Source organism: Cupressus sempervirens, chromosome 3 (genome assembly GCF_028749045.1).
Source record: "Cupressus sempervirens isolate cs-2001-9-10 chromosome 3, ASM2874904v1, whole genome shotgun sequence".
NCBI lineage: Eukaryota > Viridiplantae > Streptophyta > Pinopsida > Cupressales > Cupressaceae > Cupressus > Cupressus sempervirens.
The window spans coordinates 359,721,005-359,865,183 of NC_143120.1; the positions used below are offsets into that span (position 1 = coordinate 359,721,005).

The 144,179-nt window shown below is 35.9% G+C and overlaps 2 protein-coding genes across 2 annotated transcripts; both read left to right on the top strand.

Annotated features, from left to right (window-relative positions):
* The first annotated feature begins 23,428 nt into the window (after window positions 1-23,428).
* Window positions 23,429-105,526, top strand: LOC149566485 (L-Aspartase-like family protein). Its single transcript, XM_089819806.1, has 7 exons — window positions 23,429-23,800; window positions 46,689-46,952; window positions 86,145-86,261; window positions 97,357-97,505; window positions 103,504-103,795; window positions 104,505-104,669; window positions 104,936-105,526. The coding sequence occupies exons 1-7, from the start codon at window positions 23,489-23,491 to the stop codon at window positions 105,185-105,187; spliced, it is 1,551 nt and encodes a 516-aa protein (XP_089675932.1). The 5' UTR covers window positions 23,429-23,488; the 3' UTR covers window positions 105,188-105,526.
* Window positions 76,574-79,790, top strand: LOC149566486 (uncharacterized). Its single transcript, XM_089823367.1, has 6 exons — window positions 76,574-77,313; window positions 77,459-77,757; window positions 77,900-78,297; window positions 78,395-78,618; window positions 78,729-78,916; window positions 79,013-79,790. The coding sequence occupies exons 1-6, from the start codon at window positions 76,574-76,576 to the stop codon at window positions 79,624-79,626; spliced, it is 2,463 nt and encodes an 820-aa protein (XP_089679493.1). The 3' UTR covers window positions 79,627-79,790.
* Window positions 105,527-144,179: the final 38,653 nt, after the last annotated feature.

The following is a 144,179-nucleotide window of genomic DNA, read 5'->3' on the forward strand; positions in this document are numbered from 1 at the left end:
AAAAACACAATTATCCATCTTTCTTCTTAACAAAGATGACTAGTGAATCACATGGGCATATGCTAGGATGAATATGTCCCTTGGCCATCAAATCCTCTAACTATAAACAAAAATCACTCAACTCTTGAGTAGTCATGTGAGAAGGTGCCTACAAAATAGTCTCTTCTCCCAAGATGAGATAAATATGGAAATGAATGTCACATCATGACAACATACCACATATCTCATCTAGAAACAAATTGATACTTGTAAAGGAGTGGTTGATCGTCAAGCGATACCTCTTGACTCTCAATTCCATAAAAGGTTATTGATAGAGACTACAAACATATGACATTTATACCTCACACTTTGTTTCAATTTCTTAGCTAAGATTGTCTAAAGTAAGACTGGTATGTGGACCCCTACAAGCTTAACTTTCCCATCTATGTCATCAACACATTGTACCAACTTACATTGACAATTAATACTCACTTGGTAACCAATATATACCCAATGTAATTTCATAAGATGCTAATGGTAGGATACAAAGATCAACTATTATGGTGAAGATTCCCAAGTCCAACACACAACCATAGACTAGGGAATCCATGATCGCTTTGGATCCCACAACCAACTCAACATGCCACCTATCTACTTGTCATGTTGTCTCTAGCCCACATTGTTGAACAAGCAATGGTGAAATAAAAATTATGAAGCAACACAATCAAATAAAATAGTGGTAGAAAAACAATGTAATTCACTTATAGTCTCAACTATGGTACCCTAATGTTCAACTTGATGGTTACCAACTATCACAAATATATAATGAAACCTACCTATATCACCCATACTAGTCTCTAACATAGTTGCGCCTCTTCTCAACTATGATAAGAACTTTTAAGGACACCCTACTAACTTGTGATCATGTTAGACACAAGAGAAGCATGCCCTAGTGCCATATCCATAATTGCATTCTCTATGAGGAAGGCTAGACTATTGATAACTCCCTTGGCTAGAACTTTTTTGACCACTTTGGGTCGAGCAATTATATTATGATTGTTTATCTTGTTAAAGGTCACACCCCCTCCCTCCTATGATACCTGATTTATGACCCCCTAGCTAGCTCTATGAGTGGTGATGTTTACCAAACTAATGACATCCACCTCTAGAAAGCATTGATTGGGTACAAGTTGGTATAATGGATTAGATATGTGAAGAAGCTACAACTAACCCTATAGATCATGTATAATGACTTTGCATGTCCATTATATTTCTATAACCTCTAGCGAAATTACTCTTGACAATTCTCATCTTCTTGGTGACAAATGCAAGTGTCCTAGGTTGGTGCATACAAACCTTTGCAATTTTAGATCCACTGGGGCCTTGAATGAAGTGATGAGTTATAAGTAACTCATCATGTTTGTATCTCAAGTACTATCTCAACTCAAATAATCTCATCTCATACTATTCAAATTTCATATCCCCCTTTCTAATATCATAAAACTCATCTACTCAAGCCTCTCTATAGTGAGAAGGCAAAAACTTCTCCCTGAATCTCCCACGTGAGATATATAAGGCTAATATAGAGCTTTTTCTCCTTTTAACCGCTAGCTAGAAGCATGTACAGGTGCATAATTACACAATGGGCTCTCAAGTTTCATACATAAGGATGCATGGAAAAGCATCTTGTCAGGTCCAAAAATTATGTTTTGGCCTTACTATAACCTCCCTTTCAATCAAAGAAATATAGTTGAGGCCATTGAAGATCTCTCATCATGTCTAACTAGATGGGGTCCTCATTACCCTTAGCTCTTTCTCTTGTGTTTCATTCTAGTACTGGGTGGTGTGTGAGAATGCTCATGCTCTCCTCTCTCTTCTTTGTGCTCAGACATATGGGATTCTCCACTCTATGAACCACCATGTTGAGAACCCTCAATTTGAGGTCCCTACCAAGTTATAAGCTACTGTAGAAATGACACCAATGCCTCAATTTTACCTCAATTCTTGACCTATCTCTCCCCTTCTTCTTGATCATCTTTCTCGTGTTGTTCCTCACACTACTCTTTCTCATGGTCACTATGGTCGGCATTCTGCCAACCATGACCCCTTCCATGTTTGAGTGCAATAGGCATCCTTCATGGGACAACAAGACAAAATTTATAATCTCATGAAAGCATATGATACCATATCATAATCACAAACCACTTCATAATAAGTATCTATATATAAAGAACTTAACATGCAAATATCATAATGGGAGCATAATGTAAAGAACCCAATGTTTGCACATGGACCCTAATAAGATGTAATACCCCACTAAATAATACTTGGAAACAAGGATATAACATACAAAAACATAGCTCTTTTTGTTAAACAACACATAAATACATGCATACATTAATCATAAAGATTGCAGCTAAAAACTTAACCAACAAATTGAAGATCTCCAAGCATTTCATTACCTACATAATGCATACTTTTTCATTTAGCTAATTAATCCTACAAGGTTCATTCCATTAATCATATTGCATTTGATGTGACATTAATTTTAATGACAAAATTTAAATTCCAACATGAATAAACACACAAGTTCATTTCTAGCTAAAATATAAAGGAATCATGACAACTTTTCTAGCCAATCTAAAACTGTATATAATCGATCTGTTTTGACTTGGGAAACTACAACTTCCAGTTGGGTATCCAAAATAAATAAATCACACACTTCAAAAAAGTCCATAAATACTCATTGTACAATAGATGATAAAGTACATTAAGTATTCTATGATAAGACTCCTTAAGGGGCTAGGTGAAATAGATTATCCACCAATATGATGGTAAAAAGGGTGCAAGACTTCATTGAAATACCATGTAATGAAGGATAATATTCAGTGTAATAAAACTCATTTGTGTGATAAAGTATCATATTAGGTGTGATAAAAAAATGTACTAGGAGGGATAAAAGACTTAATTAGATGTGATAAAACACTAACAATGTGTGATAGAACATTGACAAAGTGTGATAAAAATGGTCTTTACTCTGGAAGTGATAACTTTCATGTCTAGACTCTGATTGACTCCATACAAAAAGATGTTAAAAGGTATCAAGGAGCTCAAAAATACATAGAACCTAAAAATATCATCAAAAAAACCAATTTTGACACCAAACCATGGAATCAAACATAGCCTAAAATAATATGTCATAGTTGCCAAAACATGCAAGAGGTAAGATGCTCTAAACAACCGAAGAAGGGAAATGACAATGCCAATGTATGTCATAAAAGGAAAGCTAAATCCACATTGAGAAGTATTGGTTACATGAATAATAAGGCATCATCTACTTGATTACAAAGAAAATACATAAAAGTAAAACATATAAGTTATCCATCAATATATAATAATAACTTAAAGAAAGAAGAGTTTGCACCAAAGTACATGTACAAAATTGAAGTTCAAAGGATAAGAGAAGGGGAATAAGTGAAAAACATCATACATTTAGAAGATAGCCAGACTTGTTCTTTGATCCCAATAAATGGTATAGGTAGAACCTCCTCCCAACTACATGGAACACATAGGCCATCCTTGTAATGCTCATAGAGACAATGACCCAACCATAGTCACAAAAGACAAAACAATCCAAAGATAACACACAAACCAATTAGTGCTTGACATAAGAACTCAATGATCATGAATGCAATGTAATACATTAGGTCACTATCTATACACATTATAGGATAACTATGAATGGACTATAGTGGAGTCTCAGTACTTTTTAAGAGTAGTACAAGTAGTAGCAATCCTTTGTTCCAACTCCCTAAAGAGGAAAGGTGTTCAACAATCTCATCTTTTATTTAGTTTTATTACCTAAGTGTTTTTTTGGTTGTCACTTATTAGACCTCACCACGATACCTTATTAGCCACTTCTAGGTCAGGGTAACCATAAGAAGCTACTCCACACCTCTATCCTACATACCAATGCTCATTACATGATGATTTCTTGTAGACAATACAATTTTCCAACCCAACCCCTAAATGAATAAACACTTAACTAATCTCAATCTAGGAGTTCAGGTCTCACGTCATCCTACCATATGCACACTTGTACTATGGGATGGGTGCATATAAATCCATAAAATAATTATGATAAAAAATAATTCAAGGGTTGGATTCAACAATGCAACAAAATGATCAAGTATAAATAATTATCTCAACCAGACATCTTGTCCAATGTATGAATTCAATATGAATACCAAATTCCACAAAGTAAAATTATGGGAAGATTGAAAACATGGAATTCAATCCATTTACATGACCCAAAGACATGCCACAAAATCCCAACAAAATGTAGGTGGAACACATAACAAGGCAAAGAGAAAAATGCCTAAAAACCAAACATAGCAAAATTTCATGAAATTGAAAACCCACTTCAAAAAGGAGATCAAACATCCAAAGATCTAGTAAAAATTAAGATACAAGCTCACATGCAAAATTTTGCATCATAACTCTACCAAAACTTTCAAATTAAATTACAACAAGCCATAAAATGCCCATACCTGATCAACTAGGTCAAATTAAAGCATGAAAATAGTGAAGAACACTATTTCTCAACCTCCAACCATTTAGCAATAAAAAATAAACAATAAAACAAACCAAATTGAAATAAATGAGAAATCCCTACCTCTCACAAATTGCTCAAAATTGGGAAATGCAACAAAGAAACAATAAGGGCTCTAAATGGGATATAGAGCACGAAAAAGAAGGGGAATCCTATTACAAATGCAAGAACCTATCCCTGTGATGATTTGAGGGCCAAACTTGAAAAATGAACAAATATCCCAGACCAAAGAGGGTATTGGAGCAAATTCTCAAGATTCATGAAATAAAAAGTGAGAAGTAAGTAATAAAACTCACTTTTTCCAATATAAATAATTTTAATTAAAGTGACTTATAAATTAGAATATTAAATCACTTAACAATTTAATTAGACCCTTTACCCAAATGAATTACACAATACTAGACAATTGAAATTCAACAATGACAAATTAGTCTGTAATTAAAATAATTAATACAAATATAAAATTTCCCCCAAATCAATTAAATCAATATTTTAATTAACATTTTCTATGACAACTGTGAAACCCTAAATGCACATACACACTCATAGGTCTAATCACATAATTCATTATGAATCTAAATTTACCAATTATGGGAGGGTTAATGATACAAGTATATAGATACGTCATCATATAAAGACAATACTGACTTAACATAAATGATCAAGGTCACTATCTTCTAGTGTCATTATTGGGGATATAGGTACACACTCATATCCTAAATTTAGGGTGAATGTACTTGGTACCTATTTAGTGCCTCCTTGCTTCCTCCAATAAATTGTTGGTAAGTGAGCAATGTGTTGTGAAATTCAAGATTGGAAACTAAATTGATGAAGTCCTATGTCATAGTATGCCTATGGATTGTTGTCATATTCTGTTGAGTAGACCTTGGTAGTATGACAGACATGTTGTGCATGATGGTAGATTAAAGCAATATAGTCTTTACTTAAATGGAGAAAAGAAAACATTGTTACCTTTGATTGAGTCTCATGATGAGATCAATTATACTACTCTAAGAATTTGCATGGTTACTAGAAAGCAATTTGAAAAGGAAAAAAGTTTATTTTTCTATAATTCCTAGAGGGATGAGTTGTGGTAGTAATGACTGAGTGATAAGTAGAGGCCAAGCAACATAATATAATATATGTCGAGTTATAGCAGATATTGATAGCGTAAGCCAAGTGCTAATTAAAATTGAGAGGTTGCTAAATGAGTACAAGGAGATTGTTGCAGAGGATATTCCTAATGGTTTACCACCAGTGAGAAGTATAAGTCATTGTATGGACTTGATTCCCGAAGCTAGTTTATAGTATAAAGCACCATATAGATTGACACCTAGTAAGAATGAAGAACTTAATGGACAAGTGCAAGAGTTATTGTAGAAAGGTTTGATCAGAGAAAGTTTGAGTCCATGTGTTGCACCTATTGTATTGATACTTAAGAAGAATGGAGAATGGAGGATGTGTACTGATTCCAGAGTTATTAACAAGATCATAGTGAAATACAGGTTTCTTATGCTGAGGATTAATGACATAATGGATTGTTTGAGTGGAGTAGAGTATTTTACCAAGATTAATTTGAAGAGTGGTTATCATCATATCAGAATCAAAGAATATTATGAGTGGAAGACCGGTTTCAAGACAAAAGATGGTTTGCATGAATGGTTGGTTATGCCTTTTGGTTTGACTAATGCACCTAGTACTTTCATGAGGTTGATGAATGAAATTCTCAAGATATTTTTGGGCAAGTTTTTGATTGTTTCTTTGGATGATAATTTGATATTTAGTAAGACTAAGGTGTGAGGCCTCACCCCGACCTATCATAGTATAGATATTTTATTTACATTTTGATATTTGAGACTTTGATATTTTGATAGCTATTTAAGACTTGGATGGACAGTGGATTGTTTTATCTATCAATTTTGATTCTTCAGTAGTGTTGTACATTATGATATGCACTAAGAGCCTAATAGTGTGTATGAAATGATCGAACACATATAGATGCAACTTTATGACATGATAGTATTAGATTATAATGTGATGTAAAATGTTAATTGGATTATGATGATTTATGATATGCAGATAAATGTTAAATTGAATATGATGATTTATGATATGTAGATGGATGTTAAATTTATTATGATGGTTTACGATATGCAAACTTGAGATTCTAACACATTGAATGATTTAATTGAAATGATTAGGAAAGGGAATTTAATTTGAATTATGTTAATATGGATTTCATAAATTCAAATTATGCATTTATGATATATAGTTTATATGACCTCCTTGGACTACTGATCCTTGAGTTTAATATGTAGGAAGTGGAACCATGGAAATTATTGGGGGGAACAAGTTCCAAACCTATGTGAATTCAATTAAACCAAGATGAATCTTTAGAAGATTCAAAAGCCTCATTGTGAAAGTATTTTGTTTCATGACATAAGTTTTCTTGTATGAGGAAATGTTTAATCTTAGTCTTTTTTTTTTCTTTCAATAAATGTTTAAGTACACCCACTTGGGAGAGAGTGTTAGGATGGGTCACCATCATATTGATTTTCTAATTCAAACTTGTCAAGGATTTTAGGAGGCCTAAATGTGACCCTAAAGTGTCATTTTATTGAAAATAAGCCACCCATATGGTAGTATAACAGGTTAGGGGCCTAAATTAAACCATTTGAGTGCTTAGCTAACTTAGGGGACCCTTAAACAATGCACTATTGAACCAATTCAAAATTTGGGCTTTCCCCATAAGTGTACCCTCACAATCTCACTTGGTCAAACTTTCTTATTTTGAAGGGGTAAAAATGTAAGAAATAGGGGGCTTGATGTTCCTACTAAAAAAGGTTAGCAGAGAGTCTTTTTAGAGGAATGGTGACAAATTAGTGGGTTGTTCATCCACTCTCTAAGTTTGGAGATAGTTAGGTTTTGGAGGGAGATTAAGGGAGATCTACAAAAACTATCATTGCATTTAGCTTGGACCAAGATTGGTGTTTCAAACCATGTTTATATTCTTTCTTTTAGTATTGCAAAATAAATTTGCAAGTATGGAGAATTTGTCAAGGGAGCATGCATTGTATTATGAATCTTTGCATTGTGGATTTTGGTATTGTGATGTGGCAATGTGAATGTGTATTGTGCTCTTGTAGATTTCTTAGTTTTCCTTCTTGATTTTCTTGTTTTGATTTGAATGTTGAATGTGATCATGGGTGTGAAGGCTTCACTTACCCTTGGGAGGGAAGAGAAGCCTTGGGTGAAGGCATTAGTTGGGCTTACCATTGTAGTTAAGAAAGTTTACCTCATGATGAGGAGTTGTTTTTATTTTCCTTTCATGGAGTATGGGCTCCATTGGAGCCATATACCTTTGTTGTTTTGGGAGATACACGGCATTTTGTGTGTAAGAAGGAGGAGATTTTTTATGATGGCCTTGAGAGGCAAAATGCAATTGCATTATGATGTTTATGCTTGGTTATGGCATCTCCTCTTTGAAGAGTCCACCTTCATCCAAAGTGAAATGATTCCGATGGTGAATCAATGTGCATGCCATGGGAGGGATTTGTTTTGTGTTATGTGATGTGTTTCATGCATTGGCAAGTGATGTGTGTGTGCCCCATTTGGATCTTTTTCCCCTACTCGGTAGGTGGCCTAGGATGGGAGGTGAGCCTCCATGGTTCCTAGTTTGTGTCTGTATGTAGGTTTTGTGAAGATGGATTCCTTGAAGATATTAGGGTTTTACCCTTGACAAATTTTATAAAAATCAAGTGTGTAAAGAGAGACAAATGTGCCATGACATCTCAAATGTATTGTGATATCAAGCTCCCATTGTGATTTCATTGCGTTGTAAAAAAGAACTGTTATCATTGTTATTGTTTGAAATTGTGAAAGGAAAGATTGAGAGATGGTATGTATATTTTACTTGTAAGAAAACATTCATTATGAGATTTGATGTATTAGGATGAAGATATGTAATAAGATCCTTCTTCTTATGTTATTTGCAATTCATTTGGTAGAAATATTTCATAAGTATTGTGTGTAAGAATATTTTAGATATAGTTGATCAATTCACAATATAGATGTTGCATTGTAAATACATATGTTATGAAATGGAAGAAAGTTGCCATACTTTAATAGTTCATTTTGAGAGTTTGAAAATTTAATCATTTGGGTTTCAAGTCCTAAGATAACACCATTAAATCATCAACATACTCACTAAATTTCTATGATAGGATTAAAAGGAATTAGCACGAAGGAGAGAGAAAAGATAATAATAATACATAGTTCCAAATCTTTGAAGAAAGGCAGGTTGTAGGTGTGCATTTCACCTCTCTAGAAAATGTATGGGGGAAGAAAATAATACCTTCTCCAAAATACAGAGTAATAAAATATTACAAGAGCATATACCCAAAATCCCTTTAAGAAAATACAATTAAAAATTAACACCTTAGAACAAAAGGAAACATATTAATAATTAACCAACCTAGGAACCTACTTAGGTGCCTAGACTAAGTCATCTCACCTTGGGATGTCACAAAATAATCCACCTCAAGTGAAGCCACATGAGTTAAGGTGTGTTCCTCATTTAAAATTAAACCCAAATAAAAGAAATTATAAATTTCACACCCTTGTCCCAAACAAAATGAAGAATATTATCTCTTTTTTGTGTTTTCAAAACTAAAACTTTATGGAAATTCATATACCTAGGCGTCCTTGCTCTAGTCAACACCTTAGACTTAGGAAAAAGGTAATGATTATGGCACCTCATTCTGACATATGTCAGCATCCCTCCTCTATATGTCTACCACTTGGGAAATGTGAAATGGTTTAAGTCATATCCTTACCCCACCAACCCATACCTAGGGAGGAGTAAGCAAGGACTTGGGAACTATTCCAAGTCTGAAATTTATGCCTAAGTCAATTTGCCTTGAGATTCAAACTGCCACTTGACATGATTATTTACTTGGTCAACCCACCTTGGGAAGAACAACAAGGTATGTGAGTTTTGAGGGAGGGAAACTTTGCACAAAAAGGGGAAGTTATGTGACTTAAGAAAATTGTATTAATGGTTGGGATGTCAAATTTGTCTTAGGTCAAGAGCTTTTTTAATTAGCTTGTGAATGAGTTAGAAATTTAATAATCTTAATTTTATTTTGGATTAGACTAAATACTTAATTATATAACTAAAGGGTTAGGAGGTGAGTAGGTTGTGTTATTCTTTTATAATTATAGAATGATTTAAGATGGAATATAGTTATCAAGATATAACTTAGGGTGTTAATTTAAATAAGTAAGTTGAAATTAAGTATTTATATAGGATTTAAATGATTATGTAGGTTCTTTTATTGATGTAATGAGGTAAACAATAATGTATGGGGTTAAGAATTTAGATTGTAGATAAACTTAGTGTTATCTAAAAAGGATGTTAGAATCATGATTAGTATTAGTAATAATAAATTGAGGCCAAGTTATTATATGAGAAAAATTAAAACAATAAATCAAATTAATAGAAATTATATATATATATATATATATATATATAGCAGAGGATAAACAATAAAGGATTGTTAAATAGTAATACATTATAGAATTGGGATAATGAACCAATGATAAATGATTTAAAATACCTAGTTGCAAACATCCAGCTAGCTGAAGTTGTGAAAGAATAGAGTGCAAGATTTTCATTGAGATAGTCCTACTATAATAATTAAGGATCAAATGAGACATCGAATGTAATGAGATGTAGTCCTTTACCTAGGAAAATCATAAGCATACTTCACAAAAATAATTATGGAACCATTATAACAACATCAATGCAGAAATTATGTTTCATAATTACATATACGTAATGTTTTCTCCTCGAGGAAAAAAACTCTAGAACTACACCTATTATCTTTAGTTCACCTTTCAAAAAAAAATTGTTGGTTGTGTTTTGCCTCATAAATTTAGGGCATGACATAAGGAAGAACATCTTGAGCATGTTAGACAAGTATTGCAAAGATTCAAAGAGGAGAAGCTGCTAATTAATTTGAAAAAGTATTCCTTTATGGAAGAGGAGATTGTGTATTTGGGATTTGTGATTTTAGCTAATAGTTTGAGAATGGATCCTAAGAAGGTTAAAGCAATTTTGGAATTGCCTACACCTAAGAATGTGGGTGAGGTAAGATCATTTCATGGTTTGGCTAGTTTCTCCATACAGTTTATAAAGAATTTCAATTATGTTTGTAATGTTGTGACCAAGACAATGAGAGGAGATTAAAAAGATTTCAAGTGGACACATGGGGTTGATAAGAGTTTTGAGACTTTGAAACAAAAGGTTGTTGAGTTACCTATATTGGCTTTTCTTGATTTTAATAAGGTATTTCAAGTTGAATGTGATGCAAGTGGCAGTGCAATAGGAGCTGTGTTGAGTCAAGAAGGTAAACCTATTTCTTTCTTTAGTGAGAAGTTGAATGATGCTAAAAGAAAGTATTATGTCTATGATCAAGAGTTTTATGCTATTGTTTGAGCCTCGAAGAAGAGGAGACATTATTTGATTCCTAAGGAATTTGTTCTATATGTTAATCATAAATCTTTACAGTATTTGAGAACTCAATATAAGTTAAATCAGAGACATATGAAGTGGGCTAAGTACTTGTAAAGTTTCACATTTGTGATCAATGGGTAAGTGCACTAAGATGGTGTACAAAAAAGTGGACACCCTCCCAAGAAAAGAAAAATTTTCAATAATTGATCGAGTTTTTAAAAACCTAATTAGGTTATATGAAATTTCAAAAAGTGGCTAGGCTTGGTTAGCCTAGCAAAAATACATTAAAAAAAACCTGATCAGGTTATTCAAAACTCAATTGGGTTTTGAAGAAATAAAAATAGGCTCCACTCCGAAAGCTATAACTTTTACATCCAGACTCTAATTGACTCCATTTGAATTTTTTTTGGAAAGATATTGAAGATATCTTCAACATTATGCAACTAAAATAATAGTAGGAAATTAATACTTTCTTTTCTATCCATTATAATCAATCATGGTCTAAAATAAGTAGTCATTATTTTCCAAACATGGGTTGAATAGGTAGGTAAGAGTATTATGATAGTTTTTATCTTTCTATCATCTCTCTCACTCCCTATATCCCTTTCTCACACAAAATTGCTCACTCATTCACTCACTATCTCCTAATCTCTCTCCTACTGACCCTTAGCTTCTCTCTCTCTCTCTCTCTCTCTCTCTCTCTCTCTCTCTCTCTCTCTCTCTCTCTCTCTCTCCTCACACACACACACACACACACACACACACACACACACACACACACACACACACACACACACACACAATCCCTTGTCTTTCTTACTCTCTTTATCCTATCCTCCCACTTCTCTCTCTCTTTCCATCTTATTTTCCCTCCCTCTCTCTCTCCATATTTCTCTCTCTCCATCCTATCCCCTAACTCTCTCACTCTCTCATATCCTATCCCATCTCTCTCTCTCTCTCTCTCTCTCTCTCTCTCTCTCTCTCTCTCTCTCTCTCTCTCTCTCTCTCTCTCTCTCTCTCTCTCTCTCTCTCTCTCTCTCTCTCTCTCCATCCTGACCCATTCTCTCCATATTTCTCACTCTCTTGGTCCATGTACAATCCCCTCTCACCCTCTCCATCCTATCTTGCTATCTCTTGCTCTCTCTATCTCTCTCACTCTCTCTTATCCTATCCACTCTCTTTCTTCCTATCCCCTAATCTCTCCCCCTCTCCCTCTCTCTCTCTATCTGACCCCTAATCCCTAACACCCTCTCTCTCCCTGAACTCTAATCCTTGAAATGGGAACTTCATGTAGAGAGAGAGAGATAGAGATAGAGAAAGAGTAGGGGACAGGAAGAGGAAGAGGGGATAGGATAAGAGAGAGTAAGAGAGAGATGGAGAGAGTGAGAGAGAGACAAAGTGATTGAGAGAGGGGCATAGGAGAGAGAGAGATTAGGTAATAGGATAGAGAGAGAGACAAAGAGATGAATTGATGGAGAGAGAGAGATGAATTGGTGGAGAGAGAGAGAGAGAGGGACATGAGAGATAGGGGGATAGGATAAAAGAGAGTGAGATAGAGATGGAGAGAGTGAGAGAGAGATGAAGTGATGGATATAGAGGGACATAGGGGGGGGAGAGAGAGATTAGGGCATATGATGGAGAGAGAGGGGGGATGTGTGTGTGAGAGAGAGGGAGAGGGAGAGGGAGAGAGAGAGGGGGAGAGAGAGGGATAATATGGAGAGAGAGATTAGGGGATCAGAGGGAGGGAGGGAGGGAGAGAGAGAGAGAGAGTGTTTAGGGTTTAGTGAGAGAGGGGGGGGGGGGGGGCTTAGGGATTACTTGGTGAGAGACAATGCGTAAGGGTAACAAGTTAGACAGAGAGAGAGAGAGAGAGAGGTTATTAGTTAGTTAAATAATGTGAGAGGTTAGGAAAAGTAAGAGATATATCTTAGGATTTATTTAGCTAACGAGTGATTTTGTGTATGTGTTTTTGAAAGGGAGAGAATTAACACTATTTTAGTGTTCATGTTTACCTATTGATTATGCATTTGGAAAATAATGACTACCTGTTTTAAATTATGCTTAATTCAAATTGATGGAAATTTTTTTTTGATGATATAGGATTGATTTATCTATATCATGTTGTAGATATCTTTGATATCTTTCCAATGCATTTTGAATAGAGTCAATCAGACTCCGTATGTGAAAGTTATGGCCTTCGAAGTAAAGCCTACTTTTAGTTCTTCAAAACCCGATCAGGTTTTGAATGCAATTTTTCATTTCACAACCTGATTGGGTTATTTGATCCTAGAAACCTGATCAGGTTATGGCTTGGTGATAGCATAGGGAAACGACCCAAAGGCTTCAGAGTATGTTTTCTCTCCAATTTTTTTCCGTTAAACATTTTTTCATCTTCTAAGATGAATTCTTGTCTTTGCCTTCATCAGGTTTTCTAATGGTGAAGTGGGTATCTCTAAAATCACCACCATAATCTTACAAATCTTCTTAGCTTTCTAACCATATAATTTTTTCTTTTTTTGGACAAAATTAAAATTGTAAACTTTAATTACTTTTACAAATGCCTTGACATTCCTCACAGACATATGTCTACCATTTTTTTAATAACTTTTTATATACTTAACCAAATTCAAAATAAATTATATATTACTGTTCTACACTTGATTCTATACACTTAAAAAAAAAAGTCTTCATTTTTTATTATTTTGATGCAAATTATGCTCAACACATGAATAGGTACCAAAATTTCAGGATGTAGTTAGTTCAATAATTCATAAAAAAAATACTCATCATAAAATTACAAAAAAATACACAAATTCTACATATGACTCTTAACCATCATCCCACTAAAGGGATATGGAAGATACTAAATATAACTTGATCTTTTGTGCTGCACACAAAAATAGCTATGTTATGGTTTCTTAAAAAATCAAGGATTGTTTGTCATGTGCACGGGGTTTGATCCACCTAATCTTATCCATTTTGTAAAAAATCTAGTAGTTTAGAAAGTAGACTTAGAGTACTACAATTTATATGTTTTATACATCTTGTCATTTTTAATGGATGACCTTCAAATGTCTCATCCAAGTTCAAGTTTACTTGATTTTAGAAAAAAGGTGTCCACTTATACCCCTCCTTTTGTACACCATCTTCGTGCACTCATTCCAATCATAAAAGTGGAGTCACTAACTGAGTTATGGATGCATTGAGCATAAGATGTTCTTTGTTGACTGAGATAAAGGTTTAAGTTTTTTGTTTTGATGAAATGAAGGAATTTTATGATATTGACCTTGATTTTTCTGAGGTGGAGAGAGTGCATAGCACCAAATCTATTAGATCAAATAAGTAAGTTTGATGAGTATTTCATTCAAGAAGGTATGTTGTTCAAAGGAATTCAATTGTGTATACTAAGAAGTTGTATGCGAGTTAATTTGATTAAAGAAAAACATTGTGGTTAAGTGGCTGGATATTTTGGAATTGGTAAGACATCGAGTTTTCTTTAGGATAAGTATTACTGGCCACATATGTATAAGGATGTTTAGAAGTTTGTAAGGAGTTGTGGAATTTTTCAAGTTGCAAAAGGAGTGAGTCAGAATAATGGATTGTATACACCTATTTTTGTTCCTAAGAAACCTTGGAGTGACATCAATATGGATTTTGTTCTTGGATTACCTAAGACATCAAGAGGGTATGATTCCATATTTTTTGTTGTAGATAGATTTTATAAAATGGAACATTTCATATCATGTATGAAGACATCAAATGTTGTGCATGTTGCTAAGATTTTCTTAAAAGATATTGTTAGATTGCATGGACTAATAAAAAGTATTATTTCTGAAAGAGATAATAAGTTTGTTGGTTATTTTTGTAGGACTTTGTGGAAGAAGATGGATACTGAGTTGAAGTTTAGTTCTACATTCCATCCATAGATAGATGAACATACAAAAGTTGTGAATAGAAGCTTGGGTAATTTGTTGAGATGTTTAGTTGGAGATAAGCCGAGTAATTTAGATGTGGTATTGGCACAAGCCGAGCTTGCATATAATAATTCTATTAATAGGAGTACAAGAAAAAAACCTTTTGAGATTGTTACTAGAATGAAGCCTAGAGGAGTATCATATTTGAGGGATGTTGTTGGTAAAGAGAGGAGAAGTGCTAGAGGCGAAGAATATGTTGGTTTTATGCAGTCTTTGTATGAGGAATTGAAGTTGAAGTTGGAACAAAGTAACCAAAAGTATAAGGAGAAAGATGATAAGTCTATCAGACATCATGCTTTTGAAGTTCATGATGAGGTGATGGTTCATTTGAAGAGAAATAGATCTCCTTTTGTAACATACAGTAAGTTGAAAATGAAGAAGTTTGGACCTTGTAAGATCTTGAGGAAGTTTGATAGTGGTAATGCTTATGAAGTATAATTACCTGATGATATGGATATATCTCCTATATTTAATGTTGATGATTTGCACAAGTATCATGAATTAGATGATGAATTTGTTGTTCTAGATGATTATCCTAAGAAGCAGATTGAAGAGGTTGAAAAAATATTGGATCAAAGAGTTGGTAAGAACATGAGAGGAAAATATTACTATGAATATTTGGTAAATTGGAAGAATAGACCAGTTGAAGATGCTACATGGATTTCTTAATTTGTGTTGGATTCAACTCAGGTTATGTCACTTGCATGATTAAGGAGAATCATTTCTTTCAACCTCGATTCTTTGATGCAAGAGCATCTTGGGTTGCCTTGCTATCCTACTCATCTTTGTTCATTTTTCCTGTTAGTGTTGGGTTCCAATGGTTACCCAGTTGGAGTTATTGCTAAGTTGTTCAGTTTTGACCGAGTTGTCTAGTATTGGTTGAGTGTTCTTTCATGTACGAAGTGAACTTGATGTTTATTGATGTTTGGTTCCTTCTTTGATTGAGTTTTTTTGTAATTGATTCTTAGTTTGAGTCGACTTATGTATTTAATTTGGACTGTAAATTCAATGTAAGGATCTTGTCTTGGGATTGGTTCACTTAGAGAGTTTAGAGCAAAGGTTGTTGAATAGTGAATTCAAGCTGGATTGTGGATCTTAAAGTTGTATTTTGTATCTGGTCATAACCCAAAAGCCCTTACAGCTAGGCATGTATGCTGATAATTGGAATAATCAATAAAGTGTTGTTGTTTCTTCTCTCCTTGATGTTGTTCTCTTTGTTGTTTGCTTCTATTGTGTAACTCAGAAAGGTGATTGGATAGTTAGGTGTGCCTCTAGCCCAAGCTTTTTGATCCCTCCTTGTGTCATAAGTATATAAATAACTAAAGCACACAAAGCCATATAGCCATATGAAGAAAAATGGGACATCGTGTAGATCTCGCAAGCAAATAACCACAACACTGTTCCCACTTTGTACTAGCACAAATGGGAAATTTATGCATAGAAATAGTGTAGCATATAATAACAACATATAATCAGATGATAAAGTATTTAAATTAAATCATTTAAATAGTCATCATTCATCATTTAAGCATATATTTACTATAGGCAAAAGACATATATCCACAACATAAAATCACCCTATAATGAATCCAATAACACCCATCTGATAATATATAAATCATAATCCATGTCTGAATACAAATTAATAAGGCATCATCATAAAGCATCATATCACATCACTAACATCATCATGCATGTATGATCTAACTAAATAGCCACACCATCTAACATCTAGCAATAATGATTTGTTGGCAATGGGCCAGCATCCCTCGCAGTGTTTGCGACATGGCTTAATTGCCTTCTATGGTTCTATAAGACTATTGGTTGTATCAAGCATTGGTAGGTCAATCTTTTGGTGTAATGACAGCCCTAATGGCCTAACCACCTTTTTATGTTTCTATAAGACTATTGGTTGTATTGGGCATTGACAAGTCAATCTTTTGGTGCAATGACAAACCTGACCTTTCTAACATGATTTTGGTAATCAAAATAGTGTAAAGTCATTAAAGCATCTCAATATGAAAATAAAAATGTAAAATCCATCAAAGTATATCTTGAGTCAAATTAACCATAGAAAATAATGGAAATAGGAGAGGCACTACAATACAAGTCAAGTTTGACCTAAAACTAGGCTCACAACTAGAATTAGGTTATGAGAAATCTAGTGACTAGCTTCTTGGATCAATCATAGAAACTAAAATTGCAATAGTGGGGTACAAGTTGACCTCAACTAATACCCAATAGTGTTAGAACTTGTAATAAAGGAAAAATCTATAAAGTTCTTTGAAAATGGTCTTTGAATCTTCAATTGAAACTACAAATCTAAATCTTTTCTTATACATCAAAGAAAGGGGAAATTGTTGGGGGGGCTAGGAGATTGCCTAGTTCAAGCCTGCATTTAGGATACCAATTTAGATACAGTTGTGCTTAGCATGCGATCAAGTATGTTGATCCAATATCTTGGATTCAACACAAAAATCAAAAGGAAATCATGTAAGATAAAATCTTATGTGTATCAATGCTTATAATTTACCTCAATAATGGATGAAAGTAGCTATCCTCTTTGATGGTGAACTCCACTATCTCCATTGAAGAAATAAGCTAGATCTAGGAGAGAAAATGCATGACGAATGCTTGGATGGAAAAGGATGACTTGATTTCTTGCTTGTAAACTCCTTTAATGCACTTGATTTATTTCTTAAGGGTATACTTAATTTAAAATTCAAGGATGAAGAATAGATGATCAAATGAAGTGAGTAAGCATCCTTTTGTACCAATTTTGGGGCATAAAAATTGAAAGGTTTGAATGAAAAAGGCAGGAAAAGCTTAATATTTTTCATCAAGCCTAAGACCAGATAAAAATTTAACTCTTGATTAGAGGTCAACCATAACTTCAATGTCAAGTATAGGTCGAGATTGACCTATACCTAGAGGTGTTAACTTCTAAAGTATGGTGAGATATGTAGAAACACCAAGTAAAAATGCATTTAAATCATGATTTTTGTGATTGGAGGAATAAATAAGTAGCCATACATAGAAATTAATGCCAACTTCTAGTTTTGAGCAAGATTGGAATAGGAAAAACTTTGATTTGAATTATAAAATTCAATAGGAGGTCCTAATGAAATAAACATTCTAAAGATGGCTAAAATGGTCCTAGAAAGAGCATAAAAGTAAGTGTTCACTTTTTAGGTTGGTAAATTTAGACCCTACTTTAGCAACAACATGAGACAAGCTCATCCTTATGGTAAAGTAGAGACAAATGAAAGAGAGAGAGAGATGGTTGTGACAAATTACAAAGAGATTAGACACCATCGAGTCTAAGGATGTGAGTCTCCAAACTAAGTATCCTAACTCCACATTCATGAAAGAAAAAACATTAAAGTCAAAGTGATTAGCTGTAAAAGAAAAATTCAAATTAAATAGTGAAAGAGAGCTCGATTGGAAGTGTCTCACTCACTGAATATCATGTCTAGAAATCTATTTCAAGAGCACAAATGATCACATAATAAAAATTGGCATTGACAACAACGATAAAAACTCCATAATCTAACTAGCCAACATGAGAACAAGAGAGAGAGTGATGTGATTACCTTGCCCAATAAGATTCGTATGTCTTGTTATGAACTGAAAAAAAATAGAATTCAATGGTATAATAGGTTTTTGTATCATGCTAATCAATCCTATAAAAAACTTTGTATCTTATGGAGCTTTTCTTGTGTGTTTATGTCTGCACATCATGAATAGATCACGGTCTATGGTAACAATGATGATTTATTTTTCTATGCACCCCATAGATCAATTAAACTATCATCATGGCAATTGGATATGTTTGTGTATGATAGGATATGTCAAATGGTCTAGCAAATTGTGTAATACTAGTCAAGTGACCTTGCATATGTGAAAAGGGAGAGTAATTATCCCTATCAAGTTTTGTTATGCTAGTGTACTGTATCTATCACGCTTAAAATAAACAAAATATATGCAATAAGGAGGTTATGTATACCCCCTCTTAAGATGGCAACACAAGTTTTATTTTTTCATCTTAAGGAAGTGATAGATAAGGATACAACAATTTTAACATCAGGATATTATTCACAAGAAACACCCAATCCAAGCCAAAAAGGTCACAACTCCTATAAGACCATAGAAGGGAAGAACACACATACATACCATGCAATAAGTGCAAAAGTGATCCTTCACTATTTAGTCTCCAAGGTAAGGGACCTATTGACCATAGAAACCCAATTGCAAAAAATGAAAGAAGTTATAATCAAGGATGCAAGTCTTTAATATAAACTATCATTTATATGTTTGATTGCATGTAACATGATATACATATACCACTTAACTAAGAGAAAGGTGAATCCTTGAGAGAGTGAGAGAGATTGATATGATGTAATTTCCCCCAAGCCTAGGAATAAGGGTAAAGGGAACCTATTATGCTACTTACAAAGCATACCACACATGATAATGACCCCTATGGAATAGGATAAAAATGTTACCTAGTGCAGTGCAACATAATATGGACTTAGATGTTATATAGAAATAATAGTATTGAAAAATAACTCACTACGTGATGATATAGAAATAATATAATTATCGCTGAGTTGTTTGATATTGTAATATAAATCTTCACATTCATTAGTAAAATGATTGTGATATTAGTTATACATGCAAAAGGGAAGAGTTATAAGATGCATACTACACTTCTTTTTGTGTTTAGGTCTAGTAATCACCTTAGCATGAATAATTTTAGGCAAGATTATTGCTTGATTAAAAGTGATCATATGAGACATGTTGGATGATAAAGGAGAGGATGTGGACAATGAAGGATATTCAAAACCATATTTTTCCACAGGTTTCATACTAATCTTAATACTGTCTTGCACACATCCTAAACCATGGTTGGGATTGTGATTCACAATGATATTAACTTGTGGGTTCTTATTAGGTCAGAATCCTAATTTATAAGAATGTTCATGCCCCATTTCTTAATGAATCTTGAATTTTTTGTTCTTCACCATTTAATCCATGCTTTTTCTAATAAATGATAACTATGACCATAACAGGAAGTCATATAAAAAAGAGATAGTGGAGCTTTGTTAGTCGCTATATCATCACAACGAGGTTTGATAGTTTCTCAAGATTCTTTTAAAGCATAAACAAAGATAAAATTATTATGAAGCTCGTTAGAAAGAGGTGTTGTTTTGAAGTCTCTTTCAGATTTATATTGTATGAATTAAAGTTCTAAAACTTTTTGCTCTCTAATAAAAGTTAGTGTAAAATATAGAGATCCCTAATCATCATCTAAGAGAGAACTAGAGAAAGGAGGATTATTGTTAGATTCTTGAGATTCTTTCTCTTCAATGGACACATAAGTATTACTTGCTTCAAGATTCAAAGCTTTATTTCATCTATCATCTACATGATGAGTGTACATCACATTATTGTAGAGAAACTTGATTTTTCAATGAAGAGTTGAAGGAATAACATGCATTTTGTGTATCCAAGGTCTTACCCAAAAGAAGGTTGTAATTAAGAGGTCCCAAATTTTTTTTACATGAATAGGAGTATCCAAAATAATTAGACCTACTTTAATAGGTAAAGTGATGATACCCAAGGTTCTCTTAAAAACATTATCAGAGCCACACATAAGAATATTATCATGTTGAATAGTTAAAAGGTCAACTATAATTTATGTAAGCATATCCATACTACAAACATTAAGTCAATACCCATTATCAATTAAGGTACTACAAAGAGAGATTACCATTGATCAAGACAACTACCATATGAGCATAATATTGATCTTGAACTTCTTTAGGAGGTATATCATCTTGAATAAACATAATTTGAGGTGGAACATGGGTAACATATATGCATTGCATAAAGGAATTGATATCTTGATTGGGAGGTGGAGTTGGAAGATTGGTTAAATCTTTTTGGAAGGCTTCATGAATATAGGGTGGAGGAGGAAGAATGGGTTGGGAAGGCGGGAGAGAAGTAGGAACAACTAGAATAAAAGTTTGATAATTATTTCATGTATTATAGGTGTGAGCCACCACATGATAATTCTTAGTAAATTCCAAAGGACCTCTAGGTTTACCTTTCTATTATAATAGGCTTGTTCATAGGTTAAAAATAACTTTAAAGGTTGCATTCTTTAACCGTAATCATAGGGCAAGTTCAAGTTTGAGGATTAGATAGAGAATAAGCCCTAACAATGATGACATGTATATTAAGAGTTGGAGGATATTTTGGTTGAGAATACCTTTGAAAATTATCATAGGATTGTCAACTATTGAAGGTTGAGCATCAATATTGACAACATTAACTTGACTAGGCTCTTGATTCTTTATGAGTACATCAATATAAGGGAAAGCATTAAGGAAATTAGTAATGATAGGATCCTATTCTTCCAAGATGCCCTTAGAATAGGGATTATAAACTTTCTTTAGGGCTTCATTTATACTAAGAGTGTCAAACAAATATAAAGTGACATTAATAAAAGTATTTAGGATGTCCTCTTCTTGTGCTAAGATGTCCTCTTAAAGGGGATATGTCATAGGATAAGGATTGTAAGTAGAAGGTAAAGTGTCTTTAAGGTATTGAATGGTATCGTCATCGAGATGATGCATATAAGGGAATAATTTGCATTATCTATTAGTGCCACATCCTAGATAAGGAGATCATAAAGATATGGATTATTGTCTTAACTTAAAATGTCCTCATCAGGAGGAGGGTATTGAGAAGAGAAAAATGAGATTAATCTATAGAATACATTCATGATGGGATATGTAAGATGAAATTATATGCTTATGTGCAACTATATAAAGAAGAAATAAAATGACATATGTGAGTGCATGAAATGAAATATTCTTGTATTCTTGAAACATGAAATGCAAGAATACAATGAATGTAGATATAAATACATACAATGCATATAAAGTAGATCTAGAAATGTAAATTCAAATGCAAAAGGGATCCAACTGGATGCATATAATGTTACAAACTAGATCTAGAAAGAAAAAGAAATATAACACCAAAACCAAGAATGGAGATGTAAGAAGTCTAGTGCACTAAACTGTAACATACAAAATGGGGATTAATGCTAATTTATATTACTCACCAAATGTATATATTATATTTAGAAAGGTCAAAGGCCTTGAAACAAAGGAAACCCAATTAGCCCAAGTTAAGGTGTCAATTCATGATCTTCACAAGGCACGGTCTTGATGATTTTTTCTTTCCCCTTAGATGATTCTTTCTTTCCCCAAGAAAAGTCTTGTCATAAATGATATGCAAGAAAGGAATTTAATCTATTTTTCTTTTGATGTAGTATAGCTTACCCGAGTTTGTTATAGAAAGTGATTTTTGCAACTATGTATACCACACATGGAAGAAAGAGATTTTTGATAGTTACAAATCTAATCTAGGTGCACATTGATACCTAAACATGAGAGCAATGAGATGAAATTGTGACACTTTTTTAGTTTCAGGTAGTTAACAAAGTATTTAAAAATTTCATTTAATTTTTAATTTTTGGCACAATGTACGTCTTCCCATTTTTAACAAATACCACCTACAATCAACTAAAACATGGCGAGAGACCTTTAATTTTGTTTTCAATTCACCTTCATCTAATTAATAACAACCATTTTTTTGTGAAAATACATGCCTAAAATCCTAACAATGAAACTGATCAATTACAATAAATCTAAAAGATGAGAAGCATATATATATATATAGATAAACCATAATCTAGGTTGCATTATAAGAAAATGACTAATAATAATTTAAACAATTAAAAGATCTATAATATATTTAAAATGGATATGTAAACGAATTTATATTAGTAGTACATATCATATAAATTTATAATTATAAAGAACCATAATTTTTTTTCCAAAAATAAACCCCACAAAATCATAACCTTCACAAAACTAAACTAGGCTTAATTGTCATTAAAGAGTTTCTGTAAGTATTTGAATTCATGTTTGTGAAGGATTTGAATTATCAGACCGCCTAGCTGACACATCCTTGTGATCTCAAACATCCTTCAAACCGTTGATTCTTTGATTGGGAATATCAATTTTACATATACAATTACTGTTTTTGTCTGTTATCTCTTTTGTGTCTATAGTACATTCCATGTGTTCCAAATATTATTTAGGGTGTTCAGTCAAGTTGCGCAACATTCCAAATATCCTGGTAGATACATCGTACGGGACAATGTTTATGCTCTCCGAGGGCTATGCGACGTCTCCGAGGTCACTAGCTTGAATCTGCTCCTTTCGTGTTTGGAAATTTGCATAACTTCAGCGAACGCCCATATTATTCCCTGACGTTGAGTGTCTTTTGCTACTTTCGTTGGGGGCCTTTTTGCTAAGAAATCATAAAAGTATGGAAGGAATAGCTAGAAGAACTCAGTCAGTGGCAGGGACATTTCGAACTGGTTTAAATATCATTCCCAAGGGTGCTGTCGTCAACAAGTTTAGTGTACCCCTAAGAAGCCATTGGCGTGATATAAGAATATCATGCTCTGTGGATGAAATGGCCAAGTTGGAGAAGGAAGTGAAATTGTGGGGAGGGCGTTTTGAGGAAAGTGTTACTGATGCTGTGGAGAAGTTCAGCGAATCAGTCTCATATGACAAGAAACTCTACAAGCATGATATTGAGGGCAGCAGAGCTCATGCTTCTATGCTTGCCGAACAGGCAAGTGCCTTTTTCCTTTTGTCTTATAAAAATGTAGGAAAAAGCGTTAAAGCATCTTTAATATGGTTTTTGTTGTCAATATTCTGTTGAACCAGGCAGGAGTGGACGCTGAGAATCTAGATAGATGATCTGAACCCATTTCCTACAACTAAGATGTTGTATTAATATTCAGTTTTTAGTGTAAGTTTATTTCTACTGCTTTTTTGAATCTGGGACGTTGCAAACTGTAGCTTTGGATAGATGATGTCAACACATTTATTGAAAACCCCACGAAAACTCAGCTGAGATGACGTGTTTTCGAATGAGTGTTGCTCATTTAATTTTTCTAATTTAATGGAAGTTAATTGTTTTTTGCTTTCTTGAATTGGGAAGTGTAAATCTGCATTGATCATAATCCATTTCCAAAATATTCCTTTAAAACTTTATTTGATTGGTAAGGATTTGAATCACGTGCAAGTTTGTCAAAAGAGTAGTTTGAGTTAGCCTGATCTCCTGTGCTGTTTTTTCAGATGAGTAATCTTCTTTCAGTGAGTCCATTACTGTGTGGGTCTTGTTTGATTTGAAAGTCTTGTTTGAGTTGTCAAGCTTGTTGAAAATCTGATTGAAAAGCTCATTGTTGTTGAAGATCAAAGAGGGAGATTGTTGTAAAAGAATGTTTTCAATCATTGTTTTGTCATTAATATCAAACCTGCTATTTGTAGGGATGATATTTGCTTATATGATCCAAGTACTATCACTTAGTTGATTGATGAAGAGGATTTGATCAACAAGATGTAACAAGAGCACCTAAGAGAAAGGTTGAGTTATGATGTTGTAATGAAGTGCAAGGATCAGTTACGACAATGGTTAAGTAATGTATTGATGACATATTCAAAGATACAGAGGTTGGTCACACTTAGAAACATTGGAGGAAGAAGTTGTAACAAGGTTGACTGCAAAGCTTAAACTAAGAGCATAAGTGGATGCCGAGCAAGTTAGTTGAAGCCGAGCAAATTCTTAGTAGAAGTTGAGTAACAAAAATTTTTAGTGTGTGCCGAGTGATCTTCATGTGCCGAGTGATCTTTAGGTGCCGAGCATCAGGAAAAACACAGTTGATGCCGAGTAATACAGTATGTGCCGAGTTGCTGCATTATTTCAAAAGATGAAAATTTTCCAAATCTAAGCCGGCATAGTGGTTACATTGAATTTTGTGAACGAGTTGGAAGATAAAGATGATGAGTTGATGGCACAAAATCTTATGTAAACCGTTTTTGGGTGAATTTTAAAGGATTATTCAAGAAGTTTTTAGAGGAAATAATATATGGGTTAGATGCAATGAATCCTACCTAATCCATGCGAATTGAAATTGAAAGATGGAAGAATCGAGTGGGAAAAAGTACTCAAAGACTTCTATTTAAGAAGTCATAAACCGAGAAGCAAAGAGCTGCTGAAGAGCCAAATTTGTGAAGTGGTTAGAAGGGTGTCAAGGAGGGGACATCTAGGAGAAGGAAGAGTACAGAGGTTTTGCTTCTACGAGTGGTCATGAAGAGATGATTGCATTGGTACATTGAGTGTGGAGACTCAAGGAGACAAAGCTTGAAAGAAGGGCAAGCTGTGAAGAGTTGCAAAGATTGAAGGCCAGGCAAGGGTATGAGCTGAGAAGTGATCTGAGATCTGTAAGATAAGTTGTATGTTGTAGTCAGGTTAAGATTTTCTAATACTCTCTAGCAATTGTATTAGATCTGAAAATCCTATGGACTTAGGTTGGCCTAAGAGCCATTTGTAAATCCTTTAACAGGGTGACATTCCAAGTGAATGTTCTAAAGTCCTTTAACCAGACCCACTTCTAATAGGGTGCTTAAATCCTCTAACAAGGTCATATTTAATAGTGTGTTGTAAGCCTTTAACAGGGCAGACCTTTCATAGGGCGTCATTTTAGAAGAGTGAGAATTGAGTAGCATGTTACTAGTGGTTTTTCCCAAATTGGGTTTCCACGTAAATCACTGTGTCATGTGTTAATTTCTTATGTGTTATGCTTGCATGTTGATTTATAGTAACTTGCTGATTAGATAAGTTAAAGCATGGATGAATGAATGGTTGAATGGGTTCACTATACTTAGTGAAAAGTTTGAATATGACGTTTGGACTTTGAATAACTGATTCACTCCCCCCCTCTCAGTTATTTTAAAGCATTTCTAACAATTGGTATCAGAGCCATCTGCTGATTTAGTTTCAAGGTAATAGAAGCAGAAAGATCAAGATGTCCAAGAGAGAAGTTTCCAAGCTCAACAAGGACAACTTTGCTGCATGGCAGAGTTTGATGAAATTGCACCTTGGATCAATAGGTGACTATTGCACAAACCTCAATTGAAACAGAATATGTAGCTCCAACAAGACCTCTCACTGCAGATGATTTGAATAAAAAGGAGCATAACCAAGCAATGTTGGAGATTGCCTCTTCACTTAACTATGTAGAATATGATGACATCAAATATTGTGACATTGCATTCAAGATATGGAAAACCTTGTCAGAAATCTATGGAGGAGATCAGAATGTCTAGAGAGCAAAGAGAGAAAGCTTAAGAGAAAAGTTTGATGACATGAAGATGGAGGAAGGTGAAAATGCTGCTCAGTACGCTGCAAGAATGAAAGGAGTGGTGAGTGCAAGAAGAAGTCTAGGTGGGCAATTGGAAGAAGAAACAACTATCTACAAATACTTAAGAACTCTGCTTCCTATCTATGCTATTAGAGTTTCAGCCATCAAAGAGCTGAGGTGTGTACAAGGGAACGCACTAACCTTTGAAGGAATAGTTGGAAGACTTACTGCATTTGAGTTCTCCAATTTTGACAACTACAGACCTGAGAACCTTGAATCTGCTTTCAAGGCCAAGATGACAATAAAAGATAATGAGGACAGATCAAACACAAGAAAAGAAGAAAAGGAAAACATGCATCCAGTGATAGCAGCACAGATGAGGAAGATGTGGAATCGTTACAAGCACTATTGGCTAGGAGATTCCATAGAGGTAAAGGCAAATTCAAAGGTAAGCTCCCTATCATATGTTTCAATTGAAATGAAGTAGGTCATATTGCTGCAAGATGTACACAAAAGAACTATATAGAAGGAAACAAGTATAAGAACAAAAGAGAAGATGATAGCAAAGAGAAAGACAAGAGATGCTACATTGTTGAAAAAGACTCTGATGAGAATGATGATGAAGTAGTCTATGTTGCCATGAAGGATGAATCAGACAAAGATGAAGATGAAGCAACAACATTGGTTACCGTTGTGAACAAGAATGACAAGTGGATCATAGACAGTGGATGCTCACATCACATGACAAGAGATAAAAGTAGGTTCATTACCTTTACTCAATATGATAGAAATAGTGTTAGATTTAGATTTGGTAATGATGCCCCATGTCAAATCAAAGGAAAAGACTCTAAAACTTACAAAGAAAATTTCATGTGATAATGCATACTATGTTGAAGGATTGAACTACAACTTGTTGAGTGTATCACAGTGAGGCAATGTAGGTTGCAAAGTTGAATTTGAAACAAAATTGCTAAGATCTATGACATTGATGAAAATCTGATAGGAAAAAGTGAACAAACTAAGAGTAATTTGTTTTACCTAAATATGAAAGATGCAATATGTCTTGTTGTTAGACTTGATGATGTGTGGTTGTGGCACAAAAGGCTGTGTCATGTTAACTTTGATAATCTGATTAACATCATCAAGAAAAAGAAAGTTAAAGGATTGCCCAAGTTGAAGAAACCTAAAAACACAATGTGTAAGCAATGTCAACTAGGGAAGATGACTAAGTCTAGTTTCAAAAGCAAAACATACACTTCCAATGAAGTACTAGAGTTAGTCTATACAGACTTATGTGGCTCAATAGGAGTGCAAAGCTATTTAGGAGACAAATACATAATGCTATTTGTAGATGACTACTCTAAGATGATAACAGCTATGTTTTTAAAGCAAAAATTTGATGCATTTCAAATGTTCAAGTGGTATTTGGTTAGAGTTGAGAAGGAAATAGGAAAGAACTTGAAATGCCTAAGGTCAGACAGAGGAGGTGAGTTCACATCAAAAGAGTTTAAAACATTCTGTAATGACAGAGGTATCAAAAGGCAAACATCAGCACCAAGAATTCCACCACAGAATGGTATTGCTGAAAGGAGAAATAGGTTAGTAATTGATTGTGCTAGAACCTTGATGATGGAGAAAAATATTGCACTAAAGTACTAGAGAGAAGCTGTAAGTACTGTAGTCTACACACTGAATAGAGTTCAAGTCAAGAAAGCTACAAATGCAACACCTTTTGAATTATGGTATGACCATTCACCTAATGTTAAACATTTCAAAGTATTTGGTTGTAAATGCTATATTCTAAAAGACACTAGAAATGACAAGTTTGATGCAAAAAGTGATGAAGGCATATTTCTTGGATACTCCACTAGAGAAGTAAGGCATATAAGTATTTGAATGTTAACACTAACAAAGTTGTGGAGAGTGCAAATGTAAATTTTGATGAGCATGCAAAAGTTCAGGTTGATGAGTCAAAGCAAATAGAGGATTATAGATCCTTTGTATATTTCTATGAAGGAATGATAGTTGAAGACAATGCTGCAAACCAAGTTGGGAATTAGCAACAAACTTCAGTATCTGTCGAGTCTTAACTTGTGAATGCTGAGCTGCATTCAGAAACTGAGCTGCAGAATGCAGAAAATGCACATTCTGATTTTGAAAATAGTGCGCATGAAAGGAATGAAGAAATGCTAGATGAAGAAGAACAAAATGACTCTGAAGCTGAAGGATCAAACATGGAAAGAAGGACTGAACCCAGATTAGCCAAGTATGTAAGAAGACATCTCCTTGCAGATTAAATCATTGGTGACAAGGATGCCAGACCAATGACAAGGAATAGGCTCAGAAGTGAATCATGTCTGCTGAGCAAGGTTGAACGCAAAATACTGAAAGATGCACTACAAGATGATGACTGGTATAAAGCCATGGAAGAAGAGATAGATCAGATTGAGAAAAGCAAAACATGGTCTCTAGTTCCTAGACTAGCTGATAAGAATGTGATTGGTACAAAATGAGTGTTTAGAAACAAACTTGATGAGAATGGTGAGATAACAAGAAACAAAGCCAGACTAGTTTGCAAAGGCTATGCACAAGAAGAAGGACTGGATTATGGAGAGACATTTGCCCCTGTTGCAAGAATGGAAGGAGTAAGAACATTACTTGCATATGCTGCATATAAAGGTTTCAAAGTCTACCAGATGGATGTGAAGTCTGCTTTTCTGAATGGTATATTGGAAGAAGAAGTTTACATAGAACAACTATAGAGATTTGTTGATGAGAAGAACAAGGACATGGTCTGCAAGCTACACAAAGCACTTTATGGATTAAAGCAAACACCGAGAGCATGGTATGAGAGGTTGCGCAAATATCTTGTGAAGATAGGATTTGAGAGAACAGATGACAACAACAACTTGTACATTAAAGCTGAAGAAGCTAAAGACATTTTGATATTAGAAATCTTTGTTGATGATCTAATATTTGGAGGAAAAGATGTTTTATGCAAAGATTTTGCTAATCAAATGAAGTATGAATTTGAGATGTCAATGTTTGGAGAAATCAAATTTTTTGTTAGATTACAAGTACATCAGTTGAAGCATGGCATATTTGTAACCCAATCCAAATACATCAAGGAAGTACTCAAAACATTTGGGCTAGAAGACTCAAAACCAGTCAGCACACCAATGGCAACATGCCATAAACTATCCAAGAATGATGAGTCTGTTGAAGTAAATTAGACATTGTATAGGTCAATGATTGATAAGCTGCAATATGTTGTACATAGTAGACCAGACATTGCATTGTTTGTTGGAATAGTAGCAAGATTTTTTGCCAATCCTAGAGAAAATCACTTAATGGCAATGAAAAGAATATTGAAATACTTGAAAGGAATTGATGACTTTGGTTTATACTACAAGAGAAATGAGAAGTTTGAACTGAAAGCCTACACTGATGTAGATTGGGGAGGTAACATTGATAATAGAAAAAGCACCAGTGGAGGAGCACTTTTCTTAGGAAAGAGGTTGATTACATGGACAAGCAAAAAGCAAAGCTGCACCTCACAGTCCACTGCTGAAGCTGAATATGTGGCAGCTGCTATAAACTGCACAAATATTGTATGGATCAAACATTTGCTGCAAGGTATGAAGGAAGAAGTAACTGAGCCTGTGACACTTTATTATGATAATACAAGTGCTATCAATATATCAAAGAATCCAGTAATGCATGCTAAAAACTAAGCATATTGCAATCAAGTATCACTATGTCAGAGAATTGGTGGAAGATAAATAAGTGAAGATGGAATATGTTAGCTCAAAGGAATAGATTGCTGATATGTTCACAAAAACACTACGAAAAGATGCTTTTGAGTATCTTAGAGGTAAGTTAGGGGTCATACCCTTAGCCAAGGCTACCTAAAACAAAAACAAGTATGTCTTGCATCAAATAAGCTGAATGTTGAAGATTTTACACATTGATGCAGAGAATGTTTACTTTGGGATCCATGCCTAAAGTAGTAGAAGTGCTGAAATTTCAAATCAGTCACAAGCAAGGTGACAAAGGGAGACATTGAATAAATCTATAAAAGCTACACTTGCATATTAAAGATGCTAATATTTCTTTGGCATTGTTGTCAAAGAGGGAGAAGTAGACAACTAATCAACAATTGTTGAAAATATTTAAATTGACCAAAGAAGATATAGGGAGAAGTTGACAAGAAAATTAGAGATTGATCAGAACAACAAAAGATAAGCAATACAGAGGGAGAAAGACAAAGAACAAGGATATAGCAGCAAAAAGGGAGAAGCTGAAATGAAGCAATCAGAATAGTAGAAGGAGATGTGATGTTACAATTTACTTTTTGGCATTTGACTCATTATTCTAACCTAGCTAGCATTTGGTTGAATAGTTTAGTCTGATGGTTGATCAGTTTGGTTTGCCATCAATGCCAAAGAGGGAGATTATTGGAAATCTGATTGAAAAGCTCGTTGTTGTTGAAGATCAAAGAGGGAGATTGTTGTAAAAGAATGTTTTTAATCATTATTTTGTCATTGATGTCAAACCTGCTATTTGTAGGGATGATATTTGCTTATATGATCCAAGTACTATCACTTAGTTGATTGATGAAGAGGATTTGATCAACAAGATGTAACAAGAGCACCTAAGAGAAAGGTTGAGTTATGATGTTGTAATGAAGTGCAAGGATCAGTTAAGACAATGGTTAAGTAATGTATTGATGACATACTCAAAGATACAGAGGTTGGTCACACTTAGAAACCTTGGAGGAAGAAGTTGTAACAAGGTTGACTGCAAAGCTTAAACTAAGATTATAAGTGGATGTCGAGCAAGTTAGTTGAAGCTGAGCAAATTCTCAATAGAAGCCGAGTAACAGAAATTTCTAGTGTGTGCCGAGTGATCTTCATGTGCCAAGTGATCTTCAGGTGCCGAGCATCAGGAAAAACACAGTTGATGCCGAGTAATACAGTATGTGCCGAGCACTAGTATTTCAATGGTGTCGAGCTACTGCATTATTTCAAAAGATGAAGATTTGCCAAATTTAAGCCGACATAGTGGTTATATTGAATTTTTTGAACAAGCTGGAAGATAAGGATGATGAGTTGGTGGCACAGAATCCTATGTAAACCATTTTTGGATGAATTCTAAAGGATTATTCAAGAAGTTTTTAGAGAAAATAGTATATGGGTTAGATGCAATGAATCCTACCTAATCCATGCGAATTGAAATTGAAAAATGGAAGAATCGAGCGGGAAAAAGTACTCAAAGACTTCTATTTAAGAAGTCATAGACCAAGAAGCAAAGAGCTGCTGATATTGTTGCTGCTGAAGAGCCAAATTTGCCAAGTGGTTAGAAGGGTGTCAAGGAGGGGACATCTAGGAGAAGGAAGAGCACAGAGGCTCCACTCTTACGAGTGGTCATGAAGAGATGATTGCACTGGTACATTGAGTGTGGAGACTCAAGGAGACAAAGCTTGAAAGAAGGACAAGCTGTGAAGAGTTGCAGAGATTGAAGGCCAGGCAAGGGTATGAGCTGAGAAGTGATCTGAGATTTGCAAGATAAGTTGTATGTTGTAGTCGAGTCAAGATTTTCTAATACTCTCTAACAATTGTATTAGATTTGAAAATCCTATAGACTTAGGTTGGCCTAATAGCCATTTGTAAATCCTTTAACAGGGTGACATTCCAAGTGAATGTTCTAAAGTTCTTTAACTAGGCACATTTCTAAAAGGGTGGTTAAATCCTTTAACAAGGTCACATTTAACAGTGTGTTGTAAGCCTTTAATAGGGCAGGCCTTTCACAGGGCATCACTTCAGAAGAGTGAGAATTGAGTAGCATGTTACTGGTGGTTTTTTCCAAATTGGGTTTCCACATAAATCACTGTGTCATGTGTTGATTTCTTATGTGTTATGCTTGCATGTTGATTTATAGTAACTTGCTGATTAGATAAGTTAAAGCATGGATGAATGAATGGTTGAATGGGTTCACTATACTTAGTGAAAAGTTTGAATAGGACATTTGGACCTTGAATAATTGATTCACCCCCCCCTCAGTTATTCTAAAGCATTTCTAACAAAGCTGACCATTGTTTGGTGGCTAAGGCAGAACAACTTCGATGAAGAGGACAAGCTTATGCGAGTTCATATTCATTGCCTGGTGGATTTGGGAGAAATGTAAACTTTGAGTTTGGATAAGTTATCTCGACCCATTTCCACTGAAGCTTTATTGACTTTTTTGGGATGTCATGGATAGTTGAATCAATGGTTGCCAAATTGAAATTTAATAACAAAACAACTATTTGATCAAGCTCAATGCCGTGTTCTAATTGCCGGAGACTTGTATCTTCTCTCAGTGAAATGGATTTAGTTTGGATCGTCTTTGATGTTAAAACATGTAGCTTCGGTTTGACATTAACTGTGATCAGCATGTACATATGTATATATGTACAACAGTATGATGCACTTACTGTTATACATATATGCATACATATTTGTTGTATGCGAATCAATGCGCAATTGAAACTGATGATCTATATATATATTTTCTAAGATCATTTAAGGCATGATTGAAACTTATTCTGATTCTTTTGATATTTAGATCACTATTGATTTATGCTTTATATGGGGCTGCAAAACTTAATGTTTGGTAATACATTGTTAGACTTGTGTTAAGTCTGTAACAAATTGGGAATGATTAGTTACCACCGAACAGGTGTGAGGATGAATGTTCATGTCTCTATTCGGAGACATGACCATTCATCTCCACACCCTTCCACACGATATGTATACTTGATCTGCCCGAAAAAACAAGGCATCGAAATCAATTAATGCAAGCACATCTAAGGATTGAAGGACATTTCAAGTTCAAGATTATTATATTATCTTTGTTATCTCTATACTATCTTCTATAGAATTTGGAGCAAATCTATTCTTTGTAAACTATGTTTGTAATTGCAATAAAATTGTGCATCAACAAGCCACGAATTTGAAATTTGGTAAGAAACTTGACATGGTATTAGAGCCTTGTTAAGGACAGATCTCATTAAGTTTAAGAGATCATATTTCACATTAAATTACAATCCCTCATTTCTCTGCAAGATGACAAACATGTGAAGATTTGAACACCACCTTACAAGTGCTGATAACTTCGAATCCTAGAAACTTCGTATAATGATGGTATTAAAAGAAAACAAATTGAAATCTTTTGTAAGAGAGGAAACAGAAGAACCTAAAGATGATCCAAATAAAACTGAATGGATAGAAAATAATGAGAAAGCCATGAAGATAATTGTGGGATGCAGTTTGAGATCACATAGTGCCTATTGTGGCAAAACTTGCTACAGCATATCACATGTTTAAAGCTCTTGAAAATGCATTCATAAGAAATAACACTGGCATAAAACTTGCTCTTAAAAGAAAAATGAATAATATTAGGATGAAAAATGAATAATATTAGCATGAATAAAGAGAGATAGTGAATGCCTTTTTCATGAGAATTACAAAATTGAGAGATCAATTATCTTCTGTTAGTTATGAGATTGACAACCAAGAGTTATCACTAATAGCGTTAGGAGGATTACCAAATTCTTGGGAGTCTATTGTACAAGGTATAAGTGCTAGATCTAAAATACAAAAACTAAATCGATTGAGATCTGATTGTCTTCAAGAAGAATCAAGATTAATGATTAAAGGAAAACATAAAACCTTAGATGAAGACATTCAAGTTCTTAACACCACCTCTCATAAGAAGGAAAAGAAGAAGAACAACAAAAGAAAAATGAACTTTCATAGAAAAGGACAATCAAAACATAACAAAGACTTGCCCAAAATTCAATGTTTAAGATGTGACCAATATGGGCATTATGCACTAAATTGTCCTGATAGATCTAAACTTCAAGCGTCATTTGCCAAATTTGTTGAATCAAATGAAGGTCATGAATCTAAGAAGTATGCCTTCTATTCAACATTGTCTAGTCAAATATCAACCAAATCCAACACTTGGATAATTGACAATGGATTTTCAAGACACATCACTGGATATTAGGATAACCTAGAAAGCATGCAAATAGAAATGGATGAAGAAGTCACAATTGGTGATGATTCTGCACATTTTGTAAAAGGAGTTGGGACCTGCAACATCAAATTGAAATCCAAAAATTCTATTCAGCTTTCTAGAGTTCTATATGTACCAGATATTAAAAGGAATTTAATATCTATATCTGTGCTTGAAGATGATGATTATAGAATTGCATTCATGGAAGGTAAGGTACTAGCATGGCTTAAGAATTCAAATATAAAGAAGGCTTTAACAATAGGAGTACGACAAGTACTACTATATGAGCTTTGCACTAAGAAAAATCTTGCATTTGTTCATGAGACTTTAGATTCAAATGAAATATGGCATAGAAGATTAGGTCATATCAACTTCCGTGCTCTAACATCTATGGAGAAGTTGGTAACTGGAATGCCTAAATTAAGTTATATTCACAATGAATCCTGCAAAGGTTGTACCTTAGGGAAAAACACTAAAAAGTTTTGTCCTCGTAGTTTGAGCAAAACTAAATGTGTTAGAACTAGTACACTTTGACCTATGTGGACCCATGTCTACCCCATCAATAGGAGGGTATTTCTACTATGTGATATTTGTTGATGGTTTTTCAAGGAAGATATGGATATACTTCCTTAACTGCAAAGAAGCTGAAGAGATTCTTTCTAAATTTAAAGAATTCAAAACTATCACGATGAAGAACTTCTCAGGAAAAAAAATTAAAGTTTTGAGAATAGATAATGGGAAAGAATACACTTATGAAATATTTAAAAAATTCTGCAAACTTGTTGGGATTAAGAGGGAGTTTACAGTGCCCTACAATCCTCAACAAAATGGAGTCGTTGAAAGGAAAAACAAAACTATTGTAGAAGTTGCTCTGGCTCTGACTTATGATCAAAACTTGAGCATGACGTTTTGGGCTGAAGCATTATACGATAGTCTATATTCAAAATAGATGTCCTCACTCATATTTGGACAACAAAACTTCCGAAGAAGTATTTTCAGGAATGAAACCTAACATTAGTCATTTAAGGATATTTAGATATCTTGTGTATGTTTATGTACCTAAGGAGAAAAGGACAAGGTTAGAACCTACTGGAAGAAAAGGAATTCTTATTAGTTTTAGTGAAACAGTAAAAGGATATAGAGTCTACATACCTCGACAGAAACAAATAGAACTCAATAGAGATTTTTTGAAGATATTGCCTTCAAAAGAGCGAAAACTTTAGATGAACTAGATTCAGAGAATTTTTCCTGTTCCTGAGAAGAGGCTCCTGCTCCTGAGATTTAGAGGGAGTACCCTGAAGAGACGTCGAATAAAACTGAGATCCTTCCTGAGACTCAAGAAGATAGTCTTGATAATTCTAAAAGGCCACTTTGGGCGAGAAAAAATATATAGGAAGGAGATGAATTTGCAGCACCTTTAGGGACTTTCAGAAAAAGCAAAAGACCTCGAAAATTAATATACAATGCATTCATGTGTGAGAGTCCAAATCCTGAACCTTCAAATGCTTCAGAAACACTTAAACATCAAGCTTGGAAAGATGCAATGGTAGAAGAATATCAATTGATATTAAAAAATGATGTTTGGGATATAGTTCCTAAACCTAAAGCAAAATCTGTTGTTTCTTCCAAGTGGCTCTTCAAAGTTAAGTATGTTACAAATGGTAGCCTTGAGAAACATAAAGCTCATTTTGTGGCCAGAGGGTTTTCTCAAAAGGAAGGAATCGACTTTGAAGAAACTTTTGCACCTGTTAATAGGTATACCTCAGTTAGAGTTGTAATAGCTATTGTAGCTACTAAAGGTTGGAAAATCCATCAAATGGATGTAAGAGTTGCTTTTCTAAATGAAACAATTTGAGGAAGAAGTATACTCAGAATGACCAGAAGGATTTGTGACTTATGATGCTGCCTCTTATGTTTGTAAATTGAAGAGGGCTCTATATAGACTCAAACAGGCTCCTCGAGCTTGGTATGAAAGGATTGATAAATACCTTTTAAAGTCTTGGATTCACCAAGAATGTTGTTGATCCAAATCTTTACTTTAAGGTAACTAAAGGTGATATGTTGATTCTAATTCTTTATGTTGATAACCTTCTGATTACAGGGGAAGAACATCTCATTCATCAGTGTAAGAAAGATTTGGCTATTAAATTTGAAATGAAGGACTTAAGGAATTTTTTATTACTTTTTTGGTTTGGAAGTGCGTCAGAAGTCTGGGAATATCTTTCTGCATCAAAAGAAGTATACTGTTGATATTCTGAAAAGATTTGGAATGTGGGATTGTCGACCCATGTCTACACCTATGGGAACCAACTTACACAAGCTAAAGGAAGCAAGTGTTGAATCCAGACTAGTTGATCCCACTTTATACGAACAAATAATTGGGTCTCTGATGTATCTTGTAAATACTCGACCTGATATCTGCTATGCTGTGAATGCATTAAGTCAGTTCATGTGTGAACCTCCTGAAATTCATCTTGTTGCTTTGAAGCATATATTAAGTCATCTCCAAGGCACTATTGGCTATGAACTTAAATATGAGAATACCAACTTGGAGTTATATGGATATACTGATTCTGATTGGGCCAAAAGTATAAAGAACTAGAAGAGCACATCAGGATGTTGTTTCAACTTAGGATCATCCATGATCTCTTGGATTTGTAGAAAGCAAGCTTCAGTTCCTCAGAGTTTTACTGAGGCAGAGTATATTGTAGCAACAATGGGAGCTAGAGAAGCAGTGTGGCTTCAGAAGTTGCTTTCTAACTTATTTTGTGAGCCTATGAAACCTACCACTATTCACTGTGATAATCAAAGTTGTATCAAGTTATCTGTGAATTTGGTATTTCATGATAGATCCTGTTGGAGTTGATGAAATCCAATTCTGAAGACGCCCAAGATATTTGTATGCAATAACCTGTCAAAGAGAAGCCAAGAAGAGAAGAGCATGGAGCAAGGGAAAAACCCTAAACGGACATGAGAGAGAAAATATGCAAACACAAGAAAATATGTATTTACAATATGCAAGAATGAGATGTTGAAAATACAATGAGGGAGCCCAATATAAAGAGCTCAAAGAATCTCCTAGAACAAGTTAGAAGAGGCTAGGAGATAAGTGTGACAACTAAGCAGACATCCACGTGAGGTGGAAAGTCCTCGAACAAGGTGAGAGGATAAGTATGACTTAAGAGAGAACAAATTCTCGTATTGTCAACAACTTATAACTAACTCCTAGACTACAACTAATAAATGAAATGCATTTACTTAAGTAAGTTTAAGTAAATAGAATAAATAATTAATAATTAATTATTTACTCTAACACCCCCCCTCAAGTGCAACTTAGGAAAATGCCTTAAGCTCACAAAACAAAGAAAAAGATGCAAAATGGGTCCCGACAATGAGGCCATTTTAGGTACCCATGTACAATGCAAAATGCAACCTTTGAAAACAAGGAAAAAGAGAAAACCACGTGGGAAAAACCCTCCCCCAAAAAAAGGTAAGAACCTAGTGAAGAACTGAAGAAGCCTCCAACTAGAGAAATGTCCCCTAAAACAAGAACAAAGAGTGATCATGAAGAGCATCACTGAAGCATGAAGAAGCCACAAAATCTGCCATAAAAAAGAAAATTGCTGATTTGAAGAACCTCCATGGAAGATGGCACGAATTGAGCGTGTCTATATGGTAGATGATCCATCTCACCGAAATGCATAGGTAACCAACCACTGCAATCGCCTTGTATATAGGATCAACCATTGAATACATAGTTCACACTATCGAACCATCGAACCACGGAAGCATTAGAACAACATCATAACCCCCCCTTAATGTAGACGGGTGAGATAACAGGCAATTGAAAAAGTTAGCCAAAGTCTCCTGCAGATGAACCAAGAACGAAGAGAAAGATGAAGAGGTACAGACACCCATAAAGGCACGATCAAACTGACTCTGCATGGGGTAATGTCGTGGAAGGGACACTCACTTGACAAAGGAAGATGGCACAAATATGACAACTACTATCCCCCCATGGTGCTTTATGAAAATAGTGTAGGTACAACTGTCTCAAAACAACGTTCATGACCCTCGGAATGCAAAAGTGGCACTTTATTTTAGTGCGATACATAAAAATGCTTACAAGTGATAGCTACAATGATCAAAACCAAAAATAAGCTGATACAAAACATAGTACAACCCAAAACAAAGGAAACCATGCCAAGAAAACGATCCTTGAACCTAAAACAACCAAGATATCCACCATAGAGCAAAAACGCCAAAAACATGATAGAAAAAGCATGGGCCAAAATCTAAGAAAAAGGACTACATTTCTGAAAAGATGACAGAACCAGCTTTCCAAAAATATAACGTTTTCAAAAAACGGACATGGGATGCAAAAGAAAAGCTTGCCGGAGTCAAAAACACAACTTCGGACTCCAACTGAAAAAACGAGTAACAAAATTGTATCAAAATCTGAAAATACTTGCACCAATGACTCCGTCTCGGAATCAGCTTTTCAACACTTATTTCAGATCGAAAAAATACCTTCGTATGCTCAAGTTAGACTAAAAAACTGCAAATAGGTCAAAAAGGACCTAGGAGATGTGCAAGAGGTGATGCAACGCTAACATCATGCTAATGTCAGCATTTCACTAGTTTAAATTTGACGGCCAGTCAGCTGTCGTAGCAAAAAAAGAGGCCATGTGGCAAAATCGACGTGGCAGGGGTGACGCGGCGGGTACACGTGGCAAGGTGCCACATGACACCCAGGTCACGTGTCACCCCCGCGGGCTGCCAACTGTGCTTAGAATAAACTGCCACACGGGCAAAAACTGCTGACTGGGCTGGAGCGGTAGACTGCTGTCGGAGTAGCGGACGAGCAGAGAACACCGGCGGAGCGGAGGGAGAAGGTGGCGCCACCGGTGACAGGTGGCGGGGAGGCTGTGGCAGGGCTGAGTGCCTGGTGGGCTGCGTGGCTAGTTTGTGGTGAGGCGTAGGCGGCCCCATGGTGGCGTGGCCCGACACTGCCTTTTAAAATTTTTTTAAACCCTAAATCGTTTGTACGACCGTATGAAAGGCTTGCAAGCAAATGTTTTTTTGCCTCCCAGAGCTTTGTTTCCAAAATTGAAAAGTTTTATATCAATCCTGACTGTAAATTGCCTTCCGGATCCAATGGCAGTGTTCGTTTGGGTCCAGTGTGCTCCGAAAATTTGCTGTCCCCCTAATTTGAAGAAATATGCAGAAACAAACTAGGGTTTGTGACTCCAAGTCACGGTTTCAAAAATTCTTTAACCAAGCAGCAGTAGGGAGGCTTTGATACCATGTTGGAGTTGGATTTCAAGGAGAGAAGAGCGTGGAGCAAGGGAAAAACCCTAAACGGACATGAGAGAGAAAATATGCAAACACAAAAAAAATGTATTTACAATATACAAGAATGAGATGTTGAAAATACAATGAAGGAGCTCAATATAAAGAGCTCAAGGAATCTCCTAGAACAAGCTAGAAGAGGCCAGGAGATAAGTGTGACAATTAAGCATACATCCACATGAGGTGGAAAGTCCTCGAACAAGGTGAGAGGGTAAGTATGACTTAGGAAAAAACAAACTTTCGTATTGTCAACAACTTATAACTAACTTCTAGACTACAACTAATAAATGAAATGCATTTACCTAAGTAAGCTTAAGTAAATAGAATAAATAATAAATAATTAATTATTTACTCTAACAAATTCAAGTATATAGAAATTCTTTACCACTATGTAAGAGACATGGTGGAAAAAAGAGCTATTTAGTTGGAATATATTAATACAGGTGATCAAACCACTGACATTCTCACCAAGGCTCTTCCTAAAGTGAAGGTCCTAAAGTGAAGGTTAATCATTTCAGAAAGAAACTTGCTATGGTTGAAATGTAAGTTTATGAGATTGAGTCTCAACTTTGTAAATTTGTATTATTTTAATAAAGATGTTTAAAGTGTAAACTCTTTTGTCATATGTGTGACTCAATGACATATGGGCCTACCCTATGTACATTATTAAAAGGTGACAATCTTTTATAATGAAATGTTGATTCTAATAATATAAGGTGATGACTTTATAATTATTAGATTACTATCATGATGAATATCATGTAACTTGATATTCATGGAAAAATCATGATAGTTAAAAGAGCATGTTGATAGATATCATGTGACTTGATATCTGCTGAAGATCAATATGCTCAGATTCATGGTGGATATTATGTAACTTAATATCTATGGATATACCATGAACTTTTATGGTGGATATCACGAGACTTGATATCTATGTACACACCATAACTGGAAGGAATATCATGAGACTTGATTTTCATAAATATATCTAGAGGATGTTACTTTTCAAATAAGGAGAAATTATATATATGCACTTTGTCTTCCCTAGCTAAGAGGGAGTGTTAAAGCACGTAGCTTCGGTCTGACATTAACTGTGATCAGCATGTACATACCTATAATTTTATGGGCGTATATATGTACAACAATATGATGCACATACTGTTATACATATATGCATATGTATTTGTTGTATGAATGCACAGTTGAAACTGATGATCTATATATATTTTTTGAGACCAATTAAGGCATGATCGAAACTTATTCTGATTCCTTTGATATTTAGATCACTATTGATCTATGCTTTATATTGGGCTGCAAATCTTAATGTTTGGTAATACATTGTTAGACTTGTGTTAAGTCTGTAACAAATTGGGAATGATTAGTTACCACTGAACAGGTGTGAGGATGAATGCTCATGTTTCCATTCGGAGACATGACCATTCATCCCCACACCCTTCCACACAATATGTATACTTGATCCGCTCGAATAAACAAGGCATCAAAATCAATTAATGGAAGTACATAATTTAAATGAAATGAGTTTTACTAACGTCCACGAGACCAAAGGTCTATGGGACCAAAAAAGGGTGGTCCACCAAATATTCTGCTGAGATTTTTCGAGGCTGTCCCTTCTTTTGTGGAGAGGCATTAGCAAGGTGGCCACCTTGTGAAGTCTTGGCCCCTCAAAAAGCTCTTTTATACTGTTCACTTGTATCGTGTCCCTGAATTGGACCCGGATGTCTTCATATGCCATACATTCCTTTATATAGTGACATTTTGTCTACATTGTGCCTTTGTTACAAAACCTACAAATTCTCTCCTCCCACCTTTCTTTAGGGATCTTCCATCTGCCGGTTTTGCACCTCAAGTGATGTGAACCCGACCTCAACTGGGCTATCAAGATTCTTGCCTTACCTCTGATGTCAGCTCCTAGGTACTCTTTGTCACCGTGCTCGTAGGTGTGGTTAAATTCGTTGACAGAGTAGGCCTTTTTTCTACTGACTTGATTTGTCCACATGGCAGTCCTAACTTTTTCTAATACCCACTTTTTTATCTCTGTGTTGGTTTTTGGGCACTCTTGATGCTCAATGTTCCACTTGTTGAGCCATTTATTATTTTGTTTCCTCCATGCCTTCTTTCAACGGTCTAGCTTCTCCTCAACCACTAACTTAGGCCAGCGGTTAGCATCCATCTTTTCTACTTTTTTAAGATAACCGAACAAGCAAATAACTGTGTAGGCTTTCACCGGGAACATGCCTGCTTTAGCCAGAAGAATCTCATAGGGAACTGTTGATTTGACTTTGAGGTTGGTAGTGATGAAATGTTTTTGAATTCTTTCTATTTGTCGCCATTTATGGTTTGATATGCTGCTCCCCTATATTTCGTTGTCGTATAGTACAACCGGGATCACCAAAAGCCCAAATAGGATTTTCCTAGTCTTCTAGTCCCACAACTCTGCTTTCTTGCACCTATTTTGAAGGAGGTAGGAGGCCTTCCATCCCTCTTGTATCCTTTTTGATTTGCAAGTTTCCCGCCCTAGCTGATAATGGAAGTCAACCCCCAAATACCTGTATTCTTTCATGATTTCTAATATGTTACCCTTAAATATGAATGCATGTTGCTGTTGTCTTTTTTTCAAGGAGAAGATCATGATTTTGGTCTTAGACGTGTTGATTTCCATCCCTACCTCCGTGCAAAAGGTCTCTAGTTTACTCAAATGCTCTCTCAAGCCTCTAGCAGTCTTAGCGATGAGGATGAGGTCATCCGCATAAAGAAGCAGTCTAACCACGTAACCAACAAGTTGGATACCTTCCCCATTGGCCTTGTTTATCCATTCTTCCAGCTTGTCTATATAAAGTCCAAACAAGGTATGGGAGAGTGGGCATCCTTGTTTGACCCCAATGTTACTCCCAAAGCACTCTGACATGCCCTCTTTAGTTCTGATTTTTGCTTTAATCTATTCATATAGCTTGTAAATAGTAGCTCTGCATTCATTTGGCACTTCCATTTCTTCCATTCTACTCCATAGTTTATCTCTAGGTACAGTATCGAAGGCTTTCTTAAAGTTGACAAAGCAACAAAAAACTTCGTCACCTTGTTTCTCCCAAACCTTTTCTATGAGGTATCTCAAGGTAATGCAGTGATCTATGGTGGAGTGTTTTGGTCTGAATCCTACCTACCCCGTCGCTCTTTTTTCCTCTTTTTCTGCCCAACTGCTGATTCTATGCTCTAGCATACTCCCAAAGAGCTTACCTAAGAGAGGGTTCACTATGATGGTGCGATGATTGGAGGGATTGTTGACGTCCCCACTCTTGTGAAGTGGGATAACTACGCTGGTGATCTATTGTGTGGGAAAGCAGCCTTGGGAGACTTTGTTGAAAATGTTCTGGATGTGTGGTGCCAATAAATCTGCCCCCCATTTTAAGAATTCTGCTTGCAGCCTATCAATATCTTGGGCTTAGCCACTTGCTAAATTCTTTATCCCTAGGTTGATGTCCTCTATTGAGAATAAGTCAATTGAGCTGTTGATTATAGGTGGGGGTGTCTTTCCTTCCAGTCTCTCATATAACAGTTTTGCATATTCCAGCCATTGAGAATGCGTAATTTTATTTTCAGCATGTTTTCTAACCTATTGTAGCTCTCTCCAGAATCCTTTAGGATTAAGTTTTCCTAACTTGATTAACTCCTTCATTTTGTCACATATTCATCTTTTTTTTTATTTGATCAATTGTTTGTACTCCTTTACTGCTTGCTTTGTTTTCTTTTTTCCTCTTAAGACCTCTTTTGGCATCCTTACATTCTTCTTCATACCACAGATTAGATGGGAACGTGTTTGATAAGTTTTTCCTTGCTCTTGTTCTCTTACAACCCTTTAGAGCTTTTTGGATTAGAGGAATAACCAAGCTGCTGCTGTTATACTCTTTCTTATTACTGTCCCCCTCATAATCTGTGTTGTAATGTGCCATTTGAATCTGTTGTTCTAGAGTGGCACAAAATATCTCCTTATTCTCATAGTTTATAAGTATTTTTCCATCTTTGAACTTTTTGTGCTGTCTCTTTGGTGCTGAACGTTGTGTGGTCTGTTAACTCTGATATTGTACTTAATATAGAGAGGCATATGGTCTGAATTTAGCTTTGTAGGGCAGTGCTTGACCTTGAAGTTTGATATTTTGGCAATAGATAAATGAGAGCATATCATGTAGTCTACTACGCTTTGTCCATTGTAAGTTTTACATGTGATTCTATTTGATTTTGGCCATCGCTGCATGCCATTGCAGATAACCAGCCCATGAAGACTACAAAGCCCCAATAACTCCACTCCAAATTGGGATATGCCACCTTTCTTATCCTGTGAGATTCTTTTACTGCTTGTGTCCTCTACTTCTCTTAGCCACAAAGGATTGCTGTCCTCCGTTAAGTCATTGCTCAGCTAAATAGATTGATTGTTCGCTGTCCTGGCATTAAAGTCTTCCATTAGGATAGTGTCCCCCATAGAACTATAAGAGAGAATGTCTCTTTTTAGTGCAGCAAATGGATCTTCATTGTCAAGATTTCTCCTTTTGTAGAACTTGGAGTTTTTAGGCGCGAAATAGCATGCAGCCAGCCATGTAATCTCCTCTCCGTCCTCAATCTTTAGCCATATGAATTTTTTATTTGGGTCTTCTTTCTCCACTTTGATGTTTTTACTCCATGTGTAATTTATCAAAATATTAATCCCCCCCATACCGTTTGCCTGTTTCCGTTTCTTCATTCCATGTGGATACTTTATTGTACCCTTCAAATTTTGGAATTCTACACCCTTCATGTTTGTGTGTTTCTATATGGCATATAATGTCTTGCCCTTTGGATATGGGCCCCAACCTTGGTCCTCTTCTCCATGGGTAACCTCTACAATTCCAACTCACCATATTTATATGCTCTTTTGGGGTCCTAGATTCCTATTGTTGGATCGAAGGACATTTCAAGTTCAAGATTATTATATTATCTCTGTTATCTCTGTACTAACTTCTATAGATTCTGGAGCAAATCTGTCCTTTGTGAACAGTGTTCGTACCTGCAATAAAATTGTGCATCAGTAAGCCACAAATTTGAGATCTGGTAAGAAACTTTACATTTGATAACATGGTCCTTGTTGATTGGTCTAGCCAGTCACGGTCCAATGGTAAGGTGTAGTGACTGTTGTGATGATGACTTAGGTTATATAAGTTGATTGTCATTGATTGATTGAATGGGGGAGGAATGTGAACTATGAATCTAGATTGATGATGGTCACCCATTTTCTTCAAAATTGTACATTTCATTTTTGATGGTGAAGACAGTTCAAACAAGGACAGCCATACTGACATTTGTTACAAAAGAGCCATTTGGATGGAGGTGACCGTCATACACTTGTTGTTAAATAGAATTTTCTTGTTTCGATGAAAAGGGTTTTAGTGTGATGGTTTGTGGGTCTGACTTTGTAACTAGATTCTTGTTGAAGAGGATATCGTAGTAGTTGCAGGGATTAAGGTACTATTTGTAACTTGCAAGAGGAAAAATGACAGCAAATAAGTACACAAAACCTTTATGAAGATATGGGCATTCCTGCCTTATTAAAAAAATTATTTGTTGTACCGTTTAATTCAGGAATGGAAGAAAAACAAGAACAAAGTAGAGGGGTGTGGGTATCAAAGGATTTATTAAGCGAAGAAGCTATTATTTTACAATGCAACTACATGGTGGCAATATAGAACCTCACCTTTAAACTAGTATGATTTTAGACCTACAGTGAAAAAAATTGAGCAGAGTCTTTTTTGCTGTAAAAACATGAAAGTGGAAATGCTTTTTTTTTTCAGAGGATATCTATTGTAGATTTTTATTTTGAGGGATATTGTTTTAAGTTCTGTATATCCTTAACCTTCATCATCTTAGTTGATCTGGCAATTAACTAGCCTACCCAGCAAGGCCACAAATGGGGGTCCTCATCCTTGCACATTGAAAACCACCATCTACTAAGACCAACTCAGCCAAGGAACCATGTCCACCGTGGGACTCAAACTTGGTATTTATCACCAAACATACCTTTACACAATGTGCTCATGTGCTTGATATTCATCTATCATTCTAATTAATTATAATATTTACCATTTCTCCTGATTAAAATCCAAATTGAATAGATGTACAATAAACTCATTGTAACTTTAGCTTATCTAAGGTACAAAATCTTTTGTAAAGTTTCTTCAGTGAACAAATCAGCGAGCTTTGTTGTGAGTTTCTGAATAAATTAGATGTTAAAATATAACACATTCACCTAATTATAGTTTAGAATTAGAGGTTTTAAACTGCAGTTTTAAAAAATTGCAAAACAGTTTTTGTCCATGTCTCATCATTTGTAAGCTTCATAGACTTGACGTGGTAAATTGTCAGCTTGTATGGGGTTTTCTGGATAAAATCTACCAAAACATATATGGTTGGGACTTCATGAATGGAGTCTAGGGTCGTTTAGGTTGTGACTCTGTAATCCTGTCAATGATTCTGAACTCTAGTTGATACGCCTTCTGAAAATCTGAATCATCTTCCTTAATTTTGTATATTAACACAGGTGATTGGATGCCACTGTTTATTTAGATGTTAACAGGGTTATAGTTGGAGTGCTTAAATTTGTTCTGTTTTGGATTATTGTTGCTGTATGCCTTGATGATTTGGTCTTGTTTTCTTTTGTAAGGATTCTGTGGGAGGTGCTTGAACTTGTTTGCAGGGTAAATTTTGTGCATCTTGTTCTTGGTAGTATCCTCTTAAAGGATAGACTATTTAAATTGAGCTTCTTTCTTTATCTTTAGAATGCTTGCATTCATTTGATTGTGGATGTTTGACATGTTTCTGCAGATTAGTAATGTGTTTTGTTTATTGATGATACAGGGTCTTATAACTGCAGAGGATAGAGATGCTATACTGAAAGGTCTAGCTGAAATACAGAGAAATATTGAAAGTGGAAAATTTACTTGGAGAGCTGATAGAGAAGATGTTCATATGAACATAGAGGCAGCCTTGACAGATTTGATTGGAGAGCCAGCAAAAAAGCTTCATACTGCAAGAAGTCGAAATGATCAAGTTTGTACTGATGTGCGCTTATGGTGCCGGGATGCCATTGATCAAATTCTGGGATGCATAAACCGCCTTCAGGTTAGCTACCTGAATGTCCATTATTCTGAACATGTAAAATATTAGTTTCAGTTATTATCTTTGAAAGTACACATACAATTTATAATAGAAATTGTATAGCATGATGGTGCGGTGCATCTACAGCACATTATGCTAGAATTTCATCCACATGACAGGTAAGATCACTCCTCGGAAGACCAATGGAGACATATAGGTCTGATGAGACTCACATGTAAGACACTATCATGCTGAACCATTTTTATTCTAACATGTATATATAGTCTCAACAAACTGTTACCGAAGCGCTTTTAAATAATATTTTTTATTGTAATAATTTGAGAGTCCTAGTTTTCATGGTGTCGGAAAGTGGACCTATGCTGTGGAAGGGTCTTTCATAGCCAACATGGGTGAAATCTCTTACTGTACAACTTATAAAACATATGCATATATTCCTCAGTAGCAAGTGTGTGCACCATATCAACATGGTTGCCATTTTACCTATATTGTATGCTTGATATTATCTTACCTAAAGGTCCTTTGGGTTTGTCCATGCATCTATGCAGCCTTAGCACTATCATCCTAAACATAGGTTCCTCCTTAAATATTCTTTCTGTATAGTCTATATTTTAGCCATTAGTAAGAGGTAAGTTCTATGAAAGAGTAGGTAAAATGGGAACAGAGTGGAAATATGCTTATAGTGTGCATATTGATTATTTTAGCGTAAAAACTTGTAAATGTTTTTATAAAGTTGGGGCTATTCCCTTTATGGGTCTAGAGAAGATGCAACTGAAATTTATCCACTTCACTCATTTTTGCAGTGCTGTCTACAATATCTGAGACATCTTTATTTGGAAGGCCACAAGTTCTAATTTCTAATGAAAAATGACAATTGCTTGTGCAGTCTGATATATTGAACCACTTTTTTGAGTGCTTACAGTTTACATTTGGTATTAAAAATAAAATAATTATGGCACCAAAATTGGTTTATGGGATCATCTAAAGAGTTCAAGAATTCATTGTTTCATGTTTCTTGCACATTTTATAGTTATGTACCAGTTTGCTTACTCTTGAAGGAAATTGTCATTGATCAATTGAAAACTAGAAATAAGAGCATTATTGGTGTTGGTTCCCAAAACCACAGACTGAAATCCTACCGAGTCTTGCCAACTTGATGCTGGGATATTCAATCGGTTATGGCCAACTTGACAAGATCAATGAATTCGATCTTCTGCACTTTTGGCTTTGCAAGGCCAAGGCGGGTGCACTTGATCTTGAAGCACTCACTTGAATCCAAGATTACGTATAATAGATAGATTTGAATGCAATAAAGGTCTTCCAAAATGGCAAGAAATTTAGAAAGCTTTTGACTTCCTCAAATAAGTACAACTTTAATGATAACTTTGGAATACAAATACTTCAAACTTACAGATTTTGAATTAAGAACAAAATTATTGACTATATGAATATGAGAGTGTTTGGAATGAAACGATATTATGAATTGTTAAAACAAGTGGATATATCAACTTTCAAAGGAAAGATACAGAATGGTTGCCAGCATATGAATCAGGAACTATTAGCAAACTAATGATCAGTGCCAGAATTCAAAGGGGATGATAGAGTCAATATTACAAGTTTTAATTTACAACTTTATGAAATTTTGTATATTTAAATTATAAATAACTTAATTACCAACATGCGACAAATCAATTACGCATTTGCAATTTCAAACTAGTCTAATTTGTTTTTAACTCATACGAAGACAAAATAGACTCAGATATGGAAACAATTTAGTATTTCACAATATCTGTAATTATCAAGTTCGAATAGCTATAATTGCTTCTATCCACTTATCCTGATATTAAATTACTTCCAGAAATGAAAAATGATTGTAAAGGACAGAACTATATAATATTTTGCTTCTAAGACTTTAAGAACAAATCAAATAAAATCACGTACTGATTATGCCTGGAATAAAAATGCAATGAAGACACTCAATGATGATGCTCTATTCGCTGCAATTCAATCCCAAACAGTATTTAAACTTTGCCCAATACTCCAACATCCACCAGCTTGGTTCAATCATTCGATCTTTGCCATTAAGAAATAGTATTTGACAAGTGCTTGGATAGTTTAAGAATGCCCAGAATTTAAAAATATTGTATATGACTTGTGTATGGTAAGATATTATTTCTTACATCCCCTTTTTATAACCAATGAAAGGGTGTGTAACCTTTTCAAAACAATGCGCTCCTTTAAAACTAATAACTGATCCTGAGCTTAGTTAATAATTTATACATCTCTATGAAATACATGCTAATCCAAACATGAAGCGGCATATATAATCAAATACACCCAGAGATGTTAGATGGTCACACAAACTTCCACAAAGAAAATATTTAGCCTATTGTGTACTCCAAATTCCTTAACTGTTTCACACGTTCACTGGCCATGAATCATTTGGAACGAGTGATAACAAGCACTTGAGAGTAGGGTAACTTTTACGTAAGTTTACTTCAAACCTTTTTATTTTGGCATTGTATATGAACATTATTCTTTTCGCATCAACATGTTTGGGCATACTCCCTCTTTTAGTTTGAAAAGTCTCCATTTTTAGTGCACCCCGAACCTGCAATAACCAAAAAATATAATATTAGAATATGATTTCAAAATGGCAATGGTATCTGGGAATCATGGCCTTCAAATCTTCCTTGCAATTAATATCACTTTATAATAGACGACCTTAATTGTAACATACACCATCATTTTAATAAATATATGGTTTCTGATGCTCCGTTATTTCAAGCATCATTTCTGTCTGCGATTCCATCAAAGGATAATCAATAGTTGTATACACTGTAGATTTCCTTCATTAATTCATGTTGGGAAAATTAATCATTGCCTGCCTGGTGAATATATGTATTCCTCATAGGAGATGTTGGACGTTAAGATAATAGTCTTCCTATTTTGACTCTCTCATCCTTCACTCATGCGGGTTTAGCATCATGGGTGAGTCTATACCTGCTTTTTCCTTCTTTCTTGGGCATAGCCTCTATCACTGTCACTGTGCAGGTAAGAACCAGTGGTTTATGTAGATTTCATATTCACCAATGTCCTTACTTCCCACAAAGTCACACGACACCATATCCTATCACCACTGTATATATACTGTGGCTAGAAATATAGTGACATGACACCGTAGATGATGGCTTGGCAAGGAGTTTTGTGTATTTTTTGTTTTTAGAGATCCTTGTTTCTCTAGTGTATTCGATCTGAGTATGTTCAATCCATATATACTTTGTTAAACTGCTCAGTATTGGGATGAGACAACAACAATGTCTTAACAAATGATGCAATTAGTTCAACAGCCTCAACTGTTGCTTCACCATCATGCTTCCTCTCAAACAATGATCTCACCGCAGCAGCACTCAGATTTGTGCTTGAACTATCAATAGAACTCATGTGTGGAATAACTGCAACTATTAAGCTATTCCCATTATTGCCAGGCTCTCACCAAAGTATATATCACGACTTTTACGTAGATGGTTTGATTAATACCACATTCACTAGTATTTCAAAGCAACGTCCGGATCATTACTTTGTAGTTGTTCTATATCTCTGTCTGTTTGATAAATTGACCAATGCAAGTTTATTAGATTACTTTGCAGTGCTATAAACTTCTATATCAGTTCGAGCTTTCTCTAACTTCAGATGATTATATGCTCCAATAAATAACCTCTGTTGTATTCTTGCTGCAGTCTGGAGACTATATATCTTTATAAAAGATATTTCCTTCTTCTCACTTCCTTATAATGTTGCATGATCACATATCTTCTCAGTACTTGCAAGAGATCCTTTCATCAATCTCCAAAATTTCTTCTCAAATGGAGGCTTTCAAATTCGCACAAAGTTGGGCTCTATTGGTGGCTCTTATTGTAATAACCCCAATAAGTTATAACTTTTTTAAACACCAAAATCTTCTCTAGTTCAGTTGTTCGACATTTTGTCAAACACTTTGCAAGCAAGTTCTGATACCAATATAATATCCTCTTACAAGGAACTAATATGCAAGTGCAATTCTTTTGGTATTTTCAATGCAAATACATGGAAACTAGATATGAAATGCATGCCTACAGCTAACTGACATTTTGACAAACAATTGACATACAATAATGATTATAGTAATGCGAAAATTTGATTCGGAAATTATCACAACAAAATCATATGCTTATGAAGTACAATGATAACTACTAATAGTTACAAAAGGAACTTGATAATAGTGATGCCCAAGAATGGAAATGAATCAAACATAGATACTGCAGCCCGACATTGTACATACGTACTTTAGTAGTCAAAATCTATTTTCCAATTTAAGCACAAATAGAACTTCTGAATTGAAGCTCTCCTAAATACCAAATTCAATGGATATTTCACCACCTCAAATGGTTGCAACATTGAAGAGTTGACGTTCTCCAATCCTGACTGAAATCGGAAACCTTAGTTTCTTCTTCCACTTAATATCAGATGCAATTCACAATAATCGGATGATAAACAATGAAGCTCTCACCTCTATTTATACTTTTCCTTCACCCTTCTAGAAGAAAATAAAATATTTAATAATTGCATTCTCTAGAAGTTTCTCCCTTTAAAGTAATTAATGTGCTTTTAGGAAATTAAATTACTAGAAGTTTTCCCCTTCTAATACTTAATGCATTGGCTAGAAGCTTCTCTCTTGCAATACAATAATTAATTGTGCTTCTAGAAAATTAAATTATTAGAAGTTTCCCCCTTCCAATAATTAATGCACTTTCAATTAATTAAATATAAAGTCACTTTTTTAATTTAATTTATTTAATGACTTCATAAAAAATTAATTTAATCAATTTATCCTTATTTCACCACTTAGCCTTTGGAGAATGTCAAGGCTAAGAACTCCATTGAGATGCTAAAAAGATGGGGACATTACAGTTTGCCCTCCCTGAAATTGCTTGTCCTCAAGCAACTTCAAGTCCGGATGCTGCAAAATCTCCTCATTCTCCCATGTCGCATCCTCTACTGGCAAGTCCTTTCATTTCACAAATACTCCCTTATAGTGCTCTGCCTCAAGTTCCTTTCCTTGAAAAATGATAGCCTCTGGCACCAATATCAATTTTCCCTCATCATCCAAGGGTGGGAGCACTATAGAAGGAACAATATGATGTCCTAGTGCCTTCTTAAGGTGTGACACATGAAAAACGTTGTGCACCTTGCTCTCTTTTGGCAAATCTAACTCATAAGCCACCTCTCCCACTTTCCTAATAATCCTAAATGGACCATACCATTTGTGGCTTAAGTTTCTCAGCACCACTCTTCTTGAGAGTGGATTGACGGTAAGGCTGCAACATAAGATACACCATATCTCCAACCTCAAAAGTCCGCCCTGTCCTCTTCTGGTTTGCATACTGCTTCTGTTGATTCTGTGCCTTAGTTATATTATCTTGCACTGGGCACTCTACTGTCACTCAAAAGCAAATCCATAAAATTGGGTGCCTCATACCCATATAGGGCCATAAAGGGTGACATTTGAATAGATATGTGATAAGTGGTATTGTAGCAATACTCACAAAGATAAATCCACTTTACCCATGGCTTCTGTTGCCCTACTATATAATTTCTGAGATATCCCTCCACCCATTTATTCACTATCTCTGTCTGACCATCTGTCTGAGGGTGGTAGCTAGTACTCGGAGTGAGCTCTGTCGCACACGACCTGAATAACTCTTGCCAAAATTGACTCATAAACCTGCTGTCTCTGTCACTCACAATGCTCTAAGGTAAGCCATGTAGTTTGAATATCTCCTTGAAAAACAACTCTGCCACTTGGTAGCAATATATGTAGCAATGATTGGAAAGAAGTGTGCAAACTTCATAAGGCGATCCACAACCACATATATGTAGTCCTTGCCTTGGGCTCTAGGTAGTCCTATGATGAAGTCCATAGATAAACACTCCCACTTCCTATCAGGAATCAAAAGTGGCTGAAGTAAACTGCTTGGATAGGAGTGTTCCTGCTTATTCTGCTGGCAGGTGGGACACTCCCTAATATACTGAAGTACTTCTGCTTTGAGCCCTTTCCATGTGAAGTGCTCTCTAATTTGCCGGTATGTTTTGTAGAAACCAGGATGGCCTGCCATAGGTGAATCATGAAAAGATTTCAGAACCATCCTCCTCATTGTTGAGCCTGGAACCAAAAATATTCACCCTTTGTAAATGATGAGCTCGTTCACAAGGTTGTATCCGCTGTCCTGAATAGTTCCATCTATGAATCCGACGGTCCACACATCCTTTGCATATTCTGCAAGGATCTAGTGTCTCCAATCCTCCGATATATTTGTCAATAAGCTCAAATGGGGCCTACATGATAAAGCATCAGCAAGTACATTCTGTGTCCCCTTAAAATATATAATATCGAAGTCATAGGACTGTAACTTGCTCACCCACTTCTGCTGCCTATCATTGAGATCTCGCTGCCCCAAAAAGTGTTTTAGGCTATTATGGTCAGTTTTGATGCAAAATTTGCTACCTACCAAATATTGCTTGAATTTAGCCAAAGCATGCATAATGGCTAACATCTCCTTATCATATATGCTGAAGTTCCGTTCTGGCCCTATTAATTTCCTGCTCTCATAAGCAATAGGGTGCTTCTCCTACGTAAGCATTGCTCCAATGCCCTGTCCGGAAGCATCACAGTGTAGCTCGAAAGGTTTGCTGAAATTTGGTAATGCTAACACTGGATAGGAAGTCATTTAACTCCTTAAATTTCTAAAAACACTCCTATGCCTCAGGAGTCCACAAGAAAGCTCCCTTTCTCATCAAATCTGTCAAGGGTGCTGCATGCCTTGAATATCCATCCACAGAGCTCCTGTAGAAACCACATAATCCAAGAAAGCCCTTCAACTGTGTAAGGTTCACCGGTGAAGGCCATTCCACAATGGCACGAATCTTTTTCAGGATCCATGTGTACGCCTTTTGCATCGATGATGTGACCCAAATACAACTCTGTCATACCCAAATCACATTTCAACTCCTTTTCATACAAGGACTCTTTGCTCAATATATCCAACACCGTGTTAAAGTGAACCAAGTGCTCCTCCCAAGATCTACTGTACACCAAGATATCATCGAAGAAGACAAGTACAAATTTCCTCAACTGAGATGGAAAGTCTTATTCATTGTTGCCTGAAAACTAGCAGACACGTTAGTTAGTGCAAATGGCATAACTACAAACTCAAAATGACCACAATGACATCTAAAGGCTGTCTTTTCAATGTCCTGCTCTCTAACTTTGATCTAGTGATAACTTGATCTCAAATCTATTTTTGAGAAGAAGCAAGCTCCATGAAGCTCATCTATCAACTCATCGATCTTGGGAATGGAGTACTTGTTTTTAATTGTCTTCCTATTAAGCACCTTGTAATCAATGCACATCCTTAATGTCCCATCCTTCTTCTTCATCAACACCACTGAAGAAGCGAAAGGAGACTTACTTGGTCTAATGTGGCCCATAGCAAGTAACTCCTTTATGGTTTTATTAGTTTCATCCTTCAACCTCTTCAAATGCCTGTAAGGTGTAATCATGATGGGCTTAGCCCCCTCCTCTAACTCAATGATGTGCTCAATACCCCTGTCTGGTGGTCTACCTGATGGAATGTCATTGAACACCTTATAGTGTTTAACTCTAAGTGTCTGAATATTAGGAGGATATTCAATCTTCTGCTGTCCCTCCTGTGATGGCATTAACATGCACTCTGCTGCCCACTCTACTTGATCATGTCGAACTAGTCTAGCCATCCTCTGGAAAGAGACCATTTTGAAATCACTGTTCCTGATTGCCTTAAGAATCTGTGTCTTCCCATTTGCTTTAAACCTCATCTCCATCTCCTTGAGATTAACAGTGAACTCACCAATATTGTGCAACCAACTCATTCCAAGGACTATATCTGTATCTCCCATAGGCACAACATAGAAATCTGCCTTAAAGGCATAATTATTAACTTCCAATGGGAGTCCAGTGATCTTATGATCACAATTGAGGACATAGCTATTAGCTACCTTTACTCTAATTCCCCCAAACTCCTCTGTTTGTATGCCAGGCCTTTCTACCAACCTAGCATTAATGAGATTATGAGTGGCACTGATATCAACCAAAGTTATAACTCGCTATCCAGCAAGTACTCCTCTCATTTCGAAATGATCCTTCTTGCTTAATACTAGCGAGACGAGCTTCCCTAAGTTGCCCATCTCCTTCCCCATCCTTGAACAAGTTTTCAGCCTTGCCTTCCTTTTTTTCACCATCTATTTCCTCTATATCAGATTGCTGGTCTAAATTATCTGATTCTGATTCCTCATAGTATGCCCAGATAACTCTATTAGCTTTGCCCTTTGGTCTAAGAGGACAGTCATGGTTTGCATCATAGGGTCCCTTACAATAGAAATATAATTTTTTCTTTCTCAAATCATTTAATATTTCCTTGTCAAAAGGTGCTGGAGATTTGTCTTTAGAATCATTTTTGAAATCAGTCCTCTTTAGTTTTTTATAAAATAGTTTGTTATCCTTACTAGAAGATGCTCCTTTGGATTGAAATTTGTTTGTTGGGACTGCACGTTCTATACTTCTTGCCTTTTTCATAGCTTCTTGTAAAGAAATGGGATCAAATGCTTTTACCCAACCTCTAAGTGGTTCGGATAGGCCTTCAATGAAAATAACTATCAATCTACGCTCTTAAATGTTTGTCACCATGACTACCAATCGTTGAAATTCACCAATGTAATACTTCAAGTTGCCCATTTGTTTCAGCTATGCTAATTCCTAGAAATAAACATCTGGATCTTTCTTGTCAAATCTTTCAACCAACCTATCCACAAAGTCTTGGTACATTGTCACCTGATTATGCTGAAGTGTTACCATACCATGGTACCACCAATCATGTGCTACTCCCTCCAAATGCAAAGTGGCGTATTTGATAGGTTCAATCTCTATCATTGGCCTTAGTGCCAAAAATGTGTCAAGCTTATGGATCCAAGTTTGAGCTGTCATCTTACCACTCCTATCAAATGTAGGCATAGTAAGCTTGCCTGTAGCCCTCTTTAGCTCACTATTTTGACCCCTACACCTCCTTTCCTGTTTGAGTGACCTGTAATGTTCTCTTCTTTGATTTACAAAGCGTTCAAAGGTCATCCTTTCCTGAACCTACGGTGCCAATAATTCCCATTCATCATTTGCAGCCATAAGGATATCTGCAAATGTCTCATCCATAACTTCCTCTATTGGTTCTTGTACTGGTGGGCCTATCTGCTGTTTTGGAAAGAGTTCTACGAGGTCTAGGTGATCCCACTGCACTCCTGTCATCCTCTTGTTTTTGATTTCGTCTATCTTGTGGATTCATGCGCTCAACCATGGTGGTGAGTGTCTACAAAGCCTGAGCCATTCGCTCTTGTCCTATAACCATTGCTCTATAAAATTCCCTTGTTTCTTGATCTTCATTCCTATTGTCTGTTGGTGGGCTACGCTCTTGCCTGTCACCCATGGTCTCTAGCTGTTAGTTAAAATCTTGTTCCATGTCAAATAAAGTGTACTTGCAAATTGAAAATCTTTGAGAACCAACCCTAGGTGGCTGCATGTGATTGCTAAACCCTCAGGATGGCAGGATTTCGCTTTGATACCAATATAATAACCCCAATAGGTTATAACTTTTTCAAACACCAAAATCTTCTCTAGTTCAATTGTTTGACATTTTTTCAAACACTTTGCAAGCAAGTTCTGATACCAATATAATATCCTCTTACAAGGAACTAATATGCAAGTGCAATTCTTTTGGTATTTTCAATGCAAATACATGGAAACTAGATATGAAATACATACCTATAGCCAATTGACATTTTGACAAACAATTGACATACAATAATGACTATAGTAATGCCAAAATTTGATTTGGAAATTATCACAACAAAATCATATGCTTATGAAGTACAATGATAACTACTACTAGTTACAAGAGGAACTTGATAATAGTGATGCCTAAGAATGGAAATGAATCAAACATAGATACTGCAGCGCGACATCGTACAAATGTACTGTAGCAGCCAAAATCTATTCTCCAATTTAAGCACAAATAGAACTCTTGAATTGAAGCTCTCCTAAATACCAAATTCAATGGATATTTCACCACCTCAAATGGTTGCAACACTGAAGAGTTGAAGTTCTCCAATGGCTGACTAAAATCGGAAACCTTAGTTTCTTCTCCCACTTAATATTAGATGCAATTTACAATAATCGGATGATAAACAATGAAACTCTTACCTCTATTTATACTTTTCCTTAACCCTTCTAGAAGGAGATAACATATTTAATAATTGCATTCTCTAGAAGTTTCTCCCTTTCCAATAATTAATGTGCTTTTAGGAAATTAAATTACTACAAGTTTCCCCCTTCCAATAATTAATGCACTCGCTAGAAGCTTCTCTCTTGCAATACAATAATTAATTGTGTTTCTAAAAAATTAAATTACTAAAAGTTTCCCCTTTCCAATAATTAATGCACTTTCAATTAATTAAATTAATTATATATAAAGTAATCTTTTTATTTTAATTTATTTAATGACTTTATAAGAAATTAATTTAATCAATTTCTCCTTATTTCTCCACTTAGCCTTTGGAGAATGTCAAAGCTAAGAACTCCATTCAGATGCTAAAAAGATGGGGACATTACACTTATTGGGGACATGCCTCTTGTGGGCATGATGAGTAAACCAGCAGACTTCTTCACAGTGGTCCTCTCTGTCCATAACGCCAAGTTTAACTTTGAGTCCCAAACGCGCTTGTTGTTGTCTAACATCCTTCTAATAATCTTCAGAATATTTTTGTTAGTGGACTCAATTACCCCGAGGATGATAAGGAGATGAATATGACATGATTATACCATATTTCCTACAAAAGTCAATAAACTTGTTAGACTGAAAACACATGCCATTTTCCGCTATAATCTTTCGTGCGACTCCAAACCTCGTCAAAATATTCTCTGTAAGGAACTTGATCACAACTTTGCTTGTAGATTGTTGGGTAGGTATGGCCTCTACCCATTTGGTGAAATAATCGGTAGCCACTAGAATCCAGCTATGACCACCACTTGATTTGTCTCTAATTTCTCCGATGAAGTCAATTCCCCAGATCTGGAATGGTTCTTCTGCTTGTAATGTCCTTAGTCGAAGGGCACTATCATATTTTAGTTTGCCAGAAAATTTCTTGCATGCTTCACAGTTTCATACATATGCATGACAATTTTTAAAAAGTTGGGGCTAGTAGTAACCTGCCCATAAAATTTTATTTGTTGAAGTCCTTGCTGAAAAATGACTACCACAGACTCCTTTGTGCATTTCTTTAAGGATGACTTCAGATTGATATGTATCTAAATAGAAAATTAGAACACCATCTTGGTTCTTCCACTACAAATCATCTTGAATCAGTGCATACTTTGCAGTTTGTACCTTAATGGTCCTTTTCTGGTTATCATTTAGATTGTCTTTATATTTCATGTGTCTTAGATAATAAACTATATCACTATATCAAAGACACCTTTCTATACTAACCTCAGTATGATCAAAATGGACTTGATTAACTTGCACGACTTCCAAATTCGATTCTGCCATAAGCTTACCTGATCCTTGGCATCTAGCCAATTTCGTAATTTGAATGTCTAAAGATATGTTTGATAGTTGCGTTAGGCACATAGACAATGATTTTGGCTCCAACCAAGTAAAGCCTAAAAGACTTGACCGCTTTAACAAGGGCATCGGCTTGCTTCTCATTGACATCATAATTAAGTTTAGCAACCTGTAAGCTTTTACTAAAAAAGGCCATTGGCTGCTCATGACCACCTTCATTCTTTTGTAGCATCACAACAGCTCTGGTATGATAAGAGGCAAATGAGAAGATTTGGAAGGGTTTCTTGAAATCTGGAGATTTGAGAACGGGAGCTTCCTTAATAGCTTCGTTATCCCATGCTATCTTAGCTCCTGTTTAAAGCATTTAGCAATTGGTTTAATGATTTTAGCGAAATTGGATACAAACCTTCTCACATAATTAATTTGTTCGAAAAATGACTGGATGCCCTTAATTGTTTTAGGAATTTCAATGTTGTTAATGACTGTTACTCTTTGAAGATCTATCCCTACGCCTTCTTTAGAGACAATATGTCCTAAGAGTTTTCCTTTGATGACACAAAAATGACATTTCTTAGGGTAAAGGGAGGTTCCGTACACCAGAGCTCTTATGAAAATTTTCTCTAAATGTTTGCAATGGTCTTCTACTTTTTTAGAGTAAGTAGTAAGATCGTCTTGATAAACTACCATAATCAGAGCAATCAATCCATTAAAGGCAACATCCATCGCTCTCCGGAAAGTAGCCCTCGTGTTAGTTAAACCAAAGGGCATTCTGGCATAGACATACAGACCCCAAGGAGTTGTGAATTTGTTTTATATTGTTCAGATTCCTTGACCTTAATTTGGTTATTCCTAGAGAATCCATCCATCATAGACAATAATTCATTTCCAGTTACTTTTTGTAATAAAATTTCCATATTCGGCAAAGCATATTTATCTTTCAAAGATGATATATTTAAGTTTCTAAAATCTACACACAGCCTAACATCACCGTTCTTCTTTATGACTGGAACTAGGTTAGAAACCTAGGTGGAATGTTGATGGGGTGATACCGACGTCCCTTAACTTAATCAACTCCTCTTTCATTTTAGGGGCTAAAGTTGGGTTAATAGGCCTCTGCCTTTGCCTTAAGGGTTTAGCGTCAGGCTTCAAGGGTATCTAATGTTGGACTAAATCTTCCCTATAAGCCTTCAATTCATCATAACTCCAAGCAAAAACATGCCTATATTTTCTTAATAGGGAAATATAACTCAGACCTAATTTTGGAGGACAATTTCTTTCCTATGTAAATGATTTTAGGAGATTGTTCATTTCCTAAATTAATTTCTTCAATGTCATTTTGAATTTTAGCCGACTTGCTAGGTTTTGAAACTTTGTCTCTTGTAAAAATTTCTTTCTAAGGCTACTAGACCCTTAGGTATTTTATTAGTTTTCAATTGAACCTTACCAAAAATCATTTCCTTACCATCTTGTTCTTCTACGCACTTCTTTCAGTCAATGATTTGGTTTTCATAATCCTCCTCGCAAGTTAAAAACCTAACAAGATCCTTATCATCTTCGAAAACTTGCCAGTTTTGCACATTGTCAAGTATTGATGGTGAATTCTTCATTTCCACATGCACAACCTCATCAAGTGGGATATCAATTTGCCTAATTGTGAGATTAGCCATTATATCAGCCAAATAGTTGTTAGATCTATCTACCCATTTGATGGAAAATGCGTCAAAATATTCTATCAAATCCCACACATAATTTCGATATTGTTTTAATCTCGGCTTCCTAGTTGAAAACTTGTCTCTAATTTGAGATACAATCAGGTCTGAATCTCCTAAAACAACAACTTACTTAATTCCATAAATTGTAGCAATATTAAGGCCAAATATCAAAGCTTCATATTCAATGATATTGTTTGTGCATTCAAAGTTTAATAGAAATGAATATTTAAATGTTTTACCTGATGGTGAAATGAATATGAATATGACACCAACTCCATTGCCATCCTTACCACAAGCACCATCCAAGTACATTCACCAAATGTTATCATGATTTTCCCTCACATGTATTGAAATGGGATCAATAACCTCTAAAATAGGTTTGGATACACTTAGTTGAAAATTGTCCATGTTAGACTAGTAGAAGTTAACTTTAGAATCCGAATTATAATCTTTGATGAGGTAGTATGATTATGACTCTCTTTCAATCCTGATTTCCTTACCTCCTATTGGTATAGTAGCATAAGATAAATCGAGTTGCACATGACCACCTACCAAATTTGAGCATTGTCGAGATAATAACATACCATAACTTTCTGAAATCTCAACTACAGTAATATCAATATTACGGAAGTAATTGGTAAAATACTTGCTTGTTATTAACAAAGATCGGAAGGTCAATTTATACAAAAGAATAAAATGATGTTTCTTTAGTGTTGATGCGAGTTTTGTATCACTTACATAACATATTAGGATTTGAATATTCGATATGGGATATCAAACATGCAACTCCTCTCTTGAAAAGTTATTGCTCATTGGACATGAGTATAACTCCAATGTTCCTTACACTGTTGGATACTCGCTCAGTTTTATCGATGTGATTTGCTGGTAATCACGTAGGCGGCCTTACTCTATTCATTCAAGGATGACTTGGACTCGGTTTGTGAAATGTGCGGAGGCAGATAATGTTGATGGTGGTGGTGATGGAGGATGTGTCTGCGAGTGATGATGTTGATGGGAAAGCGGAGGTGATGGAAGGTGAATGGATGTATTCTAATGCTTGACCTACTCCTCCTAACTTCCCTCTCTCTAAATTTCGACTACCCAGCTACTCACTATTCTACTCCTACTCCTATGAATGGAAGGTTAGCAAATGGACGGGGATCGAACCTAATGAGAGCTGACCAGCGGCCTCACTTCCACAGGTGCAATAATTCAACAGAATAATAAACTAGTTTACCACACAAAGCTTCCCAACCAGCCGCTAGGATGCTAGTTGTCTAGTATTGATCCCTGTCAAACATTTACCAATGCTACCATACAACTATCCATCTACTTCACTCCTACTTAGCAACTTGAAATGAAACCAACTTTAACAACTTGAAAAGAAATCTAACAATGTAGAAGTAGAAAACATGCAATAACACCCAATGTTCTTAATCAACATGCAAATCGCAACAATGAAAAAGAGAGCAATTTTGGTATTATCTTTGCAACAATTTCTCCGATCGCGTTACAAATGAGAGCAAATGGCCTTTTATAGGGGCCAAAAATACAAGGAACGGTGGAGATCAAACAAGATCAACGATCCAGATTGGATCCTCAAAACCCTAATTAGGGTTGCCACCCTATCGGCCAATGAGAAGTTGCCACCTCATCAATGGACCAATGAAAAAAGTGCAAAAAGTAGCAACCAATGAGAAGGCACCAAAATGGTGGCCAATTAGAAATAGACACTTGTCCTATTCTAGAAGAAAGGGAAATTGCCCCTTGGGCTTACATCAAATGATAAGTCTTCCCTTTTCTTTCATCTTCTTAGCTAAGGCAATGAACTTAGCTAGCCTTTCGTTAACTTCTTCCATAGGAGGACAAGGTGTGTGCTTCGCCTTGAGTTCCGCTGACTTCGCCATGTTGCTTGCTGCTTGTAGTATCCTTTCCTGATCCTTCTCATATTCTTTCTCAAATCCAATAAAAGCATTGAGAGAGGAAAGGGTGCCCAAATGCTTTTTCTTGATAGCAATCTTTCCCAACTCATCCAACCTCAATCCAAAATCTGTTTCGTTGACATCCTCTTCTCTGATATCCTCAAAATCAAGCGCCACCCCAACATTGCTCATCATGGTTGAAATAGAAGTGTTGACGCTTGGGCTGTGATGTGCAATTGCCTTTTGTATATTCTTTTATTGTACCACCATTGGTATCGGTTATTCACCTCATTTTTAAGAAGGGTGTTTTGGGCATCATATCCTCTTTGTCTTTCTCAGTGTTTGCCCGCTTGGGATTCTTACTTGCACTACCATTCTCCATGCTCTTCGCTCTATTACGGGATGGTAGAGTGGTGGACCAGAAGGCAAGAAGAACCAAGAGGAGCAATCTTTAGACTAGATCGAAAGATGGATGTCAGCTTAAGGACCCCTTGCAACTCTAAATGATTTGAAATTACCTCTACCTATAGCCAAGGTGGTTTGTCCTTCCTTTAGTTTGTCCTTCATCCGTATCATGTCCACTATAGCGATATTGGTGTCGGTTATTCTCTTCATTTTCGAGAAGAAGGGAGTTTTGGGCATCATATCCTTTTTGTCTTTCTTAGTGTTTGCCCACTTGGGATTCTTACTTGCACTACCATCCTCCATGCTCGTCGCCTTATTACGGAATGGTAGAGTGGTGGACCAGAAGGCAAGAAGAACCAAGAGGAGCAATTCTTAGACTAGAGCGAAAGATGGATGTTAGCTTAAGGACCCCTTGCAACTCTAGATGATGAAAATTCACCTTAACCAATAATCTTACAGCGACTTTTCGGAACCTAGGATATGACTTCAAGAATTTCAAATCCCTTTGCAAATTAGAAATTTATTATGCAATTCACCTCCAAATAAATTTACCCAACCTAGGAGAAAATTGCAGCCTCTTGCAAAAATCAGAATTTTATCTCCCACAAATTTTGGCTCCCGCAAATTTCGCTCTCCACAAAATTCGCCAAGCAAGAAGAGTGCAGATCTGCTCTTGCAAAATCATCCACACCTTGAGAAGGAGAAGTGAGAAGTGAGGAAGAAATGGGAGAGAGGCCTCCTCTTATACCCAACTTTCTTCTTGGACCCTGGGAGAAAGAAAAACAAATAATTTATGCAAAATTATAGCCCATAATTAAATACTTAACCAAAATTAATTTTGCCATGATGAAAATTAACTTTCTAAATTGCCAATTAGTTCTAAATTGCAAAAAGAAATTAAATGGTGCCTTGGAGATGTTAAATATTTCCATTTAATGAGGATTTAGTAATTAAAACGTCATTAAAATAGGATTTTGGCTAACTAAAAGCCATTTTTCAATATTAAATTACCAATTTCATTAAAGGCAAAAAGTTTTCAAGACAATTTTAATCTATTAAAATCAATTTTTTGCAATTTTTTTTCAAATTGATTTAGCTAAGCAATTTTAGCTTTTTAACACAAATAAAATTATTTCTCTAGAGCCTAAAATTGATTTTGCAATTCTATTTCACCATCACAAAAATTAATCCTTTTCACCAAAAAATAATTAAGATTTTCCAAAAAACCAAATTTAACAAAAAATTCATTTTTTGAAAATTATCCAAATCTATAGATTTATATCCAAATTTTCAAAAATGTCTAAGTACAAAATTTACAATTTTATCTTGCCAAGTTGGAATTAACTTTGAAATTTATTCGGCCTAAGGATAGAATTGGTGGCTTTGGAAAATCAAGTTGAAACTGGGTGAAAATAAATCTAACCTTTCTCCCACTGGCCTGAAAGTGTCCAAGGCTCAAAATTTTCATAAAAAACAAAAATTTTGGACAACCCAAAAATTTACCAAGGCGATTAAAAAAAAGGGGGTCCCCAAATTTTGGGGCGATGGTGTGAAAACCTCACAACACTTAGGAAACGATCATAAAGAATAAAAACATTCTATTCTAAAAGAGAAAGCAAAAAACGAAAACAAACTAAAGCTAACTAGATATTTACAACAGATAACCATTAACTAATAATAGACGACTATCTATTATCGTAATACCCTCCCTTAATGGTTAATCTCTCTAGAGCACCAAGCTGTCCTTTGAATTTGACAAACTTATCAGGACCAAGAGGCTTGGTGAGAATGTCTACAGTTTGATCTATGGTAGGAACATACTACAAATCTATAGTCCCATCTTTAACCAGCTACCATATGTAATGACAGTGAACATCCACATGCTTGGTTCATTCATGGAAGACTGGATTTCGTGCTAACTTGATAATGCCATCGTTATCAACAAATAGAGCAATCGGTCCTGTTGGTGACATCTACATATCCCCAAGCATTCGAGGAAGCCAAAAAGCTTCACATCCTGCCTTAATAGTTCCTCTGTAGAGGAGAGAGAAAATGCTTGTTGCTTCTTACTGATCCATGTGACTACACCATATCCCAAACTGAACACATCCAAAAGTTGTTTTTTTATCATCAACAAAGCCTGCCCAATTTGAATCTGTGAACCCACTGAGTTTAGGATTAGAACTTCGAGAGTACAGAAGTCCATAATCTGAAGTGCCTTTTACATATCGAAGCACATGCTTTGCTGCCATCCAATGATCAGCCTTAGGAGCTATCATAAAGCATGAAATATAGCTGACTGCGAAGCTGATAGTAGGCCTAGTAGTAGAGAGGTAGATGAGGCTGCTTGCTAGCTGCTTGTATGTAGTTTCATCAATGGAAGGAGAATAAAATTTTGCAGATAACTTGAGACCTTTCTCCATAGATGTAGATTCAGACTTGCAATATTGTATACGAAATTTGTCTAATAGGGCCCTGGCATGTTTGGACTGAGAGATGAATATACCAGAAGATTGTTGTCAAACTTCAACACCTAGGCAATAATGCATGAGCCCAAGGTCAGTCATATCAAAAGATTGACGTAAGTTCTGCTTGATTCCCTGAATCAAAGATGTTGAGCTGCTAGTGATGATCAAATCATCCACATAAATAACCAAAAGGATGATGTCATTGTTAGTAGTCTTGATCTATAACTTTGAGTTTGAAGAACTCCTCTTGAAGCTTTGATCACTGAGGTACTTATCAATTTTTATGTAACGTGCTCGAGGGGCCTACTTCAAGCCATAGAGAGCTTTTACCAATCTGAGTACCTGATGGTTTTTACCAGCAACCTTGAAACCAGGAGGTTGCATCATGTAGACCTCTTCATTGGAGATCACCATTCAGGAAAGCATTCTTGATGTCCATTTGATGGACCTTCCAAGTAAACTGTGTTGCCATGGCTAAGACTAATTTGATGGTGCTCATCTTTGCAGTAGGAGCAAAGGTCTCCTCATAATCAATGCCCTGACGTTGAGAAAAGCCCTTCGCCACTGTTTACCGTATGGGTAAAATAAATCAACGCATACAGACAATAATAGCAGAATAGCAGAATTATATTCGCAATAGTAGATGAATGATGATTTACAATGATCCCAGACGGGCTATAAATCCTACTGCCGAACCTTCCCGAAGGAGTCCGTCGGCCACAATTATTCTATCCGCTACAAATTATTTACCGCTGGACCGTCGGCTACAGAATACAAAATACCGCCGGACCGTCGGCTACAGAATAGAAAATACTGTCGGAACTATCCAGTCGGCTAACACCATCCCCCCCAAAAAAACAGTTGTCTCTTGACGACTAACAAAATTAGGAGACAACTTACAGACCACAGAAAAAACTAGAGAGAAGGGGGCGTCCCAGAAGTGTGCTGCCGGCGACGTAACTCATACACCTGCTCTGTCCTGATGCGGAGATCTGTCTGAATCTGAGAATTGACTTCGACGGCCTCCTTTAGAAGAAGTGCCGCGTCCATGGCCTGCGTCCTGGCTAACTGCATCTCGTGCTTAGCCGCATCCTTATCTCGAACCGCTGCCTCCGTATCTTGCTTAGCCACGTCCCTCTCCTGCATCGCTGTTGCCAAATCTGCCAGTAGTGCTGCCCGCTCTGTGGCCCATGCTGCCTGCTGGTCGGCCAAGTCAGCGGCTAGCTTCTGTCTAGCCTCAGTCTCTGCTGCCAATGATCTCTCTGCTGCAACCTTGTTAGCCTCCGCCTGCTGATGACCATAGTAAACATCTTTGTACAGTCCCACAATCTCATGTGCTAGCTTCATCATAGGGGTGTTACTGGGTCCCAACTTCGGCTCAGTGGCCCAATCTGCCAACATCTCAGCTGTCTCCGTTGCCGGCCAGCCCCTGTCTATAAAGCAAGTCTGAAATCGCCGAGTACAAATCCCACGGATATATGCTCTGATCAAGTGCCACTCCCGCCGTCGAGTCAGGGCCTGAATTGCCACATCGTGGCCCTTCTTCAATGCAGACTTCATAGTCCTGAGGTAATCCCGACACCTGTCTTCATCTGACCCATAGTCTTCCTTGGCGAAGGCCTCCAATGACCATTCCGCATCACTGTTTTCCTCCTCATCAGCGGGAGCCATGCCCACATCCGGTGCCGCCATCTCTGCTATTGGCGCAACCACGGCATGTGGCATTCCCTCCTCCTGAAGCTGAGGCTCTGGTACCGCTGGCCATGTTCCTGAACGCCTAGGAGACTGAATGGAGGGACTCCGCTTGGCAGGAGTGAGTTGGAATTGCTGCTTCAGAAACTCACTAGCTCTATCCATCACCTCCGGTTGGTCGACCTGCGCAAGCTCCCTGTTCATCTCTAGTACTGGCTGGGCTGACTCGGCCTCTGCTAAAAAGGATGATGAAACGGTGACCACTGCATCACAATCAATGACCTCCAATCGAACCTGCGGCTCGGACTGTGGCGGTGGTGACTGTGCTCTCGGTGTGACTGCGACGGTGACATCTGCTGGTGCAACTGGAATCACCTCCGCTACAACTGTCGGCAATGACTCGGCAACTATTCGTGGGACGACATCCATCACTTTCTGCGGAACCACCTCCGTCACTGTCCATGGGACATCTGCCTCCGCTGGAGGAGTCATAAGAACCGGGGCATGGCGCTGACCAAAGGCCGGAATGACTGTCGAAGAGGTAGTTAAGTGCGCTGAAGTTGACAGCTGAGGCGGGGTAAAGAATGTGGGCCCACCACCCGCTGTCTCACCGTCAACTTCAGCCGATGTGCTCTCTTCTTCTTCCACGGACTCAACCCCGTCACTCATCGAAGTGCCCTCCCGTCTACTATCTATCTCCCCGGAAGGGGCCAATTCGCGGAGTACTTTCTTGTGACCTGCTGCTGACCCTCCTGTATCTAAGTGTCGCCAGTAGAATATGGGAGGCTCCCCGTCTGCCAACTTGCCCCTTGGAGGAGCCTCAAAACCATCCATTGGAATCTGGCTAGCTGCAGCCTCTAGAAACAACCCGATGGCATGGTGCGGCATAAAAAATGTTCGGTGCTGAAGCGTCATGAATTCCTCCATCCTGTCGGCAAGCACTGAGGCCGAATCATATACTACTCCCTGCATGATACCATTCATAAACACAATCTGCGGCAATGCGATATCTGAGGCTCGGGTGGCACCTGTCAACCTACTCTTGATGACGTCCATGGTACAACGCCAATGACCCTCCCGAATAAAGTCTCTGCGAAGCCCTCTGCACTTTGTCCCCTGAACTGCTGTCTTCCTCTCCATGGGTGTAAGGTCCTTGCACACTAGAGCTATCCAATGCTCCTTCCGTTCCTGTGACAGTTTATGATTCTTGATTTCCACTTTCCTCCCGCCGGGGCTAGGGATGCCGAAGACCCTAGTGAAATCTCTCGGTTTAAAGGACACCGTCATCCGCTGCTTCTTATACAAGAATGTACTTGTTCTGCTCTGGGCACTATGTCTCTATCATGGTGCGCAATACTGATTCAAACATCCGAATGGAAAAGATGGGAAGCTGAATGGCCCAATGCACCTGTGCCCGCATCAAAATTTGTTTAATCTGGTCTGCCTCCGGGGTCTCCTGCCACCACTTCCGGCATTCGCTTCCACTAAGACTCTCAAACTGGACGGTGAGATAAGTGAGTTCTTCCTTGGTCTTCTTTTTCTTGCTACTGGAACCGGAGGGGCCTGCAACTCGAATTCCCGATGCCAAAACTCTTGAATTCTTCTCCATAATTGTTGCCGACTGACTCTTCCATGGCTTCCGCTTGCCCGCTGACTCCATGCAAAAAATGGTTTATTTCTCCTTATATAGTATATGGTTCCTCCTATTGCATGCAAGCCGAACCAATGAAGTGCTAGCTAAATAACCATCCGTGGGAGAATAAAAAACCATCCGCGCAATACCATCCGTGGAAGGGAAAAAACTAGCCGTGGAAGAGCTTCACACCACGCACCGGCTATTTAAATTTGGGTTTGCTACTTAGAAGTGATGTGTACTAGGGCAGTTACGACAAATAACTCCTCTTTCCCTATCCAACCTCTGCTCCGGTTTGGCGAAGATTGCGCATAGTTAGATTCACGACTGCAAAGTACATCTGATTGAAACTTGTAAAATTATTTTCAGAAATGCATATCCTGTAATGAAAGCATCACAAACACCTTTGTTTTTGACGGGTTCGGTCAAGCAGTTAACTCTTCGCCATGGTCGCCCAGATGACCTGCTTAGACATCTCCCACGCCAACCGGAGGATGAGAAGCATTTCTTGTTCTTGTACACATTTGGACGATTTAATCCTTTCCGTATTCAGCCCGACAAACGCTTTCTACCCGCGGAGAAACTCTGACTGACGGAGGAGGTTCAAGTTTCTTAACCCGCGGCTAATCTCTTTTCTACCCGCGGCCTGTGTGACGGAGACGTGATTGCTTTAGAGCCCGCGGGTCTTTATCTTTTTCTCCCGCGGACCGTTAGTTGCCCGCGGGGGCTCTTTCTTCTTTTTCTTTCGGAGGCACTTATGCTGTCAGTCCTTCTTCGCTGGAGCAAACTTATCGTGCGGGGCTTTACACTCCGCGGGGGTCTCTTGCCCGTGGACTTGCGGGACTTAAAGTGCCCGCGGACAGGTAGTTTCCCGTGGGACTTTCAGTCCGCGGGCCTTCCTGTCCGTGGGGCCCGCGGGACTTTCAGTCGTCTTTTTTTTTTTTTCAAAATCGAATACATCAATCAACAGCGGTACCTCTGGATGACGTCGCCGCCAGGGAACACTGTACTGACGACGATGGCGGATTCAATGATGGCGAGAACTGCCTTGCGCGATATGGTTTCAACTTGGATCCATTAACTGACTGAGTCATCTCCTGTCCGTCCAAGGTTGTCAGTTTGATTGCTCCAGTGTCGCCAATTTCTCGGATTTGATATGGTCCAACCCATCGCACTTTGAATTTGCCCGGCTTGATTTCATTACGGCCGTCATACTTCAGTACTAACTGTCCCGGCTGGAATCTGCTACGTTTCAGATGCTTGTCATGCCAGAGTTTGCGTCTGTTCTGCGCCACTTCTGTTGCCCACTGTGCCAACAACCGTTTCTCCTCCAGTTTATTCAAATTATTCAATCGCTCTTGTAGGCTTCCGTCATCATCCAATTTGTTTTCTAGGCTATTCGGATACTCGGAATCATTAATTCTGTTGGGACCACTGCTTCCTGTCCAAACATTAACTGGAATGGTGTGTGCCCGGTCATCACTTTGTATGCCGTGCGGTACGCCCAGAGGGCAGCAGGTAAGTTCTCCCACTCAGCACCTTCCACCGCGCAGGATTTGTAGATGATGGATACTAGAATTTTATTGCTGGCCTCTGCCTGTCCGTTTGCTCTTGGATAGTACGAACTCGGCAGTGAATAATAAATCTTAAAACTGAGTGGTGAGCAATCGAATAACATGATTAAAAAAATGACCTCCTCTATTACTTGTTAATTGCAGCGGGATTCCATACTTGGTGATGATTTGTTCATAAATAAATTTCGCGGTGCTGACGACCGAGTTATCTGGTAACGCCCGGGCCTCTACCCACTTGGTCAAGTACTCCGTTGCAACAATGATGTAGCGGCACCTTCGAGTCTTGCTCACCCTCAGTGGTCCAATGAAATCTAGTCCCCATCTCTCAAAAAGTTCCTGCACATGAGAGGGTTGAAGTGGCATGAAGTCTCTCTTCAGCGGCTTCCCGGCCCGTTGGCATGTGTCACATCCGACGACCCATTCGTGCGCATCATTGTATACCATCGGCCACCAGAGTCCTGCGAGTAATATCTTCCGTGCAGTGGTGTCGGGTCCCATGTGTCCTCCCGCGGGACCCTCATGTGCTTCTTTTAACACCTGTGGTATTTCTTCTTCCAACACACACCGCCGAAGGATATGATCCGGCCCCATTTTGTAGAGCAACCCATTGATCAATTGAAATGTACGACTTCTGATTATCAACTTGCGCCTATCATTTGGTGACATCTCTGTGGGAAACTGTCCTGTTGACAGGTACTAGCCAATACTCCTGTACCATTCCGGCAGTACCCCAATCTGGAACAGCTGTGCGTCAGGAAAGTCGTCATTCACACCATCTGCTGGTTCCCCTGTTTTGATCCGCGACAGGTGGTCGACGCTGACGTGTTTCTTTCTCGGCCGGACAATGATTTTAAAAGTGAATTCCTGCAACAGTAGTAGCCATCTGCTGATCCTCCCTTGAATGACGGGTTTGTTAATCATGTACAAGAGGGCCTGGTGATCAACATAAAACACAAACGGTGTAGCAAGCAAATAATGACGGAATTTTTGCACAGCATAAACCATTCCCAACGCTTCTCTTTTAGTCGTGCTGTAGTTCTGCTCGACCTTTGAGAGTAACCGGCTGGCAAAGTATATAGGATGATCCAGTGCGTGATTACCAGTCTGTGCTAGGGTCGCACCGATGGCATAGTTGGAGGCATCCACATGAATATGAAACTCCTTATTCCAGTCCGATATGCCAGGATAGGTGCCGTAGTGAGTCGTACCTTCAGCCCTTCAAATGCCTCATCCTGCTCTTTCTCCCATCTAAATGACTCTTCCTTGCAAGTTAACTTATCTAACCGTTGGGACACCTTGGCAAAATTTTTAATAAATCTCCGATAATAACCTATATGCCCAAGAAAAGATTTTACCTCCGTCACATTAGTAGATGGCTGCATTTCAAGAATGACTCTCACCTTATTGGGATCCGTTTTTAATCCTTCCTGACAGACAATGTGTCCGAGCAATCGGCCGTGCGGAACCATGAATCTGCACTTCTTAGGATTCAATGCTAGCCGGGCCTTGCAACACCTCTCCATACACTCCCCAAGCGCTGCCAGGTGTCCGTCCTCTATGCTAAATATTGACCAATCATCCAAGAAGGCTTTGAAATTTCCCACAGACATCTTGTCGAAGATATGCAGTATTATCTGCTGGAATGTGGCCGGTGCATTACACAACCCAAAAGGCATCCGGTTGTACGCGTAAACCCCATCTTCGACAACAAACGTTGTCTTCAACTTATCTTCCTCCGCTATAGAAATCTGATTATAGCCGGAGAACCCGTCCATAAAAGAGTAGATTTCATGTCTTGCTACTTCCTCCAGAATGCTATCTGTGAACGGAATCGGAAAAAGATCTTTGATCGTTACTACATTCAGGCATCTAAAATCAACGCATATCCGGATCTGAATAGTATCCTTCTTCAGTGAAATGACTATCGGTGACACCCATTCGTTGGTCTGTACCTTGAATATAATGCCAACTTCCAACATCCGGTTGATTTCCTCCGTAACCCGTGTGGCATAGTTCCTGTTCATCCTGTAGGGTCGCTTCTGTACAGGTACAGATCCTTCCACCGGCGGAATGCGTTGTACACACATTTCCGACGGTACTCCTTTGAGGTCCCTGTATGTCCATGCAAACACATCTTTGTAGTCCATAAATATCTTAATGCCGCGGCTTTGAGTACTGGATCCCAATTATCTCCGACTAGTATGTTCTTCAGCTCTGCCTCGTCCCCCAGATTCATCGTTTGCAGCGTAGCTTCATTATACTTGATCGGCTCTCCTTCACTGAATGCATGGGCGGGTGTAACATCCATCGGTGCCTCCCCCTCCTTCACTTCAGTAAACTCCTTCGGATATTCGTTCTCAATTGACAGAACATTGCAGCTTGGAAATAATTCATAGTCCTCCAGTTGCCAGTGGTATAAACCGTTGACGGAATCCAAGTCGTCATCCGTTGTTCCACCATCCAATCGGAGGACGCCCTCCTGATCCGGTTCCATCCTTCGTCTACCTTCGTCCTCCTCTCCCTCAGAATCTGACGATAGAGCCTCTTCCCCTACCATTTGGGTATGCAAATCAATGACGAATCGGCGGCCTTTACTTTCCAGGGATAAAGTGTTCTTCCAGTCGTGTCGAGCTCTTGCTTCGATAAGCCACCCGTGGCCCAAGATAGCATCATAGCCTTTCCTTTTCAATGGAATCACCACGAAATCCATGAGGAACGGCTGGGTGCCAATGGTTACCGGCTATGCCATGAGAATACCCAGTGGTTTAATTCCATGTTGATCGGCGGTCAGTAGCTGAAACCTTGGAGGCCACAATGTCGGCTGTCCAAGTTTCCTCCAAGTATCTTCTAGCAATACATTTACGCCGGACCCTCCGTCCACTATGGTGTCTATGAGAACATGTCCAAGTATCCCCATCTTGACAACTGCAAGGTGCCGTCCGGATGTCAGTGCCAACAACATCTGATCTTCTCCTCCCGTAACAATTTCCTTTTCTTTTCGTCGATTTGGTTCTCCCGGTAACTTTCCCTTCTCGAGGCTTGATTCCCCTGCCATATTTGAAAGAGCAGAACGAAGTTGGGGCATGGTGAGAAGCAAATCACTTACCTTTACTTGCACCTCTGTTTGCAAAATTTTTCGTACTATGTTTTGTTCTGCGGAATTTCTTGCTGAAGTGGCGGCGGTGTCCGGAGAAGTTACTGCTTGAGATACTTTTCCAACCTCTGCCCATGCTGCGGCAAATTTCTTCTTTTCTTCGGCAGGGTCCGGGTATTCTTTTGCTTGTTGCCGCGTAATTGCGAGAACTTCTTCCTCATCGGCTCCAACAATGATCAAGTTCACTCCGGATTTTGGACATTTTGAGTCGTCGTGATTGCCGGGTCCGCACCATCGGCACAATAGTTGAGGTGTATTTGCTGTTGGACATTCCCGCGCAAAATGTCCCCACAAGTTACATGCTCGGCACTGAATAATCGGTCGTCCGTTTGCATCATACTGAATCCGGCTTCTGCTCGTATTGGTATTGTTATTGTTGTTATTTTGTCCACGCCGATTGTTCCTGTATCCGCTAGATGTAGCACTGGCGGCATTCGTGTTTCCGTTGCCACCTGACGGGGAAGCCTCCTGTGTGAGAAGCACCTGCGAAGATCCTCTGGTTTTCATGTTAAAGGGGCAGTCTTTTGTCGAATGTCCCATGATCTGACAGATGTCACAGAATTGGTTCTTCGGACACGATCCTTTAGTATGACCGTCGGTCTTACATTCCGTGCACCATAATTCACTACCTTTTGGCTCTTTCTGTATATTTTTAAATTCCTTCATCATTCGAACCATATCCTTCTGTAAGGCACGAACCTTTTTGTTACTACCTTCGTCGCTGCTATCATCTCCAGCCGATTCGTCATCATCAGAGTCAGAGGAGCTGGTTTTTTTCTTCTTTGTCTTTTGCGCACTTTCAAGGTCTAGTGCTCTGTTATAAGCATCGGCATATGACGATGGTGGTACAATTTTCATCTTCCTCCGCAACTGTGAGCGTAGGCCGTCCACAAACCACCTTTTCTGCAATCCGTCCGCTAGCTTGCTTTCCATTTTGTTTATTAAGTCTTTTAATCTCCTGGCTTAGACACGGACAGTTTCGTGCTTCCCTTGCTTGGTATTGAAAATTTTTGCTACAATTTCATTATCATCCCGCAAAAGTTTAAATTTCGCTAAGAACTCCTTTTTAATCTTATCCTAGGTATCCAGCTTCTGCAGATCCATATTTGAAAACCAATCAATCGCGACACCCCGTAGGGTTGCCGGAAATTGCCTGGCCCATTCGTCGGCATCTGTGATTCCATTTACCTGCCAGATCGTCTCACGTCTTACAATGTTGGAGGGGGTTGGCTATACCATCGCCTTCAAATTTCGGCAGCTTCTCTTTGGGTCCCGCCATAACTCTGGAGGTCTGCACTCCTATACTAGTCAGCAGTGCCACACTAGCGTTCGGCACTCCCGCACCGACAGTCTAAACTCCCACACCGACAGTCTGTACGCCCACACCGGCAGACTGGTCTTCCACACTGGAGGTTTGCACTCCCACACTGGTGGTCTGCACTCCCTCACTGGAGGTGTTGACAGCTGCAACCCTTGGTGAAGATGAAGGATCCTCCGAAATTGTTTCCCGCAGAAGTCTATCCTGGACGAAGAGGTCACTCCACGCTCGTGCTCCGTCGACACTACGAGCCGTGCAAGTTGATGTTCTCCCGTCTGAATTTTCTTCCCTCGGCGAACACAAATTCAAGAACTCCTCCCATTCTTCTTCCACCAATTCCACTCGCTGCCGAGTCTCCTCCAACAATTCCTCCGCACTTCGGTTTCCGTCGGCAATCTTCTGAAATCTTCGTCGGCGTTCGGCTTGCTGTGCCAGAATTAAATTCTCTTGCTGAATACGGATTCCATCTTTTCCCTTCGCCTTATTCCGATCCTTGTTAAGCTAATTTGGCATTAATCTTCATTCTTCCCACCTTCCAGATTCGTAAGGCAACGGGGCTAAATGTTTATCGTACGAGTAAAATAAATCAACGCATACAGACAATAATAGCAGAATTATATTCGCAATAGTAGATGAATGATGATTTACAATGATCCTAGACGGGCTATAAATACTACCGCCGAACCTTCTCGAAGGAGTCCGTCAGCCACAATTATTCTATCCGCTACAAATTATTTACCGCCGAACTGTCGGCTACAGAATAGAAAATATTGCCGGAACTATCCAGTCGGCTAACAGCCACTAAACGAGCTTTGTACTTGTCCAAAGTACTATTTGATTTGTATTTGATTTTGTAGACCTATTTGCAACCATTGGGTTTCTTCCCTAGTAGAAGATCAGAAAGGACCCAGGTGTTGTTCTTCAGTAGGCTTTGGTGTTCAGATGTCAGGGCCTGTTCCCACTCTGGAATTCCTTTAGCCTCGTAATATGTTTGGGGTACAAACACACTGTGAATGTTGGCCATGAGAGCAAAGTTAACAGAATCTGTAGTTTTGCTCTTTTTCTGAGCAATTCTCCCATCAATGAGCTCATCATCACGAAGATCAACAAGTGCCTTAGCCCACCACTTAGGCCGGATAGGAGAATGACCAACATTAGTACCAAGAGATGCTTGATCAGCAGGATTCTCATAAAAAGAATTTGGATCAAACTTAGGTGAAGCATTTACAAAACGAGGTGTTCCTGTAGGAGAAGTCGGAGGTGTTTGTACAGCTATCGCTGGTATAATTGGAGCTGCAAGAGCTATTGAGCCCTCCCATCAGGTGTACGAAATGGAAGCTGAACTCTGAAATCATGAGCCATCATAGGTTGGTCTGTTGGATCAGGAACAGGAGAAACGGGCATGAATGGTCTTCCCCATAGATGGAAAACTCGCTGAGTACTCGGCAAGTTTTTAAAACTCGCCGAGTTTCCTAGCTCGGCGAGTTTTTAACCAGTTAACTCGCCGATTTAAAAACTCGGCAATCTGGTAACTCGGCGAGTACTCGGCAAAAACTCGGCGAGTTTTTCCTTAAAACTCGCGATTTACTGGTGAACGCGGCCTGTGACGGATTTAAGCGGCAGTGAGTGTGTTTTTTCTCATTCTTTCTTGTATTTGCATTGTTTAGAACCTTGAGGAGTGAAGAGAAGAAGGTTTGGAGGCATTCTTGGCTGATTGCAAGTGATTCAAGGCGGATTTGAGTGGATTGTAGAGGATTCTAACCGATTTTAGAAGACAAATTTCTTTTTAGGTATGTTCATCTTATCATAGTTTGAAAACTTTTTATAGTTTTATAACAAATGTTCTTTTATTTTTGTTGTTTTTTCTAAATGTTTTCAAATCATTTAAAATCATTTTGGATCATTTGAAACCCTAGCTTCTAAGGATATGGTTGAAGTTTGTTGTTTGCTAAGGATATGGTTCAAGTTTGAAGTTTGAATCATTTGAAACCCTAGCTTCTAAGTTCTAACTTTGTTTATTCATTTCTCTATATATTTATGTGTAGGGCAGCGGTCAACCATTAAAAAAATGACAAACCCACAAGAAGAGTGGCCACAAACAACATGCCCATCTGGATATATAGGCACTCGGCCTAAAAATGCAAGAGATAAGGCATGGCGGTATGCTTATGAAGCTCCAAATCCAAATGATATTGGGAAGGTGATATGCATTCCCTGTGAGAGAATTATTTCTGGAGGCATAAACCGCCTCAAATACCACTTTGCAGGCATAAAGAAACATGACTCAAATCCTTGTCTCAAGGTAATTGATGAAGAAAAAAGATTCATCCATGCCCTACTTGCAGCTGCTGAAGAGAAAAAATTGAATAGGGAGAGGGCAAAAATAGCTATGAGGGCAGCCATAGCTGAATCTGAAGGAGCTCCTTTTGATATGCAAGAGGAAGAAGAAGCACTTGAGAACATACCAGGATCTCTTCGTGGCCCACGGATCCGCAAACAAAATTTCTCTTTTACCGGTTCCACTTCTTCTACATCTCCTACTTCTTCATCATCACCATCTAGATCCCCATCAGGGATAGGTGGTTATTTTGTGCCCAGGAACACACCTGGAGCACAGCCATCATTAGAGGGCACTGCATGGTTTAAGGAGGTGCATGAGCAAACTGATATTGCAGCAGCTGATTTTTGGTTTTTCAACAATATCTCAATGAATGCCGCTGATAGTCCCTATTGGGTCAATATGGTGAATGCAATGACGATATCAGGCAAAGGGTACAAGCCGCCTAATCGCAAGGATATGAGTGGAAGGTTAGTATTTTACTAATTAGTAATTGTAAATAATTGAGATTCACTTTAGTTCATTTTTATATTTTAAATCTTAATTATTATAACTTATTTCCTAATTTTTTACTAACACTTACACTTTATTTAATATTACACTTAAATTTTGTAGGTTGCTTGACAAAGCGGTTGGTAGGGCAAGATTGTTGATAGAAGACCAAAAGAAAGAGTGGAAGAAGTATGGCTGCACCATTTTATCTGATGGGTGGACAGATGGAAGAAGTAGAACCATTATTAACTTCTTGATTGCTTGCAAAGATGATGTGGTGTTTTCGAAATCTGTCGATGCCTCCAACAAAGTGAAAAATGCAGTCACATTGGCTTTAATGTTGGAGAATGTTGTCATAGAGGTGGGAATAGAGAATGTGGTGCAAATAATCACAGATAATGCGGCAGCATACGTGGCAGCAGGTAGATTTAATTTTTTATATTTGAATCAATATGAATCATGAATGTAATGCTATGGTATTATTCAATTTAGATTTGATGTAATTTGTAAATACTAAATATGGAAAGTTTGTTACTGATTATTGATTTTTTGCTAATCTTTTAGGTAGAATCCTCCAAGAGAGGCATCCCACACTTTTTTGGTCACCTTGTGCAGCACATGTCCTTGACCTTCTTTTGGAGGACATAGGAAAACTTGATTGGGTGAGTCCAGTTGTGGAAGATGCTAGGCGAGTCACGAAATATATCTATAATCACCCATGGGTTCTCAGTTTGATGAGAAAAGCCACTAAAGGCAAAGATTTGATGAGACCTGCTATGACAAGGTTTGCAACGGTCTTCTTGACGTTGCAAAGTATTCTTGACCACATATTGACTTTGAAGCAAATGTTTGTGTGTGCTGATTGGGTTGCTTCACCTTACTCAAAGAAGCCCGAAGGAGAAGCTGTGGCACGATTAGTCTTTGATGATAGCTTTTTTGCAAAGGCTAAGGAGATTGTGGAGGTAACTTCATTATATTTTTAGTGTATTCAAGTTTCATTTTCAATTCATAACTTACTATGTTATTAACTAATTTGTATTTTTCAAATTTCAAATGTAGATGTCTCTGCCCTTGGTTGTAGTCTTGCGCACATGTGATGGGCAGCAATCCCCAATGGGAGGTCTTTATGAGGCCATGGATAGGGCGAAAGAGGCTGTTAGAAGTTACTATCACGGGGACAGTCTCAGATTTGACCCCATTTGGAAAATAATTGATAGGAGGTGGAACAATATGCTCCACCAACCTATTCATGCAGCAGGCTACTTCCTCAATCCCAAATTTAGGTACTATGATAATTGATTGTCCTTGAAGTTGGGATTTTAATAAGTCTTTATTTTACTTTACTTTTTAAGGTTGTGTAGTAAGACTTGATATCATTTTCTATTTGTTTTAGGGCTGATGATTCCTACTCAGATCCTAATGGAGAGGTCATGGAAGGTCTCTCTAAATGCATTGAGAGAATGATATCAAGTGAAGAGGAGAGAGACCTTATTGTGATCGAACAACAAATCTATGTGGAATTAAGGGGTCCTTTGTTCTCTTCTATGCTAGCAAAGAGAGCAAGATCTACTCAAGCACCAGGTAAAGCGTCAAACTTTAAAACTTTTGCTAATTGATAAGTTGTGCTTCTGATTTTGTTTTTTATTGCTTTATAACTTTTTAAATTTTGTTTTGCAGATGCTTGGTGGGCAAGTTGGGGTGGCAATACCCCCAATTTAAGGAAATTTGCTCTCAGAGTCCTATCCCAACCTTGTAGCTCATCCCATTGTGAGCGCAATTGGAGCTTATTTGAGTCCATCCATACAAAGAAAAGAAACAGAATGACTCAAAAACGGCTTAATGAACTTGTTTATGTGCACTATAATCTTAAGTTGCGCATAAAAAAGTCACAGCTCTTAGAACTACCTGGTCTGCTTGATCTAGATGAGATAGATCCTTATTCTGATTGGACAGCACAGGAGCCAAGTCCATTGTTTACACCAGATGAGATCGCTGATTTGGAGAGGCAGGCCATGGAGGGGGAGGCTGACACTGATTTTCAGTTCACTATGGATGACATTGAGGATGAGGACGAGGATGATGATGATTCAGGCGAGGATCAAGCATTACCATTAGGAGGAGATGCATCCTCTTCTAGGACACCGAGCCAGTCAGTAGGGACATTGAGCGAGGGGGCACAGCCACAGAGTTCACAGTCACGCAGCTCACGCCCTATCCCAGTGCGGGGCACTTCTTCTAGGACTAGACCCCCTCGCTTTCCTGCTAGTGCAAGTGGAAAGAGGAAGATGTGATTGACATTGTATTGATGTATTTAGACTTTTAGTATTTACTTCTAGTTTGACAGATTGAAACTATTTAGTAATTTACTATTTTGCTTCCTACCATGAGCATTCTGCATGAGAATGCAATTTTGTACGCATTATGCATTTATATATATCTAAACTTTGTTTCTTTCTTTTGTATTGTCTTTAATTAACTTATTAGATGCATCTTCTCATTAAATTTTGCAAAATAAATGTATTTTTAATTAAATTTCAGCGGTTTTTTAGGTTCTCGAGTTTTTCCCGAGTTTTTTTTTTAAATCACCGAGTTTTTCCCGATTAAACTTTTAGGGGGCTTGGCGAGTTTTTGCATTTGGCGAGTTTTCCAACTATGGTCTTCTCTGCTTATCAAAGACTACATCTCGACTGTAGATGAGACAAGATGTTTCAACATTGATCAGGCAGTAGGCTTTGTGAAGACTGCTATATCCAACAAGTACGAGTTTTTGACTCTTGGCATCCAACTTGGTGCGTGATGCATCAGGGGTTCAAACAAAAGCAAGGGAGACAAAAACCTTCAGGTGACTGATTCTGGGCTTGCGACCTGACCAAGCCTCTTCCAGAGTTTTACCTTTGACCGCCACTATGGGTGATTGGTTCCTTCTGCCCAAAACTTTTTCGGAACATGTATGTGTTCAAACATGGATCGAGCCATCTTGGTGATTGTCTTATTCCGATGTTCAACTACACTATTCTGTTGTGGCATGTGGGTTGTGGTTAATTGATGTTTGATGCCATGTTTATCCAAGAAGCTGGAGAAAACTTTAGAACAAAATTCCCCCCATCGTTTGATCTAAGAGTAATAATGAATATCCCAGACTCTTTTTCAACTAAAGGTTTAAACTTTTGAAATACAATAAATGCATTTGATTTCTTTTTCAGGAAATACAGTCACATTTTTCTACCGAAATCATCAACAAACAATAGAAAATACTTGGACCCAAGAATAGAAGGAGTGGCCACAGGGCCGCAAATATCAGCATGAACAAGCTAAAGTACCTAAAAAGCTCTCCATGAGTCACCATTGGTGAAAGGTGTGCAATGTTGCTTCCCAGCTTGGCATGTGTCACAAACTCCAAGCTGTTGAGTCTGAATCTTTGGCAATCCAAGATCAAGCTTATCCTGAGCAAGCTGTAGCAAATAACGCACATTTAAGTGCCCATATCGCTGATGCCAAAGTGTGTTGACAGAAGATCGCCGAGCAGCCATAGCTAAGTCCTGAGAATCACCATAATTAGTAACTCTAAAAAGACCATGATCCTCAAGACCCACTGCAACAGTAGACTTAGTCGCTTGATCAGTGATGGTGCACTGATGTGAACTGAAGGTGATTGCCAAGTGTGGAGAATGTTGCAACAACCGATCGACTGAGAGTAGATTTAGTTCCATCACTGGAATGTAGTACACATCAAGGGATATGAGATTCCTCCCTGCAGATTGAATTTGAATGTTGCCTTTGCCGACAATCGTGTACTCTTCTCTGCCACCAAATATAAAAGAGTCTGAATAAGGCTGGTAGTCAGTAAACCAGTCTCTACGGTGAGTGAAATGATGAGAGGCACTTGAATCAATGTACTAGGTAGACGACTTCGCATGATTTGTAGGTCTTTTAGCCATGAAGGTGTAAAAGGCAGATTCCGCTTGCTCAGTATGATCTGCACTGTTCGCTTTTGGTTGCAAACTTGATTGCTTAGACTGTGTAGCTAATTGTTTCCGACATTCAACCTTCATGTGTCCAAACTTGTGGCAGTAGTTGCATTGAATGTTCTTCTTTCGGGAACCATCTGATGTTGAAGTAGAAGACTTCTAGTGAGATGGCTATTGAAACTTGCCTTTATCCTTTTGAAAGGATTTCGCAGCAAAGGCTTGCTCTGTGGAGGTGGAACTGGAGTTGCTACCAAATTGTTGTTTCCATCGATCTTGCTAAAGTAGCAGGTGTAGAGATCAGTGAACTTCAAATCAACACCAAAAGATGTGATGTTGAGAGTCTCAGTAAAATGCTCATAGGACATTGGTAAACTCCTAAGAGTGATTACCACAATATCCTCTTCCTCTATCTTGTGATCGATGGCAAGTAATTGATCACAAATTTCTTGAATCCGATTCAAGTGTGCCTAGAGCGAGGTGCGCTCATCCATGATAATAGAAAGCAAAGTGTTTTTTCAAAAAGAAGGCTCTGCTTTTGTCAGGAGTCTCATGAAGACTTTTGAGATGTGTCTAGATCTTGACAGCTGTCTTGCTGGATGGAATCCAAGAAAGCTGATCATTAGCCATGGATAATTTGAGAAGCATCACTGCCTCTCGATTATTCAAATCCCATGTATCTTGATGAGAACTAGGAGCAGTTGGACGTTTCGTAAAACCCAAAACAAGTTGATCGGTGTTCCAATATTCAAAAATTGTGATGATTTGCTGCTTCCAAGTGCCATAATTTCAACCATTGAATTTGGAGTTGTGCTCGAGCAAAATGTTTGTTAGAGATGCCATGGCATGGTGAAAATTTGTGAAGGCATGTTCTTCAAGGCAAAAAAACGGAAGACCCAAAAAAAAGAGTGACCCAAAAGAGCTCAAAAAACCTAGAAGGAATATGTTGTTTTTTGGATATGCTGGCTAGAAAATCAAGGCATGAAAATTGAGGCACATAGAAAAATCTGATGATAACCTAGTTGAGCTATCAAAAAACCCATCAAGAATCTATGATCAAATTTTTTTTTCCAAGGTCAAAAACTAGGATTTTGAAAAAAAACCCTAGTCGACAACAATGGAGGTCGATAGTTGTAGAAAAATGGCGGATTTCAGATAAAGAAACACTCGAAAATGGAAGATTTGATTGCAAAGAGGGGCGTGAATGCTGGATTATACAAAAAATGACACCACAACAGCGGTTTCTGTAGAAGAAGACGTGTTTTCTTCTGGCGTTTTGCTGCTTCGAAAAATCCTATCACTTTTCTTCAGACATTTTTTAGACACTCGCTACCATGTGACGCAATTTCTAGAGGAAACGAGGTCTCCAATAAAAGAAGGATGCTGCGATTTGCAGATTAATGTCGCAATTTGCAGACAGATGCCGCGATTTATAGACTGATGCTGTGATTTCTAGTTCCAAGTTGCAGGAAAAAAACGACCTTCAGAACTTCCAGATTTGTGATTTTCAAACTCTTAAAACCCTAGCCAAGAACAATCAAAAACAAATTTTTCAAGGCAAAAAACCCTAGGTGGGTTTTAGAGAAATTGACTGAAATAATTTTAGGAAGAAATTATAAATTTTGTCGAAAAAAATCAAGTATTAGCTCTGAAACCATGTAATAGAAGTAATTGGTAAAATACTTGCTAGTTTTTCATAGAGACCAGAGGGTCAATTTATACAAAAGAATAAAATGATGTTTCCTTAGGAAACGATCCTAAATAATAGAAACATTCTATTCTAACAAAGAAAGCAAAAAATGAAAGAAAACTAAAGCTAACTAGATATTTACAATAGATAACCATTAACTAATAATAGACGACTATCTATTATTGTAATAATCAATCCTATATGATATTTGAGGAAATGCAAGAAAACGAAATTCAACATTTTTTTATAATACCTACTACAAGAACAGATCTATTGTCTATAGCATAACATTTTCCATAAGGTGTATCTACTTTAAGACCAATTTCTTTCATAACATCTATAGACATAATATTAACTGTTGCACCAGAATCAATCATACAAGTTTTTACTAACTTGTTATTAATTAATAAAGTTAAATAAAATGGATCAACTTGATTTGAATTCTTATTTAAGGCTATTCCTAAATATATAACTGGAGGATCTTGATTATTTCTTGTATCATTTCATTACTAACATCTTCTATGTTAGATAAAATCTTCATAGTTTCCTCTATGTAATTAGGAAATTTCATCGTCTCCATTAGTGGAACAACAATTTTTAACTAAGATAATGCATGATTAATAAAAGTGTGACAATCAGATACTTGCTTACCATTATGCTTAGTTTGTTAATTGGTCAATTTAGGAAGTTGGTTAGTCTCTGCCTGCCCACCTTGATTCTCATTACAACTTTTCTTAGATGCCTCTCCTTGTTGCAAGTTATTTGCAAACATACTGATGAGATTGCCTTGATCTATACCTAGAGTTTTGTTTCTTCGCTGGTATGTTTGTTTGGCTTGTTCAACAACAGCAATGGTATATGGTTTCCTTTCTTGAGTCATCAACCTTCGAAGAGTAGGTGTTTCCTCTTCATCTGAAAATACTTGTTGGATATGATGTTGTTGATTTATTCTCCCTGAATGATGATTTGAATTTTTGTCTTCTTCTGAATAGTCATCATCATCTTTGCCCCACAAAGGTTCAGACGATAGAGCATTAATAGTGTGTTGCTCTTCTCCTTTTTGATTCTCCTCTAGAATGGATTGTGCAATGACACAGTGTTCAGGAGCATAGGGTAGCCTGCAAATTACACTAGGGCCTGTCATCAATCATATTAACCGTCTTCAAAGGATCTGGAGTAGTTTTGATATGATTCTGTCTTTCCGGCTTTCCATCTTTCTAGTTTGTATTATATGGCATATCTTGCAATCATTTCTTTGAAAACATGGCCTTTCATTTCTATTTTGTTTCATCTTTATGTCCTTAAGCATATCCATAATCTCTTTGAATTCATCTTTCTTAGGGGCTTTAGGATTATATAACTTCGCATCAGGTCTCTTGTTTACTTTGCTAGCCGCTTTTTTGTTGTTCTCTATTGTCATGGCCACTTTGTAGGCATGTGGCAAGGAACTTGGTCTATGAAATCTTATCTCATAGTGGGTATTGTTGTCAAATGCACCTAGATAAAAATTCATAAAAAATGGATCTACCGGTCTGATGTCTCTTGGAATTCTGTTTAATACTCTAATAAATCTCTTATTGAACTTTGAAACCGACTCATTGATGTTCTTCTTGATGCTTGTTATTTCATGTGATGCAAAAGATGTATCCTTCTGGTCTCCGAATTGTTCTATAAACTGATCAACAAAATTGCACCACCTAGTTATGGGTTGGTCTGGGAGACTTCTATATCATTTTGCTGCATCTTCTGTCAAGGATTGGACAAAAAGCTTCATGAAGATATCCTCATGATCATCTTCAAAATCTTCAATTGTATTTTTTAAGTTAATAAAACGTGTTACTCAGCAAATTCCACTCCATTCCTAGAAAACTTTAAAATTGCAGTTTGGGGTATCCTCTTGTTCCATCAAAATCAATCAGTCGATACCTTTCAATGACCATAGGTTGTCTCATAGCCTGATTTCTCATCCCGTGATTTTGTGCTGCATAACCTTGGTTATTTTGGTTGATATTTCTATTGTTCTGATTCACACCATAGGGCTGCCTGGGATTTGCATTATTTTGTGGGATACCTCTAGTCTGCTGTCCTGAATTCCCTACATATTGGTTGTTGTTGTAATGTTTTGCAAAACTACTATTCTGATTTTTACTTTGTCTATTATCCTACAAAGGGTTTACATGGCTGGTAGCAAATTGCGAGTCCAAGTTTTTTGTATGAGGAGGGTTGTATTTAGATGTTGTGTTCGCCTCCTCTTGGACTTGTTCTGCTTTTTACTCTCTCCACCTATCCAAGCTTTCTTCATCGTTTGCTTTTATTTGTGGAGAGATAATATTATCTTTTGATATTCCTATCTTTTCTAGGATATCATCTAGCTGCGTCTTAAGAATCTTTGCTAATATTGTGTTGCTACCATTAGTTGTTTCATCCATTTTCTTTATGATTGCATCCCACTGCTGTAACTCATTTTGATTTTCTTCATTATCTATTTGAGTTATTTCACAATGTGGTTCCTCATCAACTCTAGGGATTAGGACAAATGGGTTGAAGTTTTCATCTTCGTTTCCAAGACTACTGTGGTTTTAACTATCTCTTTCATTTTGCTTGTTAGTCCTTTCATGAAAATCCTTGTGTCCTGTGTAAAGCATTTTTGATTTTTGCTTTTTACTCTTCTTTCTTGGTTTTCTCTCAAAGGTCAATTGTGCAAATCTTTTAGGTCCTAGATTTACTGACCTTTGTCCCCACATAAACTTTAAAAGCAATGTCTAATTCTTCTCATAAGATTGATCGAACAATGAATAATAGAGTCGCCACCCTCTTAGGGAAAATGTAATGAAAATCTAGGTACACTCTTAGCAAAGTATGAGCCCTAACCTTGAAATTCAATAAGTATTCTTGAAACACAAATCTGGAAATCAGCACTATGATAAGAATTAGAATCTCAATTAAAATACTTAAAAAATTTATCTTTTCAATTATGTATGCTGAAAACTAGCTCATGAGCCCAGTTCAAAATATTGTTCGAAATATAAAATTAGCTCATGAGCCTAGTTCAAAATATTGTTCCAAATATAAATGCTTGTAACTCTATATAAATGCACTTATATGTTTTTATTACTCATAATTTATGTGCTCTTAGCGTTAATTTCTAATGCAGGTGGCTTTGCTTAATTTAGCTATTCAAAATGAAGGCTTGATAGTTCCTGGCTACACTCATTTACAAAGAGCACAGCCGCTATTATTGCAACACCTCCTCCTCGCATATGTTGAGCAGGTAGAAACTGAGGAATGTGCACTTAAATAAGATAGAAATATTAAAAAAATTATTTTCATTCATTTTTCTTGTCACTGCAAATTAGTTTATCAAAAAAAGCAGGCTACCATGTTTCCTATTTGCTTCATCAAACACCATAGCAAAGTTAATTGTAATGTAGAATTTTGATGATACCAACTAGAATAACGTTTTGCATTTTATGCCTTGGTCCATGAAAATGCTTTGTTTTTTCTTTTCTTCATAGCTATTTAGGAGTGCCCTTAGAAATTCTTGGAAGTTTCTGCCTATTCAATCCCTTTATCTTAGATAACATACGTCATAATGTTTGTTGTAACTAATGAATTATCAAATAAATTAGCTATGTATCTCTATGGAAAATGGATTTCCAAAAGAATGTGACCATACACCACTGAACTTGCATGTATTTTAATTTTTCCTGACAACAGAGTTCTTAAACAATAAGCCACATGTGTTGCCTTTTATTTTTTTGTTGCTCCTCACATCTAGGAAGGTGTAAATAGAAAAAGAGGAAATAAGATGCAATATTTTGATCATCCCTAGTTATAAATGTGATACCAAAGCAAAATACACACATCTAGGAAAAGACTTCCATATATGAGAATCAATATCAATTATTCTAGAATTTTTTGAAATAAATAGAGAATATTTGCATACAAAATAGATGCTTGATATAGATGGTTTGATGTTAATTAGTATTGTTCATAAGACTTGAATAAGGGCTTTCTCTAAATTTGCATTATAATTATGCAAATGTTTTTATTCAATAAAAGGCAATTGCCTGTATTTTATTAATATTAGTATCCCCATTCAAGTGCAGAGAACAGCGTAAGAACACCCTTGGTGTGGCCCGGGACCGAAGTCTTGTATATGTATAGATGCCCTAAGGAGGGACTTGAAGAAGGCATACCTTCTTTTACATAGTTTATAAAACTTTATATCGAAGTTTACAACATTGAATTTTAGAAATTTGAGCCCTATATATTAGGGCATTACAATTTTGAAAAGTTTTACAAGGAGCTTTGGAGATGACATAAAAGCTTTAACTTAGCATATGATAAAGAGAACTTTTGCCATCAGGGATTCTGGTTAAAAACTGGGTCGGCTGAACTTTTGAGAATTAGCCCCACAAAGGCTAAAAGCAACCTGGCAAGAACAATCAATACAACCACAAACTACCCAGCCATCCACAACTTTCCAATATGGTTAGAACTAAAAGCCATATCAGAACAAAGATGTCATTTTCAAAGTAATCATACACGACTTTCTCAAAATAATATCCCTGAGATATACTATAAAATTACTGTAGGCTTTAGAATTGTTGTGAACTTTTGAAATGTCATCCCAACAGTAACACCTGAGTTTGCTGAAAAATTACATTAGACAGAAGAACCTCTAAATATTAGAGGAAAACTTGATATTGCCCAGAAAATACTTTCCCATCAATATTACTTAGAGGCTCCTGAAAGAGAACCAATCACCAGCAAGCTTTTTAATGCCAGACAGAGTTATTAGAAACCATAAGATTAGGTGATTCAATAGATAAACCATGAGATAGCTATTTCTTATTTTTACCATGAGGCCGGCTAATTTAGGGCTGGCAAAAAGAAAAAAATACTGATGAAAGACCAATTGGTTAAGACATGTTAATGAATCTCCCCTTCAGAATAAGGGCCCAGCTGTCCAAGTAGAAAGTCTACAATTTACCAAATTGATCCTCAGAATTATATTCACAGAATTATAGTGATAATTATATTCAAAGAATGAAAGCCACATAAACCATAGATTAAATTGATAGACCATGAGATAGCTATTTCTCATTCTTACCATGAGGCCTGGCTATTCAGGCCGGCTGGACGATAAAAATACTGACAAAAGACCCATTAGTTAAAATATGTAAAATAATCTCCCCATGTAGAACAGTCTTCAATTAATTAAGATGATTCTCAGAATTATATTCACAGAATTATAGTGATCATTATATGTACAGAATGGAAACCTACAGAAACAATTTTGTTTCTAACTGGGACAAATTGCCTAATCCTATCCATGGTGGTAGGAGTGTCGAAAGTCGTGAGCCTGTTTGGGCAAGTAAGCTTAATGGGGGTGTCCATGACTGTAATGAAGCAAAAAAGGACCCAACTGGACCTATAAATAAGAAACCGAAGACGCCGAAGGCAATTACCAAAAGTAGATGTATTAAATTACAATTATGTAATTTTATTATAGAACTCTATTTGTAAATAAATTGCATTTATTGAAATTGTTAGTTTTGGGCAAAATCAAGTATATATTTTAAAAGGGGACAGTAAATGGCTCCTTATAGTGATGTTCATGTGTGGATCCTTTGAATAAACTTTGACTGAACAACTCATCAAAATCGTCTTGGTTACTTGAATTTGATCCTTGCTTAGGAATTTGTAAATTAAAGTGTTCTACACCCATGACCTCTAGGATATCTAACAAATGACATTGACCTTGACATTTTGACCATGCTTGACTCCAAGTACCATTATTTGAAAGCAAAATTTAATTTGCCATTCATATCTTGACTGGACCTTGATGCAATATTCCTGAAGGAGAAACCCTCATTTAAGGAAATTTGTTTCTGTAAGGAGGATAATTCCTCTCCAAGAACGTTCGTAAAATAGCTCTGGATCCACTTTCTAATTGACCAATATGGAACATTGTTGCTAAAGGTCATCACCATCCATGTCTGTCCTAGAGACATGCTCATTCCTAGGGAGTAGATACCATTTGCAGGAATATATATTTTTAATATTATTTAGTTTTATAATTTTATTGTTTTATTTATTTATAATATAAATTTAATATGTTCTACTACACATTAATTATCATTTTATAAATATAAGTATATAAATAAATATACAATATTTATGTTGTATGAATTACACTATATTTATATATAATATTTATTATATGATATTTGTAATATCATGTTAAAATATGTTTTTGATTAATTCAAAAATAGGTTTTAGGGACCCGAAACCCATATACAAATTAGAACTTGAGATTTAAACGCTAACAGTCCAAGAGAAACAAAAACTTTAACAAAGATAAAATGTTGGCAAGACAGAACAAAAAGCCAACCTAGAACCAAAAGGACAACAAAACACAAACACAACTAACAAACAACAAAGACAACATGTAACAAAAATTTAGTGCAAATTCTTGAGGAGCTGAGCAACTTCCTTCTCTAGTTGAGTCATATGGTCCACAATAACGTGGACATCTTCAACCTCCTTGCTGACTTTCAGGGCAATCAACAACTTGGTAGATGCCCTGTCCCTTTTGCGGGGCACCAATTGTTCACCTTGACCAACCACTTGGGAGTCATCAACCTGCACAATTGTTTTCTCGAGGACTCTTTTGCAACTTACTAACCAGAAACCTTAAGCGTTGGGCAATAGCTTTCAAAATTTTGTAGCTCTCATCACCAATCTTCCGTAGGGTATATCTAATACCAACAACCTTTCCTATCTTAGTGATCCTAGAGTCAACATTATCCAACCTTTCCTTTTCTTCAACTTCCTTGCTGACTTTCAGAGCAATCAGACTCCCCATCTTCACCAGATTACTGCTAGAGTTTGCACAAAATTCCACAATGCTAGTGCTAAGAGAACTGAGCAAATACAAAGCCAAAGAAACTTTATCCTTATACTTGAAATGATTAAGGAACACAAAATGGTAGCTATAGGTTCTCGTAAATCTGCCATCCAAGGTGATATATTGCATGATCACCTTGAGGACTTTTCTCCAAGTTTTCTTGATACTATCAGTAGCAAAGTAGTTTTTATTTACTTGGACCATGGCTTCCCACTCAGTATCATTCTTTGAAAAATGTTTGACAACAACATCCGAAATCTTCTTGTCGTGGTGTAAATTTCATCCCAACCTTGGGTAGGCTAGAGATAGCCGCAATGACATTCTCATTAATTGTGACACTTCTGCCACAAATCTCCATGTTCAAATTTCTCCAACCCTTCTTGAACAATCTGGTCACCGAGGGATTTCTACTATGCATTCTCACCATATAATCAATAATCTTTCCCATTTTGAGCCTCCTCCAGACTTTGTGCTCCGTCTTCCACTCTTCACCAAACAAGGGCTCAACTCTCTTCCTACCCCCACCCATACTGATAAAGGCTAAGATAATACTCAAGACACCCAAAGAAATGGCAAGGGACTTACCAATTTTGAGAAAAAAACAAGTGCCAATGAATTTAATAACCTAGAAATTGTTCCATTTCTGAATGATAATAGCAATTAATGTACTGCACACAACCTCCATAAAACATCATCATACCGTATAGACTCAACATCATTGGAAATGCTGATACCGGCTGCCCACTTTTGCATGAGTACTGTCATTCCCAAGGATAGCTTTGGCATAATGACAAATTAGATTCACCCTGCTACTTCATATGTTGGCCAATTTTAACCCCTTCATTAGCTGGCCAATCCACCATAGTGTTAATTTTTCTATACCCATTTGAGTTGAAGATCTTATCAAAGGATATTATAATGTCTTTTGAAAGAGAAATCAAATTAGATATTAAAGCAGAGAGGGGACTATGACCATTAAGGAGAAGTGATAATATTCACGGAATTTTCCTTCTACTAAACCTTTTTACAATTCAAGTTTTTAGCAAGGAGAGCTTGATAAGCCCCCATGGCCTCAGCAAGGTGATTAGTCTATGTATCTAAGGGGAGTGCCACTGCAGCTAGACAATGACCATTCTCATCCCTTAAGACTCCCCCACACCCAACTAGCCCAGGATTACCCTTAGCTGCCCTATCAAATTTAGTCTTAACCTACCCGTAGGGTGGAGATCCCAAGTACTTTCCTCCCGGTTCCTCCTAGACTTAGAGATGGTAAACTGCCCTTCTTGAACACAAATGGTGCTGTCCTGCAAAGAAGGATTCACCACTCTAGCATTTTCCACAATGGCTCTTTTAATATTTTCAAAAATAATTTGTAGTCCCAAAGCTGTATCCTTGAAAACCCTATTATTTCTTTTTATACAAACCCTTCCAAGCACATGACAGATAGCAAAACCCCATAGAGGAAAAAAACCTCTTATTGAGATCCAAAGACTGCCACTGAATAAAGAAATTTTGAATTGAGGAAGGGGAAGTCCAACATAAGTTGAGAGATTGCAACAACTTGTTCCAAGTAGATAAGGAGAAATCACAATGAATGGTTAGGTGATCCTCAATTTCTTCATCACACAAGCAAAGGAAATACCTATTAGGGAGCTGCAAACTTCTATACAAATTATCGGAGGTGAGGATTTTATTCAGAAGGAGAATCCAAAAGAACATTTTAATTTTAGGCATGACAGCTTTACACGAAGCCTTACACCAACAAGGGGATAACAAATTAATCGCCGATGCAACAAAATAGGCTCTTGAGGAGGAAAGTGACCAGATAATAGAGTCCTCAGCATCATTGGATGGAATCATAACATTGAGGGAGATCTATAAAGGGAGGAGGGCCGGGCTAATCTAACAAAGGTCAACCCAGTGGTGCTCCCTTGAATAGTCCAAGGCACGTCTAGCAAACCTAGATTGGCATTCATGAATTAAGGGGTTATAATTAGCCTGAGTGCAAAGGGGAGAGTTCTCGAGCCATTGATCTTCCCAAAATTTAATATTCTTCCCATCACCAAGTTTTCACTTCGCTACCATTATCGAAACATCCTTGGAATAGATAATTGAGTTCCAAATATGCGATCCTGAACGCACATTAGCCACTTCTAGGAAGCTACTGAAGTTATACAAGGAGAAAAGATATTTACTTTTCCAAAACTGGACCCCAATCAGCGTGGGAGGAAGAGTCTGTACTGATGTTTAGAGAACGAATACTCCTTAGGTCTAAACCTCCTGTCAATGTAGGCTAGTGGACCTTCTCTTAGGCAATGGGGGAGGATCTTTTCATAGCTTGAACCCAAGAGTAGAGGAACATCTTTTGAATATTTTCAATGGCATCCGCAACTTTACTAGGGACACAAAATAGGCCAAGAGCATAAATAGGAAGACTCTGAAGAGAGGACTTCAAAAGTTAAATTATTCGCACTTGGCTTAAGAGAGCCCCCCTTCCAACCTACCAACTTTCTATTAAACTTGTTAACCAAAGCTTCCCAAAACGAGTTCGTGGGCTTAGAACCAAGGGGAAGACCTAAATAGGAATTTGGCAAATGGTTTATCTGGCATGCCAAGATGTTAGCAATACTCCTCTATCGTCTTGTAGGGGTATTAGTGAAGAAAAGAGAACTCTTCGACCAATTAATAAATTGACCAAATGACTCAAAGTAGCAATCTAACTGTCTCCTAATAGATTTAGTTTCCCTAATTGAGGCCTCTCCAAGGAAGATAGTGTCATCAACAAATTGCTGATGATAATAGGTAAGATCTGAAGACAAAGGCTTGACCCTCGAGAGAAGACCTTCCCACACCAAATGATAAGTATATCTATCCAGACAATCAACAAGAATCATGAAAAGGATGGGGAAAATGGAATCACCTTGTCTTAGGCCCTTGGAAAATTTAAAGAACGAGGAAGGGGGAACCATTCACCAACTTTGAAATAGAAGTAGCGATCAATTGCTCTACTAGATAGACAACACGATCCAAGAAACCAAATGCGTAGAGAATTTTAAGAAGAAAAGACTAGTCAACTCTATCATAGGCCTTAGAAAGATCCAACTTCAGCAAAAAGCTTCCTTCCCCACAACTTGCAAAGAAAGGATACACTCACGCACAATAATGATAGAGTCCAATATTTGTCTTCCAAACACAAAACTTGTCTACTGAGGGGAAATAATAGAGATTAGAAATTTAAGCATATTTAGAGTCATCACCTTGGTAATGATTTTGTAAAATGAATCACATAGACTGGTGGGTCGAAACTTCTCCATAGATTCAATGCTAGGAGATTTGGGGATAAGGACCAAAAATGTACCATTGATCTCCTGGAGGTGATTTCTAGCACCAAAGAATTCTTTAACAGCATTGATAATAACCTTACGAATAATAGCCCAAGATTTCTGGAAGAACATGGGGAAGCCATTTGGACTTGGGGCCTTGCTCCCTTAAAAGAAAAGACAACCTTCCTAACCACCCTGGCCGAAGGGATAGCCACAAGAATTATTAATCTCCTTGTGAACAAGCTGATCTGCGCACTTAGGTACGTCATCATGACACTCTGGTCTACCTGTCCTTAATTGCGCATGTGCTGATTATCACTATAGGCTTCGCAATATCAAAATTACCTCTATACTGATATTAAATTGTCTGATACTTAGACAATGTTCTAACTCTAATGATAGAATCTTTAGTTGTAAGTTCTGCCTTCTATTCCAGAATTATATGTTGCCATAAATGACAACCCTTAACCTTACTAACTTAGCCATATTGCCAACAAATACACCTGAGTTGAAAGTTTTTGCCATTCATCTTCTTTCACAAGCTGTGAGTTCCTTGGTTGCGGAAATGAATTGGTCCACATATAGCTTCATCTAATTTGTTAAGAGGAACAACCTTACCTCTAAATGATCGAAGAGGTTAGTGGTTGTTCACAGTGTCTTATGTCGATAGGATTGACAAAATCTTCAATATCATTAGATTCCCCAATATCATTAGACTCTAGCATTATGTTGGGATGTTAATCATGAGGATTCTATGTGGATTGAGGGGGATGAGACAGCTCCAAGATTGGTTGGGGTTCCAATGCGTTAGGATCTTTTGCTTACAACTACTAGTGACTCAAAGGATGATGATGTTGATGTAGATTTAGCTAGGAAGAGGATAGCCATATATTTGGCATATACTATTTGACATTTGTAGATACATTATTGATTTTGAATCTTGATTAATATGGACATGAGAAATATTATTAGTATTTTAATAGGACCAATGTTTATGCCATTTGATTTCATGCATGATACTTGGAGCCTTTAGGCATTTTTGCTACATGTACGCCATATATATTGCAATGAAAGTACTTAGTATTTTAATTTTGTTAATTTTAATTTGTTATTTTACATTTATTAAGCTTTTAAAATGTCTATGACGAATGATTTATCATTGTTATGTTATGCATATTTGAATTTTGTCTTTATAAAAAATCCCTCATGTTTGTAATCGCCATTCCCTAAGGTCTTGTCCCCTAAATTTTGGCTTCGACTCATACTTGTACTAGAAACACATCCCATTCCTTAAAACAACCCCGTCTCGGAAACTCCATGGATCATATATCTTGACCCTTTATTGTAATTGGGCAATTATAAAAGGCCAAGGCCTTCTCATTGTAACTTATTAGATAAAGATTAGATTACCTAAGGGAGATACTTGTTGAAATTGTTGCTATAGTGCTATAATGCGAACATCTTCAACCTCCTTACTGACTTTTAGGGCAATCAACAATTTGGTAGATGCCCTGGTCCTTTTGCGGGGCACCAACTGTTCACCTTGACCAACCTCTTGGGAGTCATCAACCTGCACAATTGTTTTCTCTTGAGGACTCTTTTTCAATTTACTAACCAGAAACCTTAAGTGTTGGGCAAAAGCTTTCAAAATTTTGTAGCTCGTCACCAATCTTCCGCAGGGTATATTTAATACCAACAACCTTTCCTTCAATCTTAGTGATCTTGGAGTCAACATTATCCAACCTTTCCTTTTCTTCAACTTCCTTGCTGACTTTCAGAGCAATCAACATCTTGGTAGATGCCCTTTGATAAACTCGCATAGACCAAACCACTAGCTACTTATTGTAAGTTTGCCTTGTGTGGTCAAATGGCATTTATATAAACTTAACTTCAATTATTGCTTGCACATTCATATACATCGATAGATGGTGTTAATGGAATAGTGGTAGTTTGAAAATCTTACGTTTCCCTTAGGATATTGTACTAGCTTGGTTGATCTTGATGGCTAAACTAAGTCTAGTAGAGTCACAAAGACAACCACAGTTTCTTGCATTCTAGGAGTAGAATAGCTTTCTAAGACCTTTCTTTTGTAGTTTGGTTGGCTGGAAGTAGTTAAAGTCAAGTTGATATCCATTCAATGAATAATGTAAGTCTGTTTGTGATAACTAGCATATCACATCATAGAACTGAGTGAAAGTCTATGAATAAGAAGGAACCTTGAGGTTTTCTCATTTGATCACTCAAATAATCTAAGATTGTTTAGCATAATAGCATTCCTATTGAAGAGAGAGTTGGAGGTATGGTATTTCATCTTTAAAAATACTATGTATTCTATTCTGCATGTTGTGGTGGAACGAAACTAATATCAACACGTTCCTATCTTCGTTGTTGTTTTTGTATAACAAAATGGTTATTGAGGAGTTGATTTTTATCATTCTGTTTTTGAGCGCATTTTGTCTCAAGTGGAATTTGTTTAAGGAACAAATCTTCTGAGTTGTTTTGCCCTAAGTTGCTGGTTCAGATTCTGGTTCGGATGCAGGTTCTAAATTCGGGTTCGAAATTCACTCAAATTTTTTTTGGACTAGGTTTGGATTCGTTTTGGGTTCTTCCATACAAGTTTTTTTTGTACTTTTATATATATATATATGATGCAGAAAATAAGTTTATACACCACTATGCTAATATTAAAGCAATTTAGCAAAACACACCACCGTAACAATGTTTCAGTTAAAAAACTTCAAAACAGTAATTCCAACATTACTACTCACTAATCAGTAATCAGTCATATGTGATCAAATATCAAAGACTTCCCAGATTCATTAATATCAAATATCAAAGACTTCCCAGATTCATTATGGATGACTTCCCAGATAGCGATCAAGTATTTGGTACTAGCAATTACAGTGTTCATTGCACTGAACAATTACCAGTCATTAGCACGGAATGGTGGGGATTCACTTCTACCTGGAAATGATACCATGATATTAAAGAATGGTACTTTTGTATTGGAATTTTTCAGTGCTAATGGGATGAATAATTGGTATGTTGGCATCAGGGCTCTTCTCTCTTGGAACGGACATGACTCTGGGAAAGACATGGTGATGAAGTATAATGACAGTATTCAATATTGGTCCACTGGAGAATGGCTCGGGAGCTATTTTACCAACGGTTCGGAGGGCAATTATTGAAGTTTCTACTTTTATATGTCCGCAGTCCCATGTGATAGTTCCTGACTGTGTGGATCGTACAAAGCAATAACAGTGAATTAAAGGTTTTTTCTGCCAAATTCACAGCAAAGTCTTGCAAAGTCGACCAAGGTTCAAAAACCAGAATCTACAATGAATTTGACAGTAAAACAGCGAATTCAAACCATCTATGAATTTGGCGGAATCGAATGTCGAATTTGTTCTTCCAGGAGCGAATACGGCAACTTAGGTTTTGCCAATGGATTGGAATCATTTGATAAATGCCAATAAGTTTGCTAAATTTGGAAAGCAATTTGGGATTCTCAATCTCCTTTGTATTCCACTTGAAAGGTTTGATCTCTGTCACAACAAGCTCATGCAAAGTATTCCGCATTTGTTTTGGCTGTTCAAATGGCAAAGGTGTGGGAAGGCATCTATCCATGCTAAATTTTGTTAAGGTAGCAGGGGTGATGGTGGGGATTGGGGTGGAAGAATATCCTACCTCCCATCTCCAGAATATTTGGTGAGTTTGTTGAGGCCCTAGAGGCAATTGTTTTTCATTCAACCTTATATCTTTTCCTTAACCTGTTATGATATCGGCTTTGGATCTTCTAGATATGTTCTGTCCATTTTTTTCTTTCTTGAGAAGATAGAATTGCACATTTTAGTATTAGGATATGTATTTAGGGAAATTACTTTATTAAATAATTATTTACTGTCTGTAATTTAAGAGGGGATACTGCACCACTAGGCATCTTAATTTTTATCTCTTTGCCAAAGAGATCTATAAGCTGAATCCTGAAAAAATGATAAATACACCTGACCATTTTAATTTTATTTTTGTGAACGTGATGTGCTTTATATGGTCAGTGATAAACATTATATTATTTTTTTTGAATTTAAGAGTGGCAATTCTAACTTCCATAAAATTGCCATCTTTAGCTTGAACGTGACTCTGGGCGGTTGGCTGATTGCAAAATTCGCTTGAACTTTTCTCCTTTAGGGGCTTGCGCCCTGGCTGGTACTGGGCTTCCAATTGATAGGTTTGCAACTTCAAGATCACTAGGATTTACTGGACCATTAAGAAACAGGTATGGTTGTAGAAGCACTTTAGTTAACACATTTCTTGTTTTGTTTTAAAACAGAAGTCTATTGCTATCTAAACTGTCTATGATCATTACTCATGTCACTATTTTATTTATTTATTCACTTTTAGGCATTACAAGTAATTTTAGCTTGACACAAAAAGTAATATTTCCATGTTGTGTCAAAATGTTCACAAACATTCAATATTTGTTTCTGAAATACAAACAATAGTTCAAATAATATTAGTGCATCTTCATAATTATGTACTACATACTAAAGCCACAAATAGGGTTGAAACTAATTAACATACATAAGAACGAAAAAAACAGCATTTTAAAAAGAAATATGTGTATATCTTAAAATAATTCCAATCACAATATCGATTTATCTAATGCTTTGAAAACATTCTATGGATCTCACAAATCATTAAAATTCAAATTGTGAAAATGATAAATAATGGAAGTATTCATTGATAATTATACCTCATAAGTTACATAACCTCTTTTGCATTCCTTCAAAAAAGTACAATGAAACCTCCACAACTGGTATAACTTAAAGTTGCTTGGAAATCAACTTTTCTTACATTCAGTTTTGCAGTCCTTTAGAAAACTTAGTCTTTCAGTCCTTAAAAGAATATCTGAATTAAATGCTTACAGTCTTCTATCGTGCTTCTAGCTTTATACTAATCCAGCGAAAAACCGAATCTTCCAAAATAGCAATCTTGTCTCATGCCAGAGATGATTTAGAAGATACGTCTAAATCAATACTGCTTATCTGCACTTGACTAATTAACTAAATAAAAGTCTTTCGTTACAATAGTGAAATGTCTTGCTGGGGTTATTTTCTTGTGTACTGCTAAATCCTTCTGTCAGTGTGGGATTTGAGACCTCGACATCATATTTTCATCTGTGACGTTTTTGTTGCCTGTTCCATCATGAGCAAGGGGTACTGTTCCATAAGTTGTTTTTTCTCGTAATCAAGTCATGCGTGAAAGCAAGAAAAGATAAATTTGATTAGGTGTTTGTGGAAGTGACAATAACTTGCTTGGAGTGCGCTTCTCAGGTGTCTGAAAGTGCCCAAGAGGTATTAAGAGTCAAAGAGTGCTTCAAGCATGAGGAAACCTTGTTGAAGGTGGTGCAGATCTTTAATAAAGCACACCTTGGTGAATGAATGCCAGGGGTTTATTGGTTAAGAGAGTTGAGCACACTTCACAGGAACTGGACACGTGTCAAGTGGCAGTAAGGATCTAAAATTATGCCATGTTAATTTAAGTGACCAAGACTAAGTGAAAGTGTGCCAAACATGTTTTGTAACTTAGGAAAGCATGCTCAGGGAGTTAGGACAAATGTTAAGCATTGCCTGAACTTGTCTTGATCAATTTTGACATGTTTTAAGTGGAAATAACCTTAGAAAAGCATGCTTGGGAAGTTGAGGACAAATGTTAAGTGTTTTAGAAGGTAGAGAAATGTGTTTGATGAGGACATGGTTTTTAAGTTTAAAACATCATGAGAAATTGTACCTTTATTAAACATGATGGTCAGTGTCAAATTAAAGCTCCTAATTATCATATTTAGTTAGCAACTTAGCATCCTATAAGGAAATTTGCCCTAACCTTGCCTTGATAATCCAAACAACCTTATTGCTATTTTTGTTGACAACTTAAAAGTTAAAATCTATTGATTAGTCAGGATCACAAGAATTCCAAGTAAACAAACCTATTTAGATTGATATAAAGCCAATAGAGTTTTATTTCAATTTAGTCCAGCTTTCTGTATTTACTTTTGGCAAGTACTCTTATAAGGTTCAGATATGTTAATGAAATGAGATAGAAGCCTTACTTGGTATTTATGATATTGTCTACGATTTCCCCCTTAATCGTGTCTGTGGATTTGTGTGGAAAGCATTATTACAAGCCTAAGGCAAATGCCAGTAGTGTTGAATACTATGAAAAAAACACATCTTTTAATCATTCTATGTTAATGTTTTTAAATCAAATATAGAAGTATGCCAAAGAACTTGTCTCTATTTTAATGTCCTTAACATCTATTAGAAATATGCATCCATTTAAGGTCTCCTACCTGTGATTTGCCTTAAAACCTGATGAAATCTATGAAATCTTTAACGTCAAACTGTGTCCCGGTGGCCAGGACTCAGTTCTATGCTTAGGAAACCAATTTAATAGAGATATTTGTCTGATTAGGGTATAATGACAGATTATTGGATAGTAAATGTGTTCCTTGGGAGATTTTTCTTGCAACTTAAACCTTAAAAAAACATTTGACATTGTTGAAAATCGTGTCTGATAAGATCGGAATTTTTGGGGAAAAGATCATTCAGGCCAAGGATTTATTGAGAATCACAAAAAGCAGAATTAATTGAGGATGTATGCTTCTATAATGTGTAGGACACTCCAAAGCTCCTTATCACAAGTTTTAGGTCGCAAATACCTTCACAAAGCACTCCAATCTGTTGCGAAAGCTAAACAAGAAGATAGCACATAAAAGTGACAATTAAGCTCTTAAACAAAGTGAGCAAACATGCTCGTCTAATTTTAGTTGGGTTTGGTGGTTGTTTCACAAATCAATAAAGAGCAACATTGGAGTGCCAAATTTCAGCACTAGGTTCCAGAACTTGTTATATCCAGAAGTTCTCCACTTTTGGTGTAATGGTCACCCTAGATTTTTTTTTTCCCCTAAGCCCCACAAATACTTCTGCTTCCTACTGTGTGAACATTTTATCAAACACTTTGCATTCAATCGCAGTGTAATGTATTCTCAATTTGTTTGGGTAGAGGATCATTCAAACAGAAATTGTGACATTATTTGTTCACCAAGTAAATCCACATTATATAGAGATATCAAAGACTTTTCACCAAACAATTTGCATGCATGTATAAATGCAGTGTAACACAGGGACTCACACCCTCCTCTCAAACCTCAGAGTACTCGTTCTTGAGACGTCCCCGCATTGGGTACTTGAGTACCCATATACCTCCACCTCCGCCATTCCGCAACCATGCCACTGCTGGGATTGGTACTTGAATTTCCATTCAAATTTTGATTTTGAATGTTACTATTGGTTATGTAATATGTTACTATGTTGAATGTTCAATGGTTCTAGTTCATAATGCAATTTTGCCATGTTCAAGTATTTTAATTTGTTATGTTCTACTAAAACATCATTTTATAACTAACATTTCAAGTTCTATATGTATACTATAAAAGACCCCTACCTGCCCCATCATTCCCTTGCTGTCATCCCCTGGCCGTCCCAAAAATGAGGCCTATTTTCTCCGCGTCATGGAAACTCATCCTGGTGTCCTGATGTATCCCAGTAATGGTGTTACAGTGTATAAATGTGATATTTCTCTGGGTAGTTTCTGCATCTGCAATGTTGAATGCTTTTAACAACACCCAGAAATAAATAGAAAGTTTTGTTCAAAAAATGAACATGGATATACCATTTAACAATCATTCATTAAAACCTAAGTTGTTGGTTCAGATTCTGGTACACAAATGGAGGAAAGTTTATCTTTTCATTCACAAATGCACAAATGACACAAAACAACCCTTTTGGTCGTTTTAGTGGTCAATTTTAGTGTTGGAGGGTCATATAGATCTAAGTTGGCAAATAGTCTTTATGAAGAAGTCAATAAAAATGATGTTTTCACTTTCAGTCAAATTCGCCCAACATGATTTTGGGTTCCTTTGTCCAAATCAAAAGTCTTCCAAACTCATCCAAAATTCTTACAGGGTTTTTCTGAGAGAATTTTGAGTGAATTCACCCGACTGGCAGATTTTGAGCTAATTCGAAACAAATCCGACTTTGCAGCGAACTGAATTTCGAATTCCACCTTCCAAGAGAGAATCTTGTAACTTAGATTAAAACAGAATTGAACCAATTAGATGACATAAAATTTATGAACTGATAACCTTACAATTGCTGTGCGAGATCCTTACCAAATTGCTGTTCACAGGATCCAAAATAGAAGCTTAAATATGATTCAGATTTGCAGAGATAAATTTCAATATATGAATGAGTCCTGACTAATCGGCAACAGAGATGGCACTATTCTGGTTTCCAACGCCATAGAAATGCATCCATGCTTTCCTAAATACCTGTGAGTAATTCAATCCTCAGTAGCAGGCTTCTACAATGAACATCGATATTTCAAACATGAGCTCAACTCATTAAAAGCACCAACTCCCTCCGTGCACCCAGTATGAGGCACCGACCTCCAATAAGCTCTGCTTGAAAAATTTCTCTGTACTCTGCTCAATCTTCATAAATCTATACTTCCTTCACTGCTCATCAGTCTCTATCTCTGATTTTAAATATCACTAGAAAAAACATCATGTTCACTAAGCACATTTTATTTTATTTTTTTAAACTTTAATCTCAGACGAGAAAAACCAAACTTTGCCTTAGTCAAAGTCAACTTAAACATGCAGTGTGCATTCTCTTTGTTTTTAAGAAAGCACTCCTCTCAACAACCCAAAAGCACTCAATTCATAAAGCACCAATTCTTCATGATACACACACACACACACATTCTTTTTCTGTTTCATTAATATCCATTGAACTCAAGAATAAAACCTACTGAAAATGGTGCTGCTGTTTAAATTCTGAAAATGGAAGATTTCTTCAGTTTATTCATACACAAATATGCTAGAGAATGCAAGGAATTACAAAGTGGGTGACATTTATGTAATCAACTCCATCTAGAGATTAAGCAAGAGGGAAAGAAAGGTGACAAAAGCAACTGAGTGCTTCAGGTGACAAACAATGTTGAGCCATAACAGTGTGGGCTGAGTTTCACAGTACATAATACAGAGTTTATGGCTACATACAACACCATTTTCTCAAGGAAAATAGGTTGAGCCCATGTATATGGAACAGGCTTCTTACAATCTTGTGCATGCTTGTATTCCCCTGTTCACAGCTAGCAATGCTCATTTCAAAGGCTTACTACTAATAATATTAATATACTTATCATGTTGGATTCACCAAAACATTGAGCATAATACGAGAACACTTCTATTGCCCATGCATGCAAAAAGGCTTCAAGGCTTACCTCATGTACTTGGGTCCTTGAGGAATAGATGAACTAACTAGTCACAAATTTGGATGTATACAGCTCCAAATGCAACCGAAAATGGAAACATATCTGTATGGATTTCATATCTGGCCTGTTGATGACCAAACATCACTTTAATTTTGAGGTTGTTGTTGACCATTTTAGAAAATGACAAATATGCTAGCAAAGGATAGTCAAGCCTACTCGAGATAAACAAATGTTTTCCTTGCATAATTATATCAGTAATCCCAAACTCGCCACAAGTCAGGTGATCCCACAATAGTTTGTCTTTTAATTTGTAGATCATCTTCCAAGCAACTCCTGGGATTGACACAGATCACCGAAAGTGCTATTATGCTTATGTTCATGTTAACTTTATAAGCCGTTTCACTATTTAGTTCATATCACGGCAATAGATCCTCGATGAAAAGCTTATGAGGAATTGAGGACTTGAAATCATTATTTCTTTTTAGTGATTGGTTGGCTAAGTTAATGGCACATCAAAATTTTTTTGTAAGGTTTTCTACAGTGACAAAGCTCTTGATGTTTTTCACATTTTGTGAGCAAGAAGACAAATCATCCTCAAAATGTTGAAGCAATATGGATACTGGGTTGACCTCTGAGTGTATCTTATGTTCATTTAATGACCTATTCCCAGTCTCTTCTGGGACCATTTTCAAGTGATGTTAGTATATCGACTGTATTGACAGCATTGATTTGATAGCAACATTTTTTTTAATGTTCCTTGATGAAATCCGGGTAGTATTTGTGAGATAATACGTTTTGTTCTGGATTACAAATGGCTCTTTGAAGTTTGATGTTTATAATATAGGATACAATTTATTGTTCATTTGTGGTTTTTATTCACACGTTTATTTGATAGTATAGTTTGCATATGACCTTTGACTTGCCATGGAATTATGCAGTGTTGATGCAGTGTCCGATCGGGATTTTTTACTAGAACTTCTTTCAGCCAATTCTATTATTGCTGTCCATCTATCTCGCCTAGGTGAGGAGTGGGTTCTCTGGGCATCAGAGGAGTTTGGCTTTCTTATTCCAAGTGATGCAGTCTCTACAGGAAGCAGCATAATGCCTCAGAAGAAAAATCCAGATCCCATGGAACTCGTCCGTGGGAAATCTGCTAGAGTCATTGGGGATTTGACTACTTTACTGGTCCTTTGCAAAGGATTGCCACAAGCCTACAACCGTGATCTACAGGTTAATTTTTCTACTTTTTGTATTTTTCCTGAGACTGAAAGTTGTGTTCACTGTTAACGCTGTTGTGTAGGTGCACAAAGGATAATGAAACTGTAAGCTTGAGCTCTATAGCATAATTATCTAATATCCTCCATTGTTGGGTGGTCGAATCTTTCATGGTGCTAGGATTTGTGCATGCAGACATTTAGATTCATTACAAGCAATCATACTAATGGTCAAATATAATTTTACATTTTATTTATATTATCTTTTGTCAATGATTTGCAGTTTTTTCAACAGCACCTTCCAAACATAATCATTCCTTGGTATTTCTGCATGGTTGTATTGCATGGCATTGTTCATGGCTTTTATCATTTATGTGTATGCAACAGTGTATTTCTGTCTTCCTAGCCCTAGGATGTTTGTATAGCCTTTCTATCTTTTGGATATTCTTTGTATAGCTCCTGTGTTCATTTTCACATGCTTGATCTGGGATTTGTGATGCAGCTAAAAAGTAACTGGAAATCTGTAGATCTTTTTATGGATACAATTAGGAGCATAAACTCTCTTATGATTAATACTAATGGGGCATGTCTCTGCCTCTGTAGGTAGTTATGAGGGAAGGAATCAATAAAAAGGGGACTATAATTTTTAAATCTTCCTAGCATAATGGCCATTGTAGGTTACTCCCTTTGCATCTTTGACATTTTATAGATATACATGGTAACAGGAGGATAAGGAGCCTCTATTTGATAGTGTGGAAACTATCGCGGCAATGCTCGAGGTCACAACTGAATTTGCTCAAAATATAACTTTCAATAAGGAGCGCATCTCTAGATCTCTACCTGCTGGACATCTTGATGCTACAACAATGGCCGATTATCTTGTAAACAAAGTATGGACTCTTGCTTACAGTCTTCTTAGAATTTTAATATAAGGAATACTCATCTGCAAATAGCATTTGTCATTTTATATTAAGCCGTTTTAACATGTTTAGTCTTTAATAACATTTTTATTTCTGCTAGTTTTCTAACAAACAAAAAACTTGTTAACCTGTGTTAGTAGATCACCTCAATCATACCCATTCCACAGAGTAATCGCTCACGTTATTCCATGGCTAACTATTTATATGGTTTATCATATCATGCATAATATTTGCAGGGTATAGCCTTCCGAACATCTCATGATATTGTGGGAAAAGCTGTAGCACTAAGCCTTACAAAAGGATGCCAACTTTCAGAGCTCTCTTTAGCTCAACTAAGGCAACTACATCCGGTGTTTGAAGAAGATGTATACAGTTTTATTGGTGTGGAAAATTGCGTCAAAAAGTTCTCTTCCTATGGCTCTACTGGCTCCAGCTGTGTATCTGAGCAGATGAGTTTCTGGTGTGACAAACTAAACTTGAGCAAATAAGGAGCATGCAAATTATTTCTTGAAAATGCTCTCTCAAAACACTCCCTGTTTTCTGAGTTTCCTTCCTCGTGAATATAACAAATATCTAAGCATTTTGAGATGTTAACAATTTTCGTACCATAAGAAATAGTATATCTTTCAGTGCTTTCTGTATATGAAGTAAAGAAGATATACACATTATTTATGGTTCCTTTGTGGGAGATTTGATTATGGCGGTGTCAACAGCTCTACCTATAGGCAAGAAAATCAAATTTCTGTACAACAAATTTACCTTAAACAAGCTGGAATAAAAGAACACACTTATCACGAGAATGAGATAACGTCACAAGTTTACCTAGATATCATTTTGTTTGGCGTTGGTATTTGATTTTGAGTCATTCATTTGGTGATTCATTGGCAATCATTGAGCCAGTTTATGCTCAGGTAAAATTACCTGGTCTTGATACTAGTTAAATGAACCTTAAAATAACTTAAATGTTTACTGCTGGGACTTGCACCCTGTAACAGAGAGGTAATTCATTAAGTTGCACTGTCAATTTATTTTTCTTACTAATTGGGAGTTGCTAGGGTATGCAATGTTAGCGCTTTTAGAATGGCATTATCTTTAAAAATTGAATGTGACACAAGTAGTACATGTTGGGTTCTCTTTCCCTATTTTATTGAGTTTTGGACTGCTTTTTCCCCCTTATTTCTGACTTTTTCTTTTTCTTATTTCTGACTGTATATTATGTCAATGATAATCGAGAAATGAGACAAATGGCAGTGTTATATGTACACGTTCCTTTCCGTTTATGGCTTATAAACACAAATTCAGTTATCATACTTTGGGCAATAAAAAATGACAGAGTGAGGCGTAATCCTAACATTAATTCTGCAAACAGAAGCTGTTACTTGTGTTTGCCTTAGCCTTTGGAATCTGTTTGTTGATGTAATCCTGTGGGTACGCGCAATGATGCAGGAGCATCCTGGGGTAGTGGGCCATCCTGCATGTTGGAGGGAATTTAGTGGAGTTGTGTGGACCTATTTGGGTCTTGGTTAATTGTTTTTGATGTATTTAATAAGTGTTGTATGCATTTTAAGGCATTTGGTATTTAGTTCCTGTTGGAGGCCGACTTGTAGCTTTACATGCATTTAATGTAAGAGTTATTTAATTTGTATCTTACTAGGCCGACTTGTGGCTTAGTTGGGTATAAGTAGGGGATGTGGTGAAGTCTTTAGTCATTATTTATTCATTCGGAGGAGTGAGTCTAAAGAGTAGCTGAAGAGTGAGTTTTTTCTTGAGTCTGTGGACAGAGTGCTGAATGTGAGGCAGTTTACAACAGGATTGTGGTGGAGTTGCGAGTTTGTGAGAAGGGCTAGTGTTAAGGCTTGGGAAACAAGGAGATTGCTTGGTGGGCTTAGAACAAGTTTAGATCTTCGTTGGAGGTTTCTACCAAAGTGTGGATCTGGACTAACTAGGGTTTGGATGGGATCTTGAGGGATCTTGTAGAACTATTACTTGCTTTGTATTTGGCCATAACAAGGAAGGCCTTACTGCCTAACACATTGCATGTAATTAGTTATTTTTTATGAATAAAGAGTTGTGATTTGGTATCAGATCTTGCGTTGTTGTTGTGTTTCTGCTGTGGTTATTTGTTGGGGGCTAGGACATCTCCTTTGAGGATTCCCCTACCTTGCACTACATCACGTAAGCTAGTCTAAGGGAAAACCATTGTTTCCTTTTTCCCTTTGTCTGAAGGTTGCGGTAGAGACTGTTACTAGCATCTTGCATAGGCAAAAAACAAGAGATTGGCAGTATATTAGTAGTGTTGAACATGCCGAATAACTGAGAGGGGGATGAATTAGTTATTCCCACATAAATTGTAGAACTCTATGTTGGTAATTTTTTTAACAGAAACAATAACCACTTCTGATATATTGCTTAAGCACCTTAAACATCCACACAAAATGTAAACATGCATAACATAGGAACACTGACATAGAAAACACCAAGCTTAGTGTGGAAAACTGAAATTGAGGAAAAGCATGGAGAAGCTAATTCTCGAGAAATGAGAACACATGTAATGCTCACTACAATTTGGGTCACCACCGGTAGGCTTATTGCTAATGTGGCTAACTACCCAAAAGTATAATGAAGGCTCACAAATAATACAATCAAGCTTATAGCCATGATATAATGGATGAAAGTCGAATCTACCTCTAAACACAATTATCAGTACTCTGCAACACAGTTTACCACTGTCTACACCAACTTGCAATAACAGTCAACATATTTATACTCACGTCACATATACCTTGCATACATGCATTATGCATATACAAATTGGAACCTTCACTCTACTTATATTGCTTGTTGACCTCAAACTTAGCTAAAATAAATTTGAAATAGGTCACACCAAGACAGTCTCGTAGTGGGAATGGAATGAAATGTGGACCGCTTTGACCAAACAAACCACCTTGAACTTTTCAACACGCAACACCATCAACACAATCTTTAGTGCCATTGGTCATGATGAACACCTTACAATGAAGCTACTAGAATCAAAACCCAAGTAACACGCTTCGCCTTGGATCAAATAAAAAATATGATCCAACATAGGTTACACACTAAGTAGATCTGCTAGTGCCAAGTGGATCTACCACTAAGATATAGAAAGATAAAACATTTAAAGTACAACCACAAATCAATGTATCAACTAACATATAGATCATTGGTATACATCGCCCAACACACAATCGATACACTAGATTTATCAGTGCACATCAACCAAAACAAAAATTGACACCCCAAGAGTTTGGAACAATGTTGACATCAATGACAACCATTAATGCTAACAACATGGATAACGTCAACCTCACATTTAACAAGTAGTGCATTTAAATAGAAACAATGGGAGTAACTTCTTCAGGCAACATTTATGGAAAAGAGAAAACTAATGTAATGATCTAGATTTGCTAGCAAACACAGATCTAGGGTTTCTTGTTAGGTAAAGTTGGAATAGGTGTTGTAATTAGTAAACACATGTCCTCATTTTCAATATTGAAAGATTGCTTTATTATGCAACAAGACAATGCAATAATAAATTTCATTAACTATGAAATGTTAACAAAATTTGTGCGAAGGCAAGTTTAAATCAATTGATATCACCTAACACATCACACAATTTGTTTCAATAGTAGATAAATGACTATTTGATAGTTTACCAATACTATTGGGCTATTAGAGATACCCATAGTGACTCAAACACCTTCAAAATATTAAGATTAAGGTGTCATCTACTTTGTAAAACCTTATGCCGTATTGAATGGTTTGAACATCCTTGGAAATTGCCACTTGGCACTTAAGATATATTGGGGATTATAATTTGTAATCCATTGTTTGCAATACATTCATAAGGAATGTTGGGTTCACTAATAGTGGTAAAAGTGAAGAAAGTGTCGCTTGACTCTTAGGATATATTAGGAAATATAATTTGTAATATATTATTCTCACCATTGTTTGTAATACTTGCATAAGGGGTGATGAGACCACTAATAGTGATAAAGGTGGCAGGTGAACATAAATGATTACATATTGAATTGATTATTTAACCATATCTAGATGCATAGAATAGGATAAGGCAAAAAAGTGAATGTTAGGCTTCTCCTAGTGGACACTCGCAAAAAAACATGCATCTTTTGATATTCCTTCATTTGTGGCATTTCATGTGATGTTTCATTAACAAGTTTGGTAGTTGGAGGGAATAACTTTGAAGCCTCAACCTATGTCATTACCAAAGTTTGAGGGGTTAGATTCACTCTAAACCCAAAATTTTGATTTGGTCTCGACATCCAACACATACTCATGATAGAGAATTATTGTAATTTTATAAAAAAAGAAAAGAAATTTATGCATTTACATGATATAAAAGCCTAATATGACTATGTCATAATTTAAATATTACATGTCACATGATCATTAAACTCTCAATACTTGAAATTCCATAATTTGTAGTCATAGTTTCAAGCTTTCAAACGTATAACATCTTGAGTTATAAATTAAATGTTTATGTATTGCTATGCCAAAAAGAGATAAAACATCCAAATTTTATCCTTTTCCCTCCTAATGAAACTTAATATTTCACATCTCAAACTAGACAATTGCTAGAGTTGAAGGAAAGAGTCTCCCATTTGTACCCTTGTAGACTTGGAATGGATAGATATAAAATTATGGTTTCTAGAGAGTCAACATTCCCAAATTCATAAAGAGGATATTGAAAATCTCATCTCCAACTCATTGAGAACTTTGTCTCTCATGTCACGATCTATCACCATCTAATTGATGTATGTAGTATATAGGTCACGACTTTCTCATTTGCCTTAAGAGTATCAAAGAAGTAGACTTTTAAATTTGAGAACTAGGCTAAAGATATGTATTAGTAGGTAGACTTGGTTTGTCCATCTATAACCAGTAACACATCAATTGATTTCACATATACTTCTGTTAGAAAGGCCAGGGTTGCTGTTGCACCAAAAGATTGACTTGTCAATGCCTAATACAACTAATAGTCTTTCAGAACCACAGGAGGTGGTTAAGCCATGTTGCAAATCCTATGAGGGATGTTGGCCCACTGCCAATGATCCCCCTCCCAGCACCACTCACGTGGCCTGCGAGATTCAAACATGTTACCAAGCTTTGATACCAATTGTTAGAAAGGCTAGGGTTGCTGTTGCACCAAAAGATCATCTGTAAATGCCCGATACAACCAATAGGCTTATAGAACCACATGAGGCGGTTAAGCCATGTTGCAAATCTTGTAAGGGATGCTGGTTGACTGCCAACAACTTTTGTTTGATTTCACCATACTAATGTAATATGACACTTTTGGCTTTATTCATGACCTCATTTAAGAAATCCACTGGTATGCCATCTGCATCCGTCATATAAAGAACCTTCACCAAAGGCTTTGTCACTTGAAAAAATGAAAACAAACTATTACAAAATCATCTGCTTAGAAAAATAAATACCAAATATATTATTTTGTATAAAGTTTACATTTGTATTTGTTACTTACCTTGATTACCTCTTCATTTTTGTTTGAATTTATCATAAAAAATTAAACTTGCAATCTTTTCCCCATAAACTTTCTTAGGAAATCGAGATCCCAACCAAGCATTAGACACAAACATTTGTCTGAGATTAGGTATTGGGGCAAGAATGCTTTGTGAAATGAGGAAGTGGCCAAGAAATAATATTGCTCTTGGTCACATATGGTCCATTCCATTTGTGGTTTTTCTATTAAAGAAAGGACCGAAGTATGGTGGTAAATAAACTCAATAGTTTGTTTAACATCTTCAACCATACTTTTGACTCATTCAATCTTTTCAATCTTGTCTTAACATTTAATCCACACATTGTGCAACATAAGAAGGTCATTAAATAGAAGGATTCTTGGTAATAAGTAGTCAAATTGTGACTATATATACAATTGCATTTTCTAGGATAACTTGGACAACCGTCTCAACCCAAACCTCTTGAATCATCTCGTAATAAATTGTACAATGTCTCAAAATTTTTGACTTCATGCAAGACATCTATAGACTTCAAGAACACCAGTGCACCATTAGAAGCCACAAAAAAGTTTAGTAGAGTTCTATTTTGTCCATTTGTCTCTCTATTCGATAAGATGCTGCAACCTTTTCTTTGCCATACGTTCTTGTGATCATCAATCACAAGGTGTGTATTTTTTTTTATAGATAACAATAAAACTCAAATTTGTAGACGTTGGAGCCTTATATTTCTTACCCACAACTATCAATGCATTCACAAAACCTTCCCAATATGGATTGCTAACCAAACTAAAGGGTAAATTATTATTGTACCAAAAACTTGTTGCTACCATTTTAGCCTTACAGTGTTTTTCTCTCTATTCCAAGTGGTATATTCAATTGAAGGTTTTTCTCTTGGAACATTGCATGGAACAAAGAAAATTAGCATTGGAGAGGGAATCTGACTAGGAATAGAAAAAGAACCCTCAAGGTTCTCACTAATACATGATCATGGATTATGAAAGCTAGGACTTGGGCACCAAAAGAATCAATAGTCACATAACTAGATAACTATGGCTCATGAATATTGCTAGTGCTTCCTTTGGTTTGCACTTTCAACAAGTAGTATGTTGTTGGATGACATATCTTCACATTTTGTCAAGGTATTGCAACAAGGTATTATTTCAATCTATTAAAATTCCATCTACCATACATTGCTTGCATTTAGTACAAGTGATGTTGACCTTGGCGACTCTTGGTATCTCATAATTCATGCATGTCATTTCTACCACTCAATTGTGTTGACCTTGAACTTGACATTGCTATTTTAACTAATAAAAATAGTTGGTTTTTGCAAAAAATAAAAAAGAACAATGATAAGCATTCATTTTTAAAGGACAAAAAAAAAGCTAAAAATGTAAGTAAATAGGTTATCAAGGGAAATAGTTTTTTCTTGAAAATATATTCTTATGTTTTTCAAGTTGTAAAAAAAAATTCAAAGCAAGAAAATTGAAAAAATGAATTTAAATTACTTGTGCCTACTTTGATACTAGATGCTCCTCTCCTTTACTCTTTCCCTTTCTATTTCACTATTTAAATTTGTATTAGATGAGATTGAGGAAAAAATAGGAAAGAGGCGGCCTTTTGATATTTTAACCTTGTTGAGAAAGTTGATGTGAACTTGAGAGTTCAAGCCCAAGACTCGTGAGGTTGAGACTTGGACTAAATGAGTCTTTGCCGAACACTTGACCAATTATTTAGTTGAACTTGGTTAATGATTCCTTGGCAAGTTGATTTGCTAAGCCTCAAAACTTGTGAGCTTGTCAATACTACTTAGTAATCGAGTCCTAAAATCTTGGTCATTGCACAATGTAAGAGGTCAATCTAAGTATGATACATTTGGAATGAGGAGTCAGTTTTGGATGCTAAGTTTGATGTATAAGATTTTTGTTTTGACATTATATATTGGATGTGAAAAATAAAGGACAAACAACTGAATGTACACTCATATTGTAGATACAAGGAGCAAGTTGTATCATAAGGAGTTTTAACACATGTAAGTAGGTGCTACCATGTTGAATGCAAATAGGAGAATGAAAGTTTGATATTTTAATCTTGTTAAAATATAATGCATGTTGGACTTTCCTTCTTGGTGAAGTTTTTTCTATAAGGGTTTCCCACATTAATTTTGTGTTATGTTGTTGATTTTTCCCTCATTGTTGCTATTCTTTAGCAATTTTATCTTTCATTTATTGTTGATATAGGTTCACATAAGGTGGTGTTAATAACCATATTATGTTCATTGATTCTTACCATACTAAAGATGAATCTTACATTAATGGTAGTTCCACATAAGGATGATTAATTTCAAATTTGCATACAAATTTCAAAATTTTATATTGTAATAGGCAAATCTTGGTGTCTTACAAGTGGATGACATAATATGAGTAAAAATCTTCACTACTAATTCATTGAATAGAGGTTGGAATTTCCCAACATATGGTTCAGAGTTACTTTGTAATAGCCATTGGAGTGGTAAGAGGTTTACTATATGTCTTTGAGAGTTGGAGGTTTCAGGGCTACAATGAATGTCTTATGAGTTAACCTTATTTTGGAAATCTATTAGATTGGCGGCTACAAATATTGTTTATGAGATTAATGTTGTACACTAGAAAGATCATTTTTGTGGATCTTCATGGGGTTGGTATAGATTTTTGTACAAGGGTAATTTGGAGCTCTTGTTTGACTATATGCAAATATTTTCTCAATTGGTGGTTTTTTTACTTTACCTTGTGGTCATGTACAATGAAAATGCATCAATGTTTAATGACTAATTTTGACGTCATGGTCACATGGAGGAACAACCACAACTTGGATCACGATATGGAGTGCTTATGGGAACTTCATGGTTTTAGCCGTTGTTTACAAGAATTGGATGGTAGGTCATGTTTTCTTTATGGATTGTACACTTGATTTGTTTCACATGTTAAAATCTTGTAGATGACTTGGCCCACTTGTAAGATTTATGTTTTTTTTTTGGCCCCAAAGTTATGGGTTTGGAAATTTGTTCCCATTCCATCGTTCAAATGACATATTTGATATAAATATTGGTTTAAGTGGGTCTCATATTTAGAAATATGGTTTTGTAGGAAATCAATGGTATTCAAATCTTTGATAGAACTATATTTAATGTGTTATATATGAAGATAGCTAGTATAGGTTTCTATAGTTTCTTATTTGGATCCCTAACACTATGGCCACTTTGTGATTTTTCTTGACACAATCAAGTGTAGTAGTGAATTTGTGTTGAAGTCTTGGAATCTATATATGATCTTTAGTTGCATGTTGAGAAGTTGTTGAAGATAGTTTAACATTATTGTCATTGTTATTGAAACCTATGGTTTGGATGGTTATGTTGTAGCTGGTATTCAAAACAAATTATTTGGATGACTAACCTTGTGCCATTAGTGGTAGTATATCTTATAAAGGCATTTGTAAAGAATAGTTTGTGCAAAATTATATAAATTATATGGTTGCTATATTTAGATCTGATTCCAAGCATCTTTACTATCTAGACATTCATGCATTATGATTTATTTTGATGTGTCACTTCTATTCAATTTTGAACAAATGCTATTAGGCAATATCCTTCAAGTGGTGATGAATTTGATGAGAATGAATGTAACACTCAATGCTAATTGCATCTAGGTTTTGCACACATAGGTGAAGCATTGGGACTTCTAAAGAGGTCACCCATCCCAGTATTACTTTGGCGCAAATGTGCTTAACTATGGATTTCCCTCCATTTTCAAGCCCACCTTTCTCACAACCTCATCCACAAAACCTTTAACAAGTGTGGTGCCTTGTATCCATTATAAACCCCCTTTAGTTCATCAATTAATAAGCAAGAGATATTTTACACAACACTAAATAGATGCATCTCCTATCAATGAATATGTCATGCCAGGATTGTTGGATATGGCTTTTTCAATGTTTTTCCTTATGGAAGATGTGATTGGTAGAGAAATGAATGAGGTGAGCTCATCTTTATGAAATTGCTAAGCATTTGTTGTGGTATAGGGGATCATCATTTTGGTAAACATAAAATGTTTAGGTATTTTATGATTAACATGATACTAAGACAACACATACAAAGTTGATCAGTTGTATTTGTAAAGAAAGACTTTTTCAAGATTTGCCAATTACAATCAATGAGTTACATGAACATATGGAGAATATATCATGTAATAGTTTTGCCAATAGGTTGACAAGGTTTGGAAAAAGTCTAAGAGACACAAGGTCATATTGAAATAAACATAAAGGTAAATTGGTAGACCTTCACCAACTTGGGACTCCTACAATTTTTTTCATGTTAAGTACAACCTGATTTACATGCATTAATGCTAGCAATGCTACCAAGTGATCCACACGAGGCTAAAAAATGGAGTAGACAAAATATCATTGACTACCCTCATATTGTTACACATTACATGCATCTAATACATATAATGTTTAGAAAAGAATACTTCAAAAGGGTATGAAAATCAAAGACTTTTAGTGTAGATATGAGTGGCAACACAAGGATTCACCTCATTTGCATGGATTCATAGGGTTGGAAGGAGCACCAAACATGGACACTATTGATTGGTTGAATGAGAAAGAGTGAAAAAGTGCCAAAAATTATTTTCATTCTATCATTTGGGCATGGAATCCTAGACACGACCCATACTAAAGAAATATACAGGTACATTTGGAGTAATATGATTACATATTTCACTATGTCATGATATTTAAATTATTTTTTATGTCATATTTAATAAATAAAAAATAAAATATCCATAACTATTTTTAGGCTTTTCAACATTTTGGTCAACATACATGTCTCAAAAATAATGCACAACTAGCACAAATAGATATTGATAAAGATAATGAAGAGATATACACTATCTATAATTAGGGTGCATCATTGTGTAAAAAGAGGGGATTAATGGTTTGTAGGTAGTTATTTTGTGAATTTAGAGTTTTATGTTGATTTGATATATCCATATTTAGAAAAGTTAATAAAAGGATATAATTCTTTTTATTTCTATTAGGTATAATGCTCCTTGGCTAGTGAATTTGGGTGGATCGAGGTTATATGAGGATAGAGAATCAGGTGAAATATCTTTTGAGCCAACAAGAAATGAGGATAGAGTTAACACACATAATTGACACATCTTGCAATTGTGAAAGGAAAATATATATTGACAACATATTCTTTCCAACATGAAATTAGCAAATATATTGCAAAGTATGCATCAAAATATGAGAGAAGCTTTGAAACATATCAACAAATGTTGACATGTTTGTGAAACTTGGAAAATCTTGATGATTTTGTTACATGTGCATACAAAAAGATTTGCAAAGAAATAGTTATAGAAAGAGACATTGGAGTTCATGAAACATACCATATGTTGTTAGAGCTTCCATTGGTGGAGAGTAGCAAAAAAATTGTCAATCTAAATGTTGCATGCAAAGTTTTGAAATATGTAACAATTAATACAAAGCATAATGATAGAAAATACACAAAATATTTTATATAAGGTTATAAAACATGACCCCTTTCTATGAAATGTATAACATTAATTGATGTAACAAGATCTTGGATATACAATTCTTGTTGAGATTATGTGTGTTGCACATGTTGCATAATATTGAATATGTTGTATTATTTTATTTTATCATATAATGTTGCAACTAGGAGAACCTAGATGGATGTGCAACATATAGAGATTTCCATGGAATATTCTGTTAGATAATTGAGAGGGAGGTGAATCAGTAATCCTCAAGCTCTTATTTTCAATTGCAACAACTTAACAACTTAAGCTTTCAATATACAAACTTTGTAACTTCACAATAATATATAATTTTGTAACTTCACAATAATATATAACTTAGCGGAGGCAGAATCTGAGATTCATTTTCTTTTCAGATGCCCCATATACTACGAGATTAGAGGGAGATTTTATTGTTTGTTTAGAGATTACAGATCCCTCTCGGATTTTTTTAGGTACACCGATCAACGTTGCATTGCACTCTATCTCCGCGAGTCCTTACAGCTTCGTGACCATACTTTACAGCTCTCATTTCCCAGGAGTCAGACCTAGGCACAACTTATTACGACCTTCTTCTCGCTCTTAACTCTAGCTTGGGGTGTGAAGCGACCATATAGTTTCCCTAACATGGGCTGTTCCAGATCGGTGAGACCCCGCAGGGGACCTTTTTGCCAGCGACACTCCTCTCGTGGCACTCAGATTCATCACCGGGCTTCTGGTAGCTGCATAGATCAGTCATTGTTGGACCTTTTCCTTGTGAAGACAGATACCTAATCTTTTCTGTGATGTTTCTTGATTTCTTCTTCTTTTGTTGTTCTTGTTCTTTCTTTTTTGGACACTGTTTGGTGCTCCGTTTGTCTGCTTTTTCCTTGTTGTAAGCTTCTAGTCCCATAGACCCACGTTGTGGTCTTTTGTTGGACATTAATAAATTTATCTTATCTTATCTTATCTAGTCTTTATCAATAAACTATTAACTTATATTGAGTATTAGAGCATCTAAGTATTAACTATATACTTCATGTACCAATTGCAATAGTAAATATAAAACATAAAATACAAAACAATCATCCAGACATTTTAACATAGTAATTTTAACCTGGAGACCCTATTTAGGGAAAAATCACCCAGGCCAAGTAACTTAAAATTTCCACTCTTTTGAAGTGAGTTGGGTTAGGAGCCAACCTTATTAAAGGTTACTTGTACATTGTTAATGTGATCTTATTAGGGGATTTATACCAAAGATCATCTAAACCTAATCACTCCTCAATTGAGTGGCCTTCTCTAAAGGACTTAAAACATTCAATGAAATGCAAGCTTAAAAATAGTTTACAAATAAGACTATTAGGCCCACTCGGGTAAGAGATTTTTTGCTGCAATTGTTGGAGAGTAATAGTGAAATGGTCTAATAAATAACACAACTAAACTTTCTATTTTATATCTCCATTTCACTAATCAGTTGTCTTAGTTTATTCCTCTTTGGTTGATCTCTCTTTGACTGATCCACCCATGCACATCAACTTCACACTTCACCTGCTTGATCTTGCAATATAGTTCTCCTTGACATCCTCTTCTATTATCCCCTTCAAAAATAACTCTGATCAACAACTAAAAACATCTCACTCATCTCTTAAATAGACAGATTATTGTTATTTAATCATAGCCATCTGATCATCTTGCATCTTAGGTTCATTGAATCTCAATCAATGCAATTTATCCTCAAACTTTGAGCATCTCTTCTAAACATTAAATGTCCTCCATCAAATCATAATGAGCTTGGTCCTTTTATTATATTTTCTCATTTACTTTATCCTTTTCTTAGAAACTTCTCAATAAATCAACATTTTTACCAAAAGTCAACCTCGAATTGATTCTTCCAAAAATACTACACTTGCTCAATCAATACTAAGCGTTGTTAACACTATACTTGTGTAGATAATATCGTTCATTCTAAACTTGCTTAACATATCTCTATGACTATTGTGATCACTGGGTGTCTATGAGTTCTTCATTTACTGACCTCATTATCTAGCTTGGTGCAACTTACTGTTTCTTTGTCTTTCCACTTCATAACTTCTTTTCTTTGTCACCAACCAAAGTAACTTTCTTGTGTATCATCTCAACAATCAAACAAATCATGTAAAAAAAAAAAATCAATATTATCTTGCCAAAGTATAACTCATCAAGTGCCCATTGAAATTCACATAGTTATCAATACCTTCTTCTATTATCTTCTTCATTATTCAATCATTATTAGTTTTTCCAAACTCTTCATTGATCAACACTACATCCTTCATATGATTCAACACTTTATTGAATTAGCATAATGTCTTACCTTTTTAGGTTTGAAATCAATGCCAACATAGCAAGTTATCTAACTATTCCACATAAAATCTCTCTTATCTTCAACATAATTTGTTGGGGCTAACAATATCCCACTTTTGCATTGATGGAAACACATTGTTCTTATCCTACAATATCCCCTTGTCTAGCAAAAATTCTAAACTTTCTTCAAATAATCATTATGCTAACCATTCTAATCATTCTCTTTGTTTGATGTAGCTTAGTTCTATATTTTGTAACTTAGTCTGATTAGGTTATCAGATTTTTTATTTCTCATAACTGCTCCCCCTATGGATAATCTCTCCATTATCCATTATATCACACATATTCTTCCATCAATAATCATTCTACACATTCTCACTCAAACAATCACTTCCCCTTAGGGCTACACATTCTTTTCCACCTTTGAATCACTCATATATAATCTTCCCCCTATAATCATCATCTCTTCTCAATAGTCTCCCCCCCTTTGATAGAAATGCCAAAGGCCAAACAACTTCCATTAGTAGCAAGTCTATCAATCTTGTAACTATACTTTTCCTTTTCTTTTGCCTTTGCATTTTCTTGTAGTTATAACTTGTACCTTGCATGCACTGATTATATCTTTTGCATTACAATCATTTTCATAACTGTAGGATAGTTCCTAAAGAGTGAACTCCTATTTCAACTCCCAAATAGATATTCCAATAAAGCATGAATTGATGCAAGGACAACTTAATCCTCTTAGATATTCAAAAGCATCCTTAGTTAATGACTTAGTAAAGATATCAATAATTTACTCCTTTGATTGCACACACCCCAATCTCACTTGTTTCTCTTTAACTTTCTCTCTTAAGTAGTGATATTTGATAAATATATGCATCTTTGATATGCTAATATCACTAGTGTTGTCACAATAGATTGTTACATGATTTGTGACTTCCTCTTGCATACCTTCTAACATTTATTTGATTCACACAATATGTGAGAAATAGATTATAGCTACAACATATTCAACTTCAGTAGTGGATTGTGAGATACAACTTTTCTTCTTTCTTATTCATGTCACCAATCTTTCTCCTAGAAAGAAAGATCTTCTAGTCGTACTCTTTCTATCATCAACATTTTCTACCTAGTCAACATTAGTGTAGACTCTCAACTCAAAATATCCATCTTTCTTGTACCATAATCCATAATCTTTAGTTCTTTTCAGATATCTAAACATTCTTTTCACTATAGTCATATGTGTCTCCTTGGGATTGGTTGAAAATCTTGCTACTGTTCTAACTGCATGTGCAATATTAGGTCTTCTATGAACTACATACTAAAACTTCCCAATCATAGATTTGTATAGTGTCTCATTCACTTCCATTGAGTTATCTTCCTTAGACAATTTACACCCAGTGACCATTAGTATACCTACTAGTCTTGATTCTTCCATACCAAAAGTTTTTAGTATCTTATTGATGTATTTGGACCGAGTAATAGTCTTGATTCTTCCATATTCCACCTTTAACTTGTTGAACTTGCAAGCCAATATAGAATTTTATCTCACAAAACATTGACATTTCAAAATATTTCCTCATTTAATTAGAAAATGACTTACACATCAATTCATCTCCTCCAAATATAATATCATTAACACATATCTCTTCTATTAAGACCTTATCTCCAACTTCACTCTTCAAGTATACAAAACTATTGTCACTAGTTCTACAAAAACTAATTATGATAAAATAACAATGTAATCTTTCATACCATGCTCAAGGTGCCTGCTTCAATCCATACAAGGATTTGTGAAATTTACATACCATGTTCCTTTGATCCTTTTCCAAAAATCTTTTAGGTTGTTCAATGTAGATCTCCTCCTCCACAATTCTATTAAAAAATGCAAGCATGACATCTATTTGATAGAATTTGAATCTTTTATATGCTGCATATGCAAGTAGTATTCTCACTCCTTCCAATCTTGTAATAGGGAAAAATGTTTCACCATAATCAATTCCTTCTTCCTGAGTATTTCCTTTACATACTAGTCTTTCATTGTTCCTTACAACTCCATTTTTCATTCAACTTTTTCCTAAAAATTCATTTTGTCTCAGTCACATTCTTTTCCTTGGGTCTTGGTATTGATGTTCGTGTGCTATTCTTTTCAACATTTTCTATCTATTCATTCATTGTATTAATCCAATCTTCATTTTCAAGTGCATCTTTTACCGTTCTAGACTCGAACTCAGAAATAAAGCACATGTTGTCTCTTAACTTACTTCTTGCAATGACTCCAACATTCTTATCACCAATTATGTGATTCTGTAAATGGTGCCTTTTGACATAGTTTTCTAAAACAAGTTTGGTTCTATGTTCATAATTTTTAACACTTGGTGGTGACTCAACTATTTTCTCAGTATGTTCATGCTTTGGCTTAGGTAGTATAGGTTGTTGCTTGGTGGGTGTGTATTTTTGTTCATGCATCCTTTGTTATAACTCAGTTTGTTGTATGGGTAAAGTGCTAGGTGCTCCTTCCTGCACATAGATAAACCCTTGATAGTATTTAGGTTCTTATTTTTATCATCATTTCTATTTGAAATCTCATCAATTCTCACATTTTCACTTTCAACCATGGTGTTAGTAACTTTATTCAAACACTTATATGCTTTACTCCTACTAGAATATCGTAGGAATATTTCTTCATCTCCTTTTGAATCAAACTTCCCATTTCTAGCATCCTTATGAATATAGAACCTACTTCCAAATATTTTGAAATAACTCACATTTAGTGTATGTCCATACTAGAGCTCATAAGGTGTTTTGTTTATACATTTCTTCAACTATACTAGGTTAATAGTGTAGACAAAAGTAATAATTTCCCTTCTCTAGAATGCTTATGTAACTCCTTTCTCAATCAATAGTGTTCTAGCACAATCAACTATGTGTCTATTTCTCCTTTCAGAAACACCATTCCATTGTGGTGGCCTAGGTGTAGATATTCACGTTTTAATTCCATTCTCATTAAAAATGTTATTAAACTAATAGACATGAACTCACCTCCTCTATCAGATCTTAAACATTTCAATTACTTATCAATTTCCTTCTCAACTCTTACCTCATACCATTTGTGTAAGGAAAATTGCAAAAAATAATAAAACTATTTCCACATAACCCATAAAATATCTGAAATAAATATGCAACTAAAATTCACATGCAAGAGAATAGACATCATACCCACAAAAATGTGACACAAGATATACCTAGAGAAATCCTCATTAAGGGAAAAATCTAGCCTCCAAAAGCTCCATCACCATGCGTTATTCAACAAAAATACCATTGCAATACAACCATAGAAGCCTTCAGAGCCATAGCCACAACCGAGCAATCCATGTGAACAAGCTTGAATCCACACATCCCATGCCATGCTTCCAACCTTCACAAATGCTCCCTTGGCTAACCTATCAAGCCTTGTCCCACTCGACTCTTTCCCTTTCCCCTTCTGTCTTATCTCTACAACAACTACCTTGTGGCTACTTATATAGTAGGACGTCTCACAAAATCACCAAGTGGTATTACATAAACCATGTGCTAACCCCTTAATCCCACATTTAATATTGGAACTTTAATTCTTTTCCCCAATATTAAATAATTACATCAAATATTATTACAATGTAACAATACAACTCATCAAGAATATCCCATGGGAATCTTTACATGTTGCACATTTATCTAGGTGCAACATTACATAATAAAATAAAATAATAAAATTTAAGCAATATTATGCAATGTGTGCAACAACCATAATCTCAACGATCTCCCACTTTTTGTATACATTGCATAGGGTCAATCTGTAGCCACATAAATGAACAAGGGAACAATCCCTCCTAGCACATCCACCATCATGGATCAAAGTACACCATGTGCTCCATTCTGGTACCTACAACAAAATCAAAGTATTCAACATCTCAAACACAAATGATTTCACCTCCTCTTATGCCACTACCACCGAACATACATAGAAGCCATCCAAAGAGAAAACCACCCAACTTGTCACACTATAAGATCATAAAATTCTATATCAACTGAAATTCCAAGCATGAAAAACCAAATCCAAAGGTAATCACATGTATCCGTAGTTATCAAAATATCCATAGTTGAAATAGCACCCATAGCAAGTGCCAAATGCATCCAATTATCCATACCTCTAAAGGTATACCAAGTGAATCTCACATCATCAATGTATCCAATCTGTAGCTTGCAATCACAAGCCTTAAGAGCAATACCTTCCATTTATATACCAAGAAGCTCCCATTGCAAAAGATAATGTCAAATCTATAATCAATCCACTCACAACATCTCAAAGAAGTGAATCCATGCAGTCTCAAGGTCATCCACAACACATAAATCAATAAGCTACAAGAACAACTTTCATAAAAAATCTCCAATAGTCTCCCAAGCTCTCCATAATCAACAAAGGAAAGAGATAAAGGAATAACCATGTCATCTCTCACATGAAATAAATGAGCACAAAATAGTGATCACAATCTCTAACCAATCTTAAATCCAATGTAAGAAAAATTGAACATCCAAGAAGATAACCAAGACCAAAGAGAAACCATGTAAATCATAACTTGTATCTTGTTCTTGTACACACTCCTCTAGATGTAAACTATGCAAGTATGGTGTCCTCCATAAAACCTCAACCAAGAAGCCACAACAACACCCAAATCATACCATATAAATAATCATGAATGTAAGCCTCTCACAAGAAGAGCAAACTCATAAACCATTCCTAATCTAAGGAATATGCCCAATATAAAACCATCTCCCAAACTTAACCAACATAACAACATATGTAAATGGAGATAACCAATGCTAAATCATCTCTCAAATGAACCCTCTAGAACTAACTCATATACCATAGCTCAAGATCCATATCCATGAAAGAAAAGAATTAACATAATCCACCTAAGAAAAACAATGGGCTATATCTCTCAAGTAGTAAACCACTGAGTAGACCAAGAATGGGAAATGAGAATGCTCATCAAGATATCCGAGTCTCCAAACAAGACTTATCTAAGAACAATCTCTTCTCAAATCCATATCAAGTGAATTCCCCTTAGACTTCCTATTGAAACCATCAACTGTCCCAACAAATACTTCTCTAATCCAAGAGAAATCAACATTAGCACCATCTCGAAGTATCCATGAGCACCTATAACCAATCAATCCATGCAAAATCCAAATGCAACATAGCAATATCATGAAGTATCCATCTTATGATCAATCTACTCAATACTAAGAAATCTAAACCAAGATCAATGTCAAAGTTACAACCATGGCCTTAGGAGTATAAACATGACAACATGATCTTACCATCTCAACCAAAGAGATAACATGCTTCATATGAATATACTATAACATATCAAAACTCTAAATGTGTATCAAGAGTATACCATGACATAAAAATGAAACCATTCTCACACCAAGAATAACATGTTAAATGAAAGCATAAACCACACCTTTACCAAAAACCCCATTAGTCCTCAAGATGTAACGATCTCCCCACACCATAAAGAAAAGCATCTCCACATACCATGAAGAGTCATCTCCACACACCATGAAGATAACCAAGAACCCCATGAGTCCTCAAGATCTAACCATCTTCATACAACATGAAGATAACCAAGTGCTCCATGTATATGTTAAAGATGCTTTTACAGCAACAAGATCTAAGACAAACCTCTAACATTTGCAAACACTCAATAAATTTATCAATGCCAAAAAATACCACTCAACCATGGTATCGAGTCACCTATGGCATCATAAAATATATCTACTACCTGAAGATCCTCCAGGTCTATACACACAACCAAAGTTTCATTACTAAGTGAAACCAAGATCTCCAAACCAAGAAGATACAAACCAAACCAGGAACTAATCCCACACTATCACCTCATCTCTGTAATAAGCTCCCACTAAATTGTATATCCAAACTATCTAGGACATCATGATGAAAAACCATCCTCTAACAATGAGAATCAACCAAGGCATCAAACCATCAAAGAACTCAAAGTGCACATCATGAGCTCCTCAAAAGAAACCAAATAACCATGATCCTCAACCAAGAAGATATACTACCATAACAAAATCAGGAATGCAAACCGATGAACATCAAGGATGTACCTATATATTGAATCATGTCATGCAAAAATCTATGGCACCATGATCACATCCATGAACTAAGCATCTAAGTGTCCAACCTATTAGCATAAAATAGTCAACCACAATCCTCCACCATGACCATACCTGGTAACAACATCTCTATTGGAACAATTGATTAATTGTGTATTATCTTTGATGTTACACAAAATGTCATGTCATTACCAGTTAGGGTATGCCGAGCTCACTTGGGCATTGAAGACAATTTTCTATGTCTACCAAGTATTCTAGAGCTTTCCTAGTTTAGAAGACAATATCTACTGAGTTCACTTAGGCATCAAAGAAAAGGCTTATAGAAGTTGAGTGTTAACCAAGCTCACTCAACTAATTAAGGAAATACTGGATAGAACTAGTGTTAATCAAGCTCACTCGGTTACTAAAGAAACTTTGTGAATATGTAGTGTTGACCGAGTTCACTTGGTTAACATAGGAAAATAGTTTCTGAGTTAGTTTCTACTGAGTAGGGTCGGTTAACAAAGGATTTTTTTGTTTTGGCATATTAAGTTCAAATTGATTTATTAATTGGTTCTAGTTGACCGAGGAGATGAACATTAATTATTCTAAGTTGTATTCTAGCCAACTTGAAAATATGAAAGATATAAATATAAGGTCAAGATGAGAATTGAAAAGTTTGTGAATGCATGGAAGATAACTAAAGATTTAATGATGCTAAGAGGAAGCGAATTAGAAGGATAAGCAGAATATCCTTATGAAGATGAAAAGATACATCTAATCAAGAAGAATCAAATATAAAGTCAAAATTGAGATTTGTAATCAAAAATTTAGTTGCATCCAATTAGGTTATCTCATTGTTGCTCCCTAACCATTGTAGCAGTGATCTAAATCTCTTAATAGAGTTGGTTTAATAGCTATTTCTAAATCCTCTAACAAGGTGACATTTCTATTGAATTGTCTAGAGACCTCTAACAAGACAACTCCTAATAGGGTGATTAAATCTTCTAAGAGGGTCACACCTAACAATTCTTTTAGTAACCTTTAACAGGGTTGGCTCATAATAAGGTTCACTTTAGAAGAGTGAAAACTAGCAATTAGTTGCAATTAGTGGTTTTTCCCAAATTGGGTTTTCACATTAAATCTTGGTGTCAAGTGTTCATGCTATGTTTCTTATGTGTTTGCAACTAAGTTAAAATAATAGCAATCACAAAAAATATCTTAAGATTTGCATGTTAAATATTTGATGAGCATTTTCTATGTTTTCTAAGTTACAAATTTTTTTGTTTGTTTGTCGAGCTTCAACAGAGAAGTTATTTTGTATTGACATCTAAGGGATCTAGGATTTATTTTTGTGGTAACTGATTCACCCCTCCCCTCTCTATTACTCCTCTTATATTTCCAACAATGGGTATCAGAGCTTTTGGTGAAAGATCAGGATGTCTTATAGAAGAGAGATACCCAAGTTGAACTGAGACAATTTTACAACATAGCAAGGACTTATGAGGTTACATATAAAAACTATCAATGATTCAGGTTGTAAGTATCTTGATACTACATACAAGACTCCTACTAGAACATTATTAGTTCAAAGAATTTCTGAAAAGCAAAATCATAACATCATGATGATTAACATTGCATCTTCTCTTAATTATGCTAAATTTGATGAAGTCAAAGACTGTACTATAGCTTATGATATGTGGATTAAATTGAAAGACATCTATGGAGGAGATGATAATGTAAGAAAAGCTAAAGCAGAAAGTCTCAGAGGATAATTTGATAAGATGAAAACGAAAAAAATACAAAATATGTGGACAGAATCAAAGCAAGTGTGAGTGTAATCAAAGCATCTAGAGGAGACATTAATGAAAAAATAGTTGTGTACGAGGTACTCATAACCCTTCTTTCTATCTATGCAATTAGAGTGTCTGCTATTCAAGAGATGAGTTGTGATCCAAATAGCACTATAACTTTGGATGCTCTAGTTGGAAGGTTGACAACTTTTGAGTTGGATAACTATGATAACCATGTTCCTAGTTCCAAAGGTATTGAATCTGCATTTGAAGCTAAACTCTCACTCAAGAAAAGAGGTAAGAAATCAAAGGCCAATCAATCAAGAAGCGAAGAAAAAGAAGAAAGTTTAGATAGTTATCTTGAAGTTGTTGAAGCCTTACTTGCAAAGAAATATGCCAAAGGTAGAGGAAAGTACAAAGGTAAGATTCCTCTGATCTACTTTTCTTGTGAAGAAATTGGTCACATTTTTGCAAGGTGCCCAAATAGAGAAAAAATAGGATGAAAAGAAAATAAATAAGTACAAATGAAAAAAATCTTGGCTTATGGCTAAAGACTCTAATAACAGTGAGGATGAAATGGTATATATTGCTATAAAAGATGAATCTAATGATGAAGGAGATGAGATGGCACTTATCTCTCATGTTAGCAAAAATGATACATGAATTATTGACAATGGCTACTCACATCATATGATTGGAGACAAAACAAAGTTTGAGCATATGAAATATTATGATGGTGGTAGTGTAAGATTTGGAAATAATGAACCTTGGTGCATAAAAGGAAAAGGATGTATCTCTTTGACCAATAAGCTTATATGTGATAATGCTTGTTAGGTTGAAGGACTAAAGCATAATCTACTGAGTGTGGTATAGCTGAATAAAATTGAATTCAAGATAGAATTTACGAATAGGAAGGCCAAACTATTGGATGAAAAAAAAAATACGGTTAGATTTGGTAAAAAATAAAAGGTAACTTATTCTATCTAGATCTCAATGAAAGTTCATGTTTTATTGCTCAAGTAGAAGAAAGTTGGTTATAGCACAAAAAATAATGTCATGTAGACTTTGATAATCTAGTTAAAATAAGAAAAAATAACAGAGTAAGAGGTATTCCTAGCTTGAGGAAACTTGATCTGGGTCTATGCAAAAACTATCAAACTAGTAAGATGGGAAAGACTAGTTTCAAAAGAAAAAACTATCATTCTGAAGAAGTTAAAGAGCTTGTGCATACAAAATTATGTGGACCTATTGGAATAGAGAGTTATAGTGGGGATAAGTTTTTGTTTTGATGACTATTCTAGAATGATGACTGTAATGTATCTAAAAGAAAAATCATAAGCCTTTCAAAAATTCAAGTGGTATCTAGCAAGAGTATAAAAAAAAATTGGAAAGAAGTTGAAATGTTTGAGATTAGAAAGAGGTGGTGAAATTATTTCCAATGTTGCATTGAAAAATGAATTAAAAGACAAGTATCAACCCCTGGTACACCTCAGCAAAATGGTATAGTTGAAAGAAGGAACAAATCCATCATGGATTGTGTAACAACACTAATGATAAAAAATAATGTTGCAATCAAGTAGTGGAAGGAAGCAGTCGACACTGTAATACATACCTTGAATAGAGTACAACTGAAGAAAGACTGAAACCAAGCTCCTTATGAAATATGGTATGGCTACAAATCTAATATAAGTTACTTGAAAGTATTTGGCAGAAAATGTTATATCTTGAAAGAATCTAAAAAAAGTAAATTTGATATCAAAGGTGATGAAGGAATATTCCTAGGATAATCCTACAGAAGTAAAGCTTACAGATGTTTTAATTCGTCTACTCATAAAAGCATAGAAAGTGCACAAGTGAGAATTGATGAGTTTGCATAAAAGAGTGAAGAAAAAAGAAAAAAGGAGCTTGAGCATTAAAGAAGATTTATTTACTATGAACCTAATACCCTATCGAACCTATCTGGTAGATAGGAGGCTTCATCTTCTTAGTCCCCAAAATCTCCAACAGCTACTAAGTTGCAGATAGTGCAACTCGAGTCACAATCTGAAGGACCCAAGTCACAATCAGAGGCTATCAAGCTATTATTAGAGAAAACCAAGTCTTATAGACTTGAGTCATAGATAGTGGGACCCAAGCTTAATACTAAAGTTCATGAAGAAATCAGTAAAACAAACTCCAAATCCAAAGAACCTATGCTAGCAAGATATGTTAGAAGGCATCATGCACTTGACTAGATCATTGAAGACAAATCAGATGGAACAATGATAAGAAACAAATTGAATGGTACATGTTTACTTGCTAAATTTGAACCTAAAAATGTTAAAGATGCTTTGGATAATGAAAGTTGGAGTAAAGCAATGAGTGAGGAAATAGAACAAATAGAAAAGAATAAGACTTGGACTCTTGTTCCTAGCCCCAAGGATAAAAATGTAATTGGCACAAAGTGGGTATTCAAAAATAAGCTAGATGAAGATGGAAAAGTTTCCAGAAACAAAGCAAGATTAGTATGTGAAGGATATTCTCAAGAAGAAAGTATTGATTATGGTGAAACTTTTCCTCCTATTGCAAGATTAGAAGGTGTTAGAACTTTAATAGTTTATGTAACTCAGAGGATTTAAAGTTTACCAAATGGATGTAAAATATGCATTCTTGAATAGAATTCTTGATGAGGAAGTCTACATTGAACAACTTGAAGGTTTTTTAGATCCTAGCAAAAGAGACATGGTTTGCACATTACACAAGGCATTATATGGTATCAAGAAAGCTCGTAGAGATTGGTATGAAGGACTTCATAACCACTTGGTACAAATTGGTTTTCAAAGAAGAAATGATAACAACAGTCTATATATCAAAGAAGGACTAGACAAAATGATTGAGTTGGCAAAAATATTCATTGGTGATACTTTATTCATAGGAAATGATGACTTATGCAAGACATTTTTAGAAGAAATGTGTAAAGAATTTGAAATGTCTATGTTTGGAGAGATAAAGTTCTTTGTTGGATTGTAGATCCAATAGAAGAAAGATGGTATCTATATTACTCAATCTAAATATATCAAGGAAATACTAAAGAAATTTGGAATGAAAGATTCAAGACAGTTGGAACCCCTATGTCTACAAGACATAAAATTTCCAAAAATGATGATTCCAAAGAGGTAGATCAAACCACATACAAATCAATGATTGGAAAATTGTAGTATGTAGTGCACACAAGACGTGATATTTCATTAGCAGTTAGTATGGTGGCAAGATTCTCAAAAAATCCCAAAGAAAATTACATGATGGCAGTCAAAAGAATCATGAGATATCTAAAAGGTACTAAAGAATATAGTTTATGGTATAAAATAGGAGGCAATTTGGATTTAAAAGTATTCATAGATGTTGATAGAGCATAAAGTATTGATTATAGCAAAAACACTAGCGGTGGAGCATTCTTTCTTGGTAAAAGACTAGTGTCCTCAACAAGCAAGAAATATAATTGTATCTCTTAGTCCAAAATAGAGGAAGAATATGTGGTAGCATCAATCAATTGTTCTAGCATTGCTTGGTTCAAACAACTATTGGTAGGTATGAAGATAGAGATCAAGGATCTAGTAGTTATATACTATGATAATACCAATACAATCAATATATCAAAGAATCTAGTGATGCATACCAAAACGAAACACATTGCTATAAAATATCATTTCTTAAAAGAATTGACACAAGATAAAAAAAGTAAGGTTGGAATATGTGAATACAAAAGAACAAATTGCAGACATATTTACCAAGCCATTACCTAAAGATGCATTTCTGTATCTAAGAGGTAAACTAGGGGTCATTCCCCTCTCTAAAGCTCACTAAATGGAGTTTCGTGATGCATCAACCAAAGGATGTTGAAGATTAATCAGTTAGTGTAGTATTGACAAAGACATATTACAAATGAATCAATACTTGAGGTACATTGATATTCATTGATTACTGTCTTTGGTATGAGATGTCAAAGAGGGAGAAGTTTGATATCATATCTCATAGAAATTTTGTAAAAAAAATGTACAAAGGGAGAATGAACTTGGTCTGATATCAAAGGAAGAGTTTGCTATCAAAAGAAGTTGTAATAGATAGAATTTTTTTGACAAAGGGAGAAAATGTAGACAAAAATAATTCACACTAATAGAGGGAGTTCTTATGGATGAGAATCAGAACGACACTAAGAAAATTTATTACTTTATTCTTGCTCTAAATTTTTTATTGTATTATGATATATTGTGTTGCCATCAATGCCAAAGAGGGAGTTTTTTGGAACAATTGATTAATTGTGTATTGTCTTTGATGTTACACAAAATATCATGTCATTACCAATCAATGTATGTGGAGCTCACTTAGGCAGTGAAGACAATTTTCTATGTCTATCGAGCATTCTAGAGTTTTGCATAGTTCAAAAGATAGTATCTATCGAGTTCACTCGTGTGTCAAAGAAAAGGCTTGTCGAAGTTGTGTTAATAGAGCTCACTCGGTTAATGAAGGAAATGTTGGATGGAACTAATGTTAACTGAGCTCACTCAATTACAAAAGGAACTTTGTGAATATGTAGTGTTGATCGAATTCACTTGGTTAACACAGGAAAATCATTTCTAAGTTAGTGTCTACCAAGTAGGGTTGGCTAACAAAGGATTTTTTTATTTTGACATATTAAGTTCAAATTGATTTATCTGTTGGTTCTAGCCGATTGAGGAGATGAACATTAATTATTCTAAGCTGTATTCTAGATGACTTGACAATATGAAAGATATAAATATAAGGTCAAGATAAGAATTAAAAAGTGTGTCAATGCATGGAACATAATTGAAAATTTAATGATGGTAAGAGGAAGTGAATTAGAAGGATAAGAAAAATATCCTTGTGAAGTTGAAAATATACATTCAATCAAGAAGGATTAAATATACAAGCTAGAATTGAGATTTATAATTAGCAATTTAGTTGCATATAATTAGGTCATCTTATTGCTACTCTCTAACCATTGTAGTAGTGATCTAAATCTCTTAATAGAGTTGGCTTAACAACTAATTGTAAATCCTCTTACAAGATGACATTTCTATTGAATTGTCTAAAGACCTCTAATAAGGCCACTCCTAACAGGGTGATTAAATCCTCTAATAGGGTCACATCTAACAGTGTGTTTTGTAACCTTTAATAGGGTTGGCTCCTAACAAGGCTCACTTTAGAAGAATGAAAATCAGTAACTAGTTGCAATTAGTGGTTTTTTCCAAATTAGGTTTTCAAGTTAAATTTTGGTGTCAAATGTGTTCATGCTATGTTTCTTATGTGTTTGTACCTAAGTTAAAATAATAGCAATCATAGAAAATATCTTAAGATTTGCATGTTAAGTATTTGCCAAGCATTTTTAGTGTTCAAGTTACAACATTTTTTATGTGTTTGTTAAGCTTCAGTAGAGAGGTTATTTTGTACTGACATCTAAGGGATCTAGGGTTTATTTTTGTGGTAACTGATTCACCCTCCCCTCTTAGTTGCTCCTCTTATATTTCCAACACATCTCATCCCTTTTACATAAAGAAAAATCAGCAAATTATGTGACTTAGGGCATAGAGAACCCAAATCCAAGTCACCAATTTGAATATGCATAAATAATGAAAGATGGGCAAAGACAACTCATATTCAAGCCATAAATGCAACTTGTGAGTATAGACCACTTACAACACTGCACAACTTGTAGACCCAACAAGTCATCATACATATCCAAACCAAACACTAATAACCATATGATCATGAGATCAATATAAAATATGAACTGAGTATACAATGACATCAAATCCAAATCTCCAAAATATACAATGCCATAAACTCACAATGCTACCATAGTCAATATATATTATAAATTGTTCAGATTAATATATCATCAAATAAACCATGTCAAACCTACAACAAATTTGAACTGATGTGTAGAGCTCTCCAAGATCTTTCTATTGACTACTCAAAGTCCAAAATCTAACTCTGTATGCCCAAGTTATGCCCTAATTTGTGCTCAAAATAAATAACATCCAACTTTTAGGATCATAAAACCTAAAAAAAAATCAAAATCATAGAACCAAACCTACACCAAGTTGTAATGCTCTAAATTATCTTTCCATAGCCTATAAGAAGTTTGAAATCTGATAGCTTGAGAGAAAGTTATGACCATTTTACCAAGACAGTCTTTTTACCATTTTCACTACAATTTTTTTTTTTGTGACAAAAATTTTGATGGGATTAAATTGATGGCTAGCATGGGCTGAAACTAAAAAACTTTCATTTCCTCTGAACATGGCCAAACTAGGGCATATTATATATCAAAATTTATAGAAACATTGACCCAGATCCAATGGTGAGGTTTGTTTTTATCTAGGAGGTCATTTTTGCAAGCTCTCCCTAAAACCCTCATTTAAATGAAACATCCAAAAAACCCTTTTGTCCAATAATTTCATATGCTCAAAATTCACCCACATCCCATCATAAGAGCAAACCCAAAACCCTTAGATTTGCGATAAACAATTCATATATCTAGCTTTTTCTTTTAACTTCTCGTGCATTCTCATGGATTAAATCTAGGGTTACAATAATAAAACCATAGCTCTGATACTAGTTGTAAGGAAACTTTCAACAAATAATAAAATTGTTTCCACATAACCCATAAAAAATTTGAAATAAATATGCAACTGAAATCCACATGCAAGAGAATAGATTACACACCCTAAAAAATGTGACACAAGATATACTCTGGGAAACCCTCATTAAAGGAAAAAAATAGCCTCCAAAAGCATCCGTCACCATTTATTATTCAACAAAAATATTATTGCAATACAACGATGAAATCCTTCAAAGTCATAGCCACAACCAAGCAATCCATGTGAACAAGCATGAATCTACACATCCCATGCCATGCTTCCAACCTTCACAAATGCTCCATTGGCTAACTTGTCAAGCCTTGTCCTACTTGACTCTTTGTCTTTTGCCTTTCTATCTTACCTCTATAACAACTACCCTTGTGACTGCTTATATGGTAGCAAGTCCCAGAAAACCACCAAGTGGTATTACATAAACCATGTGCTAAACCATGTTCTACTTAACCCCTTAACCCTACATATAATAGTGGAATTTTAATTCTTTTCCCCAACATTAAATTATTACATCAAATATTATCACAATGTTACAATACAACTCATCAAGAATATCTCATGGGAACTTTACATGTTGCATGTCTATCAAGGTACAACATTATATATTAAAATAAAATAATAAAATTTAAGCAATATTATGCAATGTGTGCAACACCCATAATTTCAACAGTTGATACCAAGCAAGATAGTTGATGCTAAGCTAAAAATCTTTACAATATGCAAGTAATCTAGTGATGACCTAGTGTCAGAATTTAGCTATTTTTGAATGATAGTATGAGAATGAATTCAAGGAAATTGTGTGATCAAGTCAACACAGTTGATTGCTTGGGAGATGTAAACTATGTTGAATATAAGATTGATGAGTTTGATCATTAAAATCATGGAGAGTATTAGGTAAAGACTTAATAGACGGATTCCAGAGAAGTTTCTAGAGGATGATCAAGAGGATGGATAGATACAATGAGTCATATTAAACCTAATTGTAAGCCCTAAGATCTACGGTGATCATGGTAAAAAGTAAAGCAAGAATTGCCTATTTAAAGAGGTATAGAGTTGAACAAATTATTAGGAGTGTATTTGCAAGTGTATGTAAGAGACACATACATATAGAGGTGGATCAAAAATGCACAAGTGTGTGAGTGAATGAAAAGCTAAAGGAGAAAGCTTGTAGAGATGATGCTAATATTGATAAGTGAATCTAAGTAGAAGGATTAAGTGTTGTTGAGAAGATTGGACAGATTGCTTGAAGGGTTTTCAAGAGAATCAAGATTAGAGATGACAATGGAAGTCTTGCTAGTGAGTCAACACAAGGACCAAATAGAGATCTAAACCTACAAAAGTGAGTTGTAATCACACAGATCAAAACATATTATTTTCTTTCTAATAATTGTAATTTTTTATTATTGAAATTGTCTTAATAGAGGTTGACCTAGCAATCATTTGAAGACTTAAGAGTCTATGCAAATCCTTTAACAAGGTGACATTCTAAATGTAATGATAAAAGTCCTCTAACAAGGCCACTCCTAACAAGGTGGTTAAATCCTTTAACAAGGTCACATTGAATAGTGTGTTTTATAATCTTTAACAAGGTTGGCCCCTAACAGAGCTCACTTCAAAAAAGTAAAAAAATGGTGACATGTTGCAGGTGATTTTTTCCCAAATTGGGTTTCCACATAAAATCCTAGTGTCAAAATTTGTGTTGAAGGCTTTATATGTTTTACATTTGATACTATTTTGATTATGCAAATAAATTTATGTTTAAGACAATATTTTTACAGTAGAGACCAATCAACAATAGGACAAGTAGAATAGTGAGTGTTTGTGTTTAATTGTTCAAGTGGTACTTAAGGACCTTGAGTAACTGATTCACCCCTCTCTCCCCTGCCCTCATTTATTCTAAATATTTCTAAAATTGGTAGCAGAGCTTAGTGCTTATAGAGAATTTTTTTAAGGTACTTAAAGATAAAGATCATGACTCATAAGAGAAATATACCAAAGCTAAACAAGGAGATTTTTCTTGCTTGACAGGGCTTGATGAGGTTGCATATATCTAATATTAGTGATGTTGCTATCAACCTTGTGGATAATGAGTATGTAAAGGTGCCTACCACTCTTATAGTTGATCAACTAAACCAGAAGAAAGAACACAATCAAGAAATGTTGAAGATTGCCTCAACCCTAAGATAGGTCAAGTTTAATGACTTAAAGGATTGTGATAGTGCAAAGAAAATGTGGGACAAATTGAAGACCATATATGGAGGTGATGACAATTTCTTGAGAGCCAAGTCAAAAAGTTTGAGAGGAAAATTTGATGACATGCGAATGATGAAAGGTGAGAACATAGTGTAATACTGCGCAAGAGTCAAAGACATTGTTAATGTTATTCGTGGTGCAAATGGAGAAAATCAAGATGAAATAATAATAAGTAATTTATTGAGGACTCTACTCCCTATATATGTCATTAGAGTTTCTGCAATCCAAGAACTGAGATACACACCAGGTAACACTTTGAACTTGAAGGTGTAATTGGTAGACTTACTACTCTTGAGATGTCTAATTTTGATATCTACAACCTACTACTATTGAATCTGCATTCAAGTCATAATTACTTTTTAGCAAAAGAAAAAGGTAAACATGTGAAAAGTGACAATGATAGTTCTAATGATGAGATTGATAAACTTGAAGCCCTTATTAAAAAATATTTGGAAGAGGTAAATTACCTATTATTTGGTTTTCATGCAACAAGGTTGGTCATATTGTTGCTAGGTGTCTTGATAGAGAGGATAAGGATGAAAGCAAGGAAAGTAATTAAAAAGGAAGAAGAGATTCCAAAGACTACAAGAGAAGCAAAGATGACAAGGTAAGAAATTGTGTTATATTCTTGAAGAAGAAATTGACAATGACGATAAAGTTCTCTATGTTGCTACGAAAGAAGATTCTTGATGAAGATGATAAAATTGCACTAATCTCATATAAAAACAAGAGTGAGATATGGATAATTGATGGTGAATGCTCTAATCGTATGACTGGTGATAAAGATAAATTTGAAGATATTGGTCCATACAATGGTGCATGTGTTAAATTTGGTAAATAATATCCCATGTGTTGTAAAAGGTAAAGACACTATTCAATTGTTTGACAAGATAAAATGTGACAATGTTTACTTGATTGAAGGACTTAACTATAATTTGTTCAGTGTTTTACAATTGAACAAGTTAGGTTACATAGTTGAATTTCATAAAAGGAAGGCCAAGGTACATGATGTTGATGGTAAGTTGATTGGAACTAGTGATCAAACAAGAGGTAATTTGTTCTATCTAGATTTATCAAATAAGACATATTTATTTGCACAACAAGAAGATGTTTGGTTATAGCACAAGAGATTATGTCACGTGAAATTTGACAATTTGGTAAATATTAGTAAGATGAAGATAGTAAGAGGGTTTCCTAAACTAAAGAAGCCAAGCAATTCCATGTGTGAAAAATATCAATTGGGAAAAATGACCAAGTCTAGTTTTAAGAGCGTAATCTTACAAAGTTAATGATATTTTGGAATTGGTTCATACTGACCTATGTGGACCCATTAATGTTCAAAGTTATTATGGAGATAAGTATTTCATTATATTTGTTGATGACTACTCTATAATGATGATTGTGATGTTTCTTAAAGCTAAATATGACGCTTTTTAGTTATTTAAGTGGTATTTAGCCAAACTTGAAAAATAAACAAGGAAGAGTCTGAAGTGCTTGAGATTTGACAAAGGCAATGAATCCATTTCAAATGAGTTCAATACATTCTATAATGATAGAGGAATCAAAAGATGGAAGGCAACACCAAGGACCCTTTAAAATGGAATACCTGAAAGGAGAAACAAATCAATAATGGACTGTACAAGAACATAAAGATGAAGAAGAGTGTATCGAATAAGTATTGGAGAGAAATATTTAGTATTGATGTCTATACCCTAAATAGAGTACATGTTAAGAAAGGTAAAAATGCCACACCTTTTAAACTATGGTATGGTTATGCTCTTAATGTAAAATATTTAAAAGAAAATTGGAAGTAGATGATACATACTGAAAGATAATAGGAATGGAAAACTTGATGCAAAGAGTGATGAAGAAATATTCTTAGGTTATTCCACCAAGAGAAAAGCTTACAAGTTTTTAAATTCTAACACTAACAAAGTTGTGGAAGCAAATGTGAAAGTTGATGAGTTTATAGAAAGAAGTGACACTTCATATAATGAAGAACCTGAAGACCACAACACATTCATCTATGTAGATGATGATGCTCCCAACACTCAAAATGAACAAGAAAATCAAGCTGCAATTTCCCAACAGATAGGAAATGATGAAGTGCAAATACAAATTGTCGAGCAATAGAGACAGGGTGCTGAGAAACAGACTGAAAATGTCAAGTCATAGATAGAGAATTTCTACTATTAGATAGAAAATGTCATGCATGCTAAATATGAACCAAAACCTAAGATTATTTTTCCAGATGAACCTATAGAATAACCAAGAAGTCAACTACCCATGCTAGCAAAATATGTAAGAAGACATCACAAACCTAAACAAATCATTGGAGATGTTGAATCAAGTGTTATGAAAAGAAGAAGACTCAAAGATGACACATGCTTATTTTGTGAATTTGAGACCAAGAAAATAAAAGATGCTTTAGACAATGAAGATTGGATTTAGGCAATGTATGAAGAAATTGACTAGATTGGGAAGCACAATACTTGGACTTTAATGCCAAGACCTAAAGATAAAAATGTTATTGGGAAAAAAGTGTTTTTTTAAGAATAAACACAATGACAATGGAGAAGTAACAAGAAACAACACAAGGTTGGCATGCAAGGGTTATGCACAAGAAGGAGCTGATTATGGAGAAAATTTTTCTCCTATGAAAATACTTGAAGGAGTCAGAACTCTTCTTGCATATTCAGCCTACAAGAATTTCAAGGTATATTAGATGGATGCCAAATTTACATTTTTAAATGGTATACCTGAGGAAGAAGTATACATTAAACAACCTAAAGGATTTGTAGATCCAGACAAGAAGAACATGGTATGTAAACTAGACAAAGCCCTTTATGGATTGAAACAAGCCCCAAGAGCATGGTATGAAATATTACATAATGATTTAGTAAAGATTTGTTTTGAAAGGAAAATTGATAACAACAATCTATATTTGAAGAATGGTAAGAATAATGAATTATTGTTATTTGAAATGTTTTTTGATGATATTATATTTGGAGAAAAAGTAGAATTATGCAAATCATTTGCTAATGAAATGAAGAACGAATTTGAAATGTCTATGTTTGGTAAAATCAAATTCTTTTTTGGATTACAAGTATGTCAAATGAAGTTTGGTAATTTTATTACTCAATCCAAATACATTAAGGAGATACTAAAAACTTTTGGTATGGAAGATTCAAGGCCAATTAGTACACCTATGTGCACAAGACATAAGATATCTAAGAATGATGATTCTATTGAAGTGAACTAGACTTTATATAGATCCATGATAGCAATATTATAGTATGCTATTCATAGTAGACTAGATATTGCTTTGGTAGTTGGGATAGTTACTATCTTTTTAGAAAATCCTAAGGAGAATCACATGATGGATGTGGAAAGGATAATGAGATATCTAAAAGGTATAAAAGACTATGGATTGTATTACAAAAGAAGTGATAGATTTGAGTTAGTGGTTTTCACTAACTCAGATTAGGCAGGAAATATTGATGATAAAAAAACACTAGTGGAGGTGCATTCTTTCTAGGAAAGAGATTGGTGTCATGGACAAGCAAAAAGCTAAATTCTATTTCCCAATCAATAGCTAAGTCAAGTATGTGGAAGTCATAGTAAACTATTCAAACATTATGTGGATCAAGCAATTACTAAATGGAATGAAAGAAGAGATTACACATCCAGTGGTTACCTATTGTGATAGCACAAGTGCTATCAACATTTCAAAGAATCTAGTGATGTGCACTAAGACAAAACACATAGCTATCAAGTATCGCTACTTGAGGTAACTAATTCAAGACAAAGGAGTGGAGCTAGAATATGTGAATACCAAGGAACATATTGTTGACATGTTCACAAAACCCTTACCTAAAGATTCTCATGAATATCTTAGAGGTAAACTAGGGGTGATTCCCCTAATCAAAGCTACTTAAGAAGAAAATTTGCATTGCATTGCATGTGCTAATCAAAATATCCTACATAGTGATGTAATACAGTTCTACTTTGGGATATGCCTAAGGTAGATAATTTAGTACAACATAACATATTAGTCATAGACAAATGACAGGAATCAGCTAGACATGCAAAATCTACATAATTTATATGTATGAAGTGTTTGAAGCTCACACGACTCAATGTCTTTGGCATTGTTGTCAAAGAGGGATAGATTACTATAGAGAGAATTAAGAGGGAGATAAGATATAAGATACTGAGTTAAGGAGAGAAACTACAAAAAGGGGAAATAAAGATTGTTTGTCAAAGAGGGAGATACTAAAAGAATATGCAAAGAGGGAGAATCTATAGAAGGAGAATTGTTTTAGAGAGAGAAATTTAGAAAAGAGAATCAGAGTGAAATATTTTGATAGTTACCAAGTGTGATACATTTAGTTATTGCTATATATTGAGATATTAAGATGTTTCAATCAATGCCAAAGAGGGAGATTGTTGGAAACTTACAATTTGAACAATTGTTGTTTTGTCATTGATATCAAATCTATTGATAATATATATTGCTACCTAATCTAAATGTCATATATATTTGATTGATGAAGAGGATTTGAGAAGTTTATCATAACAATAGCACCTAGAGGAAAGGTTAAGTTATGAAAAGGGAGTTACAATGGATGTTTGATTAGATAGACTTTGATAAAGAAAAGTGATTGTTTATGTCAAGAAATCTATAAGCCAAGTCGAGAAATACATTAAAAAGCTAATGAATGCTGAGTGATGCTAGTGTCAACCGAGCAATAGTTAGTGTTGAGAAAATCTAGTGTTGACCAAGAATTAGTATCAATCGAGCATGATAGTCAATAATGGGCAAGATAGTTGATGTTGAGCCATAAACCTTTACAATAACTGAGTAATTCAATGATGAATGAGTGTTACAATTTAGAGAATGTCATGTGACAATATGAGAATGAATTCAATAAAATTGTGAGATCAAGCCAACACAGTTGATTTCTTGGGAGATGAAAACTGTGTTAAGATAAGATTGATGAGTTGGATCATTAAATTCAAGGAGAGGATTAGGTAAAGACCTAATCAATGGATTCTATAGAAGTTTTTAGACGATGATTAAGAAGATAGAAAGATACAATAAATCATATTGAACCTTATTATAAACCATAAGATCTATAGTGATCATGGAAAATGCTAAAGTAAGAATGGCCTATTTAAAGAAGTACAGAGCCAAACAAATTATCAAGATTGTAGTTTCAAGTGCATATAAGAGATACATACAAACAAAGGTGGATCAGAAATGCATGAGTGTGTGAGTGAATGCAAATCTAAAGGAGAAAGCTTGTAGAGATGATGCTGATATTGATAAATGAATCTAACCAGAAGGCTTCAGTGTTGTTGAGAAGAGTGGACTGATTGCTTGAAGGGTTTCCAAGAGAATCAAGATTAGAGATGATAATGGAAGGCTTATCAATGAGTCAGTACAAGGACCAAAATAAGATTTGAACTTGCAAAAGTAAGTTGTAATCACACATATCAAAACCTAATATTTTCTTTCTAATCATTGTAAACAATTTGTATTGAAATCCTTTTAATAGAGGTTGACCTAACAATCATTTGAAGTCTTAACAATTTGTTTAAATCCTTTAACAAGGTGACATTCTAAATGGAATGATCAAATTCTTTTGACAAGGCCACTCCTAACAGGGTGATTAAATCCTTTTAAAGGGTCACATTTATTAGTGTATTTTGTAACCTTTAACAGGGTTGGCTCCTAATAGAGCTCACTTTGAAAGAGTGAAAAAATGGTGACATGTTGCTGGTGGTAGGGATAACTTTAAGAAACCCTCCTTTGGAAAAATGCATAAAATTTTGGCAAATCAAACATTAGTTCAGGAGAAAACAATTAATTTCTATTGGTGAATTAATTTTTTGGAGTAAGAAAAAAATAATTTTATAGCCAATTTATTTTCAACTATATGAAAATTTTATAAAATCCAAGTGAATATTTCATTGTTAATAAAATCATGGATATAAGTACATATACCTAGAAACCATGATTTTATTATTATTATGATATGGATCCTATTTGATTATCAAACTTGAAGGTTAAATTTATATCACTTATATCATTATAGTTTCCCTCCAAATTATTGAATGGTGGTATGGAATCAACATCCCTATTATTTATTATTGTTGGAGGATCCTAAATCAATGGCCTAAATCCTATTTTGGGCCAAAATTTTAAAAGGATACCAAGTTTTAAAGAAAGTCTCAAAAGTAAAGACACATGATCCACATTAAATCTATTTTGGACCAAAGTGAGAAAGGATAAGAAGTTTCATCGAAAGTCTTTAGACTAGAGACACATGTTGATTCTACATAATTAAGATGTAAAGTAACTTAAAATTTTCACCAAATATTCACTAATATGACATCAATTAAGATAATAATTGGAAATTGTAGGCGAATATATATAATTTACTGCATGGAAAAAATAGATTGCACTAGCAAAGCCATCACTAAAATAAAAATACTTTTGTATTATTATTGGCGATTGGACTAAGCATATGACCCAATTTTTGTATAGCACAGGTGACATGGCCACCCCAAAAGATAAAAAAAAATAAGCCAAATTTGGAGTCCTTGATGAGTGAGATTAGCCATTTAGTGAATATTAGCCACTAAAGTTATCCTTGGCTGGTGGTTTTTTCCCGAATTGGGTTTCCACGCAAAATACTAGTGTCAAAATATGTGTTGAATGCTTTATATGTTTTACATTTAATAATGTTTTCATTATGCAAAGAAAGTAATGTTTAATATAGTATTTTTATAGTAGAGACCAAGAAACAACAAGACAAGCAGAATAGTGATTGTTTGTGTTCAATTATTCAAGTGGTACTTAAGGACCTTGAGTAATTGATTCACCCCCCCTCTCAGTTATTCTAAACATTTCTAATAGTGCCAACCCATCCAACTATACATACCTCCAAATGTATACCAAAAGATACTCACATTATCAACATATCTAACTTGTAACTTGCAATCATAGGCCTCAAGAGAAATACATGCCACATATACACCTAGAAGCTCCCACCATGAAAGATAATTTTAAATTTGTAACCAATTCACTCATAGTATCTCATAGAAGTGAATCCATGTATTATCAATCACATCCAAAACACATAAAACAATAAGCTACAAGAATAACTCTCATTAAAAGTCTCTAACATTCTCCCAAGTTCTCCATAGCCAACAAAGGAAAGAGATAAAGAAAAACCACATCATCTCTCACATGATATACATGAACACAAAATAGTGATCACAAGCTCCAACTAATCCCAAATCCAATATAAGTGAAATCAAGCATCCAAGAAAATACCCAAGATGAAAGAGAAACCATGCAAATCACAAAATGTATCATGTCCTTGTACACACACATCTAGATGTAAATTGTGTCAAGTATTATCTCCTCCATAAAACCCCAATGAAGAGGCCACAACACCACCCAAACCATGCCATATAACCAATCATGGATGTGAGCATCTCACAAGAAGATCAAACTCAAAAACATTCCTAAACTAAGGAATATGTCCAATAAAACTATCTCCCAAAGTCAACCAACATAATAACATATGCACATGGAGATACCCAATACTAAACATATCTCAAATGAACCCTCTAGAACTAAATGATATACCATATCTCAAGATCCAAATCAATGAAAGACAAGCATAAATATAATGTGCTTGAGAGAAATAATGGGATATACTTCTCAAGTAGTAAACCACCAAGTAGACATGTGGGGAATGCAAATGCTCATCAAGATATCCAAGTCTCCAACCAAGACTAATCTAAGAACAATCTCCTCTCAAGTCTATATTAGGAAAATTCACTTCAAACTTCATACTTAGACTATCAACTATTCCAATAAATACATCTCTAATCCAAGAAAAATCAATATCACCACCATCTCTAAGTATCCACGAGCATTTGTAACTGATCAATCCATGCCAATTCTAAATGCAACATAACAATATCATGAAGTATCTAGAAAATGATCAATGTACTCAATACCGAGAAACTAAATCAGGGTAAATGTCAAAGTTCCAACCATGGCCTTAGGAACATAAACACAACAATATGATCTTGGACATAAACATGACAATATGATCTAAACTATCTCAACTAAAGAGATGCCATGCTCCATATGAACATATCATAACATGTCAAAACTCTAAACATGTATCAAGAGTATACCATGACATAATGATGAGACCCTCCTAACACCAAGTATAACATGTCAAATGAAAGAATAAACCACACATTTACCAAGAACCTTATGAGTTCTCAAGATGAAACTACCTCCACACACCATGAAGATAACCACCACCAACAAGTGCACCATGTAAATGTCAAATATGTTTTTGCAAAAACATGATCTAAGACATCATCCAACATCTACAAAGACTCAATAAATATATCACTACAAAAAAATCCCACTCAACCATGGTATTGAGTCACCCACAATATCATAACAAGCATATCCTACATGAAGATCCTCCAGGTCTACACACACACAACCAAAGTGTCAGTACCAAGTGAAACCAAGATCTCCAAACTAATAAGATACAAACCAAACTAGGGACCAATATTGTAATGCCACATTATTACTATCACAATTTCCTATAAAACCACATATCCAAGATACCATGACATAATGGTAAAAAACCATCCTCTAACCATGGGAATTAACTAAGGCATCAAACCATCAAAGAACTCAAAGTGCACATCATGGGGTCCTAAAAAGAAATCAAGAATCTGAGAAGAAACATTACCATAACCAAATCAAGAATCCAACCAATGGACATCAATGAAGTAGTTTTATATCCAATGATGTCATGTCAAAATCCATGGAATCATGATCACATCTATGAACTATGAATCTAACTCTCAAAGTGTCCAATTTGTCAGCATAAAATAGTCAATCACAATCCTTTGTTGTGAGTATACCTAGTTACATCTCATCCCTTCTACATGAAGGTAAATTAGAAAATCATATGACTAAGGGCATAAAAAAACCAAATCCAAGCCACTGATATGAATATGTATAAATAATGTAAGATCAATGAGAAAAGACAACTCATATCTAAGTCATAAATGTAACCCATAAGTATAGAGCACTTACAACACTACACAATTTGTAGACCCAACAAATCATCATACA

Coding starts and splice junctions, on each gene's coding strand:
- LOC149566486 (XM_089823367.1), top strand. CDS start 76,574: ATGACAAACCCACAAGAAGAGTGGCCACAAACAACATGCCCATCTGGA. Junction 77,758..77,899: donor GGCAGCATACGTGGCAGCAG/GTAGATTTAATT, acceptor CTAATCTTTTAG/GTAGAATCCTCCAAGAGAGG. Junction 78,619..78,728: donor TTCCTCAATCCCAAATTTAG/GTACTATGATAA, acceptor TATTTGTTTTAG/GGCTGATGATTCCTACTCAG.
- LOC149566485 (XM_089819806.1), top strand. CDS start 23,489: ATGGAAGGAATAGCTAGAAGAACTCAGTCAGTGGCAGGGACATTTCGA. Junction 46,953..86,144: donor GATGCATAAACCGCCTTCAG/GTTAGCTACCTG, acceptor TTTCTAATGCAG/GTGGCTTTGCTTAATTTAGC. Junction 97,506..103,503: donor ACTGGACCATTAAGAAACAG/GTATGGTTGTAG, acceptor GGAATTATGCAG/TGTTGATGCAGTGTCCGATC.